A 144,179-nucleotide genomic window follows, 5' to 3' on the forward strand; every position below is an offset into this window, starting at 1 on the left:
ATCTAGTTTTTTAGTCAAACCAGAGGTTGCTTTTTTGGTCAGAATCAAGAGTTTGATTGTGAAACCCCCAAACAAAATGTACTTTCTAGGAAAATGGATTAGAGTTTGATTAAAGCAGATTAAACAGGGCTGGTGTGAATGCACCCTCAAATACTTCCTAAGTCACTGTAATACCAGGGTTGCTATAATTATACAACAACCATGTTTCTATTTTTCACTTTGTACATCTTTTAATATTTTGAGATTTTTTTCTCTAATCTTCAGTCCAAATTATACATGTACTCTCAAATACACGCACTTCCACTTTACACACATACAGACACCCCTACATGTGTCTATATACATAGACACATATATATCTATATATATGGATGTATAAAACTTGCAACTGTCTATTTTTTCATAAAAATCATTAAAACTTGCAGCAGCTCAGAAGCATCTAAGTTATACAGCTTAAATGACATCCCTGTTCATAATGAGTGTGGGTAAATTCATCACTGGCTCTGTATGCTGCTTTAGTTTGTCAAAGTCAAGTAGGGTGCTTTGGATTTAACTGAGAAACAAACCCTATTTCATGCCTTGTTAGATTTGAAGAGAGCTTAGGCCATCCAGGAACACATTTCATATGCGTTATGTTTAGGTGTGAGTTACGCAAAGCATATTGCACGCTGGTTTAAAAGTGATTTAGCAAGAATTGTGCGAACAGCTATTCTGGTCTCGTATTTGCACCCTCAAAAATTATCCCACAGTGAATTTTACCCCTTTTCAAATTAAACATGAAAGTCTTTTCTACAGTTCACCTTCACAGTTCAGAATTTGTTTAAAAGAAGGGCAAGTCTCTACTTTTAAGTGAAATAATAAGATCACCTTATGCACATACAGGTCCTATGAGCTGAGCTCTACCTTAGCCAAGGATATAACCTTACCTCCCAACCTGAACATACCATTTAGTAATGGGAATTGAATACCAAATGGTTTCCACCTGCCTTTATGAGAACCCGTGAGCATGGCTGTGTGCCCGAGTTCTTTTTTTTTTTTTTTCTTCTTTTCCAGGAGCTATATAAGTACAAGTGAATCAAGTGGGAGAAGATTATGGAGACAGGAAACTATGCAGATATTGACCCACATTCTCCTCAGTGTGTTCCAAACACGGAGTAGGAAGGAAGAAACAGTGCTTCTGTGAAGGCCACATGGGGTGAGGGATAAAGTCTAGCTTTGTGGAAGTTTAACAATTGTGATCCAGTAAAGCTTCTCACCCTGGAAAGTATAAATTTTGGGCTTTTCTGTGAAATGAAGTTCACAGAAAACTTCTTTTTTTTTCCTTCTTTGAACAACCTCTGTTAAAAGTGTCTTTATTTAACCAATTCCACCAATCTATCGCTCATTTCGACACTTTTGTCAAAAGTTGCTTCAGAATTTTAAGCATCACTGGAAGTCAATGATTTTTTAAGCAGACTGACTGCGGGGGGAAGTGTGTAAGTGTGGGTCAGTATTCGTGCATACAGTCTGAGCCAGGACTTCTTAGCATTATTGAACATTTACCACTTAGGGTTCTTAAAGACCCTTACTGCAGACAGCGTGGCACGTTAACTCAGAGATGCGTAGCATGGGAAACAAAAATGAATTACTTTTGTTAGTTTGCACAGCGTGTTGGTTGTAGCCTCTACTTGGTTTATTGGGGATTTCGAAAATATTTAGGAGGGCTTTGCTAAATATACAGGCAAGGAGACGTTCTAATACCAGACCTAACCAAGTGTGAAATAGCTTTGGCTAAGTAAGGGGGACAACCAGTAATACTGATAAAAATGGGACTAGGTGCTCTCAAGGTGGAATGTAAGCACTCACTAAGAAAGTGATTTATGTCACCTTCAACTGAGGTTAAAAAAGAAACGTTGCATCCTGCATAAAAAATTTTCTCTTACACACCATCCTTGCCTTTGTAAGCTGACATAGCAACACAGTAAAACTTATTTTTGTGATATTGCTATAATTTTAACAGTAGCTAAAAAAATAAACTGATGGCAAATGTGTTTAAGTACATTTACAAGCGATAAGTGTAATGACATGAGGTTGTTGTTACTGTTCCTAAAATGTAATGTTTTTAAAAGTACACCATATGTCCAAGACTCACAGTATCCAGGTTAAATAATCCTCATACAACAGTGCTTAATATGCTCTTATAGCACAATATATTCCTTGTAAACAACATTTGAAAAGTATAAAACCTTTACTGCAAAATCCAAAGTCAGTGAAGCAATGCAGTATATTTCTTCCAACACCACTCTTCACAGTTCAAATGAAGTCAAGCAATTATTGTTTTTTAATCTACACCTTGTTTATTAGGTTGATCAAAGTTATATATGCTGTATAAGTATAACATGACACAGAGAGACTTATTGCTCTTATCTATTTTTTTTTAATGGGAAAGACAATAAAATAAGTAAAGTAGATGTGTGTTGTTTCCAAATATTGGGAAATGATTGCCAGTACATATCACAGAGACTAATATTATTTCCGCTCTTGGGAAATTTGAAATTATAAGGATTAGTTAGTTTTGTAAATAAAAAAGACATCTTTCATTTTGTTTTTACTTATATTTCAGAGATATTTGCTATGTCTAAGTCCTAGAATTGTCACAGGAATGATCTTATAATGTTGCTTTACTTCAACGCTTTATTTATGGAGACTCTCTGTCTGCACAGATGATCTACTGACCTTGGCTTGTATGAAATAGCTTACACAATTGGGAAGTTGGATTTGATTTATTTAATTCAGTGAATCTGACCTCTTTGGGACACAATAGGACTTTGAGCACTGAACTTTCAGTCCAACATGTTCGGTCAATCATTACGTATGTAGAGAGAGGGAAAAAAAAGACAAGATGGCGATATCATGGCAAAAAGAAACCTAGTTTGTTGTTTCTGAAGAGCAAACTCAAATTGTTACACTGTGTGAATAATATTTCACAAAATGTACATAATTCCTACACTTGTAGATCAAAGTAAAATGCGCTTTTAGGTAAACAAACATAAAAAGATAATAAAAAGTGAAACATCCTTCTAACGATCATACTGTCGCAACCTTCCGTTCCAAAAAAGCCAAAAATTCCAATAAAGGCCGTGGGTGGTAACAGGTGGTTTGGATTTGTACGCACTTCCGAATTGATTTATTTAATGTAAAAGTAGAGATAAAATAATGACCAAAAAAGGTCTTGTAACTTAGTCGAAACGAAAAATAATCTCAATTTAATGTTCGAAGGTATAAAAAGGTGTAAACAAGTGTAAACGAGTGGTCAAAAAAATAATTTTACAAAACCTCCCATCCACACCAGACATTTACCAGACAATCCATTTCCACCAAGCACCCGGTTTGTTCTTAATTACTCAACTTAATGGGAGGGTCTAACAATTAACAACGTAATCTAAACAATTCCAAATATAAAAATGAATTACAAATTTTGATTCTAAATTAACTTAAATATATTCTAACTACCCAAAGAACAAAACAAAATTGGTAGAAATTATAAACTACAAAACTTTAGCATAAATGGCCACAACACATACTCTACATGAATACTAAAATACTATTATAACAATTACTGTTGTTAATAAGATGAGCAAAGTTTTCTCCCCCTACCTGTTGTTGATTTTTTGTTTGTTTCTATATTTGGTATTTCAAAGTGTTAGCCCAGTGCTTGAAGAATCAATGGTCCTTCATCTGTTTTTTTTCTATTGGATTCTTTCAAATAAAAATCCCAGCTTGTAGTCCTACAAAGAAATAAAAAAGTTGTTGTTTGACTCTCTTGAAACACTTGACCAGAAGAACTAGAAGTACAGTAATCAACACCTTGTAAGCTCCTACTGAGTAATCAGCTTCTTAAATGGAAGTATTGAAATTTGTAAAGTATGTGTTCTTCAATAAGTTTGAAGAACACATTTACTGGTCAATGTTCATCTAAAATGAAGCTTTTGTTCCGTACAATTTACAAAGAAGTAAGTCTTGATCAACCTGATTAAAGTGTTGGGAAAGAAACTGTTTGACTTTGAGCACTATTACTTGAGAGAGACATCTTTAACACTGCTTTATCTGGACATAGCTTTTCAGAATTCATCCCCTGAATCATTATCCTAACATGGGAGTCTGCGTCTGCATAGAGAGCATGTCCAGGGTTTGTCACCCTCTTAATTGGCTGAATCAATGTGCAGTACATGCCTGTGGACATGCTTTATTAGGCCAATCAAGACTCCTGAGACAAGACCCCGAACAAAAGACCCTTCTCAAGTAGCTAATAAGGTCCGTGGTTGAGAGCAGGTTGGAGCAATAGAGCATGCCAACAACCTAGCTGTGGAATGAAAGACGGTGAACAATGTGTGTTTTTCAGAGGATCAGAGACTCATACATGAATGTTAAGCACGTAACATTTCCGAATGCACTTAGCACTTTTGAAGCCTTTCCAGCCGAAGATCCAGGTGAGCTGAACCGCAGCTTTGAAAATATATTACATTATAAATGCATTTTCTTTACTGCAGCTAGGAACACAGACAAAAGCCATGTGGATACTCTCTTCCACTATGCACAGAGAGATGGTGCATTAAATCATTTAGTGTTTCCCTTCACAGGTAGGGATCTAAGAAAGAATGGAGAGAACATACATGTGTAATATATAGAAAATGGGAATAGATCTGCTGAATTTCAATGCTGCTGGTGAAAATGTGTTGAAATGGCGTAAAGAAAGAGGGGACTCATTTGAAATTAGCCTGTCACCTTTAGAGTGCATAAATACTCTGGAAACCTGGTGTAGTAACAGAATGAAAATACAGCTGAGGACTGTAGATTTTCTGGGATCTTCAAGAAAGTATTTGATGTTCAAAACTTGTTGAATAAAAACGAATGAATCTTGTTTTTCTCTAATTGCAACACAAAACACAATCTAACCATATGAAGAACAAAACAAACTGAACTACACAGAAAAAAAAAACTCCAAAAGAGACTGATAAAAACTTTGAGTACCAGAATGTGTGTTAAGCCATTTTTATGTACTACTTCCAGGAGAGAGGAGTCACAGCTGGAATCCCTATAGCGTCATAAAACCAGATAAACTGGATGAGTTTAGCAGTATTTTTTCCTCTTTGCTTGCAGCACCTACTGCATTGGTGAGGACAAGCACAAGAACGTCTTAATCTTGCTGGTTGAGTACTTTTGTAATATTTACCTTTGGGAATATTTGGAATATTTACTTTTCTGCAACAAATTATTTTTAGATAACAATGCAGAATAAACATTCAAAGAGAACAGTTTCTGATTTGATTTGATCTGTTGACATCCTCAGACATTTTGTACTGACAGATCACATAAATAGTAAGGAAAGCTGCCATGTAATGCCCTTTCTCACTTGATAAATATTTTATTGACAAAGAACAGCAGTGGCCGAGACTGGTGGTTTAGCTGTTGACTGCTCAAGCTATCTGTAACAAGCTGAAGTGATGAACAGGAACTGTTTTGTCTATGCATCCCGGGGCTTTGGGCTCATCCTTCTCTTAAATCCAAGGATAGATTTTTTTTTAAATATATTTTGGGAGAATCTGGCTTTTTTAACTTTTCACCAAAAATGTAGGATTATCATAAAAAGCCTTTTCTGGGGCCATACCACACATTGTACACAAACTACCAGCAGATAAATTCATGTTACTAGCAGCAGTATTTTCAACGTGGACAAACTTTTTATAGAATTGGACTTGAGGAACATAGCTATATGGGAAAACATGATGGAGATTACTGCAGGGTTGAAATTTCCTGCTGTAAGGATTATAAATTTATTAAAATGTTACTGGAAAGCAAAAAATAACAAATCATAAATGTTGGTTATACGTTTACTATGTACACATACGTACTGTACATGAACAAAATTGTTGGTACGCCTCTGTAAATGGATAAAAATCCCACAATTGTCACCAAAATGACATGAACTTAACAAAAGTAATGAGTAATAAAGCAGACATTGCTTTTAAATTGTGGTCAACACATACATAAAAAAATATCAATGAAACAGTCCTGGACATAAACTAGATATTTTCTTGCACAACCTTCACTGCAAACAAACAATTTTTGTATCTGTCAATGAGACTTCTGGACCTGTTCACATGTTTCTTCTCATGAACTAATTGCTCCAGTTGTCCCAGGTTTGAAGAGTGTCTTCTCTAGATGGCATGTTTCATTTATTTCCTCAGATGTTTCTAATCTCCTTGGGCAACTTTCTTCATTGCTCTCTGTGATCAATGTTCAGTGTTTTACACACTATGTCACCAAACAGCCCAGTAACTACTTACCACCCTGTAATTAGGAAAACTGACTGATCACAAGCCCAAAGACACCCGGAATGCTAAATAGAAGACACACCTTAATACAACATGTCCTTATGGTCAAATTATTTATTTTTGACAGCAAAATATTTTGTCCAGACCTGTTTTATTAGTTTGATTTTAGTGATTCCTTTTGAACCACAATTCGCAAGGAATGTCTGATTTCCATTATTTAATTTTCAGCCATTTTCTATTTGCTATTTTTGTCAGTGTCAAGTTATTTCAGTGGCCATTAAATTGATTTTTTTAAGTAGGCTGGATACCGGCTGCCTGTTAAACATTAACGGAAAGCTAGAGACTCTGCCTGCAGTTTAAGACAAAGCGATTCTGGATACTCTTTAATGGATTTTTTGGGAGGGACAATAAGATCCTGAAGATCAGCAGGATGAATTCCAATTAATAGCTGCTTAATCTAGCATGAAGTGTATTTTTTATCTGTATGGTTGACTTGGAACATATCACACCACACATACACACACTTGATAGCTGGATCCATTTTTTTTCCCAATAATAGAGACAAAGCAGTATCCCTGCACTTATAGACAGCTAATGCAATTGACCTCCATGTCTCTCTTGCTCTGGCTCCTCTGTGCCCACCTGCTGGCTTGTGCCTTTCCCTGCCGCTTGCAGCCCACTCCCACGCCTCCTAGCAACAGCTTGTCGTGGCCCCAGATGCTTTATGTTAACAGAAAATGAAAGCAGACCATCTCTTGTTCAAGTTGATAGTCTTGGGAATCTATAAAATGTACTGTTTAGCAACAAAACCGCTATCAATATATGACAACCATACAGCATCTTCCAAAAGCATTCACACTCCTGTGTAATCCGCTGCAATTATGAAAAAAAAGATGGAAAAAGATTATGCGCTGTGGATATTTTTGAGTCAGAAATAACTGTCTCATTCAGTTAAAATAGTCACTGCTCTTGTCCTAGCAAATTTATTCTGATTATTTTTCTCCTGTCTGTTCCATTTGCTTATAAGAAATCCCCCAAGAACTTAGATTTCATTTACATATTTCCCTGCTTCAATTGTCCAAAAGCAAAATTTAACACTTAACATTTCTGACCGATTTGTCCATTTGAAAAACATATTAATTGCAGTCACTTTGGTGATCCTGGTTGGTAAAATCCTGATTATGTTTAAAAGAACTACTTAAGAAACTAGCCACTCAAGCAAATTAAAGATTTTTTCTCTTTTAGTTATTAATATATTGAATGGAGAGAAAAGTTGCAAGTGACTAAATACATTAAGCTATGGCTTTATTTGTATAGCTTTTCTATGCTGAAACTGCACTAGATTAAGTCCGTTCCTACAGCAGGCTCTGCAGGCGAAGAACTGAACCAATGTACTGATAGACTTTCCAGCCAGTGCTCTTTACGGGATGCAAAATTCCTATTTTGTCTATTTGCCACTTCTTTATTTCCTTCTTCTGGAAAAATAATTCACTGAGAAACATGTTCTCATTGAGTGATTTGACAGACATTGGACATAAGACTCCAAATTATCCATTTATCCCTCCATTGCCTATGCCCGTATATTCTTGGAGGATTGCAGTGGGCAGGTATCTCCAGTTGTCTTTGGGCAAGAGATTGATTACTTTCTGAACAATTTGCCAATCCATTAGAGGGAAATACGGAGGCACAAAGGAAACACAACCATGCATGCACACAATCATCCCTAAGGCCTGTTTTAGACTTACAGTTATAGTTTTGGGCTGTGGAAGGAAGAGAACCCACACTGCAATGGGAGATCGCTCAAACTCTGTTTGGAGAATTAAATCTTTGATGCAAGACGAAGTTTCCAGCAACTGCACCAAATACATTTATTTCAGACAATTTAATATGAATTCTCTACCTAAAATTCATACTGAAAATATCCATCGGAATCATTTCAAGATCAGCACTGATCTTTCTTACATACCATATACCTCTAAGAAATGATGCCTACTCCTTACTCTGTAGCTTATATTAGCAAGATCAGTCTTGCTATAAACAAATCCTATTTTGGGGTACAACCTTATTTACATTTCCAGGCTTTGAATATGCTATGTGATTTATAATCATGTAAGGCAGTGCTGTGGCCTCTCGCAGCTGAATAGAGAGGTTCAAAGAAGCAATTTTGTGTAGTGCATCCATATTGCAGACAGTAATTTGTGCAGTGCAAAGATTCATCTTGGTGCTTATACAGGTTAGCACAGATAATTTGGCCACATATGCACTTAGAATAATGCATTACATTTATGTTAATAATTCAGGGTACAGAAGTGTTGTAAGGTCATATGCTTTATTTACGTGGATATAATAATGCAGTATCTTAGAGTTTTGTCTGAGCAAAAACATGATATTTTCAAATGAAAGGATGAGAATATTGAAAGTGATTGATAAAAAACAAACTCTACACCCAGTTTCTCAGATAGAAATGTATAATTCTTGGGCGCAGAAACACCGTATGCAGAGTCGTACAGTCCTCAATACAGTTGTCTCCGGTCCGAACCCTGAGCCAACTAGTGCATGTCTGCCCATTCTCTCTGTCCTTCTTCCTGTCCAGCTACTGATAAATAAAAACCACTACAGTAAGTCACAAAAGTCTTTAAAAAAAAGAAATATCTATCTCCCCTCAACAACAGATACTAAAACAGGCACTTCTCATAAAATGTGAACACTGTAAAAAAGTTTTAAATTTTTGTGACATATTTCAGAAATGTGAAATTCATACATTATCTAGATTCATTACATATTTCCCAGAAAATTAGAATACAGGACACAATTTTAAACAGAAATGTATGGCTTCGGAAACATGTTCATTTCTTTTAACTCATTACTTGGTTAAGCAACATGAATTCTGTCTCTCCACTCTTCCACCTGACTCTGGGACCTTTATATCCAGATGAAATGCAAACTGTACTTTGATTTAAAGAGGACTTTTGCCCCCCAAGCAATAGCCTAATTATGTTTTCTGTTTAGCCCAGGTAAGACACATCTGAGATCTCTGGTTTGAAGGGGCTTTGACACAAGAAATGTGACATTAGTAGCCCATGAGTAGAATTTGTCTCCACTTAATGAGTCTTGACTTTGGATTTTGCTTGACAATAATCTCAAGATTGTGATCATTGCTGTCTACTCAACTTTCCATGGATATGCTTGGATACAACATCCTTTATACAACCAGCTGTCGTAGGTATGATCCTTTGATTAAATCGCTGACTTTGTCTGAATTTATTTCATATGATTTATAGCACTGTCAGTGGATCACACTTAAAACATACAAAAGCCTAGATGTGTACCAGTTTTATTCCTATATGATGGTGGGGCATTTTCTCCAGGGTCTAACTTCGCCACAATGCAATATTTGATTGAATCTTTCTAATCTTACTTTCTCAGTACATGAATGTTAATCTTCTTATCTTGTCAAAAGTGTTCACTGCAAATCTGCAAATGCACCAAAGGCTACCGGTCCTTATAATTGCCGACTGCCATCTACCACCGTCTTCTTTCCTCATCAAAAGGTTTAAAATAAAATATCAAGTTTGGTTTGCATTCTTGTCTTTTTGTGCAGCCGACTGCACAGCAGCCTATGACCATTGTTACTATAAAATGAACAAAATAAAACCAATATTAGGCTACAACTGTCTATTTTTTGAAAAGCTTTACAGAAGTTAGCTTGCACATACGTTGTTTTGACATCCACCATGGTGGAGTGGGTCACTTTCTGAAGAGTGTGATGTCACGTGCAGAGGGTCAGTAATGTGTATGCATTAAAAGTACTTAAAAATGTTATTTCATATTCTAAAACTAAATTCTGGGTTTTCATTATGTGTAAACTATAGTCATCAAAATAAATATATAACATCTTGAAAATTTCACTCTATGTCCAATGAATCTACATGTCAGTTTCTTTTCTGAAAAGAGTGAGAAAAAGTATATAATTGTTTGACAATGTTCAATTTTTTTTCGATTTACCAGTATGTAATGTAACATATTTATTCTTCAGCTGTCAATCAAGATTCAGACTGCAGCATCCTTTAGTTTTTCCTTCTTTCTTTTCTTGAATGATGTCTTGATGACCACTGAAGTCAGTCCTAGGTAATAATGATTCCTCCACCATGCTGTCACCACAAAAACACTGGGCCTTGTCTCCTGCTGTGTTTGATGCTAGAAATCAACCAACCAGTGGGGCAGATAGACACCAATCAGTGACAGACTGTGTCTCACCCAGCATGACTGCCCATATCAGAGATGGTCGGCACCACCCACAGAGTGCCATCTGCTCTACATTTCATCTCAAAGTCCCTTTACCATCTATCTGCTCTCTTGCTGTACACTTTGTGGACTCTGTCAGGAGTCAAAGCTTCTGTTCGGTTATGACCTCTGTTGCTTTGTCTTGTAGGGTATCAGTGTGGTGTTATTGATGGTCAAAAGTGTAGAAATATAATTTCAAGTCGCACTGCATGTTAATCTTTTGAAAACTAATTTTTCATGTTGCTATTAGTGTATTCTTTGTGTTTAATATATTGGAGAACCAGGATAAAACATTATTTTACAGAAATATGCTATGCTGCGTCATAGAGATTATTTTAATCTTTCAGAATCAACTCTGTGTGTTCTCTTGACTTGACAAGCGAAAAAGCTGCTAAATTTGCTTAAATCATAATGTAAGCCCAACAGAACAATGGTATCCTAACATTTTACCAACTGAGCCAAAATCAGTAAGTGAAAGTAGTGTTTCTGTTAACACCATCTACCAGACCAGACCATACCAAGACCAAGACAAGACTAAGCCTTCTAGAGAGATAAAACCAAGTCCCAAACAAAAACGAGACAGTTTTCAACGTTATTGCTGTAATTCGAATAACATCGGTGAAGTTGGCTATTCATTAGCATATATACATTTTTATACATAGAAAGACTGGTTGTACTGTTAAGGCTAGCTTTTTTCAGCTAGGTGAACTGCCACACTTTCTAACTAACTTAGCATAAGTAGTAGGCAGAGTGTTTGTAGGTAACAAGTGATAGTGGAGTACTTAACTTAATGCTCTTTCTTTCTCTAGACAGTACAGACATAAAAAACACTTTACATTTACACATTCAAATGTTTTCTTATATCTTCATTAGTTGTATCAGACGTAATCATGAGTTTCAATCTAATTGATAATAAAACAATGTTGTAGCTGTTGGCTTGACCTGACTCATCTTGAGAAAAATAATCCAGCATCCAGCACTTTCAAGAACAAAAAAAAGACTTAGTCTCAGTGCCAGACTTGAGACCAAGGCCAGACCTCCCCCAGGACCACAAGACTTGCTTAAAGTAATCCTAGATTGAAGATTATGTTGTTTTACAATTGAAATTTCAAAATAAAATCGTATTATTTTACCTGCTCAACAATAAACTAAGTATGCAATATTTTTTTTAACATATACATAACATCTATTCATATGTTTGAAAAAAAGGAATTAGGAGAAAATCTCATATTTCACAAATTTTAATTAAATTTGCCACCCCACAATAACTGGATTTGTCACTCTTTCTACGAATAACGTTTGCTGGATGAAGTTAAATGTTTGTTAAATGTCACCAAATGGTTATGGCCTCATTTACGATGAAGTTAGAATTGAAGTAAAAAAAAAAAAGATTAATAAAACACAAGTAATTTGCATTGTGCCTAATATTTCCCTTTTTCACTTTTCTGTAAAAAGCTGACCCAGAAACATAAAATAATTGGTTTTCTGCACCAGTCGCCTGTGCTTATGGGCCAAATTTGTATTTTTCTTAAATTGCAGTGATGAACCACAGAAAATCTTTTCAAGGGCCACCAATGGCTGATAGGCTGTTCTTTGGATACCCCTGAACTAGAAACTAATAGGATTGCTGAACTTGTACAGCACCTACAAATATGCAGCATCAACTGCTACTATAACTGTTAGATCAACTGTTGTGGACTAAGAACAATTTTACTTCTGCTTCTGAGGCAGTCACCTTTCACCTCTTTACCATAGTCAGTAATATGAAAGAGTAGCAACAGCACTGTCTGCAGTTTCCACAAAGGCATCTAACTGAGAGCGTGGGGTCTAACCTTCATTCTGAATAATTATAATACAATAAAAAACCACAGCACAAAATCTTTAGCTGGGGTGCAAGGACGTTTTTTATTTCCGAATGATGACTGTGCTTCTAAAACTCAGCAGCTTAATAGACGAGGAAAATACTTCCAGACAGTTAAGATACTAAAGATGTGTTCTTAATGTGCTGCTGCAGAATAAGACTTATTTATTTATCCACAGCAGCAACAGAAATTGCACATAGTGTACATTGCTATATATATATATATATATATATATATATATATATATATATATATATTATTGCAGCAGTAGAATAATGGAGAGTAACACTGATTGTCCACCTGCAAACTCCTTTAAAATGCATTTCTTTTTATAGCTGATTTCTCTCTGCCACTCTTCTACAGTATATGAGAAAGACAAGAAAACATGCTATTTCAGTATTACAATATTTTGAACTTCCTTAGGAAAAGTCTGGAAGAAAATAGACACTCACTTGTCCATATTTAGACGAAATAAAGTTTTAAAAAGCTGTAACTATGACAAGCAAGGCTGAAGATAAACACAGATTTATCTTGCCACAATATACAGTGAGTAGGATGGCAAGAGATGTAAAACCAACCCCTAGTCTTGTTTTCAGTCTGAAAAATATGCTACTGCAATAAAAGATTTCTTTAGGCTTTTTAATGATCTTTACAAGGGTGCCAAAAAATGTGGAAGATGATGCAGGTGAAGGAAACACATACTTTATTATCTAAATCTGAAGGTTTTGCTCAGTGAATGAATGGATGACACTAGGAATTTATATTGACTTATAAACATAAAAGCAAAACAAAAAGTAATGTAGTTAGGCACGCAATTTCCATCAAAACACACATAACCGCATAAAATGTAAAGACAGCATCAACTACACCCTCAGATCATATGACCTGGGTTATTCAATTTATGAAAATGCAATTCATATATTATTGACAAAAACATGTTCTCATAAAAGAAACTTAAAAGTTATACCAGTTCAGACCTGCTGACCATAAAAGGCAATTTCTAAAAATGTTTTGCTTCGGGCGTGCCGTGGTGGCGTAGTGGTTAGCGCGACCCATGTTTGACGGCCTTGAGTCCTCGACGTGGCCGTCGCGGGTTCGACTCCCGGACCCGACGATATTTGCCGCATGTCTTCCCCCCTCTCTTTCCCCGTTTCCTGTCAGCCCACTGTCATATAAGGGACACTAGAGCCCACAAAAGACCCACTGGAGGGGTAAAAAAAAAAAAATGTTTTGCTTCATCATGCTTAAGAAAGTTGCTTTCAGTAAAAATTACCCAAGGGTAGCAACTTAAAAAGCAGCAACTAGTGGATGCCTCTAATCAGCAAGAGTACTTTTTATATTGTTAAAGATATATATGTGACTTTTAAATATAAGCCAAAAACTTTTTTATCTTTCTAATATGGGCAAGTTTTCAAATAGATTTTTCCACATGCTGCAGAATCACAACGTTCTTACAAAGAGACAATTCAGTTAGTTAAATGTCTGTGTCTTTTTAATCTTGCAGATAGTCTCTGAACTCGTTTTGAATATAAAAAAGAAGAAAGAATGCATTGAGCCATACTGAGTTTTGACAAGTTGCTTGAAATGGCGTTCCTGTTCACACAAATCTAGCAGGCAAGGTGCTGCAGTTGAGAGTACTTGAGGTTTTCATGGTTCACATGAAGAATGTGAAACACCGTGCTTCCTCCTTGAACATTTATTATGTCAAATTCTGATTTTATTTTTTTAGAAAATGCATCCCTGCTTACCCGTATTCCTTAGCCAGCTTTGAAGACAGCAAAATCATATGATGATGTTTTGCATTTTGATGTAAATCATCCCATTTTAGCTATAGATTTAAAGGCATTGTTCCGTTTCAATATAAACAGTGTCCAGCCCTTTTCCATCCTCTTACAGGTTTTCTTCTAAAATTGCTCTCTATTTAACTCCATCCATATTTTCATCAATCTAATCAATTGGTTGCAATGTAAAAAATCAGCATGAGATGTCAGCAAATTTGACCAACATTAAATTGTAACATTTATCTGCTGGAAATTCTGAAATATTGATGAAAACTTGAACTTTATTTATTTTAACCAGATGACAGGAACCAGTTCTTTTTTCTTCTTTTTGTTATTTGGAAATCATCTTCGCACTTTATCTTCATGCATTTTTATCATGTTCTCTCTTGGTTTTGTCATTTGACTTAGAAATTTGTAACAGGTATTCTCTTTGAATGGCTTTTTAAAGCTCCAGGCTACACCCACACTTATAGAGATGTATTAAACTTCACAGGCTTCTGCACATAAGTGCTCAGTTAAAGTTCTCCAATGCTGGACACTGGATCAAGTCAGTTATTTTTCATTTCTCTTAAGACTTACACTGAACAACCAGGAACCTAGTTTATAAAGAAATATCTGCATAAAAAGAAAATTCAAACCACAATATTTAAGGAATGTTTAACAAAAAAAAAAATCCATATCAGGTAAGACATTTATTCTTTAGATTAAATTGTTATGTATAAATTACAATACCTTGAGATCACTGATCTTCTGAAGTGTCATTTATTTCCACTAGTGTCAGTCTCACAGGAGAATTGTTCAACATTACCCAGATCCAATCAGGGTGCAGAAACAATAGCAGCATTGTCTGCCACACATCACAGTATAGAGGAGAGGATGATATTATCCCTCAGCAAACGTACGAGCAGAGAAATACCTTTGAGTCTGCCGGCAGCTTTGACACAGCAACTCTTAGATCCATCATGCAAAATCTTTGTCTTGGGGTCCTTTGTTACATTTTAAGAGGCATGCTCTCAGGTGAAGATAAATGCTGTAAACACTGCTTTATGAATGAATAAATTTCCTCCCTTCCCTGCGCCGCTCCATGGGCTGCCGTTAATAAACTGATTCATAGCATAATCCACACTCTCAAGCTTTCAGGGTTCCTTTTATACCCCCTATTTATGTTTGCTGTTATTTCAGGGAGTTAGCTGAAAGGATCCAAACGGGAGGAGATAAATCACATTTGCCTGCTTTAATTTATGAGCTGAGGGGGCACAGCACCCTTCAAGCAAACAGCCACAAAGAGCTCAGAAGTAAAATCTGAAAGAAAAGTCCAATCAGGCACATAATCTTTCTCTATAACCTGCAAGCATGAAGTGAGCAAGTTCATTACAAGCCTCATTGTGCGTAACCACAAAAAATAAGAAAAGTTATTCCCAAAAGTGTGGAGCGTACCTTTCTTCTTCCCCCAGAAAGAACTTCTCTTTCATCATTGTTAGCACCTGTCTTAAAATAACTAACAGATTTTCTTTGTGAGGAAATCTTCTAAAATGCTTGAGAATTTTTTTTATTGGTTCCTTGAAATTCACTGATTTGACAGTTTTAGCTAAAGCAAATGAAATACAGAGCATTGCTTACATATTGTTTTCCACATTTCATAAAGGTTACAAATTTATATGTGCCAACGCAAATTAGCTCAGAATTGTGACGTTAAAGCAAAAGAACACGCAGTTTATAAATGTTTACAAATAGAAATAAAAATAAGGGGTAGAGTTCTATTTAGACCCCCTTCTGAGTCTACACTTTATAGAATGTCCTTTTGCTGAAATTGCAACTGCAGGTCTTTAGGCCACAAGTCTAAAGGCAAGATTTTGCACAATGCAAACCCAATAGTTATCCTGTCAACACTTTCGTCCCTCCTGAGCTGTAAATCTCTGCAGGATTCCCATGGACCTCCTGGCTACCTCTATGATTAATGTTCCAACTTGCTCTACTTGCATGTTGGAGGTTGGTGGTCACGTCCTAGTAGGTTTGCATGTTGTGCCATAATCTTTCAATTTTCTGCTATTGAATTGTAGCTTGGATATTGTATTATAAGCAAACCCTGCTTTGAAAATCCCTTTAAACCTTAGCCATGATCTGTCTGTGGTGTTGTCTGGCCGACATGATGAAGCTTGTTCGTTCATGTTCTCTCACAGACCTTTGACGCCTTCACAGAACAGCTGCATTTATGCTTTAATTTACTTGCAGTCATATTCTGCTTACTGATCAGGTGATCTCTGAAGGTAGTTCTCTAGACTGAATGTACAGTCTCAGAAAAAAAAGGAGGCTAGATACAAGTGCATGCACAACCTATTTTTTCTAAATTTTTAGTTGTAAACATAATTAAAGAAGCATAGATTTTTCAACCTGCTCCAGTGTTATTTGCTACTTTGTCTAAAAAATAAAATTACAAAGAAATACATTGAAATCTGAACCTGACAAAGTGTTTTATCTTTGTAAGATAGTTTGTACTGGATTTCCTATTCCAGAGGTACACAAACAGAAGGTCACCGGAGGAATTCCCCTCAAGAGAAATGCAGTGTCTTTGAACTGATTCTGGCATTTTCATTTTAGCATTTGTTATTTCAAGGAAAATATCCTTGCTCACAACTGATAACAGTTAAAACTAATGTTAACAACTTGTTTCAAACAAATGTAGGAACTGAAACACTATTATTTTTATCGCTGCTTTATCCCGAAGCATCACAAGCATCTCACGATGCATCGAGCCACAAAATACAGACATTTCAATTGGCCTGAAGTGAAACAGGTAAAATCAAACTGAGTGACTTCTGTGCCAACAGCGATCCAATATGCAAATATTATTGAGTTGTGGTCCAAGTCTTACTGAGCGGCCATCTGTTCTCAAGCCACTAAGTAGCTGTTGGACTAGACCTCAGACAAAAGTACCTCTACACTCAGCACTCTAAAAATAACCTACATTCCATGTTTATTCATTTATGTAAAAACAACAATGAAAGCAAGTTTATGTTACTTTCAAGAGCACAGTTGTTGTTCTTTCTTGAATAGTTTAGTTGAAGCAAACATTTCTCCATTGCCACTAAATGTACATTGTAATTAAACCAGGAGTAATCTATCAAACTGTCCCCTGAATTGGAGGTTTTCCACCAGGCTCCTACAGTTTTATTTCATTTGGAATATAAGTAAAAGCCAAATTGCTGTGACACAGACCATAGAAACAGGATGTTTTACTCTTTGCATCAGCTGTTCATCATTGTATAGTGGAGTTTTACTCAGATGAAATTGGTCAACATAGCTAAATATTTGTGGCTTAAGATTATAACTTTGGCAATTCACAATCTCTTGTTCTTGGTTTCTGTAAAGAGGACTGTGCATCACCATGTAAATAAAAACTAAGCTGTTTATGGATATCTGTATGGAAGTAGCACAATTTAGTATATGAAGTAGATTACACATAGCACTGCCTGTTGAAATCTGAATGACAAGTGCAGAGGGAAGTGATATTAAAGTAATTTGTTTTGCCACCCTAAGCACCTCACATGGAAAGAATTGCATGTGTAAGAAAACAGTCATTAACATCCCTTAATAACAAGTTTTTATAAGTAATCTGAATCAGTTCAGTTTATTAGTTGAGCCGCAACTGAAATGTAGCCCCTAACAAAGAATTTGTCTCCTATCTCTATGGTAGAGTTATTTGCACAAAGTCAGACAAATTTAGCTCTAGGATACAAAGACAAAATTACAGCAATACAGAGTAATTCTAACTCTAAATATGTGCCCATGAGGAACACATATTGGTCTTGTCCCTTGAAGCAATACTGGGCTAAAGTGCTGGCATAAGAATTCAGGAGCAGGACGATAGACTGCCTAGAGGCAGGGATGGGACACGAGATCATCGACAAAAAGATTGGTGTGAAGATGATCAATGCTGGTTTGAGAATTTCAAAATAGAAAGGTACAACCTAACAATCACTTGTCTTTGGAGCTCTGTGCATGAGGTAAGAAAGATTCTGAGAAAGGTAAAGGATGAGCCCACAATTTCACAGAAAATGCTTGTTAATGATCTTCAGAAAGCTGAGATCACAGCTTTCAAAGAAGGCCGCTGGTAACACACTTTGCCATAATCAACTAATCTTCTGTAGTGCCTTAAATGTTTAGCTGGTTAAGAAGGCACATTTACAGACACAATGAGCTCCATAAAATATCAGAGAAGGCTGGGAAGGATGTGTAGCCAATGCCAAGATGTTTAACATCACCCTGAGGTTTGGTGACAGATGGACCATAAATTCAAGAATACCATCCCCACAGCCACATGGAGGTAGAAACATTATGCTTTGGAGCTTTTCTACTAATGTACAGGAAGAGTAATGCTGCATTTAGAATGAACCATTGTCAAAAAGGTCAATAAACATCCAGTTTGTGGTGTTGGACACTCGTGCATTTGTAAGTCAGACACTTGATATCAAGCGTCAAAATTGCCCTAAATGCGTTTCTGTGTGGCAAAGATGCGCATTCGGAGGAGCCTCTTTAGTTTTACCATTTGTCTCTGTGAGTCTCTTTGTTCAGTGTCTTTTTTTACTGAAAGCAAAAGAAGCATCATTGTCAGATGCCTCTGCGCCATGTCTGGGTTCACCAGATAATTCAGAGGTGTTCTGAGATCAGTGAGTTTCACCACCTACTCCAGAAGCTAAGCGGTGATGAGGGTTGCTTTCAGTGCTATTTTCGTCTCACCCATGTCCAGCCTGATGACCTGCTAACCGGCATCAGTGCCTGTATTTCTTGCCAGGACACCAACTACAGGCTACCACATAGCACAATCTCTTCCATTGATTGATGCGCATTGTACAGCTGCAAAAGATCTGATTTTCCAACTCTAGCGTCTGCTACTTTGAAAGCGCTATACGCACATCAAATGCTAAAAATCTAAAGAGCAAATTGTTTCAAAACGCGCAGCGCTAGACAAGCCTTGAGACAAGTCAAAGCGACCAAAATGCATGTACACATACATTTTGCACTTAAACCTCTCAGGATTTGAAAAGCATCTGCACAAGGAAGTGGGCCCAAATCACTTCTGAGATGTGTGCAGACCTGTTCACCAACTTCAAGGGATACAGTATTTAGCCTTATACTTGCCGACATCAGTTTCACAATCAAAGTAGTTTTGCTTGAGTATCAAATACTTATTGCACTCAGTAATACAAATTAAATGTAAATGTTTTGTTTCTTGCATTTTATGTATTCCTTTTTATATTCCGTCTTTTTGTTAAGCTATATGTGCCAACAATATGGTGTTGGCACATATGGTGCCAATATGGTGGGTTGTTCATTTACAATTGAAACCAGAAGTTTACATACCCCAGATAAGAAGGCACATTCAGCTTTTTCTTTCTATCTGAAGTTAAATCAGACCAAGCTTCTCTTATTTTAGATCAGCAAGTAGTACCAAAGTTAATATGTGCTGAGCATCACAAGAAATCCATGGTTTATTTATGTGTCAAGTACCAACCTGATAGAAGTGGAGACCATCCAAGAAAACAGCTAGGGAGATAAGAAATGTTCCCTATTTTTTTAAAGGAATCCACAGAAGAACAGCCCAAAGATTTAAAAATTTTTTTTACCCCTCCAGGGGGTCTTTTGTGGGCTCTAGTGTCCCTTATATGAAAGTAGGTTGACAGGAAAGGGGGAATAAGAGGGGGGAAGACATGCGGCAAATATCGTCGGGTCCGGGAGTTGAACCCGCAACGGCCGCGACGAGGACTCAAGGCCTCCAAACATGGGTCACGCTATTCCCTACGCCACCACGGCACGCCCCAGACCAAAGACTTATATAAAATAAATCATCTCCTCAAATGGGACCCAATTAGATTTGAAACAACCGAGTAAGTCTGCCACTACATTGTTTGTAGGTTGAGCATAAAATGTGTAGCTATAAAATTCAAAGTCCTTGATGTTTGGAATAAGTTATAACCAGAAGAAATATAATTTTTCATGCAGAATCTGAACATAGCCTTGGGTTCAGCTTTTTAATTAGCATTCATTTCTCTTTTCTGAAAGTACATGACACTGTCAGTGTTTATTGTTTGGAAATCATTATTGCCTTGCTAAAGGTTACTTGTGTTATTGCACACAATTTATGGTTTATACTTGGCTTCTCTCTTGAACACAGAAATGAAAGCTCTGTGAGCTGTTTGAAACAGACAGTAATATATAATAAAATAAGAATTAAATGATTTTCATCCACCCTCCAACCAAACAAAAAAACCTCCTGCCCCTTATTATTCGAATTGTCAAAGGCAGAAATAATGATTTCCCATTTGGTATGCATTTTCCCCGTCTCTCCGGTGGACTTTGGAACGGGGGGGAGCAGGAAGGCAGCGTGGCGCTTGCGCCTTATTAGAAGTCAGACCTGTGTTCTGTATCTTATCAAGTACAGAGACAAAAATTACAAAAAACAACCCTCTGTGTTAGATTGTCTGGCTGAATGGTAAATATCAGGCTTATAATGAGCTTTCCCTGTTGCCGTTTCCCTCTTTTGTAATGTAAAGTGGTTAAGCACCTCTGAGAGAAGGGTGCTTCTTTGCTTCTATAAACATCATTTCCTCCACTGCTCACATCCCTAGGACATCCAGTTCCTATGTGGCATTAAAAGTAAACCCCTTCTTCAATAGAACCCAATTACAGAAAAAATGTTTCCATAATTTGATGGCTGCCTCTGAAAATAACCTGCAATGACTCATTCTCAAAAATTAAACAGAAATTACTATATAACCCCCAAATACCTTGGTCTTTTAATTTTTTTTTAGTTTGTTAGTTTTTTCTGTATGTGCATGGATTAATGCTCTTTCTGACGTAATCTAAGTTGATCTTTTCCCCTCAGGGTTTTTAGCATTTTTTAATGTGCCTGTCTATGTATGTGCTTTTAGCAAACATTCTCAGTGCTGACCTGTACATAAAACGTAGCAATGTAGAGGCTCCATGTCATAAACAAACAAATACATGGTAAAATCCCATAGAATTATAGTGTGGCTAATAATACCCTTCACTCAGACAGAGGCACTGAAAATTGTTTGTAAAAATTTGTTTAACACCTATAATCAAAAAGACAAATTTCATTTTTTCATACAAAATTCTTTGCAAAGTTTAATTTTTACTAAAACCATTTGTTTTAATAAATATGTTCCTATGAGAAGCCTTATACTTGCCTAAATGTATGTATTTGTTCTCTTATGAAAGCAGGCGATCTTACTTTTGTATATTATTTTAATTATATTTTTAATTTTGATGGAACACAAAAAAAAAAAAAAAAGCCAGTCTGTGGCTCAAAAAAGCAATATGTTCAACTAAGTTCCAAACCTGAGTTTGTCTTGTCTTGTTGAAAATGAAACTACACAAAAAGCTATATGATCATTTGAATGGACATAACTCAACAGCAGCAAAACCTTTTAATGGTAAAATCAGTTAAAAGATGTCAGATTTGTATTTGTAATTTGAATTTCCATGTGAAAAACACAGTCTTTTGCATGGGCTTTAGTCACGATTATATGTTTTGTATGCCTCAAGGTGACAGAACTTTATTTTAGCATAATCTGTTTATTTACTGCGTTTGTTCCTCCTGCAAATATGTACAACATGCTAAAGTTTTTGTCATTAGTGAGTTGGATATTTGTATCAGTTTAGGTTATTTTATCACTTTTCACTTAGCGTCTGCATACCTTTGTGCCGCACATACGCTCATTCGCTCTCCCGTCTGTGTTTACCGTTTATATCCTAGAGCTGTTTGATGTCCTGAGAAATGAGTCAGACGCTGAACAACATTCTAAAATTTTAAAGAAAACATATCCAGCTGTCACAGCGGTACAAGCAGTAATGTGGCTCTGAGGATTTTTAGTCCAGGATTTGTACTTTCTTTGAAATATCAGTGACAAGACTCATGCCATCTGTCACAGAAGTACCCTGCATGTTTATTACTGTCAGTTCTTTGGAAACTCAACTCCCACCATGTCTTTGACAGAAACCGATTTTAATTTTTTTTGTAAACCAAAATCTATTTCTCCAGAGTGGCAATGGTGTAAGGAAGGTGTAAGGTAAGGAAAAGCCTATGCAATTGGAATGAGTAATACACTGTACATAAAGTACTGCAGCTCTAGCATTACTTTATAACATGGCAAGTCATGTTAAGATGAAAAATGTGTGTTGAAGGTTTTCCTTTCATATGCTAAATATTGACACACAAACAAGGAGATTACCACTAAGCATCCATCATCATGACTATACCTACCACTGTTGTAAATTTTTCGTATCCTGACAGATTCCAGTAATTGCCCAAATTTCCCATTATTCTACACACAGTTTTACGCATATGAAGCACAAATATGTTTCAATTTAATACACAGATGAGGTCCTGTACAGCAACAGTAGCATCTTATTGCTCAGAGTCATGTACGAAACAATGAGAAACATAATTTTCACATTGCAGAAAGTAAAATCAAGAAAGCCAGGGTTAAGGCAGGTTTTTGCAAAAGGTTTTCCTGGAAGTTCAAATGATTGCACTGACAAAAAGGCTGCAACACTCCATCCTGCCTTTGAACTTTCTTTTGATCTTCAAACAAATTTTAACATCAGACAAAGAAAACATCAGAAAGTGCAGAAATCAAAAGGGATTTAATTTAATAAGAGAAAAAGTTATCTAAACCAAGTTGTCGCTGTGTGAAAAATCTATTGAAATGTGATACAAAAGCAGATTAAAAATTTACCCTGAAACTAACTAAACTTTGAGTCATGCAAGGTGCTCAAATATAATTAAGATATTCTGAATTATCTTTTTATCTAATTTTGATGATTATTTAATCAGTAAAGGATTTAATTTAACATTTAATCAAATTTGTACTGTTACAAGGTTTGACATTAAGATAGTTTTTCAGCTTAATTTGTCTTAATTATTGTAATTAATTATTTAATCTCCCACCTTTGCTCATTATACTTATCTTACTGCTCTCAAATCTTGACTTTACCAAATTTGTATGCATATTTTTGGTTGTTGAGGTGTGCTTACACATCAAGACACCACACATCCCAGATCATGAAAGCTAATTGTAGAAAGTCACATAAAGATTAATTTGTACTTTGAATAAAAAATGCTTCCAGTTACCATACAAATACTCGTACTACTACTATTATTATTTCTACAACTAACTGTTAATTCAATATTTGGAAGCATGACCAACACGGACTGAATGGCACTTCCTCCGCTAACATTGTTAAGCTACAGGCAGACTACAATTCTAAAACAGCGCAGAAAATCTGCGTCATCGTTCATAACTTCTCATGCTGTTCACTGATTGGCCCAGTAGAAAATCTACTTGAGACAATCCAAGTCAAGGGGAGAAAGCTCGTGTGTAAACAAGATTTTGTTTTCTTTGGAGCAAACATGCACAGGAAGACAATGTCCAGGTTACATATTTTATAAAAGATACATTTCTTTGGATAAGCATCTAGAGTGCATGTTAAGTTAATTACCAATATATCATAGACTGCACAAATATTACAAATCCTTGTTCATTTTTGTTTTGCCTTTGCAAAAGATCATGGGTGATATCACCAAATACAAGCCAAACATAAGAAATACTTACAATATTAACAAGTTTGCATATAATTGTATTCATGACAGAAAAAGAAAATGAATAAAATGAACTAGATCTTGTCATCTTGAGCTTTTATTCTTGTGCATTTCAGCTGTTTTCTTCCCCGGGCTGAGATTAATTGTTTGTACATCCAGCACTGACAACAGCGTTTATGAAAGCAGGACTACAGATACGGAGCCGCATTTGAGGTTCTCTCTCTCCGTATTTTTTTATCTTTCATTGGTTTTCTTATTTACCACTTCTCTTTGATTCACCGGAGGAAAAACACAGTGGGAGAATGTAATGGGGATGTGTCAGAGAGAGAACTTCAGGCAACAGCCTGCAGGGGTAGAAAGGTGATGTCTCAATTTATGATTCACCTCCCACATTGTTCGTAAATTTATCACCGAGATACCACCTGCTGCCACTATTGATGCCTTTGTCACCCACACAAGAGCGGTGACTGTGATACTCTAGAGAACGACTGAAACACTGCGAAGGCAGAGTTCACAAAGGCTCCAGTAAGTAACTAAAGTTTTAAGGAGATGTCTCAGCAGCATGAATATGAGTACTTTCCATTCTACAAAATTAATATAAAAAACAGTCTTCGAATTAAAGGAGTTGAATTTGTATTGTGGTCTTATTGTCTATTATTTGGGTAAAATAAGCTTTATATCAGAGAGCCATATCAGGCTGAGTACTGCCTTCTATTAATAATCTGTTACACAGGGTGGGATTTTATCCAAGAAATAAGAAAACGTGTGCAAAGATCTGAATAGATTTTATCCATGGCTGAATTAATTCACCTCCTGCATTGTCCTGTTCTACGACTCCCATTATTGGTTTGGGTGATGAGCAATTTCAAATGCTTTCAGAATTCAATGTGCTGTATCACTGAGGTACGGAATTATGTCTTTGAACACTGCTGAACATTATGATAACTTAACAGGCAGGATGTGAACTCAGGTGACCCACAGTTAGTCAGTCTTTAACAGACTTTCAAAAATACATCTAATCTATCCCTGACCTCGCCTCCCATCAGTGTGGCTAATTCTTGTTATTATTTCAAGATGGAAGAAAGCCATAACCAACCCACAACTAAGAGATTTTTAAATTATTTTCTGCTAAAAGGTATATCATTTTCCATAAAAACTACCAGTTAATACCAGGAGTATCTTTGCACCATCAATCATGCTTGTGCTCAATGTGTGTTAATGGTGGTATAATATTCTACCCTTACTTACTGAAAATTGTTTACCCACCTTCATCAGTGGCCCTGCTTATTAGATTGTGCAAGCTCCATTGTGTAGAAAGAGCCGTAGTTTAGCAGAATGCAAGGGGGAGGGTGAGAGCAGCATATACACAAGCTCGATTGACAGTGCCAAGACTCTCCTCCTGGAGCTGATTGGTTGTTTCTGACCAAGCAGTAGGACCACAGGGGGGAAGCAAAGAAGATTATCTATCTTATATTATCAGGACACAGTAAGTTTTAAAAAATGAATGAAAAACATTTTTAATAAAAGTTACCTACTGCAGTTTTAACATCAGTTCTTGGGTGAAACCTTTGAGCAAAACCTTCATTAACTCTGTAGCAGTGGCAATGAACTATTACAAGTAAAAAACAAAAGAATATGTTTATTTTAGTGTTTTGTGTAAGGTTTGTAGAGGACTCAATTGCAGACAGGTTGCAAACAGAGTGATGATGGGGTTGCATCTTGTGACAAAATGGGTAGATGTGAAACAGAAACGGTATACTCCAGAGGAAGGCTCAAACCACTGAGCCATTGGAATAGGTCAATTGTGAATCTGGCAATGACTAGAAGCAAACCAGGAGCATAAACACAAGGGGCACTGTTTGCTGAGACAAGGACCAGGTGAGTTTATTTACACTGACGTAGAACACCTGTGTACCAGGAGCTTTTGGTAGCCAAGGAAATTAAAACAGTAAAATGCACAGGGGGGAAAATGAGTAAATGAGCCCAATAACTAAATATTTGTAAGAACAAAAGACACACTGAGTGCACAGAACAAAAGAATAACTCAAAATACAGGAGACCAGAATGCAGACCAAAAAAAAGAGTCAGTTATCAGTGCAATGTCTTGGTTTGTTGCCACTCCTGTTTACATTCACTATCCACACTGTCTCAAACATGAGTGAAGATTTCCAAGACTGTTGTACAATATGTGATGAAAGTGCCTATGGTGCCTCTATTTATCAGACACAAAGAGCAGGATCACTGCCAGTTCTGTTCCTTTTTCCACCTGACGCTTCATCTCAGGAGTGCAATTTTCATAGATAAGCATTCTAATCCTGGGGTGACACAAGACCCCAGGCTGAAGAAACCCACACATTCAACTGTGGTATTGCTGTGTGGAAGCCACTTGCTGTCCTAGAATCTAATATATCACCGTGAACACAAATACTCAGGATATAAACCTAGCTTCTGTCATGACAACCTCTTCTTTTACTGCCGCAGTCTCCTTTGATCATCTACAAAGCCGGATGACTGAATGAAAACTCTTGTTTACAACACTTTAAAAGTCCAGCTGCCTCAGAAAATCCTGACACCAATAGGATTTTTAAATTTTTTTTAACCTTCACAAGGATATACATCCTGCATTTTTTTAATCATTATTCTTAAAAAAAAAATTGGGCCAACTAGTTTCTTTATGAAAAGAGCTTTTTTTTCCCTCATGATGTAAAATGTTTTCCAAATTGTTCCCCACCTTGTAAAAGAAATGCCTTTATCCTTAGGAGATTGGATTTATTTGTGATTACAAATTCACAGAGGGCAAAGAAAAATCCACAATAAAGCAGAGAATCAGTAGTGCTGTTTACCCCCACATTCCTGCTTCTCTTCAACCACCACCCCATCCCTCGACCCGCTTTCCAAACCCCACTGGCATTATTCTATTCTACTGATGAAAGAGATTGCCTGGGTCTTGCACTAATGAATTGGCATTATTATTAAATGATGTTTGTTAATTATGACCTAGTTTGCTATGAGTGAATCACACAGAAAGCAGAAACCGGAAAAAAACCCACCAGGAATTAAGGGCTCACAGTCAGTGCCAGCAGTTAGTTTTGGAGTTAAATTGCTGGTTGGCTACAACCTAAACAAGGAATCTATTTAAAGATCACTGGCGCTCCCTTGTGGTGTGGCAGCGAACATGTTTTTTTCTATTCTTTAGTGGAAAACCTTTTAAATATGTTAACAGTAGAGCTTACTGCTCAATTTTTAAGATCTATTTTGAATAGCACAGCAGGTTACATAAGGTAATTACTAATGTTTACTTTATTTTTTGCCAAGATCAGACATCCTGCAGCCTTTCTCTTTCTCTAAAAGCAGAGATTAGGGCTTTTCAAGTATTTGCTTGCAAGTTTAATCAACCCCCGATTTTGCGCCCCATCTTTAGCAGAGCATGGGGAAAGAAGTGGAGCAGATGAAAAGCTCTGAGCTTCTCATCTCAGTGATCAAATATTTCCTTTTCATTTGAAATTCTGCTTTGTTGTTAATGATGTTGACACAAACTTCAGTCAGCGTCTGATAATTTTGATGGCTGGGAGTTTGACAAATGCAAATGAGCAAATGGTAATTAGAATTTTTAATCCAAACTGTTTTAAGAAGCAAACTTTTAAACTCTCTGAAATGTCATTATCTTGCTTCAGGCTGAAGGTGTTTATGCTGGAAGCAGGCTTGATCTCACAGTGACACCTTGTGGAGGACATCAGCAACATGTTTGCATTCATCACAGAACGTGGATCTCTATTACAGACAGTGCCAGTAGACAACAAACCCACTAGCATAGGTTTGGTGTCATACATTTTAATCATGAAGGCAGAAACACAGAGAAGATAATGCAATTAGAATATCTAAATTTCAACTCCGATTTGTGGTTTTTTAAATCAAATATCATTCAACAATAATATTGTACCATCTATCAATTTTCTGTAATCCTGCTCTATAATTGCCTCTCAAGTTCCCATTACAGTTTAATTTCACAAATAACTATGTTTCTGGTCACTCCTAGCATAGCTCTGAACATATTTCTCCCATAATAATTAAAATATCCACACAGATACAGACACATACATCAGATGTAACAGTTTCTTTAGGGGAAATTATGCACCTGCGCTCATGTCACTTTGACCTGGACCCTTCGCTTAAAACACTTTATTCATTTTTACCTGTGAAATAACTCAACAGTTGACCTGGTGTTGAGGGAAATTCAAAAAGGAGAAAGGTGTGGGGTTAAAGATTTTTTTTACTGACAGGAAATATGTAAGCTGTGGAGTGATCATAATATCAAGATATATTAGTCCTCCATTTTAGTTGACTAAAAAAGTGTGAATTAATGGTTTTAATTTATGATTTTGTGATTACTGTAGGACAAAGTTAGTATAATTAGAAAATGGGATTTGCAATGTAGAGCCACTAGCTAAAGAAACTAAAAAACTCTTTGGGATTTTCAGGTAATCTTACTTCTTGGTCTTTCAGTGTCCGGAAATGCCACAACGACTCGTCTGAATAAAGATTCCACATAACAGAATCCTTTTTTTTTTTAATAGCAAATAAGCCTTTCTTATTTACAAAAAGGAAAGATATTGCTTATCAGATAGCTGAGGGTTTTTCCAAGAAAGGCTTTGTGAAAAGCCCATGACATTATGAACTTAATATCTTACCTTCAATAGATAACTCTCTCGTCATTTAGTCCAACAAAGCTACAGCTAGTGGAGTTTTACAAGCCCACAATGGAGTTTTACAGTATTAAGTAGCAAGGCACATTATCACTGCCTTCACTAGCTTTACTTTTTCCCTGCCATGCATCCTGATGTCAGGTTCTTCAAGTAAGATAACAAGATTCATCTGACCAGACCCCCTTCTTCCATTGCCCTGTCGTCCATTTACTAAGCTTACATCCGGATTGCTGATGCCTTCAGGGTTGGAAAGTGAAAACCATAGACACCCTGAATGGTCAGCAGGAATAAACTGTGATTCACTGTACTCTAACATCTTCTTCTTATAATCAGGGTTAACACACAGGTCAGGCTTTGCTCCCCATATGCCTCAGTGACCCTTGGTCTCCAAGGTGGTCATTTTTGATAGTTACTGACAATTACATTGAGCAACATGACAACAGCTGCAGTTCTGGAGATACTCAGACCCAGCTGTCTAGCTATATCAAACTAACTCAAATTCTTAGAATTGCTCATTTCTTCCTGCTTCTAACACATCGGTTTTGAGGGCAAAATGTCCACTATTGTTATGATAAATTGTTATGAAATGTCATAACATATGGCCTGACTGATGTGGTTTGATTCATTTTTCCCCATATAAATTAAGTCAATAACACAAAACTAAGGTTTTAATCATCTTATTAGGGTTGAGAAATGTAAGGCTCGTCTTACACTTCAGTAGAACTAAAACTCGTGGGAGCAAGAGGTTTGTTCTTACATTGTTGCATGACTGGCTTCATCCCACATCCATTTTTCACCGACCATATGTCTGTCCCACGCAGCAGAGAGGCTATAGAGTGTTACAGCCATTATGTATGACTCTTAACAGACCTTCTCCTTCATACATCACTTCAAGCCGCCAGGGAATTTATCCACTTTATCAGCTCTGAGTCACAAAGTCAGTTCAGCGGAAATAACTCTCGGGAAAAGACGTCATTTTAAAGAATCACTCTTTGGGCTCTCGGGGAGCAGAGAAAAGCTTCTCCAATCCTCTCAACGCACATCGCTCGGCCCTTCTGTTACACACTTCTGTTTAAACTCTAATATGTTTCATTGGACCAAAAATAATGATACTGTGCAGCGTGAAATTTAGCTTAATGTTCCATTTGTGAGTGAAACACAATGGGAAGAATCAGCCTCTTAATGGGTGTTTTTTTGTTTTGTTTTGCAGAAGCAGTGCCCTACAATTTAAAAAATAGATTACTGTTCATCTGCATAAAAAGCAGTTTGGGGGAGTACCAGAATATTGCTGTCTTTTGCAGGCTTCCATTATTCTCATAATGGAGCTTAAAATACCCTAAGTGAAAGCATTCTTTAGGCTTGCTGCAGCTTGTATCACCATTGAAGAACATTCTAGTGTTTTGGATGTGTTACACAGCTCTGTTCTGCCAGGGCTTCAGGGAGGGTGAGGAGTGGTGTCAGATTCCAGACCCAATGAGGCTTAAAGGAAATGATGTCACCCTTTGCCCAGACTACCATGATTCATTAGTTTCAGCCTGAGCTTTCATGTTGCCCTATATTAGGGGGCCCTGGCAGTTGTGGCCATCTTGGCAGTGCCACGCTGAGAGGGAAAAATACCTGGTGCGTTACATTCTGCTCTCAACACATACTGGATTTTCATGTTTCTTCTCTCCATTACAAACAAGCCAGAGAGTTTATTCAGGGTTCAGAATGCAGGCTGAACTCTTATACACAGATCTATTGTTAGGGAACTGTAAATTGCAGTGATTTAGAGCCTTCTGTGGGTATTTTTTTTATTATTATTTTGTTCAGTTTGGAGTCTTAAATATGAAGTGGAAACAGGAGGCAGTCCATTAAAAACCTCTACAAAGCAAAGTCAACACCAAGGAACGTTCCTTTCAGAGGGGAGGTAGATCATAAGATCTCTGTAGGAGAACTTGAAAACAGCAGGTAGCCAACCTGTCCGACGCTAAAACGTGCACTTTTGGGAGGCCATTTAAACTGCTTGCAGCACAAACAGAAATTATAGAAGATTACACGAGTTTGCACGTAGACAAACATAGCCAAGTACCCCTTTCTTTCGGCTCAAAGTATTTGACTACCTAAAATATGTGATTTGGGATAACCTATGTATGTGTCTGTGAGTTGTATACTTTAGCTTTGTTCAAGGGTTTGATTTTTTTTTTTTTTTTTTGCAGGATAGCAAGCCCCATTTCTTCTGCTTATGTCAGAGCTAAATTCTTTTGGTCAGAGTTGACATGACTTTTGTTATTGTTTGGCAGGAGCAAATCTGCTGAGCTAAGTAACACTCAAACTTGGAATTGGACCTCAAATAACCCAACTAAATATCTTTCTTTCGAGCTCTTCATATCAAGGCTGCAATATACCTTTTAATGAACACAGTATGATCTGATGGGCTTTTGTTTTAATTCAGAAGACTACCGCAATGCTACATTTGTAAAATTGGAATGTTCACCAGTTGGGTTGTGTGTGTGTGTTGTTGGTTTTCTCTCACCTTCCCTTCTACCCCGTTTTCCTGTGGTGCTGATCTCTTCCGAGACCAAGGTTGTTCCTGCTGCCAAGGCTGTTCCTGCTACACTGCTCACCCACCTGCAATGTATCATGTCATCAAGTTAGTATAAAAGGACCAGCGGGACTCCCAACCGTTGCCAGATTGTCTGTCTCAGTAGTGGTATTTCAGCTCTTTTTCTTTTTATGCCTCCAGGGAAAGCTGGCTACATTCTCCTTGAAGTTTTTGTGGCTTTCAATTACCTACTTGAAGCTCACCTTGTTTCTCCCCTGGATTACCCTTGTAATACCTTGGTTACTTAATGGTTTTTACTATGTCTGCAACAATTATTTGGGAAACCCACCAAACTGCATGGAAGGTAATCTGTCAAACCCTGTATTGCCTATAAAATTCATCTAAGTAGAGAGAATGTGTATGACATTTAATCTCAGTACAAATACAGCTGCTCTGTTAAGACCTCATGAAGATTTGTTAGAGAAAATGGGTGACCAAGGAACACAATGTCTTACCAGTTCACCAAACTTAACTTCTTTACATAAAAGTAATTCTAAATTAGTGGTTTGATATGCGTTGGGTCACTACTTACAAGTGAACAATATCGTAAAGGTCTACATATAGCTCAAAGTCACTCATGCTGCTTCTGTCTTTAGCAGCCACATGAAACATCAGTCGGCTTGGCAGCCTCTCAGGTTCTTCCCGTTACACTCCTGCTCCAACTTTGATAGACAATGTGGTATACCTTGGATCATGAGAAATTGCCTTTACTCCTCCATACCTTTATAAACAGTAACTTGTACAACGTTATTGCTGTCATTTTTAGAAAGGGTCTTGTTTCACCTATTTCTCAAATAATTTTATACCAACTCTGGCATTTATGATTGAATTAACATTTTTTTCAACAGCATCTTTTGAGTTCAAACTTTGTATCAATGTTTGTTTCTTCACCAAAAGTTTACACCATCTCTTTTTTGTGTAGTTCTTTTTTTCAAGGTACAGCATCATTTCTAACTTTAAGCCAAAAATAAACTGTAAGCCTACCAGGAAGTGTCCCGTAAGCTCTCGAGGAGTGGTAGAGATCTACATCTCAGGTGGTGGAATCTGAAACGACAGCAAATAAGTTGTGTACTTATGTTAATTAAAGATTGGAAAGAACAATACAATTAAAAAAAAATAAAATCTACTAGAGAACATAGCAAACATGAATAAAAAGGTTCTCTTTGAAAGACCAGACTTTAACTTTTTGGTGTTTTTGGTTTATTTAGTACAGTGGCCCACTTCAACATTAACATAATACAATTACAAATTACAAAAACACAAAGTTAACGAAGCACAATTACAAATTCAAAAACGCTACATTAACAAAACGGAAAGGGTATGTCCCAGTCGGAGACCTGAGATATTGTTGATTGGACGACAGTGCTTTTGAACTGGAAGTTATCGCTTGAGCGGGTCGGCCCGTTGTTGCGATATGTTATAGCGTCCGCCATATTGAAAGTGGCTTGTCTACCAGCAAGCTAATACAATTAAATGGGCCAAACTTCGCAAAGTGCCGTTCTGCAAAGTATTTTAACTTAATGAATGTCACTGACACAATCTCTCCCACACTATTATATATAGGAATGAAAAAAAAAAAACTAAGGACAACGTTTCAAACTTTTTGATGTGATTATTTAATTGTTTTGGGGCACAATAATTACATTTGATACAGCTGATTCAGATAAATTGTTTTTATTGATGAACACACACACATTTACAGTGATGTATTCATGAACATATTAACACAATTCCATAATTCAATGTGTATTTGCTATTTCAAGATATGAATAAAAAAATGTAAATTCATTTAAATTTTTGGGCATATTATTGCAAAAACAAACTTTGATAATAGTTGTCAAACTTTAGCTACATATTTTTACTTTTAAAAATATTTATTACAGTATAATATGTCAATTATACTGGCAACACAGGGGTTCAGTCTGCTGGTCAAGCTATGAGTAGTTCGGTGACTGGGTCTTCTGAGACATATGGCTAGCCACAGGTTAAAGCAAATGACAAAAATGATCTAACAGTGTAAGAGAAAATACATCCCTGACACATTCACATTCAGGAAACAAAAACAAAAAAACATATCTTCACCATATCGGGGCATTGACTTAGCATCTAAACACAGACATTGTGGAGATGAGCTGCAAAACAGAAGTCTGAAGAAAAACAACTCCAGCTCTGAACTTTATGGACCAGTCCCGATGAAATACCCCGGTCTCCGCACTGCTCTCTGGATTAATGTACTTTCAGTCCACTTCAGGTTTACTGTTAAATCAAACAAATTATTTTAATCTACATAAATTATATGAAACATCTTACCGACTTCTGACGTACCTTAAAGTAACCATGTTTGACCACAGACAAACAGCGACTTGTCTTGCGATCTTCTAGGTGACCATGACTTCTAGGTAACAATAAACAAATGGCAAAAGCGCCTGTTACAGGTTTTTTTTGCCTCTCCCTCTTTAGAAAAACTACACAGTATAAAAAAAGTTAACTAAGCTAAGAAAATAGAGTAGTTAACTGGGCCAATTTAGTTACAAAGGAAATATTTCTTGGTTGTTTAGAAGTTTGTTTCACCACAGAAATGCACAGTACTGGCCACAAAGTCAAGAAATTCTGCTTGGATATTTACGTTATTATTATCTTTTTATTCTTACCTGTGAAAGATAAAGGCAGTGGGTCCACTTTGTACTGTAAAACCATTGTAACTAGTCCACGCAGCACGTTCTCTCAAGATGGCGGTGACGTAAGTAGGACTTAGCGTATACGTATTCATGCCTATTGTCCAATCATTGATTTCTCAGGTCTCCAACTGTGACATACCCTTAACGTTTTGTTAATGTTGTAGTGCTTTGTTAATGTTTTTTTTAATTTATTTGTAATTGTGCTTTGTTAATGTTGTTGTGTTTTTGAATTTGTAATAGAGCTCCATTAATGTTGTGTTTTTGAATTTGTTGAAGTGGTTTGCACCTCAGGGCCACCGTAGTTTAGGGAGTCAGAAACTTAACTGTAGACACACTTTCTCCATTATGAAATATAGTGTTTGCACCATCATGCTGTGGTTAAATTCATTCCTTCAATATGGACAAAACAGCTGTTTGTAGAAATAGATGGAGAAATCAGGTGAAAAAAAAGTGCAAGTTTGCGAGCGTCTTGAAATCATGTCAATAGTTAAAAATCCAGCAGTGTAATTACTTTACACCTTTTGTACAATTATTTCTCGCAAAATACTTCTTTGCACTTAATTTGCAACCTTAAAATTTAAACAACACCATTAGGCATCAGTGGAGATTTGAAAGACTTTTGGGTGGAATAACCTTTTAGTTTTAAAAATGTCCTTGGCTATAGAAGTTTTGAATGCTACCCATCATGATTAGTTTTATAGCACTAGAAAATACAACACATGGTTGATCAAAGTACTGCACAACAGGTAAAACAAGAGACACAGTCAAAAACAAATAAACCCTTAAAATGCTAACAATCACTGCTACTTTCACACTGGGTTAACAAAATAATGTTTTCAATTAAGATTTAAACACAGAAGCAAAGCAATCTCTTCTTACATGCTGAGGAAGTTAAGTCCAGAGCTTTGGGGCCATGTGACAAAGTGGTTCAGTTTGTGTTCACCACTTGTCTCTTATTTTTATTTCTGATACATTACCTTATGTAGCTGGTCATAGTGCTTAAATTTAAACATTAGTTTGCAACTTTGCTTCACTTACTATCCCGGGTTTGTTTGTGTTAGCATTATGTTGCAGTTTCCATCTAGTTACAGTATATGTTTAGTTTAAAGTTACTACTTCTGGACTATTGGTTGAACTTGTTTATTTTGTTTCAAAGTATATTCATGGTATTTGTGTTTCTTTTTACTTACCATTGCTTGTCCCTTGTGGATCTGCAGCAGGTCAGGAAGTACTGGGCCGGCCGGCCCAGTACTTCCTGCTTAAATGGCTGGATGATGTCACTGATTGCCTTGCTGGGTTCTACCAATTAGAGGGTTTTCTTTGTAGTATTGCTTTATTTGTTTTTCTTTAAAGTAACTTTTGAGTTATCTTATATTACAGGGTCTATTTTGCCGACTATTTCCTTATGTTGATGAGTTTGTAAATTAGATTAATAATATTATTCTTGTTTCTGTTTAGACTTTGTTTTTGTTATATTACCTGTTTAATTGTGGCTTGGTCCACTCATGTGCAAGTGCGTTGCCAATTGGCTATAAAAACAGTGTTTTTGGAAGCTCTAGGAGAAACGATGGTTGTCAGAGAGTTAAGAAGCAAATAAAATTCATCGGACGTCTCTGGAACTGGTGGCTGGTGCTGTTTGTTTTTGTTCACCTTGTGGATCCACACTACCTTGCCGGCCACAACATAAAACTCTCAATCACCTGTTGATGTATTCTTTGATTTAGGAGTCATCCAGCACCATGCAGATGAGCATGAAGCAAGCTGCTCATTAAGACATTTAAAACAAATAGAGGAAGTTTAAATTGGTCTTGAAATAGGAAGTAAGTGCAATGAAGTGAAGACTGGAGTGATATGCTCTTGTTTCATTGTACCTCTTAGAAAAGCATATTTATTATTGTTTTATCTTTTAATAAATTAAAAACAAGAATCACAAAAGAACAGCTTAATTAAAAAAATAAAATAGAAGATTGGTTTTAAAAAGGAATTGTTAGAATTTAGAATATAATTGGGTAAACCTCATAATTAACCTTTGTAGGCTACAGCATAACACACCTTAAATCTGAAAAAGAAAATGTTCACAAAGATTGATGGTTCTATGCAAGGTCTTGTAATAAAGTTTTTTTGATGGAGGGTGAATGCTCATTTAAACAGATAAAATTCATAATATTTTTTCTTCCTTTTCCAAAAGCTTTGGTGAAATTTTACTACATAGTTGCTTTCTTTGGTTATTCCCATGACCTAAAGCAGAAAATATCCAACAGTCTGCAGCAATTAGCAGTTTTAATGAGTTGTCTCACACACTTTCACAGCAGTGGAGCTTAAAATACTGGAGTGAGAGGAAATTTAAAGGGTTGGCCAGAGAGGGAGGAAAGACATTTGACCTTTTGAGTCAGTTTTCAGCTTTGCATTCCAGAGAGCTTGTTATGTTCAACAGATCTGTGTGATTTCTAGCTCTCTCAACTTCCTGTGGCTTCTAACCTCCCTTAAGGAAGTAGAGTTTCCACATGTCCTTTATAATAACCACTTGACTTTGGATTGTGTTCTGTACTGATTTCATCAGACCTTCACCTTCTAAGGCTAAATTTACTCACCCATCTCACACCGAGGACCCACTGCTAAGCTTGGTTTTGCTCTATAATTACTGACCAACCTAATATTACAGAGTAGTACCTCTAAACATATACCAAATCAAGGAACATTACTTCCTGTTTCCAAAAATATCAGCAAATAACTCACGTTATACACTACACGGGGCCATCGTTTCTACTCCAAAAGCTGTATGAAAAAAATGTTAGTTGTTGAATCTACAATCCAGTGCTGATCTTCCCTCATTCCTGTTTTACTCAGTTTTTTTTTCTGTGCAAATTTCTCATGTAAAATAGCTTTATCCCTTTAGACAAATTTGTGAATCTGAGAGCAAAACAAAGACTAAGGCAAGATTCCCAGATGAAAGATGCAGTGCCACAATAGTGGCCTGCAGACCACAGTGTCCATTGGGGAATATTCCATTGTAAAAGCACAAACGATATTCAAAGAAAAATAAATCCCTTACTTGTGGTTGGTATTTTAGGTTGCAGCCAGAAAAGGATAAGGGTGGATCACCACTGGGTTTTGTCTTGATGTGTTGTGGTTACCAGATTGCCAGTCTGCTACTGCAGTGCTTCCAATGCCTCTTTCTCCTTAGAGGGCAACAGGTTCACATGGATGGCTCAAAACAGACACACCCTCAGTGTGAAGGATTCTTCATCTGAAATATCTGATCAGACTTCAGGACAGAAGTGCCTGCTGCAAATCTTACTGAGGCTCAAAACTGGCAGCCTACAATTGACTATAAGTATTATATAGAAAGGAAATGACACAGTGCTTTCTATGAAATGAAAGATCAAGAGTAACTATGGGAATGATCTCATGTCTTCTTTTCCTGAAACCATTTACGTAACCTTCGGCGCTGAAAATATAACAAAAATGGCACAAATGCAGACTGAAAATGGTATTTGTGGTTGTAGTTTTATTTTCCTGGAGGAAACTTGACAAAGTTTAATGAGGTGAGGTGTTTAATTATAAAAGAGCACATTCAGGCAGACTCGTGAAGTTTTGTGTATGTTGAAATTATCAACGAAACTATTGTTTTTCTTTAAGTGCCTTTGAGTATAACTGACATTATATAATTACTACTTTACTCTTAATTATTAAATTTGGATTTATCTAACCACTAGAAAACAACCAGCCATTATCCTTAATTTATGGTAAGTTTCTAACAAACAGACATGCATTGACTGTTAAAGTTTAACAATAATCTAATACTTTATCTTGGAAGTTTGTTGGCTTTTTGTACTTTGCTGTGCTTTGGAATACAATGTAGTTAAGGTAAATTGTTCAGGGGACGAGTAGGGCTAACCCTATATTTAACCCTAACCCTATCTTTAACCCTAACCATCAAGGACCTGGCAGACAGGAAAAATGCACTTCAAATGTTTTGTTTGGAGTTCATTTCGAGTCCAGTGAGGTAAGGGGGCAGGACCTCCCCAGCACTTCCAGCCGAGTGAGGGGCCAACCCTATAAAGCCTCTGGTGTGAGTAAGGCTCTTTGGGTTAACGGTGTTGGTCCCCAGGCTGACACTTAGCTGGAAGTCTGACGGGGACAGAGACACCCATAGAAAAGCTCCTCTAATGCCAGCTCGAACTGAAATGCCCTCCAACATGCACCATACCTGGCCACTCCCTCGTTCTTGTCAAAAAGGCTCTGCAGCTCCTTCACAAAGTAGCAAAGCACTTTGTCCAGGGTTGAGATAAGGCAGTGTTGGAAACCCGTGTCCCGAAACGGAATAACCAACAGGTTCTCCAACAGCAACATGGTTAACGCCTGTCCACAGAAAAAGGACTTGGGATCGATCTCCCAGGGAATGTCGCCCTTGAATCTGCGGACTTGCGCCACTGACTGGATGCCTACTGTATATGTCAGTTGTATGTGGACGTGTGGGGAGTCCACATACAACTGCACAAAGTTAAGCTTACCGTCAGCACCAAGGACATCCATGAGTGCTGACTGCAAGCTGAGTGGTAAGTGATCCAGATCAGTTTGGTAATTGGTGGCCTTGTGGATCCCTAAGATGGAATAAAGGGATTGAAGAGGACCTACCATGTCCTGCAGAGCATACCTGGAGAACAGGAGGTGGATGTCCGGGTCCCGGGCTGATATTTTTCACGCCACATGGACAGACAGACTGGCGACACCGTTAAGATCTACCAGGTCTGTCATATCCACAGGATCCTCATCCTTCTGGCCGAACATGGTCAAAAAGAGAGCCGGCTTTAGGAGGTGGCTCTCACCAATATTCCTGATAGCCTTGTCGACAAGGGAGAGGATAAAAATCAGGTCTCCCCGGAGAACATGACATCGACTGGTATTGGTCAATATTTGCTTCTGCAGGGTCGGCTTGCTTTTATCCTTTCCTTTGGAACTCAAACACAATGCAATTAAACATCTCACAAGCATAAATCCCAAACAGGGACATCTTTGTGAGACATGTGTCTGGGTCGGTCAAGGAGACAGGCGTGAATATTAGTCTCAGTTGGTAACCACCATCCACATGTCCAATTGTGTACCCACAACTGTGTCTTAGGGCACTCGAGGCCTGTGGGGTACACTGTGTCAGGTCCACATGCTTTTTCAGGAAGTTGTAACAATCCTGAAGAATGTTGACCTGACAATGCGGCAGAGCTAAAAGTGCCATAGCACGTTTTAGCTCCACCAGGCCATCAGTGTCGAACCTGTACGTGACGTCACGTTCAGGTTCGCTAACATAGGTAGAGTGAAAACACATTCTGATGTCAGCTCCCAGAAAGTCTGACAACTTAGCATACTGTGACACAGCATGGCTAAGAGTCTGTGAGTTCAGGGAGCCAACCTCATGAACGTCAGACTGGGTGACTTCCATGGTGGGCACAGCATGGCAGTCAAATGGCAAATGACACAAAGATAAGTTTCAAGTTACTTATAATTAAAATACAAGCTTATATTAATTGCGCAATTACACAACTATAGTAATGTAACTAATGTAATGTCTTAAATAATAAAATGTACTTTATATGTAAAAGGGGATATAACAAATTTATGTTTACATGTCTCTATGTCTCCCCCATGTATTCAACATGTCCCCCATGTCCAACGTGTCCAGTCAACTAGTCCCATGTGTCCAACGTCTCCAAAATGTGCAACGTGCCTCCCGTGTCCAACATGACCCATGTGTTCATGTGTGGTCTGTAAAGAAAAAAGAAAACTGAAAATGTTTTACCACATTCATGAAAACTGCACTTTGATCAGTTCATTTTGAGAAAATAGGGCCACAGTAGTCAAAAAGTTTTCAAGAACCAAACTTTGCCAGGATAATCGCTGAAGTTCTTGCATTTTAGATCCCAACATATAAAGGGCAGTTATTTGCAATAACTCATAGGGAATTACATTTAGGGGAAAACTAGTATTTGTAATAATGGCTCTCATAAATTTAGGGACAAAATACTGATATAGCGGGTCCTGCTTTTGATGTGGGACCTTAACAGCATTCAGAAAATTCAGTGCCATCCATCTGCTTATTTAAACCAGGCAGTCAAGGAAGACTGGCTATATAGCTATTATCAGCATAAAATTAAATACATTTTACTTAGAACCAACAAGTGGCAGCAGGTACAAAGACCTAGAAAATATATTCTTGTGGGCCTCAGTTATGTGCAGATTTTTAAATAGTATTTCAGACCAAAAATGATAACCTGGACTGTTTTTAAATTGATAGGGTCTAAGCTGTAGTTGACAGCTACTGTAGGTCACATTTATGACCTAAGCAATTATCTCCTCAACCAAGTATTGGAATATTGGTTGTGAAAGATGGATATGGTTGACAGAGCTTTATTACACTGCAATCCAGTATGAAAATGATGAGTCTGGGTGGCTGTCTCTTGTGTCATGCCAAGAATCACAAACCATCTCTGGTGTAAGTAGCAAGGAAATTGACTTCATGTAAGCAGAACCAAATGTGTTTACTCAAAAACAAACACTGAAGCAAGCAGACCCTTCTGAAACATATGCTGCTCCACTGCCTGTCTTTATCAAACATCAAGAGTGTTTTGATTTCAGAGTCTAAATACAGTCTTTCAAATATTCCAAAGTTTCCCCAAATTATTCTTGCTCCGTTTTGTTGTCTATGTCTAAATATGCGGTCAGAATGACCAGATTTGTAGGTCTGTACATCAGATCATTGTTTTAGCTTCTTGTGTCAACAACAAGTTTGTTCCTTTCAAAATGTAAAAATCATAATTTGCAATCCACATGTGGACTGAACTTAAAATATAACAATTTCAATAACCTTAAGGCAAAAATCAAAGTTGGATAAATTAGCATGCAGTGATATATTTCAAGTCAAATCTTAGAGAAAATTAAAACCTTGAAGTTTTAAATAAATATTAAATTCAGGAATTTCAGCTTTCTCCCAAGTATCAATTGTTTTTAAACATCATTAGTTGATTACAGAGGTTTAAAAACAAAAGACTGACTGAAAAAAACTGAAATTATCAAACTAAACAAAGACGGCAAACAACGCTATGCCCAAAATTTTTCATAAACCTGGCAAATTTAAATTGAAAATGTTATGATGTGAGAGTTTAAGAATGGACCAAAATGCAGACAGGAGCTGGGAGTATGTATCATGTTAAACAATTTAATGGAGAAATAAAGACAAAAAAAACCATGGGAGCACAGGGACTTGGAGCCAAACAAAAACAAAGAGTGCAGAACAAAACACATTCAGGAAAATCAGGGGAAGTGTCCAGGATCAATGGGAATTAACAGGAGGAACAAGCAAGGAGTATGAGCAAGAGAAGGGTTTAAATACCATCAAAATGGAAAATATCAATTTCGATAGATGTTTTCTCGTTCCAGTTGTTAACATTTGTGTGAAATGAATATTGCTGGAACAAAGCTGAGCTGATGAGCTAACAGGTTGCAGGTGTGAGGAGAGAGAGACAACATGGCACAGGGGGCGAGAGAGAGCACACGGGGCCTGGAAACTAAATCTAATACTAAGGAATTAACTCAATCTAAGAAATATAATAGACAAGAAATAAACTAGAATAACCAATAAAACAGAAACAAGATTGAACAAAGAAAGAGACGAAAGAACAAAAAATAATAAATAAACCTCAAAACATCTCAGGATCCTAACAGAAAATGTTTTTCATTTTACCAAGAAGTTTGTTTCTGAAAGGAAATAAGATTGGCATATAAATGTAAAACATGCAATGTGCATCAGTTTAAAAGAAAAAAAAAGTATTTACATTTTATTAAGAAAATGGTGCACTGATGTTTATTATCTTTTCAATCAATGGAGAAAAAAATATGGAATTACATCTATTAAAGCCCTAATATGGTTGCAAAGACGTTCTTCACATTTCCACTGGTATTTCAGTTCGTCTTTGGTAATATCTTGGAGCTTTCTTTCAATAATCTTTAGAAAAGATTATATCTACTTTAGGATTGATGGATTGTAAACAGAGGGACCTGAACACAGGCCTCTTTTTTTTTCTGTTTTCATGCACTTTTATTGACCTAAGACACGTAGTCTCTGTGTACCCATGCTGACACACCCTGACACCAAATTACCCTACACTGCTATTTTTTTCATCTGAAATTCAACCTACAAAGAAATGATTGAAGGCGCAAAAGTCAGACTAAACACTCTGAAAGATCATTCAGAAGTCTCCAGAATAGCTCATAAAAGTCCTGCTTTGATTTTTTTAGCTGGCTATAAATGGAGCTCCTGTGGCTTTTGACAACTCCCCATCCTCCACCCATCTTCTGTTCCACTTTTGTCTTCTCCATAAATCAATTTATGTTTGGGAGTGTGGGGCTACTGATTGTTTTTACAGAGTGTAGATGTGTAATTTGGATAAATGGTATGTACAAACAGTTTGCTATGACGATGGCAAACAGTCTGGCTGGTTAGAAAGGGAGTGTGCTGATGCTCTCAAGGCATACAATCTGCTATAATTGGTAGTGTAAAATCTGAGCATATTTGATTACTCACCTGGATGATAGGTGTGATGACAGGCTCGTAATAATTCCCCTTGTTTTGTTAAATCGCCCGGATCAAAGTTCCCATTTCTTGTCCCTGCCAGCCCATCATTGTGTTGCATATAATCATAGATATTAGGCTGCCAGAAGGGAGTCCATCCATACAGGTATATTATTTGTGATTTTATACATAGGGTTGAAATGGTACATTCTATTGACATTTTAAAATCTTCCCACAATCTTAGAGTGACGGTCAGGAGGAGTGTGGGGTGTCGGACAGCGGGGAAGTAGGGAGGGAGAGAAAAGGGGGCGGTGGGGACTTAGTTCCCCAAACCACACACATACGCACACAAACTCAGGATGAGTGAGACCTCACACAGGATAAAAATCTTGCAGAATCCAATGGACCCTGTCTCTTGAGACCACGTCTACATAGTGTATTAATGCTACAGCTACATTCACTGCAGCCAAATATTGCTTTGATTTTCAAGTTGATGGAATTTAATCCAACTGCTTGCTATGTCTGGCAAAGAACTTTCGCTTGCAGCGAGACAATAAGTATGCATCGAACTAAGGATTTTGTCTTCTACAAAGTTTAAGAAACATGTTTGCTTCTTATAGTTTTCTTGCAGTAGTTGCTTTCCTCTTGACATTTTTCTATTCAGCGAATGTTTGTGAAGCATGATTAATGTTTATCAGATTCTTCCCCCTGAGCCTTGGATGTTTGCAGCTGATACTGAGTTACCATAACCCTCCTGGTTGATACTATACTAAATGCTCTCTTTGCCAGGCCTTTGAGGATAGGTGGGCAGCCATGTTTTGGAAGGTCTTGTACGCTGTTTTAAGATTGAATGGGATTTTAATTAGGCATATGGGGTTTTTTTAGAGTAAAGGGGGCTTATTAGGCACTGTGCATCTTAAGATGTGCCTTTATAGCCTTTTTCTACCATTTTACAATTATACATTGCTTTGTGTTGGTCTGTTGCATAAAATCCCTATAAGAAACATAAATGGTTGTGGCACATAAAATGAAAAAAAAATATATTTTTCAGAATATTTCTGCAATTGTTGTCAATACAATAGATGTGTTCATTCTAAACAGAACAGGATGGGGAAGTTTAGTAAATCACCGGCCAAGGCAACAATAATAAAATTGCAATAAAACCGTACTTATATTAAGTTTCGGTTCACAACAAAGGATGCAAACTTAGTCCAAATAATGTGTTTCATTTAAAGCTGAGACACACTTAATGAACAGGTGTTGGTCCAGCAGAACACGTCATACATTCTTTCTTTATTGTTCATTTGCATGGGGAGACATGTTCATTATGAACAAAAACAGAACACTATAACATTTATGGCCTTATCTAATTTGCAATGCATGTCCCCAGATGTAGCTTAAACAACACAAAACAATTTAAAAAGACACAAAGCAACATAGCAAGATAATAATAAAGTGAGGATGAAAAGAGCGTATGTTAAAGAGGTCTCCCACTGCCAGTAATTTGACAGTACAAAGCATGAGTTAAGTGTATGAAAAAATATATTTTTACTTTACAGTTTTTCTATGGATGTTTTCTCGTTCCAATTTTTAACATTTGTGTGAAATGAAGATTAATGATTTCAAAAATCTCATGGAGATGCACATGAGGCCAAAAAATACACAGCTGCGCTAAATCTGTCGTCACGTTTTGCCTCTTTCTAGTATTTTTCCACTAACTCTAAATTGCACTGTGCCTGAACCAAGATATCCCCAACCTCCGCCCTCTTCCTCAAACATAATTAGAGAAATTTACAGTGAGCTAGCCATGTGGTATCGTGTATATACAATGTGCAAGTGCACAAATAGTTGGGCCTCTTCAAGTGATGTGCCTGGGTTTAAAAGCTCTGGCTGCATTCCTCATAATTCCTCACAGAAAAGCTTATTTGGGCTAGATATTAAAGATAAGTTTCTGGAAGTTTAAACATTTTCAGAATTTTTCAGCATGAAGCCAAGCAGAAGTTTGGAAATCACCTATGTTTAGTTAGCAAATACTTGGTTTAGTTTACTAACAAATGTCCTATGTCAATAGTGAATTCTAATTATTCTAAGTATTTTTTTAGTGCAAAGTTCAGTTTTCTTCACAATTTTGCCTTGTGGTTAAAGTTGCTGTATATAACTTTTATTAAAAATATATATTTTTAACATACTTATTCAAACTCTCACTAAGTTGTGTCAGTATGCTGTTTTTGATCCAAAAAAGGAATTTCGAGTGTCTTTTATGAGTAATCAAAGGCAACAGAAGCCTATGTATGAGAAATATGAAATGTTAAAAAAATATATATATATCGAGGACCTACTGCCTTCTCCCAGTGCTCCAGCTATAAACAACCAGAGCCACATTTTATTGTGAAAAACGCAAAGTGGTGCGTGGTTGGAGAGTGGAAAGAAAATATTTGGATTACAATTAAAAGTCTGAAGTATGGCCTTTATTAATTGGATATTATCTTGAAAGCACAATGCACCATGGTGGGATAATTTTCCCCACAGCATGAAAATGGATGGAGCTAAATACTGGGCATTGCTGGAAAAAAAACCTAATAGATCTATTAAAAGTTGCAACACAATTAAAACTGGGGCAGAGGTTGTATTATCCAGCAGGACATCTAAACTACAGCTGAGCTACAATGTAATAATTTAGAAGAAAGGGTATATAAATGTGTTTGAATACCCCTTAAAACATGCAGACTTAAATCTTATTCAGAAACTGTGGTAGTATTTTATTTGCAGCTATGGACTTAGAGACTTAAATCTGAACTCAGATTACTGCTTAAAAAATAAAATAAATTAAAACCAAGCATCATAAGAGGTAACTTAACTTCTTCAATGTAACATTTCAACAAAATACGTTTGCAGAACAATGCACAGTAGGATGATTAGGACAGTATGTGCCACAGGCAATTTCTTCCTGTATCAGAGCTGATGCAATACTTAGCTTCGTGTTTTTGTTTTTATAGGTCATACCTTAAAAGTGTAACTGAAGCACCCCAAGTGATCATTAAGAATTTGTTAAAAATAAGCAAAAATCTTGACAAATATATCAGATTTTTACTAAATGTTTTAGGTATTTGTTTGTTACATGGTCAGGAGACAGAAATGATAAATAGGTAGCTGCTGTTGCCACATTCCCCAGTTTTGAGTCAACTGTGATCACACAGTGGGTGGGATTAAGGAATTTCAGTTGTGATTATAGTCACATTTCTTAAAAATCCATTCAGGGCAGAGTGTAAGCTGTGGTAATACCTAAATCACTACACTCCCCCAAAAACAGTATAGTTATTGCCATATTTTTATTTACTTTAATGCATGTTATTCTGTTACTTTACTTTAAGCATGAAATATCAACAAGTTAAAGCATGCCTAAAACAACCTGCCTTTTAAGATTCAAATACAACATCTTCTTTAAATTTCCTTGCTTTGGACTAAAATAAATCAAGCTTTCTTTATCCCTTCCTCTATTTGATAAAACCATTTATGTGGCATTTTTCTATCTCGGTCAGAGTGCAGGTTTTGCTACATTCCTGGTTACAATCAATGTCACCTTTCAGAGGGTATGAAGTCGAGCCAGTTCAGGGGAAATGATGGACACAAAAGGCTCTTTCAGCAGCAATAAGTCTCCCTCCCTAGTCTGACCCAAACCTCCCCCGCATGCCCCCCTCATCATAGCTGGCTCATAGCAGCTACTCAGACATTCAGCCTTCATCTCGGCTTTACAAGGAGCAGAAACGTGCCTTTGGTCAGGCAGCCAGTAGCGTAGGGTGAAAACATGGCCCCTAGAGGTGGGGACAACTCTCTAGAGGTTGTGGATGTTAAAATATAATGAGAATTGATAGAGATCTGAGACCTTAGATGTTTCATATCAGTGTAGCACTGGTTTGAATTTATTCAAACTGACTGAACATCACTATTTTAAAGCATGACACCTTACCCTGTTCCACCCGCTATAGCTTCCCCATCTGCACTTTTTCAGTCTTTACATCTCTGACCTGCAAAGTTTTCTTTAGGTTACATGTACATGTTTACACACTCCCTCCAAGATACACTGAACTACATTCTTACTTATGTATATCATCACATCACACCCCAAAACACACATGTGCAGCTCCCTTCAGAGCAACCAGGTCTGATTGATTCTACATGTGACATGTCCAAACTTGAAAACAACCTGAAACAGGGATAACACCATGTAGGTCTGACCTGCAGAAAGGAACTTTGACCTTTCTGCAGGTCAAAGGTCTGAACATAAATCAATGAAACTCAGATATTTAGTTTAGTGTGCTCCTTATTGTTGAGGTGAGAGTGAATATCATGGTAAGATCAAAAGAGCTGTCTAAGTTCCTCAGAAAGAACATTGTAGCAACTTCTGAGACCAGATTAAAAATATATCTTAAATGAGTTTAAGGCATAGAGATAGAAGTGTCAAGTACATTTAATACAATTCTGTTCACTAATTTACACTTGTCTTCTTATGTCACTTCACATTTAATAAAAAAGTAGATTAAACTGAATTATATTTATTCCAAGTCAGGTAGATGCATGTCAAATCGATATTGGTTATTAATGAAATCAATATCATGAGATGCCCAAGTAGAATGGGCATCTCATGGCAATACCAGGCAGGTGATGTAATCCAAACATTGTTCTGCAGACGTCGGCAGGATTTACGGGAAGGGCTGACCTGGTTTGAGAAACCGGGACAGGCGCATAATCATCAAAATAATACAGTAGCAACCATTCTTAAACAGATTTTATTCAATCTTGACAATAACTTAAACATGTTGGCTTTCTGAGTTTCAAAATCCAGTCACTCACATCTCTCTGGAGAAAAGGCATTTTTTATTTACAGAAAAGCAAATGTTTGACATTTCCAATAAAGAAAAAAAAGCAGAGAGCAGTAAAATGTGAAAATTCTAACAGGTGAACTGAAATCTGCTGACTTGCTTGTTAGTGAAAATACTGAGGAAACTAAGATAGCCCTTTTCAAAGTTTCTTCAACAGAAGTCTTGAATAAGCTGCTTCAGTACAGAAAAACAAATTAACATGCTATCCAGCAAATAAAGAAGTCGAGTAGCACCAGTAGTAGAAAGCTTCAAACGTTTTATACCTGAAACACAATTACTCTAGTTAAATGTGCACATGCTTCAGCTGCTTGTTTGTGAAGATACCAGTGTGTATGAGAGCTACCAGGATGGTAAAATCAGTATTATAAACATTATGGCAACCTACAGTACACATAAATGTTGTTTGATTTAGCTTTATTTCCAATCTACTCTATGCCATTTATTTCAGTCACTTTTCTTTACCATTTTCACTCTGTTTGACAGAGATTCTTTGAAAAAAAAAAAAAATTTTTTCAAAGCGTTTGCTTTAAAAAAGAGAATTGCATCGTGAAATGACCAAAAACAAAAACTAACCAAAAAATAATAATAATTATTATTATACTAAAGCAAAAATAAAGAAAAAATAATTTATAGTAGGGCATTCAAGGACAGTTCAAGGATCAACAAAGGACACAGCGATGTAGCGAGTGCCATTGGTTGTGGGTAGACCTTCGTGGAGATGAGTCAGGCGTCCTGGGTGCATGAAGCTCCAGCCTTTTCTTGGTGATTCTATGGAGCAGTTGTACCGATGGAAACGGCAGCCTCCACCCTAATTTGGGTGTAAACAGAGCAGATGAAAAACATAATTGTGTATTTAAGATACATTTTGGAGCCCAAAGTACATCATACAAGAACTTTCACCAAGTCTCTTTAACATATCCTTGCTAGACCACAGGTATTTTCATTTTAAACTCTTATTCCAAGCAAGTGTTGTCCCACCATATCCAACATATGAATGTCAATAGATGCTTTGCTCCAAAAAAAGAGTTTTACTTCTGTCTCGCAAAATAAATTCCACTCGTCTGATTGGAAAAATTTACAACACAAAAACATCAGCTAGAAAAACAGTAAACAGTTGCAAACACGTAACCTTGAAGGGATTTGAACACCAGACCAGTAGCCAAAGAAAGAAAAATAGCCATCCTAATAGCAATATTAGAATAAACTGCTCCAGTCTAAAGGAACTAAAATGCCAGTCTGTGACTTATTTTCAAAATGCATCTTACCTGAAAATCTGTATTCTTGTTGTTGAGAGCGATGTTGATGGTGAAGGTGGAGGAGTCGTGATGGGGCTTCAGGAAGGCTTGTCTGTGGGGGGTGTATTTAACTACAAAGTTCATCAATGCATATCCCTGCCGTGATAGAACAGAATTACATTGTGTTACTTGCTAGTCAGAGGTTTATACTAAGAAATTAATGCATTTGGAAAATCTGAATGACACACAAATAGAGGCCTGTCAACAACATCAGGGTAAAAGTTTTTATAAAGTTACATGTGCAAAACAATTCCTGGACTGTGTCTTTTGTTTAAAAGAAATGTGTTTCTGGCAGCAAAACAACACAGCCAGAAGGGTGGAGCTGTGTGTGGAAAGTGTTGCGGAGGGGTGCTTTGTGAAGCAGAAGGTCAGCTGGAGACTGTAGCTTCAGGGAGGAGCTTTGTGGAAGTAGTTTATGAGAGACTCAAGGTTTCCTCAAACATGAATGAAGGAATCAAAGCAACACACCAGGTATGTTTTGATGAGGGTATTACATTAGAATCTGAAAGTCAATTTGACATAATATTCATGATATTATTACTCCCCCCGGGGGGGTTGATAAGACAAGTTTTAGCTTTTAGAAGAAAGAAGAGGGTTTTGAGTCATGTCAAACTAACTTTTGTGTAATAGCCGGAGAAAACTTTCAATGTGACGGGCGATATGAACTCCCGGAGAAAGTGCAGCCACTCCTTATCAAACCCAATTTGTTTCATGTGAATGTCATCTGTCGGAACTGTCTCGTAGCCTCCAGCGATCCTCTTGTCCTGAAAAAAGGACGAGAAAAGAAAGTAGTGTGATTAACAATGGAACAAATGACCCACCAATCTCAAAGTGTGTGACCACAGTGTTCACCGTGATGATGATGTTGGTGTGTCTGTGTGCCAATAAAACCACAGACAGGGCTGTTGTCTGTCAGCAGGAAGCTTAATGACCCATGCAGGAGAGTCACTTCCAAAACAGAGCTATTCAAAGTGTCTGTATAAATTCAGTCTGTCCCGGCAAACTCAGAGACCCACCGTATTACCAATAGCAACATAAAACAGGCCAAACCCCATAAAAATAAATGCTGATCATTATTTCTTTCTTTAGTGCAGCTTCTCATTTTAGACATGGAAACTATTGTCTGCTAGTTCTGTGTCTATGAGCTTTTCTGTTATAAAGTAAAATAGGAAGGCAGCATTGTAAGAACTCCCAAACCAGGGATGCAATAACACAATCTTGTAGCCCTGGGAAAGAAATTGGATTTGTATCCTTGCAGGGTATCTATTGAACTTTATTAGGTTTAATTGTATCTTATTTTCAGAAGATTTTATGTCACACCCAGTGATTGAAGTTATAACCTTTTTAGGCTGATTGACTGTTATTAAAGCCCATGCTGTCATTCAGCTAAGATTGTGATGTATTTTGAGAGCATGTAAATATCTTAGCCCCAAACTAGCTACTTCAAACTAGCTATTCATGCTTTTGGATTTTTCATTTATTTATGAAACTAAATACATTTAAAAACAAGGAACTAGCTGTATTCAGTTACTACTTCTCCGATATGACTTTTTATATTATAGATACTCATTGCAAAAAGAAGATTGTAGGAATTGACACATTTTATAAGTATCTTGGGTTTCTGTAGTGTATTACGCTTTTTTGAAAAAATTCCATCATTGTTCAATAGCTATTGGCAGTGAGGAATTTGTGGTGAGTGGTTTTGTACACTGGATGTAAGGCTGAAATAATTATAGAAACCAAATTATGCCACATCATTTATACAGTGAACCCCTAGAACAGGTTGTACTTTTCTCTTACCATGACTGTAGATGTAGCCATTACTGTAGATGTAGCCATTAAATCAAAAGTTCTACATAAAAAACTAAATTTGCTTAGAAGCAGAATATTATTTTTAGACACACAAAATGCTTATAAAAAGCAAAAGATATCACAGAATACAGTGGCCACAGGCATGCGCTTGTATTGCAATATCTTTCACTTTTATGCTCAGGAAGTCTCCACCAACAGTACTGACCTCATGTTTGCCTCCAGACCATAAACCATAGTGCTCCATCTCCTCAACTATTTCATCACACGCCTTCTCTGAGAGCACCGGGAACCAGAACACATCTGGACAAGGCTGCAACACACATGAACACATGCATAGAGTGACTACAGAGAACAGACTTGACTCACATCTTCACTCGGGGTTGTAGCTGCTGTAATACAATACCCAGACATGCTAAAACCAGATGTTGGGATTTCCATGCGACATTATGTCACTGTCTTTTTCGCACTCTCAAGTCTGTACATGTGAAGCCACACATGTAAACACAAACCTCCTCCAAGTGGTTCTCAGTGAAAATGTGTGTGTAGTTTGGGTGGATGTACTTCTCCTTCCAGTCCTGCATGTAGAGAGATTTTTAGATAAGCAGACATTTTTTTACACTGTTTGCCGACTTGCATACCTCACAGGACTAATCGCTCTCCCTACCAGTCAGGAACCCTTTTTGCATTACAGCTTTCTATTGTCTCATATTTCTAATTCTTCCATTACCGCTAATAAGTTTTACAGGTGGCTGCTGTTTATTTTGGGAAAAATAGATTTCACATGCGTGTAAAAATAATGAAAGACTATAATGACTTACCACAGGGTTTTCAAATATCTGCCACAAGTCGTTGTTGTAACGAGATACGTTGTAATTAGCTGTGGAAATGAGCCTCCCAAACTCATGACGGTTGGTTATGTACATGAATACTCCCTGCAGCAAATAGGGAAATAAATGCTCTTAAATTCTATACAAATGCTAAAGCTGAAAAATCTCTTGATGTCTCACAATTTACAACAGATGTGCATCTACATAACCATAAAACATGCAGATTTAAAGCTCGGTAAATCCCTTAGTGGTTTTCACTGGCATACAGAGAGAATAAAAATTGATTTAAGTGTGTCTAAAAACACACTGAAATCATGCTTAACTCTATGTTCAAGTAGACAGGTGGCATATAAATAATCTGAGATTATTTATTGGTCAGTCTTCTCTGAGTTGCTCTTGTAAGGACAAGACAGAGTCATTAAGGTGTTTGGTGGGAGGCAAGACCAGAAGGACATCTTGGGATGAAGCAGATCTAGAGAGGACGCTCTAATTTCAGTGTTGCTTAGGGAGGGTGCTGTGTGGGACAATCAGACTAGGCTTTGTTAATGTCAGAAATCACAGATTATGGGTCTGCTTTGCAGTCTTGTGGTGTTGAGTTTCCAAATTGCAAATGTCTCGGTTTGTGTCTGTGAAAATGTGATTCAGGCCAAATGCATCAGAAGTGAGGTAAAAGGATGTGTTGTTTTGGAGCCTAGTCTGAGATCAGTCGGTGTGTTCAGTGGGGGAGGTGCTGCTAACGCGTGATTGGCTTGTAAGGGTAAATAAGGGTAAAGCATCAGAGTAGAGGACTTGCAAAATGACTCTTGAGCCCTTTAAAGTCTATCTAAACCTAGCTACTTACAAATTTAAACTTTTCACAAACAAAAGGTTCACATTATTTTCCCAAAAACTGTAAGAAATCTTTTTTTGTTTGTTTCTTACACTGTGACAGACATTGCAAAAGCCTTCAAACCCTTGAACTTTTTCTTATTATTTTTTGTTTTTTTAAATTTACTCATGTTTCATACACAAACATAGAGAATATCCTATCTGTTTTTCTTTGTGCATAGTAGAGAAATTGAATGAAAATAATTTATTTGTATTGATGCCATCATACTGGAAGATGAACCTTTGCCTCTAACAGCTCTAGACAGATTTTCCTAATTGCACTGCATTTACCTCCTTCCCTCCTCCCTGCAAGTCTCACCAGCTTCCCTGTCTGTGTTAAAAAAACAAAAAATCATCCTCACAGCATATTGCTGCTCACACCACAGAGACTTCTTTTTTTCAGGTTGACAGGAATTAATTGTGAACTGATTGCACTGGTATTTATTTAGAGCTACTGAGAAGTGAATGCATATACAGTACATGCCACACTTTTCAGATAAAAACATGAAATAAAAATGATGTATTCTTCTCCTTACATGTCACTAATTTGTTCAACTTGTATGTGGGTTAACCATATAAAATTCCAATTAAATACACTGAAGTTTGCCATCGTAAAATGACAAAATGTGGAAAAAGTTCAAGGGGTCATCATATTGTAGAAAATTCTAGATCTTAATGTTAAATGTTATTGGAACCTGACATTTTAACTTAGCACTGCCTATTACAAGAATCACAATCAATTAGTTTCTGAGTGCAATACCATTGAAAATTAAAATATCAGACAGCAGAACAATCAAAGCAAATATTGACCTTTGGGGACCTGAGCATATGGAATGATTCCGGAGAAGGGGAGTCTTTTTCCCTGTGACTGGTCTACAATAAAGGAGAAGCATCATGTAAATAAGACTGCATAAATTTTACTCAAGAGTAAGAGACAAAGTGACAATTAAAATATGTCCATGTCACACATAGTAGAACTTAGTAGGAGTGAAAATGCGCCTGCATGATCAAAAGAGCAAGATTCCCTCTGAAGCTGATGTTTTTTTGGGATTAGTATGGGAGGAATGCATGCATAGCAGGGTAGTGGTTCATCAGCGGTGATGAGAGGTGACAAGTAGGTGGCACATAGCGGAGCTAAGTGAACAGTTTAAAGGTGTTCAGAAAAAAAGGAAGACACAAGGTACATGTCAGCTGCCAAGCATTACAACTGTCTGAGATCATCACAATAATGGTAGAAAAAACAACCAAAGGATGATGGGATGCAAGTAGAGCAGAGTATCTTAATGCTCTGTAGACAAACCATGAACACAGTTGGGTCATGCCTTGGTGACAATACATTTCAAAACACCTACATACTTCCCTGGTTTTGGTTTCCATTGAGTCACTGACTTCTTTTAAAAGTTAAATGTGTTGCATTTTCTACTTGCACCATTTAACCCTTTTGGTATATAAACAAAATCCCTTTTTAATACCTTAACACTTCTGTCACACTATTGCCTAGCTGCCTTGTATTTTTACTACTTCCAGCATAACATTAAACACTCCAACATTGCCATTCTATAAAACTAATACTGTAGCATATGCATATATCTTAAAAATATTTTCAGATGTGCCAAAATATGTGCCAAGTATAGAAACAGTGTGGCAGAAGCGTATTAATAGCAAAACATATTCATTGTAATATTAAAAATCCTATACACCATTTTTTCCCATCTTCTTACCATTTCTCTGGAGTTTCTACACAAAGCCATATCTGGGTCCAGTTTCTCCAGAACAAAATGATTCCTTTCTTTAAGTTCCTTCCTCAATACAGTTCCTTTGATGAGGTATATGTGCGCCATGTAAGGAATGTTCCACACACCCCTTAAAGCAAAAAGAAACATAAAATCTTTCACTTTACTTCCATACTATCCCAAGGGAACAATGAGAGTTTGGTGAGTTTATTCACTCCATGCATGAGTTAGGATTTAGCAACTACTGACTTGTAGTAACTATGTGGTTAACAAAGTTGATATATGTTATGTGATATTCAAAAGTTGTTTTCTTTTTTTGTTTGTGACTGTTTGGGATTTGTTCTTACGCCTTTACAAAGAGAGTTACAGTGAGAACGATTCTGTAACAGTTGTCCTGCAGTACAGCAAAGCAATTTGCTGTCATGAAAAACACAGAACATATTATGTTGTCTTGAGTAGCAATGGAAGGTGAGTTAAATGTAACACAATCACAGCACTATATGTAATACCTAACAAATGTGCACTTTAAAGGTGAGCTTTCAAGTATTTGCACTGATTCCAATGAGCTACTGGACTTATGTTGCTATGTATCGCTAACAGTGGCTAAGAACGTTTTCAAAACACTGAGACGCATTTGATAAGAGTTACATCAACACTCAGAGATTAAAACTTGCATGTTGTGTTTGAAAACTTGAAAAAAATTAAACGTTGTTAAGTGGTATATGCTTGACTCACACTCGTTTCCTTTGTACGATGTCGACATAATCCTCAGATCGTGCATAGTAGCCGTCCAGACTCAAGGCTCCCCAGAAATTTGACCAGAGCTTGCCATGACGAGTGACAAGTGGTCCAATTACTTTTCTGTGGAGGCAAAGTGGGAAAGAAATGGGTGCTTCTGTAACAGTGGCTAAAACTAGACCAACATCTAATGTACAGACGCCCTGTAAAAACCTTGTGCTGGAGCTGAGCAATTAACTTTTACTTGAAATAACTGCCAATTCAGTAACAAATCCCATAAACATTTAATGCAAACCAGGTCCACTTATTATGCTTGATTGAATTAAAATGATTCCCATGCCTCGTCTCTGGTAGCTCTAAAAATGTTTCACTCTGTCACATTTTGGAGGGGAAGTGCTTCAACAAATCTTATTATTAATACAAATATTCTACATGTATTGTGGAATATTGTTTCATTACAGCTTAATAAAAAAAAAAAAACATACCAAAATTGTTTTCATTTAAATTAGATAGGCGTATGCTCTATGACAGACTCGTGCAAAGCACATTTTCTAGTTTTTTCTTCTTTTTTTTTCCCCCAACAGCCCAAGTGCCAGTAGAAAATTCCCAGGGTGCCTTTAAATATCCTAGAAAGTCTCTTGCCTTGCATGCTTCCAGTCAGTAACAAAAGCCACAGTGACATCCAGTTTATGGGAAGGTTTCTTCACAAGCATATGCTGCAAATGGGAAAAAAGGGTTTGCATGTATATATTTTTTTTTGTTTCTTTTTTTTTTAGTATTTATTTCCAAGCAGCATTTTAGGACTGGTGCACCCGACTCCATTTGTTTCTATGAGGAGGGGCAAAAGAACTGGAACCCAAAGCAACCTTTCTAAAACTTTAATTAACTTGGCTGTAATGTTCCTGTGGGTTTGCCACTTCAGGAATGAATCCCACACTTCAGCAAGCACAACAGATGAACTCTGTTATGACTCCTGTTTCAGCTGTCGCGTGAGTACCTGTTTTGTTCAATGAGGAGCTTCAGTGTTTGCCGGTTGGTGAGCATGACGTCGGAATCTATGCTGAAGTAGTAGCCACATGAAGCGTCCTTGCGACAAAGATCCCTGAAAAAATAAACATGGAACATTGTCAAAAATGTCTTGTTTAAATTCATAAGAGAATTTTAAGCACATAGCCTGAGTATCTTTAAACCTTATATATATGATGAATTATATATGTAAAAAAGAAACATTGGTTGTATATTTCATACTTAGTGTCATCTAGCCAGATAAATGCAGAGAGCATGAATTGTTTATAGTGGGATTCTACTGATTTTGTCTTTCAGACTGGAGATGCAATACTGTTAAGGAACATACAGTTAACATCTGTAATTTAAACGTATTGAAGAAGTTTTAATTAGAGATGCACCAATAAATCAACTTGTGAACAAAATACAGGAGGACTAGAAACTCAAAAATATATTTTTCCAGCCATAAAAAGCCCTGTATGTTAGCATTATGTGCTCACAGTGCGGCAGTTGTTATTTAAATGGGAAATGCAATTTCTATGGATTCATTCAACTGTTCATTCAGGCTACTATAGCAAAAAAGTTAAACCTACGAATGGTTGAGAATCATTTTTCCTTTTTCTCTACATTTTCAGTTTGGATAATTTCATAACTGACTTTTTTGTGTACAAAAAATGATGTCTTTTTAATTACAGTTCTTGAAAAAAAGCTTGTGCTGGCAGGTGAGATTGGTGCATCAGTAGTTTAAATACAAAAGGTTTTTCAGAGCTAGTACGTTATGAACTGGTTAACTCAATCTTGCTTTGTTTATCAAACACAAAATTCTGAAAGATATTTGATTTATAACAAGCGTACATACATTCCCATGTTCCTGGCTTCTCCTTGGCTCAAATTTTCCTCTGGTCCCACAACTTTGAAGCTCTTGAACACATCCCTATTCTCCTCCCAGAACCTCTGAATGTGCTTCTCGTGATAAACCTCCTGGGCAAGGAGCCAATATTAACAGATTATTGGGTGGGATTTGAACTGCAGTGATCTAGAAAAAAACCCCCAAAAAGCCGCTGCACGCACTCACGTTGTTATGAACAAAGAGTTTCAGTTTATCTTTTGGATAGTCTAGAGTGAGCAGTCGCTGGAAGAATTCAGGGAGGAATGGAGTTGGCTGTTCAATGAACACTCCGACCAGCACGTCTGGATACTCCTGTTTGGATAAAAGGAAAGATAAATCATTTCTGTTTTAAACAGCTAATCACAGTGATACCACACTGTTTCAAATAAATCAAGAATATTTACAGTTTGCTTCAAACATATTGATATATAAACATTATGGCTCTGCAGATGTCTTCAACATTACTTAGTGCTATTCTTTGCATTGCATGCTTTTCTCCTACACTCAAGCCCAAGTGATGATTGAAGGCACATAAAAGATTCACAAAATGACACTGTGGACATGCTATACATAGATGGGAATAAAGGAGGACACAGAGATGAGGAAAGACTTTCCCATGATACTCTGCTTAGCCCACACAGGCCAGTCTGGACTTGTGATCGTCTTGACCAGTTCACAGCAAAAGGTCTGGGACAGGGATAAATGCCTTCTTAGCCGAACCGTCTAATTTGCACGTTCCGCAAAGACTGTATTTCAGGCACAGGAAAGGAACCTCAAACATCAAGCCAACACAAGCTTAAATTGTTACACCAGGACTGTACACAGGACGGACCAATAAAGAAGAAAAGGTCGCATTGACAAACTGGAACATTTACAATGAGGTTTAACACGAATCAGACACAGAAATTGGGCTTGTCTGGATGGCAAGCTACTAGTCTTTGGTGGGTTAAGACGTCCATTGTCCAAAGGTTCAAAGTTAAAAGTTCATAAAAGCCACACAGGACTGCCTGTGGACTGAGTTCACCCGAGTAGAAAGGCCTGGTCACAGTGTTCCCACATGACCCAATATCCTGGTCGTCTCTGTCCCAAACAAACAAAGAGACACAGCGGAATGATATGTCTTCTCAGGCTATTTTACTTCTGCAAATATTTCTGTATTCTTTGTGAAAGGTCAGCTGGATGCTTTTTATGTACCTCAGTTAGTGTTAATGTAGTTTTAAAAGTTTAAAACACCTTGCAAAATATTTATAGCCATTGGACATTCTCACATTTGTGACACGGTAACTGCAAACTCCAGTCTATTTTACTGGTATTTTATGTAAAGAAAACAAATCAAAACAAGGAAAGCAGTACATACTTGTAAAGAGGATAGGAAGTTATACATTTTTCCTTTTTTTTCCTCAAATCTGAAAGTTGCATTCAACCCTCTTCTGCCAATTAGTTTTTAGAGCTGCAAGAATTTTTTGGCATGTCTCCAGCAACATTGCACATCCAGAGACTGAAATCTTTGTCAATTTTCCTTGCAAATTAGCTCAGTGTCAGTGATCGCAAGCTCCTGTGAGCATCTGTTTTCAAGTTTTACACAGTCTTTTCTGAATTTTGGTCAAGAGTTCTTAACTCATGACTATGTTTAGGTCCACACAATTTCATTGTAGGTCTGTTTGCATGTTAAGAGTCACAGTTCTACTGGAAGGTAAACATTCACCCAAGTGTCAAGTCTTGTCATTAAAGGAATATGACCATGTCTTGGTGGGTTTGTGGTGGCAGGAAATTTATAGTCAACATGTGCAGAATTTGCTGAGAAAAGACACATTTTTCTCATTTTACGCCTTTAGTTTCATTGTTTAAATCTAAACCAGGGTTCGAGATTTCCACAACTTTCTCCTGGATCATTTCCTGTATTGTTCTACATATTTTTCTACTGTATTCTAATAAACCCATGAGACCTTTACAGAAAAGCTGCATTTACACTGAGACTAGAATACACAATTGTAGTCTCCAAGGTAATTGGTAGAAGTGAAATTTTGCAGGGGTATCAGAGTAAAGTGTCCTGAATACAAATGCAAGACATGTATAAATTCACTTAAAATTAAATGCAATTTTGCAATGGACCATCACAGAAACTCCCTAAAGCAACATTGACGTTTGTGGTTGAATTGAGAATGGTGAATGATCTTTTTGAAATGCAAAGTCCTGATGTCATTAAACTGTGAAGAAAAACTTTCAAAAACAAAAAAAAAAACGGTGATAGATTCCAAGCTCAATGTCCAGAGTGACAAATACGGTAACATTCTTCACAGATTGAAGCACACTGCCTGAGACATTTCCAAAAGCCTGCCAGTCTTGCCCAACTCCAGCCTAGACTGACAAATTTTCAGCATGACCGCTATAACTCACTATTGTGGAAAAAAGCCGGATTGCGGAGCCCACTAAAAGGCAGGCTGGTCAACAGTGACTCCCCTTTAAATGAGCACTTCTCAAAACCTCAGAAACCATATCCTGCACCACAGCCATGCAATGCTTCCCTTTTCTCCTGAGTAGATCACATCATGTTTGTGCGCCTTAAAAATGTCCAAAAAGTATAAGGCTATTATTGCAGGAAAGAAGGCCGAACTGACAGCCTCACTTATCTGTTGAAAGAAGACAAACCGAGCTCTGCTCCGTCTGTCTAGACGGTTACCCGTAGCTAGACGGCTCGTACTGGAAATACAAGAAACTGTTTCATCTTTTCCTTACTTCACAAAAAATTAGGTCAAAACAATTTCCATGGCAGCAGTTTTAGAAAGAACAAGCAGTACAAACAGATGGAAAAGTACTAAATGTGAATCACTTACATGTAACTGAGAAAAATCCAGAAGATCATCATCACAGTGGCTGCACCCATGTTCATAATTCCATGCGTTGGGGACATAGTTCCCTAGGTAGTTCAAGTACATCTGTGGAAAGAATAAAGTCAGTGTATAATTTTTACTTATTTTCTATTCTAGATTTCTATTCAGCAAAAGTGGTCAAAACTAGTGGGGCAACGAAACGATTGGTTTAGAAATCAGAGAATGTTCAGTAGTTAATGTAATGGACAAATCTATATATTTTGATATATGTAATAAAATTCACTGGAATACAACATTTCAAATATTATTGCCAAATATACATGACTAGCTCATGCTATTTTTTTCATCTCAATTAACATTTTATTAATTTTTTGTTTTGTTTTGTTTGAAGTGTTGTGTTAATATTATGTTTCATTTGACTCTCTGTGAATGTTGTAAAAGGAAAAAAGAAAATTCCAGTTTTGCTTTTCCATGAATGAAATCCAAAGCAAAACATTTTTGAAATGAAACTTGTGTACAGAAAATGAAATGAGGTCATTAGTGACAAGACGTCACCACCAATATTGTTTTTAAAACAATCTATTTCACCACTGAGTTGATTTGTCTAACTTTAATACATGAAGCATTGTGTAAATAAAAGTAAGTAGATTTTAGAAAAGTAAGAAATAGGTTTGGTAATATTTTTTTATCTTTTTGTAACAATGTTTCTCAGCAATACGTCTCATAATATTGTAAACCCTGTTTATTCCCCTGCACATTGTGCCATATAAGCAAGAGACATGGATTGCATTGAACATTCGTAAAATAAAGAAGAAAAAATTAAGAGTGTTTGGTAAAAAAAAAAAAGTTGTTCAAATTCTGACCACTGCAAAACCTTTTCAAGTGGCATCCTATTATTTTTTGATTATTTTCTAAATATTCTGATCTCATTCACTGCTGCTGAGTGCTTGGATATTTATATTAACAAAAGCATGTTGTACAAGAGTATCTAATTTACTTTGCTAATTTCCCCATGCTAAAATAGACATATAATCTTCTTGCAACCAGAATGAGCTGCAGATGATTAAACATGAGGTAATGTTTAACTATATGCCAGTTATTCAACTGTCCAGTCCTAGAAAGGCATGGATTTAGTGCTCTACCATTAAGCGCTTCCACTCCAGCTGGTATGACATTTTGGGGAAAATGACTCAATAAATTGGTGGGTTTTGTTCAAAGCTCGTGTGGCCGTTAGTGGAAAAAGATTGTGATGAGTTAAAGGTCGGGAAATATCTGACTAAACTTCCATAGAACTGCAGCATTATCTTACAGACATCCTGTTAACTTACTGACTCTCTTGGACTGATAACTGAATGATAGCATTGCGCAAATGAGAAACACATGGTCAGAAGCATTAGCAAGCAACTTTGACATGGATGAGAAGCCAACTATGGTCAGGGTCATCTGGCAAGTATCCAGTAGGCTGCATTTTTTCCACCCAATGTGGGGGAATGTATCAAGTGAAATACACTGTTCATGATGAGTGGTTACTGAGAAAGACAAAGGACTAGGGTAAAAAGAAAACCATGTAACATCAAGGTATACCAGATTTTTAAAAGTTGTGGTTTCAAAACCACCAAACGTTCTCATTATACTGTTCCTAGGGTTTTACAATCCTTACGGTAAGCTGCTAGAGAGACTGGAATATGTCTTATCAATCAATCAATCAAATTTTATTTGTATAGCACATTTCAGCAGCAAGACATTTCAAAGTGCTTTATGGAGCATAGTGTAATGTAGTTCTGCTCCTCCCCAACTTGTTGTGGTCAGGTGGCTGAATAAAAGCAGCTAAACTTTTCCCTCACTTATAAGAAGGACAAAATCTTCTTTCTGGAAATATCTCCAAGTGTGAATAATGACCATCTTTAAAACCTAAACTGGTTTGAACCTTATTGTCCTACTTTAAGTGTTTCATCGATCTTATTTCCTTACATGTTCTCCATTCATAATTACCATATTTTGTTAGTATTGCCTCAGTTAGTTATGTGCACAGAGCCTACTACAAATGGTAAATAGATTGAATATTTATAGCATCACATTAACCAAAATGTTTTAGCACAAGTGCCACATTCACTGAGTTGAACTAGCTAACTAGCTTGGTGTGAAGAGGCTTGCCCAATGGCAAACCAACATCAGGCAGAGAGGGAGCTGGAATTAAACTCATAACTTTACAATTGCAGGGTAACTACTCGTTCCACTGAGTCATAGCTCCCTCAAGGTGAAATAAAGCACTGTTAAAAGTGCACTCGCTTTACATAGTAATGCATAATTTCACAAAAGAACAAACAAACAAATAAACAAAAAAAAGAGCTTACATTCCAGCATAGTCAAAGTAAATACTGGTTTAGGATGACATAGCATAACTATGTGAAAAACTAGCATTTTGTTTTATAGATAGTAAAATGTATCTAACAAGAGTTTGATTCATTAAAAAGAAAGTATGGCCAATAGGGCACTTAAATTTTGATGTGGTTTTAAACCACATTTTTCAACCATCTTCATTCTTCATTCAGACAGTTTGACTAATTACACAGTTAATATCAAGTAGTTATACTCATGTTACTCTATAAAAAACCAAAGGATAAAAATATGTATGTATAATCAACACAATTACCTTAAAGTTCAAACAAACGTTACCAGGTGGTAATTCAAAATGTTTGCTTTAGCAAATGGTTAACAAGGAAAAAAACAATAAATGTTAAATATGTTATTTTTATAAAATAACATCTAACATTATTATAAAATAACTACTGTATGTGATAGATTATCTGAGTGGCAGTAGAAATAATTGTTGTTTTTTTTTAATCTGACTGTTAAAGAAAAAGAAAATTGATAATGATACACATTTTGCTTATTTTGGGGGTAGCTTAGAAACTAAAATATTCTTAAAGAGAATGCCATTCATGAGAATTCTTTGCAATGCCATTCCCTCTTGTACCAAAGAGCAGAGCTTCATACTCACTTTAGTGTTTCCATTTCCATGGACGACAACAGGCAAAGAATTGTACGCTGTGTTTCTTACTCGCACTCTGTCAGTTCCAAACTTAAGAAGCACCTCATCTGCCAAAAAACATAAAGAACACCAGATTTCAAGGTTAGGTTTGAAAACCTGAAATATGCCACACAATGTCAATACAAAGTTAGTTCAGCAAGAACTAAGTCTTTGCACTAGTTCAATAAATTCTAATAATTACCTACCAACAGCCCCGTTCAGATTCTGGAAAATCTGGCACTTGTGGTCCAGAGTCATGTTAAGAGATTCCTGTAAGATGTGAACATAAAAATGTACTAGGCTGTCCAAAGCATTTCTTATGAAAAATGTCAACACAAAGAAAAACAACGACCTACTCGTTTCAATGGATCCAGGTAAATCTTAGTGTAAAAGAGCTGGTCGTCATCATTGTCGTGGAGATCCCACTGTGAAACTATTCTGTGTACATATGGGGCGTAGCCAATTATACCTGAAAATAAATGAACAGTGTGAAATGCATACCAATGTGTAGATGATATGGTGAGAGATGTTTACACAACTGGGAGGATGCTGGGTGGCTTAACAGCCTCCAACTTCATCCAAGGAAGCCATGACGCCTTAAACAAAGTGTGATTTTTGGCAATTATCTGAGGCACACATAAACACAGGGCAGAGACGTTTTCTTTTCCGCAGAAAGTAAAAGTGGTTTGCAAAAAGCTGCAATCTATTTGTTATGACCAGCTTACATCACATACTTAAACTCTAAATGTACATTCTCATGGTATACTCCACTATAACTTGAGTTCCTTTTTCTTCTCTCACTCTGTCGCTCAAAGACAGCAACCACAGTAACAGATTGCAGGGTTTAGCTATGTTGCTGGTGTGTGTCGTTTTATATCCCATCATTGGAAAAAAACCTCAGACACTGTAAACAAGTCAATGGACAGACATGACATAATATAAATGGTAGGAACGAGGGAAGAAAGTTCAAAGCAAAATCATCAATTTTATGCAGATTATATTGTTGGTATGTGGTTCATTTTACAGATCCTGGGAAAGTGCAGTGAACATTCTGCCTTAGTCTTCCTATCCTTTAGAGCGAAAAAGACACAATGATTCTCTGATCCCTCTAAAATATTACCTCTGTAAAATACTAAAAAGACATAAACAATGTAGCATAAAACTTCAGGATTTAATTGAACACGGTAATAGATTTTTATGCTGAATTTACCCCAATTCAAATTTTCCATCATCAATTAGCTTTATCCTGGGATCCCCAGACAAGATCACAGTTTTTGGGATGCTTATTAAGGCCTTTTTGAATGCCCTGATAATACTTTGCATTAGAGCAGCTCAAGGCACTCAAATCCTGATCTATGTTGATGCCCTGCTGTCACTGCTTTTATGTTGTCTGAAACTAATTACGAGAAATGTTGTAGTGGAATATGCCAAGCAGTGTGGTGTACATGTCTGCAGTTTGCAACCTTCCTGAGCATTTCCAGCAAATTCCAAAAGTGCTAGACCAAACTGTGATCCAATCGAGGTCATTGGAGAACAGTATGACATTAATTGAGCTTTGCAACTTAATCATTATGCTGGAAGGATGAGTTTAACTAGTGTGGAATCTACGATGTAAAAATTGAAAGAACAGTATATAAAATTGAGACTTGGCACTGGAAAACATTTTGCCTGACAAAACTTTGTTTTATATCGAGGATCAAAATAAAAGTGACCTAAAGTGACCTTCTTGTTCCTCTGTTTAAATATTCACAGTCTAACACCAATACGGAATCTCTCCATCTCAGCTCCATCCCCAGAAGACTACAGTCTCTGTGACACAACTGTGCACGTCCAAATGCTATAAAACTTTCCTGACTGGTCACTTGGGCGGTAGCCGTAGGAACACAAACAAAACCTGCAATTTCATGCAAACTGTGGCACACTCAGGGGCCCAAGACAAATCCACATGTCAAGTCAGTGACAATGAACGCAAAAAGCAGTCTCTGATCAGTCTGAGACAGTAAGGCTCCACTATGGGAGGTCACACCAAATTGATGACCACAGGGAAAGGAGCAGTTCAATGCTCCAGAGAATTGGAAAGATGCGGTTTAGGTTTGCCACAAATAAGCTTTTGCTTTGTTGCAAAATGTTCTACCTACGTAGAATTTTTAAGTCTGCAAGATGCACCGTTTGCAATTACTTTTAGAAAACACCCCAACATGTAACCGTAATTATGTCTAATCGACCACTGGGAGGATAACAGCTAAAAAAAGATGTCTAAGCATAAGGTTAAACTTTGGGCAAATTTCCTCCTCCCACATTCTGCTCACCATAGACAGGAAATACTTCACAATCCAAGTTTACTTGGAAAATATACTCAAATTTTACACCAGGAATTAACAATAAAGGTCCTGGGGTTTTCTATTTTAAAACTAACACATGCTTATTGCTATTCTTTGTTGGTGCTGCAGCAGTCTTTACACCGAATACTAGAACACTGTGCTTAGCCCACTGAATTTCAGAAAGGCCTGCAAGTCTTCAGAGTTCAACAGCTAATGGTGGAATGTGTTACACCCAGAGAACAGGGGTGAGTAAGTGGTTTCAACCTGTGTAATCCATCATTACTTCAACTTTCTACGCATGCATAGAGTATGCTGCAATAAAATCTTCTGAAAATGTTAGACATAGTGTAAAGTGTGGTTAAATACAGGTATCAAGTTGGGGGTGGTGTAGGAGTTATTGTACCCTAAAGACATAATATAGATGGAAACCCACATGTTTAAAGCTCTGTGTGAAATCCCTGTACTTAAACTATAGAAATACATCTATATTAGTGTGTAAAAGACTGTTATAAGCTGAGACAGACAGTTTAAATAGCTATATAAACAAGCAGTGATTCCAGTGTTTCTTGCATTCTTCTAGATTATGCCTTCAGGTAAAGTGCTGAGACACTGTTTGTCCCCTTACAGGTTCTATTAGCGTTTTTGCATCATATCGTCAAACCACTGCTAAAACCATACAAAAATGTCTTAATAGAAATTTAAAACAAAGTGCAAATGGTGATTTGATTTAAAAATGTTAACTAGCCAATGTTAGCTATCCAAACCAACCTTATGTGAAAATGCATGTATCCCCAAGTTTCCATTTCAGCAAAATTCTGTTTTAAAATATCTGTTATCTCAGTGGTGCATAAAAAAAAAAACTTTATTTGATGTGGTACATGTTATGAAAAGCTATTTATGTGTTAAAAATATCTGGTAGAAAGAATTTAATGCATGACTTGTGATACATATTTGATTGACAACTTTTACTGATATCATTGCACATTTTTACAGAACATCTGCAAATGTTCTTTAAAACAACAAAACAATAACAAAATAGAAGTTTGAGAAATGTGGTTGTCTCACTTTTGTGCTAGTCAATGAACATATTTTAGGTGCAACGTTAGTTTGTTTCTGTGGGTGAGTTTGACAGTGTGAACAGGAATGATCAGGCTTCCAACAACAATCAAAACACTTCAGTCCTAAAAGACAAACTGAACTTTTGGAACCCACCTCCAGAGTTGAGGTAGCGCTTGCCACTTCGGACTAAAGGGTACTTGTCAGCTAGCCTCTTATCTGGCCATATCAATCCCTCTGCAGCAAAAAGCACTTTGTGATTGGCTTGTTGGAACTTCCTGAGAATCTCCTCTGGTCCCCCAGCGAAGATAAGATCATAACTTACGGGGGAAGAAAGCAGATAAAATATAACAGATCGTTAGCCTTTTATTTATCCTGGAGGAGCAGTTTTGTCTTCAACATATTTCACTGAGTTTGACACGTAGTATAGGGTTTGGTAAGACTGAATTTTCTGAGAGCCTGTGCAGTGCCATGGTTTCAAATGGGGTTTATTTTTCCAGACATTAACACACCCAAAACAACATAATTATTCAAAGGGCTGATCTTAAAGTATCAGTAATTTAATTTATTTGGTGCTTTTATTGGTTTGGTGTGTGCAGTTGGCCTTTAAAATCATGATAATTTCACAAGAGTCATTGACTCGTTAACATCTTCAATTAATGGGAGCTTATTCTGCTTGTGTGACAGCATGAGTTTGAAGGCTTGAAAGCATATACAGCTTGTATGTAGGTCTAAAAATAGTGCAGTATATGGCCCATTTATAGAAGATGGCAGGAAAAGTAAAGGTTGAGCCACGAGAGGAAGCCTGAGGAAGTTGAAATGTTTTGCTAACATCTGGCAGACACATGTTCATATAAAGATCCCTTGCGACTTGTTAAATCATAAATCACATACTTATCCCATTAACATAGGCCTGCTCTCCATAAAACCATTCAAGATTATGTCTGAGAATTACACGGAAATAAATTCAAGACAAATCCAGCTTGGAAATCTCAGATTTCCATTTATATGTATTTTATTGTATTGCTTTTCAGGCTGTCTGTAGTGTTTACCAAAACCTTGGAGCTTCAGTAATGGAACTAAAAAGGTTAAATAATATCATATGATTGAGAAGGATATGTTAAATGATTTTAACACTGAATTGAGTGTTTGATGAGTTAACCAGCAGCAAGAGGACCAGCAATATCTGCCTAAAAGAGATCCAGGACATCCTGACCAGAGTTTATTGGAAGCCAGTTCTACAAAAGTACTCCCACAGGATGATGCCAATACTTTATGGAGGTGTGATGAGGATGATGGGTAGTCTTAGTTTTTGCTCCCTTCAGCATTTACCATGAAGACCAGAAAGTTACATTTTGGTCTCATCTAAACAATTAAACTTGAGCGTACTTGCTGTGGACTCTATTCACTAATTGGATTACTTTTGTAAGCAGTTGATTTCAGTGGAATTTACTTAGGGATATCATAGAAAATTATTCCATGCCACAATTTTAAAGGTTTTGTTTGATAAATAATTGTATAACCATGTACCATTTTCCTTCCACTTCCCAAACATAAAATATATTGTGCTTTTCTATCTCTGACGGTACCAACGCAACGTTAAAGTTTGAGGCTGTAACTTTACAAAAATGTAAAAAGTTATAGGGAATGAATAATTTTGCAAGGCATAGTAATGCAAAAGACATTCAGTAATAGGTTTTAGTCTGAAATTATGCTGCTTGACAAGTGTTTGTAGTCTTTTCTATTCATTTCAGAAATTATGCATGTTTCTTTACAATGAAAAACTGCTAAATTAATTCATACTTAACTTTATAGTTGACTGAACCAAATTAGTACCTGCCAACACTCTCCTGGTGGGCTAGGAGGATTTCAAGTATAAAACACACTGAATTACTTGTAATCCTCTGACATTTCCAAGTAGTTTATTAGACCACAACTGCTTCTTTTCAAAGAGAGAAAATTACTTTCTAACAACCTCCTTCAAGGTGCTATGAGCTGCAATTATAACTAAAATTATAGATTTGAGATGTCACTGTAAATATGATTTTTTCCTCTATTTAAAGATAAAGACTTGTGCAAAATGTTTATTTTTAATCCCCTCACTTTACCCATGGAAGCATTTTCCATCAGTGTTAAAAAATTACAGCTCAGCTACCTGTATTTGAGAATTGTTCTCCTCGTGTACAATAATGCCTATTTTTGAATGTTTGATTGGTGTTTTTGCTTCAACAAAAACACCTTTCACTAAGAAGTTCTGGCTTTCAAATATGTTATTACAGCACATGGTGGTTAGCATTTGCACCATGCTGGCTCCCTTTTTTTGGTTGGAACGTAAATGTAGATCAAATGAAAGGTAAATCAAACTAATGTTAGTAAAGAAACTAAACAAACTCAAAGCCAAGAATGTAATATGTTACAATAAAAAGACTGATGCAAAATATAGATACCTTTACATTAGTTTGGCTCATAACATACCTATCCACAAACAAAATGACAAGGTCTTCCTGAGCAGCCAGATTCTCCATGGCCTCCTTCAGTAGTCTGACTTTTTGCCCTCCACCAATAGAACGACCAACATCACCGCCTTTCCACATCTCTCCCATTCCCAAGACCTGATGCAGACAAAAAGACAGACAAAGTGTCTAAACTGTGAACTCGCTTGAACACATAAAGTTTGGCTGTGAAAATGTCCATTTACATCTATATCTAAGCAACCATAAGTCTGAAGAAGACTTATGGTTCAACCATAAGTCTGGAACACCTCTGAAGGATTTGGCCCCATGTTTCTATGTCATATGTAAGAGAGCTGGAAGGAACATCTCACTAATTCCTATTTATAAATGCTACCAAAAAACAAAAATATCCATGTACATTCTTTAATGGGGAGATTTATTTCATGTGTGTTTATGCTGATGAACAGTGGATATAAAGAGTCTACCCACACTTCTTTAAATACCATGTTTTTGTGATGTAAAAAAAAAAAGACTTTTTAGAACAACACATGTCTAATTCAACTGGAAAAAAATTCTAAGAGGGAAAATATGAATATATAGATTACACCCCTAATCCACATTTTGATTCAATTCCAGTCTTCTTGTATGCACTTCTGTCATCAGAAGCAGAACTAAATCTAAGAGATGATCTGTGAAAGAATCCCCTGGAGAGGGCTATGGATGAGAGGAGTGACCAGAATCTGACAGATTTGGGAATCTTTATATAACAGTGGACAAATATTGCTGAGTTAATAAATGGAACACCTACGGAAAAAGACTGAATAATGATGCTGAGTGAAGTATTAGTTTAAGATATGCAAAACAAAGCAACTAGGTTTTTGCACCATTTCAACCACCAAAATTTGAACTATTTTACCTCAAACATTTGTGTTTTAGTTAGTGTTTGAAATCAGGATTTATTTACAAAAGAGATGATGATAATTGACAGGAAAAATTAAGACAGGAAGTAGAATTTCATTAGTAATCTTCTGTGAAATTTATACTGGTAATCAAAGTCTTAAGTAACTTGATAGAGATATAAAGCAGTATAAGAAATAAAGTAAATTGTTTTCTACTATACTGATATAATGACAGTACTTCTTAACTATTTAGAAAAAGGGTACCAATTATAAGTATATCTATGAAATTAAAAACATAATAGCTTTTAAATGAGTATTAATCATACTTTTCATTACACCTACACTTATGTGTTTTTTATTTATATGTTTGATGAAATTCTAATTTTAAATTAAGTTTTTAACAATTATCATTTAATCACAATTAAGGGTGAAGTGAATTATAGGAAAAATTAAGATTTCAAAAATAATCTAATTTTCTGAAAATGATAATAAAATTAAGACACCACTATACTTATCTTCTTTGGTTCTGTAACCTGATTACTGAAGATTTGAGATTAGTATTGTAATCAAACTACTGAAAAAGTACTGCATATAGGGGCACATGAGGTTAGCAGTGCAGGCATGTCACCACCAACCTCCAAGCTAAGAACAAACAAAAAAGTTTCTTTTAACCACAAAAGTCCATCATAGCGCTACATCATGGAGTTTCCCTTTGGGATGTAAGTTTTCCTCATCTTTGTTTCCTTTAACAGGCTCAATTGATTCTGGCAACTGTGTGTGGGAAGTATTTTCCTGCTGTGTGTGTGTTAGTTCTGTATAATTACAAAAAATACGAATGTTTGGGCATGGATTTAGTAAATGAGATACTCTTACCTTCACAGTGTAGTTGAAATAATTGGTGGTCTGCATAAAGCGCTGGAAGCCATCTGTTTCCTTAGTTGCCACAGTTAAGACCACCAGCTTTTCTGAAATGGACACAACTTTGGTTAAAATTCATCACATATTTTTTGGCTGCTAAATTATAGGGATGAAGGGATATGTCCCTACACAGTGAAACTACAACATATAAAGTTGTAAAAAAATTGGCTGGAGTTAAAACATATGCGCAAATATTTATTTTTCTAAGCTTAAATATAAGTATTGAGATTCCCTCTGCTATCCTATGAAGCATGTCCCTTGTAAACCTCAAACCTATGTCAACATACTGTTGACCATTTGGTTTAGCAGTCTGAACCTATGTCTTGATTTAGGAATGACTGTTGTAATTTTAATTTATTTAAAAACAGTGGCATATTTTCAAACATAGACTCAATTATCTTTTTCCTCTTGGGATAGAGAGGTTCCCAGAAACCTCAGGGACATTTCCAGTTGCCTTGAGTGCTGAAGTTTGAGGTTTAAGGAAGGGTTAACCAAACACACATTTTCACCAGTGGTCTAATGTAACACTAGAAAGAGGAAGAGTTTTTTGAATAGCCTCCAAACCTTGAATCAAATATGCTCTGTTTGTTTGAGGAGACAGGTTGAGGAAATTTCCAACACCTCTACATCTTGTTCATCAGTTGTTATTACTGTATGAAAGGAGAAGACTAATTTGCTACTGGCAGACAGTAGAAGTCTGCTAAACGTGTGCTAGTTTTCAGAGAGGGTAACAAAAACGTATTGGCCCATTAAAACAGTTTTATAAGACTACTTGAAAATGAAAAGCAAATCTGACCTATATTTATTAGACAGCGTGATTACATCAAACACTTGTAAATAATTTATTAGTCAGTTAAACAACATTAAATTGGTTATGAATCGAGTCTGAAAGATAATTCCACTGTATCTTTTAAAGGGCTTTAACAGAGCTAATTGAAATGACATTTTGAGCCTCGTCATAGCTAAAGAGCAAGTACAACTCTGATCTCACTAACTTAACACAACAAACTATAATAATGCATTTCACACTGATGAGGTATTACATTATGACCACCTGGGTAATAGTGTGCTGGTTCTCTTTTGATGCCACAAGGAATGTCCTTCAAGGAATGGACTTTTCTAGATCCCTGAATGTATGATGCATTACATGGCACCATGATGTTGGTGGCAGAATGTTTTTTTTACCAAGTTGAGGTTGAACCTCTTTAGATTTAACTTTATTATCCTGCATAGTCCATGTAATTGAGATCTAGTGAGTTTTGGAGGCCTAGTAAACACCTCAAACCTGTTGCTGTGATCATTTGCTTTCAGGATGAGAACATTATCCTGATTTTTATAGGTCAGTGGTCCGATTCTCATAGTCATGTGCCCACAGCTGACACTTTCAGCAGTGGGAAGGGGTCAGCATAGACACCCTGACTGGTTTGAAGCTGTGTAGCACAAAACATATCAAAATGTGATCTGCCAGGGTTTGAAAAACTTTTCTATCAGAACCTACTCAACTTCTTCCAAATTAGAGCTAAACAACACCAGCAGTTTGATCAGAAGACATGGTTCAAACTTCATTGCCCACTTGCAACAAAAGAGCATTGGTCACTGTTACTTTCTTCAACCACTTCCAATAGGTACTGCAGGTAACACTGCAAAATGGAAAGAGCTTCAGTTATAGAGATTCTGTAATCCAGTCCATCCCAATATGAAAAGTGTAAAGATTTGTGGAACTCTAAAATCTTTACACTTCAATATTCTCTTCCTGCTTCAAACACATCAACTTTAAGAACAAAATGTTCACTTGCAGCATGATATATCCCACTCCTTAGCAGATAGTATAATGAATAGATGATCTGTTATTCACTTCACCTGTCTTTAGTTACAATGTTATGCCTGTCTTTAGTTACAATGTTATACCTGATCATCTTGTGCTTGGCACAAGATGATAATTATTACTTTCTGTTCTAGTATTACAATACATGATCCCAAAAAAGGCAGTTCAGAAGACCATTGGTTTTACCCTGTGGAATAAAATGTAACCTATTGTGAGAAACATGCATTCCCTGTTCCAATTCTAAGTGTGAAGGAAGACTTGTGCAAAGCACTGCCAAGGAGATAATGTCCCTAAGGAAACACATTTTTCCTACATCTGTGTAAAACAGCAGGAGCTGTTTAACAGAGATGTAAAACAATTCCAAATAAGTTTGGATGAATGGATGAATGCATCAATTACAGACCTCTATTTCCCCTAACAGTTAAATCTACACCCATTGTCAAATGTTTCTATTGTATGCCAAAGGGGAAAAATCAACTAACACATCACTTTTATTTAAAGAATAAGTATTAAGGTTCACCCTTCCTTTATGTTGCTACTGTATTTTGTAATTGCATGCTCACTGTTAAATCCTTGAGCAGTTCCTTACTGATGATAATACTTTTTTTGACTTATTAGTCCTTACTATCTATCACAGTGTACTTGCTTCTGTTGATACATATACGTTTTAGAAGGTGATCACAGATACTCAATTCAATTAAGATCTACAAAGTTTCCTGGAAGTAGTTTAAAATCTGAGGACATTGTTATCAATGTTTCTTTAAAGCCTACAGTTTCAATTTACAAAAAAAAAAAATAGAAATCTTTCTGGACGTTTGAAAGAAGTTACTCTTGGTGGACATTATTTAACTCTGGTCAAGCAGTTATTTTTTAGAATTATGAGTAAAACGACTACCTTGGCTAAGCATCAAACCCAAGCATGTACAAGAGCAGAATGTGTCACTGTTGGCTCAACACTTTGTAGAGTTACCCTTGTCCTGTCCAAAGATATAATTTTCAAAATATCCCACATTGTAACAAAAGTCATTCAGTTACTCATTGATGTTTTTCTTGGACATAAGCTTGGACAAGCATGTCTTGTCTCAAGACCAAAGCTGAGAAAAAAAATTTCAAAAATCTGTGAAAATATTTTTAATGTTGAAGCAACAAAGCTATATTTTCATCTTATTACTCTGAACAAATAGTTTGAATTTTAAACATTCACAAAGAGCCGAACAATGAGAGGTTCAACGTCAGCGAAGACAATGAAAACTAAAAAAGCCTACATTGACATGCTGTTTATGAGTATTTCATAAACTATGGTCATCATGTCACCAAGACATTTCCCAGTAGCAAAGAAGAAAATGAAAAAAACAGAGATAACATCACTAACAACCCCTTCGACATTTCCTTGAACTTATGGAATCCCGCCCTTTAGTTCCTTCATAAACATAAAGGCCAAATGAATGTATTCAAACATGCAAGCTCCCACGAAAGTACACCCTGATGCACACCGTCTCTGATTTAAAAGAGATGGGGAAAAACGTAGGGTTCTGGCTTTATATGAACTGCTCAAACAGTTTGCTGTGGTTTCTCCAGATACAACTTGAAGAAAAAAATGTGTCATCTACTGCAAATAATATTGAAAAATCTTTGTTGTATATGAAATGGACCCCTTTTGCTCCAAGTTATCTTAATGTACTCCTCCTCCTCCCAAAACAATAAGAATTTAAGTATTTCTAGTATTCCTTCAGTGGTCAGTGAATAAAAAAGACATGATTTACCTTAAGACACAACTGTGTTCACTCCAGATTAAGTATCAATATGTAATGAACTAAGAATGAAATAATGTTCTTTTGATTCATAAACACCCAAAAATGCCAGATGTCTCAAATTGTTCTCTTGGGGACTATAACTCGTCTTTTCATGACAGTGTTTTAGACACCAGTTTTTGAGTCCTACTCAAGTATTTGAATATCTATATATAGAGATACTGTATATTGTAATGCTTCATTGTTTTTGTTTAGACACAAAGAAAGTTTATCAAATCAAATTATGTTACATTTTTCAACTGAATGCAAATTGTTCACTCCTTTGAAGTGCTTCTTTTGTTTTCTTTATTGTCAGAGACTGACAAATGTAAAAGCACAGTTGAGATCCAGATATCATCAGCAAATAAGGGAGCTTTTTATGTAGCTGGTATTTTAGAAGATGAGTGTCCAGTCAGAATAAACAGCATTCTCTCCTGGCAGTGCTGTTTGAACAGCCCAGGAGGAGAGGAATGTAGAGCAAACGGTGTTACTGAATTTCTTCACCAAGAAAGGCATAGACTCTAAGCAGTCTTTCCATTGCACAATTTTTGTGGCCCACGTTTGGTTGAGATGTTTGGCTAAACTTTCACACTTCAGTGAGCAGAAGTCCTGATTTACTCACTAGAGAATAGCTAAGGTATAAGTTTCTTTTCAAAAAGGAAAGCATTGAGGGAGAATATCACAAGCTTATATAAAAGAGTAACAGGATTCATTTGTTGAGGCTTATGAGTGCAAACTGCTGCTCTATTTTGGGCATTCAAACAAAAGAAGGTTTTTACTACAAGAGTCACTAAAACTCTCAGTTCAGGGGACATTCAAGTCATTTTAGGAACTTTGATACCATTCCTGTGATCAATGTAAGCCAGATCACCAGTGCCATCTTTTCTATTCGTGTTTGTATTTCTTCAAAACACAAATCAGAAAATGGGAAATCTTCCCAATCTCAGGAAATAGCGCCATCTCTTGAGGAAGATAATTCATCAGTAATTGTTTATGTTTTTAGCTAAAAGAGAAAAAAAAGAATAAGCATATTTGTGCGAAATATTAAGAGAACTTTGCAAGATGAACATAAAACTCAAAGAAGTCAGATTGGGGTATTTGGAAGTGAGTTTGGCACATTGCAGTAATCTAGTCAAATAAGAAAAAAAGGGAAAAACATAAAGACATCCTATTTATGTTATTTTAATGTTGCCCTAATGCACAACATTTTCATGACATTATAGGCACACTCTGAACCCACAGAAAAAATAATAATATTTTCAATTACATGTGTGGAACCACAGGCACTTTAGCCTTAGGATGTGGCATGGTCTCTAAAATATTTTGCCAAAAACCATTTTTATCACGTCAGAGAAAATACTGCATCAAGAATAGCTCGGAATTCTACAAAAGCAGCTTTGATGTTTGCTTCAGGTGGTGTGCCAGCAGTTATGATGGCCATTTTCTTTGGACCATTAAGTTTCCTATTACTGAGATAATCCTCACTGATAAATTAGCATTGCACATTATGAGTCAGATTTACCAAACTCCATAATTTAGCAACTGTTAACAAGTCATAAATAAAGTCTGTGGAAGTGTTCATTTCAGTGGGCAAGGTCCTAAAACTGCACCTAAAACTGCACCTGATATACTCCAATTTTATTTTATTTTTGAAATAAGCAACCATTATGTTGGCCATGCTGACTATCCTAGGCATTCATGACTCTGTTGTGATGAACCAGCTGTAGGGTAGCAGAGAGCAGCAAGAAGGGTGTGAGCAGCACTGAGACCTTATCTGTCTCTTACTACAATGCCACGTCATGATGATAGTTTTAATATATATGTAAAAATAAATAAATAAATGTATTTATTTTTTTTTAAATAATTGCTACAAACTGCAGCTTTAAGATATTTAGCTGGAGTTTTGGTTTGGTTCAATTTTTGGTCTTTATTCAATTTCAAATCACACACACAGACCTGATTACTGCCTAAGCTGTAGAATTAAAAAAATCCCTTTAAAGTACATATGAGGATGTTTTGTGTAACTCATTAGTTTTTACAGTGCTTTACCTCAGACACTCTAAGTTAAAAACAAACAGCTCAACACATGTTTGGCTGAAAGAAGGCATGGACCCAACCATGTGGTGATATAGTGACAATGTCTTATGGGATGATTATAGACCATGCCTGCCAGCAGGGTTTGTTAGTTTGTTAGACTGGCATTACAGTCAATAGAGAGTGTTGTTTTACAGAATGGTATGGACAACCTTAGGTGGAGTTTCCTTTACTTTTCCATAAAGTTCTCCTTGCTGTCACGTCAGAGATGTCTGGATAAGGTATAATCTAGAGTCGCTTTTACTGTGTAAAAGAGAGACACTTTACTAGATAATGAATGATGGCGTTTACCAAGCCTCACCTAAGTATTCCTTCAGTGTTCCAAAATAAATGTTGCCATTTAGGTCTCCTGGGCTAGTTCGACGACATCTACATCATTTTTGTGTTTAATTGTATTTTTGTGTGTATTAACTCTGATTGTATTGCATAACACTTAAACAAGTTGTGCATTTTTTAAAAGCATTTAAATTTTTTTCTTCAAGTATTTTATAAGCTTTTAAACTTTGACTCCTATTTAAAATCTTTTTCTTGAATACATTTCAGACGAATGTAGAATATATTGGCAATATCGATATTGACTGGTATTAGTCCTTTCTTAAAATATCTGTATCGGTCCAATAAATAAAACTGGGCTGATATTAACAACCGATATTTATTTCCATCTTGCTGCCATTGGTTTCTGATGGAGGTTTGTCATGTGGTATGTGTTTGGTCATGTGTCAGTGGCAGTGGTGGAGTGAAATGAGCGACATGTTCATGTTTTACTACTTTCCACTCTGTAAAGCTATTTTATGTAAGGTAAATCTACCAATTTGCATGTATGGAATGGAGAAAGTGACTTTTTGATTACCTTTTTTTGCACAAAAAATTAAAACAGATCATAATTTTAATTTTAACACTCCTTAGCTATGATATTACTCCTTCAAAAAGATCCAGATTACAAACATTTGATAAGAAATAATCAGTTCATGGGTATTTTGTATACATAATGAGGATGGATGTTAAGAAATGGGAATAGTATGTTGATATGCACAAAACAAATGATTTGGTAACTTAACATTAGGGCAGAACAAATCAAGGACTTGAAAAACACATGATCAAATTATCAAATTAAAGATACATCTCTCTAAATACCCTAAAAAATACTAAAATATTTGCTCTTATACTAAAATACAAAGTATTCAGAATCAGAGCAAGGCACACAACTTTGCAGAGTTTCTAACTTACACCAAGACCTACATGTTAAATTCACTACTTTGTTAGAATTGCTGTTCAAACAGTCAAACATAAGTGAAAGGGTCCTTTCAGGTGGCTGGACAGTGGCTGTCTGCATTGCCCAATTTTTGTAACCTTCCAAAACTGACCACACCAACAGCAATGTCCACTGTTCCTAGTGACTGGCCAGGTGCAAGCTGGTGAGAAATGGAGAGCTCTGCATTCCTGCTTCTTCCACTGCTCCCTTTCACTGTTGAATCACTGTCTGTATCTGAGCTCTGGCCGGGGAAGGGTACTCTCAGGAAGGAGATGGGGAAAGCTGTGAGAATGTGGTGAGTTTTAGATTCTCACAATGAAAACTCACATCTCTGCTGTGAAATACAGTAAGCCTATTCCTTTTTTCTTATTTCTGACTCAGCTAATGTAGCAAGAAGCCTGTCCAGTATGATTAGTTTCACATTATGTTCCACTCACAAAGCATTCCCTACAAATGGTAAATCTTAATAAGTTCAAGGTTCGTTTTTGTCAGTTGTGCATGGAACCTACAGTGAAGTGTTTACCTTATAGTTAGGATCCTATAGAGTCCTGTAAACCAAGAAATTAGTCCTCTTTCATAAACTTTAAAAAATTCTAAATGTAAACCAAACATGTGTTGAAAGTGCCCTGGGGATTTAAACCACAGCCTCCTGGGTGTCCTGCAAGTGAGTTCACAAAGGCCATTTCCTCAACCCACTGTACTGCACAGTGCCAGTCCAAGGCATAAGAGAAATGAGCAGCAACAAGCAGGCCAGCTAAGGAGGATGGGGGTACTAGTATTTGACTTTTCACATAAATTATCCTTGTGAAGTGATACAACCAGCAGGCTCAGCCAATGTAATTTTCATTTTAATAACTGTAGTCTTTTAAGAAAGTGTAAATATTTTATCTCAATTAATGCTGCTTTGAATGCAAAGAATATGATCACTTTAGGTTTCAGTCATTTTAAATAGCTAAAAACTGCAGAAATGGTGCAACCATCTGACAAAATGTTATTCTTGAAAGGCTTCCAGGACTTCTTTTATTTATTCAATATTGTAAAAATTCACATAGACAGTTTCTTATCTATGTGTATCAAAGATAAGGAACTACTCCTGATATATATTCACACAAACTCATCTAAAAAAAATCTAAACTAGCCCTTAATTTAGTTTTAGACTCAGTAGTAAAGTATTTACTTAGAGATTGTAAACATAGCACAACATAGCAATCAGACTCTAACAATTTGAAAGAAATATCCTTGGTGGGGGCTGCACAGTGGCGCAGTTGGTAGCACTGTTGCCTTGCAGCAAGAAGGTCCTGGGTTCGATTCCCGGCCGGGGTCTTTCTGCATGGAGTTTGCATGTTCTCCCTGTGCATGCGTGGGTTCTCTCCGGGTACTCCGGCTTCCTCCCACAGTCCAAAAACATGACTGTTAGGTTAATTGGTCTATCTAAATTCTCCCTAGGTGTGTGTTTGTGTGTGAATGGTTGTTTGTCCTGTATGTCTCTGTGTTGCCCTGCGACAGACTGGCGACCTGTCCAGGGTGTACCCCGCCTCCCGCCTGGAACGTAGCTGGAGATAGGCACCAGCAACCCTCCCGACCCCATTAGGGACAAGGGTGCACAGAAAATGGATGGATGGATGGATATCCTTGGTGGCTTGAGGGTGATTCAGGTTCTATATCAAATTCTGGTCAGGGTTCTACACAATCTGAGACCAGAAGTGGATCAGAGATTTCGGTACATTGTTTTACATTTAAATTTAGATTGCTGGATAAAAAGCAAACTCATTCTTCTGACTAAAAGTATGATAAACTAATGTTTTTGTTTCTAGTGGAGTGATTCTTCCAGTATTTTATTTTTTTACAGGCCTATATAGCAATGTATCTTCAGATTTCCAGACTAAAGATAAACATTTAAACATCCACATATTTTACAAGACCTCTGTGTGAATGTCTGTCTGGATTTGAGGGTAATTTGGTACAATCCGCCAGAAGCAATTTGCCAACATGGAAAGGATATCTAGGTCAATAAAAGTTAAACATACGAGTTTAACAACCCATACTTTCAAAGAGGAACTCTTTTCAGTTGCCCATAAACAAACTTACAAGCACATCTCCGTTTCTTAATTACGTTCTAAATGAGTTATAAACGTTTTTGTTTGTTTATTTTTTTAATTTCCCATGTTTGGTAGCCTATATTATGTCTAACATCTACCCGTTGCGGCATTTACAGAAAAACTTCAAAGACCCTCCTCACCACTTAGCGCTTCTGGCACTAAAACTTTTACTGCCTCTCATATGTAACATAAAAGCTGCGCCAACAAGACAAGACTGCGAGAAACCGCACAATCAATTTCACGCCGTAAACATATGTTTGCTGCAAACACGATGACATTCCCACACGTGAATGCACCCTGCACGTTCATATAGGCTACAGTGACATCATTTTCGTGGTATAAATCTTAGGCATAAGCCCAGAAGTTCCCTTCACATAGTGAGCGGTATTCACACATTAACTCACTTTAAAATTAGAATAGGCGCAAAAAAAAAAAGATGATGTCTTACCATTAGGAATAGGCGCAGGAGTTTGAGGCGCATTACTTGATAAGACGGAACTTCCAAACTTCATGTAGAATGATAACATAAAACAGAACCTGAAGGGATCCATGGCTGTCGCTTGTGCTTATTACCGGTCAGTGTGACCGACTGAGCTTCTAATTCCCTGTCCGTCAAAACCAGCCCCGGAGGGGTCTAACTGTAAGCTCTCGCGAGGTTAGAATAATTGAACAAGTATAATAGGGCGTTTGCTGGACGAGCAGACCTGCAGCCACTGGAGACAAGTTTCTTCAGCTGCGGAGGGGGGTTGTATATAAGGAGCACAATTCAGAGAAATTAGAGCCCAGCAGGCGTGGTTCACTAATTGCCGCAACAGCCACTTGCGTTTCCGCAGCAGAGGGCATGAGGAGGGAGGAGAAAGGGAGGATAACGGTCCTCCTCATGGACACAGGGACGTCCTGCGTGAAAGTGCGACTAAACACAGCTGTGTTTGTGCCCCACACCCACTGACTGTGTCTCCACTATGGTTTCCTCCCCTCTGAGTGTCAAGCTGGCCATTTTAGCTGTGCACTCACGATCATTAAGAGAAACTCACGGAAATCACACCTACAGCACAGGAAAACTTTACAATTGTGACACCTCCATTTTAAAACCTAGCTTTCAATAAGACAAGAAAAAGTATATGCCCAATAGCAGTTTTTTTGTATTGATTCAAAAAAAAACATTTTAGGTGTTACATTGAAAATATATACTCCTGCAAACAGTGTGCTCTGTGAGAAAAACCTGTAGAACATTTGCTTAGTTACTACCACACATTTAAATTCTTTTATTCTTCTGGTTTGTTTTGGGGCTACGTAGGAGGTGTTAAGAACCCGCACAACATAATGCAGGATTACGAAGAGATAAGGAAATCATAGTTGTCTAATTGTATCCACTCCTTTTTACAGGAGTAAAACTCATGTCACAACAGTGATATTTGTAGTTAGAGAACTGAGTTTGTCAAGATTCCATCAACCAGTGTTGACAGATGTTTATTTAGCAGTTGGTACCTTTTCTGTTATATACATCAACTTCTATGGTGTGAACCAATTGTCCCTCCTTACTTTGGGAAATGGGTGAATGAAGCAAAAACACAGGCACTGAATGTGGCTTCCAATTACTGTCAGACTTAATCTGTGTCCCAGCTGAACCTTAAACCAAATGCTACATCTCATTTGTTTCTCTCCATGCCTTATTAATAAGAAAAGACGTACCTCCCCCGACTGGTTTCTCCTCCTTGCAAACACTTGACAGGACATTATGATGACTGGCAGTAAATTATTTCCATAACATAAGCAGAGGGAATGAATTGTAAGAATCCAGATTTACAAGGAGTGAGTTTTTTTATGAAGAGGATTTTGTTTTCCATTGAAGTCATAATATATATGGGCTTTAGAATAGAGTTGCCACCTTAAGCTCTAACATAATTTTTTGGCAGTGAGTGGCAGTGCTGATGACTTCCAGCATATGTAATGACATCATGGGTTTCTGAATCCGAATGCAGAGTGAGTAGAAATTCAAGCTTTTATGTGAAGTAAATTACACACTTCCAGTGAGGCCCTGATAAACCTTGGAAATGCAGAGTTGTGCCAGAAAACCAACATAGGAAGCTTGAATAGGACGTCAGCCATTCTTTTTAGCATGCAGCTCACGCTAGAGTGAGTCTGGAGCAGGCATGTTTATGGAAATTGGTATGTCATGAGAAAATTACCACTTTGACGCTTGCTGTCTGTCTCCTGTATTGTAACACATCAGAAAAAGGTCAGTCTCCCCACTGTGAAACTCAAACACAAAGTAACAACAACAGATTACCCCTCGTCTTGGTTGTTGCTTAAAGGTGTCAGTTCTAAATTTGTATTCAAAGGTGATCTTCAACAGCTCAAGACAAATACATGACATAAATACATTCATTTGTTTGTTCAGTGGCTTGTGAGGGACTGTCTGAAACGTGAAAATAATAGGATATGGGGGGGCGGAAACGGTGACGCATTTTTGCAGAATGATATATGGTGTTGATTCATTTCATTGGCTTATTTCATTTCAAACCTGCCAACGATTTTGAAATTAATTATATTTATTAGTCTGAGGAAACCATTACATGTGTTAATATCCTTTGAGCGTGTTATTGTTCCATCAATGTCATGTTCTGAGAAGTCAAATACCCACAGTGTATTGAAAAAGTATCCATGCTCCTTATTTTCTTTCCACACTTTGAAATATTTAGATGACAAATTTCATTGCGTTTTGTTGAGTTTTATGAGACAGACCAATACAAATTAAACCATTTTCGAGAGGGATAAAAAAGATATGTAGTTTTCACAATTTGTATAATCTGCATTTGTGTTCAGACTCTTTTACTTTAATATCTTTAAATAAAATCAAGGCACCTAAAAGACTGCAAAAATCACCTAACAGAGCACCCTCGTATGTAGTTTATTCTCACTATAAAATCAGCTGATTTTATAAGTGTCTCTTTTTTTAAGTGCCTCGTTAAATGCTCAGAGTATTGCAGAACTCAAAACATTTTGGTTGGACACGGCTGCCCATTTAAAATGACAGTAGTAGGGAAAGAAGATAGCATTTTTAAAAAACCTCCTGGAGGTCCACTGTACCTATGAAGGAGCTGCAAAAATCCACTGGGTAGGTGACCAATCCATGAATTTTGCTGAGAGAAGTCTTGAAAATAGAGTTTGGACAAGCAGTAGAAAAAAAAAAACTGCTGAAAGAAAGCCACAGGAAGTCTCATTTGTAATTTGATACAATTTAGGGCATGTGACCATGATTTAATTTATTCTGAGGTAAATGCGTTGTGAAACAAACACTGCACATAATCCAGGATACACCATAACCACCTTAAAACATTGAGGTGGCAGCATCATGCTGTGGGGTGCTTTAGTTAATCACTTTTTTTTTTCAAAACTTTGTAGGAATAAAATAAAATAGGAAATACCCTAATGGTGATATTCCGCCTATTCAGAAGTTTCTCACCAACCTCCAACTCAAAATACAAATTGACTACACAGCACACTACTGTAGTTTAGATATTTATTTAAAGTAATACAGTATTACAGCATTTTTACCATGTGATTAGGTGGTACTTTGTGTTGGTCTAACCAATTAATATCCCTATAAATCACATTAAGGTTTACATTGGTAATACAACAATGCAAAACCTCAAAACATTTTACAAGACAATGTGTTTGTACAACTCTACCATTCTGAGTTAGTACTTGCATACATATAGTAAACTGTAGGTAGGTGGTGGCAGTGAGACTGGCGATAATTTTAAATGTGGAGTAGAGGAGGTGTGGGCGAGAAAATGACATTTAATTGCTCAAAAATTGTAAAACACCTCAGTAAAGAAGTGGATGTGGTTAGTTGGAGGAGGACAGAGTTAAAGGCTTGGAGCCTGTGTGGACAACAAGGCAAAGCTGCAAATAATTATCTCCACTCTGCCCAGGTATCAGTGGATGCTGCAACGACCCTCAAGCAATAAACATTTTAGCCAAAAAAACCCCCAAAAAACACATGGAATTTTTTCATGTCACATTGGACAGTGTCAGCTTTTCTATTTCGTTTTATTAATTATTTTATCAACTCACAAGTCTGCAGACTTCCCTGATGACGAGCATTAATGATGCCGTTTCTTGACAGCAGTGATGTATCCTCTGTTTTGGTGCTGTTGTGGAGACAGTGGGTTTGCAAGCACTGTATAATTAGACTACACTTAGAAAGTAGACTGCAAAAAGGGTGCTGAATAACAAGCAAAAAATGTCTTCAAGTGAACGTAGCCATGTTAACATTTCGTTTTAACTTATTTTGTTTTCTTCAATAGCTACAAAACTGTTAGGTTATTTAGAAAGTTGTTCATAGGCTACACAAGACAGCAAATTTCTTTCAGAAGTAGTTGGGAAAAACCTTGGATTTCAACCTACATTCTACACCACTTTCAACTTTGTTTAGTGGTAAAACTGGATGGTTTTGTAATCATGCTGGTGAGTCACATAACCTAGAAACTCAGCCCCCTAAACCTTTTCTCAGGAACCCACAATTGCTCTGTGATTGTTAAAGAATGGGTTGTATTTTTATCCCAAACTCTTTGATCACTTCACAGAAAGTTTAATTATAATCCAGATTGGTGGAAAGCATATTGGTCATTTACTTTAGTCAGCTCATGCTCCTAAAAAAAAAAAAAAGTAATCTCTGTGCCATGCCCTGTTTAGTTAAGACTCTTCTGGTCACACTTATGGGAATGCAAAGCATCTATTGACCTGGGGTGTGGTGGAGGGGTGGACTATAAAGGACCTCTTAAGAGGATTTGCTATTGGTTTGTTTAATAAAAGACTCAAGAACTTTACCCAGTGATTTTTTTTTTACATTTTTGTACTCATGCAAAACTTGTCTGTAAGAGATTTTGATTATTTCACTTCAAACTTTATCTAGGATTTTAAAAAAAAATGTGAGCAACAGTTGAAGATATTTGCACATCTTATACCTCAATTAATTTTACATTTGGCAAATTGAGGTACTTGGACAGTGTTCTCAGAATTACACATAATGAGTTCTTTAGGCAGTTTCATTAGAATATCCTTATATGGCAACCAGATGTTAAAACCACAAAGCTTGTGAAAATAAAAAAAATAAATAAACCTTTCCTTAGAGTGCACTCTGATTGCCATAAGGGACAGTCACACACTACTAATTAGCTTTTTTAGTTAAGTTTGAAGACAACAAAAACAATGCTTTGATTCCAATCATTGAAGACAGTCCTGCCAGTAAATGTGACACATCATATATTTATATATCCAGCTGGTCATGGGGAGAGGTTTGGGCATAGGGCAGCTTGAACATTGTTTACAGGGAAAACAAAAGATATTTTAATTTGGTTACTATGTCCCTCACATTGTTAGAGAACTATGTTATGTAGATTTATGTTAAACCTGTTTGATTATGGGGTGGCACGGGATTCAGAGGTAAAGAGGCTATTAATCTTTGACGCAGTCGTGCATAGTTTCTTTGCTGCATATCTTCCACTCTCTGCCCTTTTCCTGTCTAATTACTGCAATTAAGGGTCACTAGTACAAACAGTTCTTTAAAAGCCCTTTCTTGTTATTTACTTTTACGTTCTCATTTTGTTTTGATAGAAAGATTGTTGTTCCCTCCGCAAGTCAGGTATTCAGTAGTCAAACCTTTTTCTGACGGAGAACTAAGGTCACAGATTTAAAGGAGCTAACACACCTCTCAGCTGTTTCATACTCAGTATTACACACAGAACATCGTGGCCTGAATGCAGAAACAGAACAAACAGACAAGCAAAGATAAAACCCTGAGTTTTTCAAACGTACCCTCGTCTCCATGACTACACTTTAAGATGTTGTTCATAAACATCTATAACAGGACTGAGAACAAGAGCCATCCCATTGAACTGAGCTTGTTCAATGGGAACAAGCTCAGTTTTGTGATAAGAGCTCTTGCTTTAGTTGTTCAAGAACTGGATAAGCCATAAAGCATACAGATCCACAAAGCAAAATGAGGTCCATAAAACCACATTTCTTACACTTCAGTAACTTTACGACGGTGGACAAAAGCCACAGATCTTCTAAATCTGAATCTCAACTAATGGTCAAAAACTTTTTTCTTTTTTTTTTTCAAACACTGTAATATGTTTCCAAGGAGGTTGAGAAGTGTGACCTCTTGATATCTGGAACATACTTTCTGGTCTGTGGTTTGCCAAAGACCTGCTGTCAACTAGACCCATTAGATAAGGATCATGGCTGAAAGAATAAGGTTTCGGACACAAGTTGCAGAAATAAACTTCTACTGTTGGGTGGCTGGGCTCAACCTTACAGATACTGTGAGGATCTCCATCATCATAGAGACGTTTGAAGTAGAAAAGCTGCTGTTCTGCAGATTTTCAAGGCATGTCCCACTTGGAGGAGATTAAGTAAACTCAGAACTCGATGGAGGGACCCTCTTTTGGTCTGGCAACACTACGGGTGAGTGTTGCTGGGAACAGACATTTCTGGTTTCTTTCCTGAACCTGGTGCACCAGCATCACAGTTTTGGATAAACAGAAAAAAAGATTTGGCTGGAATTTTTGTTTAGTCTTTCAGCAAGTCACTTTTGTCCATGTACCTAAAAACAGGATCTGAAATGTACTTACCATACCTTGACCAGGCATATTCATAACATGGTTACTGTGTTAGTGTAGCAAAGAGGAACCCCTGTTTAAAAAGCCTTGGCATCTAAAAACTCAACACCATGTGCTATCTAGGCAATCTAGCAGTTTTTAAAGCTTAAAAGTAAACAGCTTTAATTTGACCCTAATTGTCTAATTAGGGTTAGAAGAAGAGATCCAACTTAAAAGGATGATAGGGCTGTTTATTGCAAATTAAGGGTGAAAGTAGTTGCCCAGGAAGCACAGGATCTGCCATGCTCGGTCGCCATCACCCTCAAATGATAGAGAAGGTTAACTAAACAATAACTTTACACAAACAGAACAAGATGACAATGTGTTTTTTTATATAAAGAGAAATGTGATTAAAGTTCTTTCTTTTATTATTTAAAAAGTGATTGAGCTTTTAAAATAATATAGATTTCCTTTATATTCAGTGCTAACTTTAAATTATTATTAATGTATCAGACTCTGCGATCTATGTTTATCGTTTTATTGAATGGAAAGATTATGTTTTAATGTGGGAGGCTGCTTTAGCCAGAGGAATTGTAAACAGGCAAAACTTGTTTGCATTCATTTCCTTCCGTGTCACGGAGAGCAAATAATGTGGCAAGAAAAATCTTAGGTTCCAATTTTTTTTCTTCTTTTAACTGGCTTTGTAAAATGACGTGGCCAAACATTTTCCAAATTTCGCCACTAATTAGCTGATCAGTTGTGATCATCTCTTACATAGGACTTCTGAGATTCAGGCTCCGACATGAAGAAGAAAAAACATCAGAACCAAAAGAAAACTTGCACAATCAGTTGGAATGAGGACTAATCGCCCTGTCAAGATTTGGTTGCGATAAGTGCTGCTACACTTGACTTAGAGTGTGTAATCCTAGATTCCTGTAAGACTGTTCGTCTTCTTTCCATTTAACTTAAGAGGCAAGCATTACTTTCATCAGATGTTTCTGCACACTATTAAATGTTCTTCTGAATGTTAATTTTCATAAGTTTGAAGATTATTCTACATTATTTGTTGTGTTTTTTTTCTTTGATAGTTTTTCTTCACTGGATATTTTTTGATTTTCTTCAACTGGGACTTAAACTTGAAGCAGTAGTGTGTTTTTAGATTTTTAAGTTCATTTGTTTTTAGTGTTTTGAGCCTTGTGTGTGTGTTTTATGATTGAGCTCTCCATAATGATTATGGAGAGCTCTCTTCAGGGTTGACTGGCTGCCTAGGACATACAAACCCAGAGGCAGAACCTAAGTCCCATCCTCTGCTTCCATCAACAGGCATCCTGCCACACTTAAAGAAATGCTTTTGAATCTATGTTTATTGGATGTGGCTTTGGTTGAGTTAGGAGTTGCCATTAATTCTGTTTGTCCATTTTTGGTTTTAGTGTTTGGATAGGCAGGGAAGCAACAATCAAATGTTTTACTCTTAGATGTTTCCACCTCTTTTTTTGTCAGTGCTTTTTGGAATTTTTAGTTCCACCACTAAGACTAGTCTAGACTGTCTAAATTATGTATCCTTTGGGCCACTTTAATTTATGAGCCAAGTTTTACTGAAATCTGACTTCTTTTCAAACCTGTCAAAAATCCAGATGGCTTTTAAACTGGCTTGTTAATTATTAGCCTGTAGCTTTGCAGCCATCGTCCCACATCATGATGCTGTCATGACCTTGTTTGACTGTGGACATGGGTGAGTGAAATAGTGCAACCCACTTAGCCAATACAGTATGCTTGACTTATGAAGAGCTTAACTTTAGCTCCTCTTTTATACTTGATTTGTCTTTCTCATTCCAGAGTAAAAATTATGTGACAATTACAGATTCTGTCTTTAACCTACTAGGTGGGTTGTTTCCTTAGGCTGTGCTTGCACAGCTGTGGATTCAGCCATGTGTTTGCCCCCCTATGTTTGAAACACAAATAGCTCAAATTCCAGTGAGTGCCTTTGTGAACACCCCGACAGAGTCACCCCATTACAGAGCACAATGCATTCCACAGAGCTCCCAGTGCATGCTAAGTTGCAGAAATGATTAAATTAATTTTTTTGAATGACTTGTCACAGGATGAAATGGCTCCACTGGCTCAGATCTGTATGTTTATGAACCTCAGTTTGCCTTAAAAAAATAAATCATAGCATTTAAAATTATATTTAAGGTCCATATTCTTAAAAGTAAGACAATCCAGATATGTTTAATGAACAGGGACTGCTTGGTTAAAAACTAAATGTTTTTTTTTTTTTCCCAATACAATGGGAATCTGTCAGGGGTGTAAACAGGGTGTAACAAATAGTCGCTGGCTGGTCCATCTAGCAAATCCTATTCAGTCAAACAGAACAAATCAAAAATGTCTCAACTGCTGTTTGTTTAAATTGCCTGACTCCCATATAGAGAGAATACAGAGACTTTACACTTTATGAGAAGCCAAGCTTTGACATGTGTCCATAAGAACACGTTAAAGCTTTGGTCAAAACAGGGTGTTCCACTTGACATCTTCTCACTTGCACCAGCTAAAATTTGTTTATTTCCCACAGATTGAGATCTCTCAAGCAGCAAATCACTGTGTCGTTGACATCTATGTATTCCTGTGATCGCTAAATCTAATTCACACCAAATGTTGACTATTACTCAACCTCTCATTTTGTAGTACAATATTCAGTTTAATCAAGAAATGAATGTTTTCCAGCAGTGAATCAGAGATGTTTTCTTTCTGGGGGCAAGGGGAGTTTTCTGGTTGTCATTAGATATGCAGCCAAACCCTTTCAGAGAGAAATGAACACGTAGAGACAGATTTTCTTTTCCCATTCTTCCTTGCGTTACAGCTCAAAATAGGAAATTAAGGGAGATGCATAGTGAGGGCTACCAAACCAGATATCAGAGAGGGTGTATGTTTATTTTTGAGACTGGAAATACAGTGCCATAGACAGCTTTCAGAAAGTCTTCAATAAAGTAAAACTGTAAAATTGAACAAGTTGCAGTTGAACAATTTTGCAAATTTTATTGAGGTGGTTTTACAGACTATTTGCGCAATTTAAGCCAAGCTCAGTTTCAATACATTGCAAGGACTAGACATTTTATTAATTCACAGTATTAGTGCAAAGGTAGAATACAGGCTTTATCTGTTTAAAAGTTACACTGCATCACATTCTGTCCCAAACCAATGGTTACGCACAAACAAAATGCATCTGAGCATCTCAAACTTGTACTGTGCTATAAAATGATCAGGTCAGTGGAAATGATATTTTACCAGGTTTACCTTGATAATCTGTATGCCATTAAATTAGAAAAAGACAACCAACTCAAGATCTAGTCATAAAGTCTCAAAATCAATAATGGAAATAGATCTGGTGAATTAAATCCACTTATGGTAATTCTACAAGTAAGTGTCGGCTCACTGAAGGCAAGAGTAAAACACTGTTGACAGAGGACATCTTAGGTTTACACAGGTATAATCCATTTCTCTAACTGGCAGTATTCTTTACAAAAATAAAAGTCTACAGAATTTTAGGACTTAAATATGACAAAATGGCTTAAGATGGGTCTTTTTTTCAAAGTTTGCAAATTGATTGGGATTGTAAAAAAAAAAAAAAGCCAAAACAAAAAAAATTATAAAACGCTTAAACAGGACTATAAAAATACTGGCATTATTAAGAACATAATCCATGTCTTCCTTGTTACATTTTCACTTGATCAAAGAGCAAGTAGCTGCCAGTGGCTTTAATAGAACCTATTGGCTTTGTATGCTTTCAAATATTTAAACTGCAAAACTATCACAATGGAACTGCAAGAACATGGACACACAGATCATGCCGTGCATGCTCCACAGAATGGAAACAAAAATAAATAAATAAATAAATCACCTTGATGTATGTAGAATTAAATGCAGGTGTGTAATTTTCAAAATCAGCAGTAATCAGAACTACAGTACAACAGCATGCATTTCAACCTGAGTTTGTCCAGAAATACAGATTAGTGTGGAAAAATAACAAATAGATAACCAACTTCTATTAGTGAGTTTTAAAATTGTTCATTTGGAAAAATGAACCACTACTAAGTAATTATCTAGCTCCCTCTCCTGGTCACTGCTGACATGTCATAGGAAGCTACAGTTCATCCCTAAAAAAAATAAAATATCCACTGTGTAAATAATATTATAGATGCTGCAAAACCTTAAAACATTACAGTATATGTATCACTTAACACACACTCAAAGCTTGTTTGCTTTTCACAATTCCAAACTTCTACATTACATGAATCCTTTACCACACCACCTAAAATTGGCAACAAGTGTGTTAAATATCTGAATGGACAAAATTCTATTAGCATACTTTTTCAAAGTGTATAACAGAACATGGCTGTTTTTCCTTTTCTAAATCTTAAATCAGTGTCTTCTTACTGTAAACAAATATTTCATAGTAGTTATTAAAACTCTTGGGCTCAATATGTAATCAGTAACCGTTATGTAAATACACCCTATAAATAAACACAGCAACATCCATACAATCACTGCTATTCAAAAAAATTAAAAATAATAACAGAATCCACACAGTCACAGAAACATGACAAACAAACCTGAGCAGCTGAAGCAAAAACAAGCCTTCTACATTTCATTGTTCATGCAATGTTAGAACTTTTGGGCTCATTTTTGTATTCTATTTATTGAAGGTTGTTTGATCGATCTGTATTTTGGGACTGATCATCATGGCTTGTGGCCTTGTTCCACCAAGAATGTGATGTAGAAATCCTGCTTGGCTCCTAGTCTCAGTTGGTAGTCTCAAAAAACATGAAATCCTGTTGTTAACGAGAACAAGAAGAAAGTGTTAATGAAGCCAAAACTAAAACTGGTATTCATGTAACACTTATTGGGTGGAAATGTATCATAAAACGGCTTGGAATACATTTACTGAATGGAAATCGACAGTTAGTCAATAAATCATATTTTACCTTTATTTTATTGTATATGCAGCTCATTATTATTAGTTTGATCCAGGTGCTGACTCAACTTTTAAGTCTGGTCCACAAAACACAGTTGCAGTGAAGAATTTGGGGAGGTCACTCCAAAAGATTAATAGTAACCAGCTTTATCTATTCAAAAGTCAATTTCAATGCGAGTTTGGGATAGTGATACTAAACTGTATCCAATGCTTAACTCTAGATCTTGATTTTATGTAAAACTAAAAACATTAAACCAGAGTATAACGTGACCATGTAATGAAAGGCTAAAGGCCTAAAATGAAGCCCTCAATCCAAAGTCAACACCTTCAAGCTCATCTGAACTTTGCAGGTGCCAAAAGGGAAACCAATGCCTTATTTTTATGGATAGATGAGACAATATTTGACAAGATATGTTTGGAAGAGTGAGAGGTGAGATTTTCCAACCAATAAACATTGTTTCAAATGTCAATCAGAGTGTTGGTAGCATTATGCTGTTAGGTTCTTTTGCTGCAATCAGTGCTGGCACAAAATTGAAGGAATTATGAGTAAGAAGGACTTCATCTCTATCCCTCTCTATATGAATTGAAGCACACACCAAATCTGGGTTTAGAGTGGATAAAATAGAATAATAGTGAGCTTTCGGAAAGCCAAGCCCTACTGGAAATTTGCAAACTACCCTCAACAGTAAAGTCCATGTTAGAAAAGTAGCCGAAATATCCCGCCGATTCTGTCTTGTTACACCTTTAGACAACCAAAATTACAAGATTGCATTTTTTAAAGCCAGAATCATGCTAGCAGCTTGCTGAAGACTAAAGAAAGCCTGTGGTCAACTTGCCTCAGGATATTTACTTAAATACTTAATTGGGCGTATGTAAACAATTGACCCTGTGTGGGGAAGAAAACAATCCCTAAATTCAACCATGTGTAAGAAAAATAATCAAATAAATCATCAAACCCCCAAATTAAAATGGCATTCCTGGTCTTTGTAGGTCAATGTAAACATTTCATTCAAACTGTACCTCAAACAGTCTTGGATTTAATGTCACTGAGTTCGTTTTAGGTCATAAATAATACTAAATGTAGCCTCAGTGGTAATCTAATTAGAAGCTCCATGAAGATCCTGACTACCAGCAACAAGTTACATTCCCAATGAGAGCAGGGTCAAACGAGGCTATGGTGTCTCCAGCAGCCGCACTTATAGAGATTCTTGCTTGCAAATTACAACGTGAGAATCCCCAAACTGCATCCTTTACAAGATCTTGACATTACAGGTCATCATCACATTTCAGGCTGATTTACTGCTATAAGTACATACGAAAAATGTTTTTATGCTGCACTTACAATGAGAAAACATGCGCCGATCATTACAGCTTTCATCCTCACATCCAGATCCATGGGAAACTGGATGCCGAAGTTGTCAGCGTCTGTGAATGCCTCCCGTAGCAGTCCTGTCCACTGTTTGCTGATTTTTCCAATCTTGCTGACTTCGTCCATTGTCAAAATCTGCGATAAAAAGCATCCAGGACATAGAAAAGGAGTATGTTGAATTAGGATAAGGATCAGTGAGCAGTTTATATTTATGTATTTCGTTACTCATGGCCAAAGGAATGTCTTTATTTCTGTAAAGTCTTCAAAGACCTGAGGGAGAAATCATGGCCATAAAACATGTTTCATTTTCCCATTCTCAGGGTCTTGTAAAACGTCTACATCACTGACCCCGATCCCCCTTCACGGCTCAGTCTAATAAAACTATGCGAACCACAGGACAAAAGCCAGATTGTACTGAAATGTGAGTGTGTCCTGTTCCTCACTGCAAACTCCCTGACATTTGTTAAAGGGAAAAGCTGTTAGACTGTTATGACATTTAAATAAAGAGCCCCACCTCGAAGTCAACATCAGGAAGGCAGCTCCAGCCACAGAAGGGCCCATGGATCTTCAGTACAGGTTCATTGTGTTCATTTGCTACGATAAATTTAGGAGACAATGGATGCCACTGCTGTATCACGTAGCCCACTGTGTTACCGGGCGGAGCCTGCACCTCCAGCTGTAAGAGGCAGAGAAATGTGACTGGTATTTACACACCCTAAACCACCACGCTTTCAAAATACATGCAAAACAGAATCAACAAATATTGTGTCATGCATAAGGATCATTAACCTTGAACGTTTTGACATGATGCCACAAAAGTAAACCTATTTGATTAGAATTTTATTTAAGAGTTCTTAAATAAAATTTATTTATGCAGGTTGTCGTCCTGCTTGAAGATAAACTTACTCCTGAGTCTCAAGTCTTTTAAAGCCACTTTTTGCTTTGTGTTTAGCTGCATCCATCTTCCCATCAATTCTGACCAGCTTTCCTGTCCAAGCTGAAGAACAACATCCCCACACCATGGTGCTGGCACCACTGCTTTACCATGGAATGGTGAGATTAGGATGTTGTGTGGCTATAGATATCTTACCACACATAGTGTTTTGCAAGGTCAGAATGTTTGTTTTTGGCCTCATCTGACCTAAGCACCTACTTCCACATGTTTAATGTGTCCTGTTGAGAAGATTTTGCTGGCTTTACCGTCAGAACTGTATTTTTTGTCCCTTGTCAATAAATTTGTACAGGTGCAAAATTATGATTTGTCCTATCAACAGATTTTCCCATCAGAGTTGTGGCTCTCTGCAGTGATCACTGGCCTCTTCGCTGTTTTAAAGCTCTCCATGCTCAACCTGTGCATTGAACCGAACAAACAAACCTTGGTAGGTTTGGGTGGCATTTTATTTAGGGACATAGAAGTAAAATGTCCTTTGAAACTTTTATCATTTTATTATCATAATTTTTTTTTAAAGCATGCATCATTTTTCTTCTACTCCACATTAGCCTGCTACTTTCTATGGGTCTGCCGCATAAAGTCCTAACAAAATTAATGTAATAATGAAAGTAACGTGCCAAGTATAAAAAATGGGGCTGAATACTTGTGAAAAGAAGTGTAAATAACATCTGAATGCTCCCATTTGATTTCTAAGATCCAATTCGTGACCAGGTGATTGAACTCACTTCTTGTAAACAGCATGGGAAGAAGCAAGACATGCACTTCAGCGGCCTGGTGACGCTGATGATCTCCTGGCCAAAGTTGTCAAGGACATGGATGTTAAAGGGCCGCAGGGGGCCGCAGCACTGCCGGCTCAGACAGTCATTCTCCTCGACGGCGTAGAACACATTCTGACCCATGGCGTTTCGCACCTCATACTTGTTATTGCTTTCAAAACCGACTAGGGCTGTGTGAATTGAAGCATACAACATTAGCTGTTGTTGCGGCAAAAGAAAAGGAAAATACTCATGCTATATACTGTACCTTCAACAACCTCAACCTTCTGTTTGATGAGGAGCTGATCCACCTGGAAAACCACATATAAGTATTTCTTTTTTTTTTATGCAACCAATAAAAATAGAAACAAAGAAGGGAGGCTGTTGGGAGGTGTTTTAGACATTATGTGACAGGGTTAACAAGGCTTGGACAAATGAGACAATGCATGAAGTGATACCAAAGGTGTATGGTGACAGATCATGTGACACACAGGTGTAGTTCATTTCATAAACATGCAACTTCTGAAGGTCACTGGTTGCACCAGAAACGTTTTAGGTGCATGTATTCAAAGTTTAAATCTATGCATGTATTCACCCTTTTAGCAAGAGGGATGAATACATGCATATTTTTAAGTTATTGTTATTATTACATAAAGATATTTCTTTATTTCACTTCACCAACTTAGAATATTTTGTGCAGATGTATTATCTAGAAATTAGATTAAATAAAGACATTTAAATTCATGTTGTATTGTAACAAAAATAAACAAAAATGCCAAGAGGGGTGATTACTTGCGCAAGGCACTGTGAACATACTTTTAACTTTTTCAGTGCATATCAAGGTGCACTTTAAGGGGAACATGCTCTTACAGTTGTCAGGTACTCTAATCCTGGGGGACACCCTGGTATTCCTGGGCTGGGCACCGCGTACATGTTCATGTCTTCAGAATGCCGGGAGACCTGTTGATGTGCAAGAAACTGTTTAAAACAGCAAACTGGCGCCATCTTGTGATAATTTAGGTCACAGTCATAAACAAATGCTGAACCATCGCAGTTGAGGAAATTCAGACAGTGTCTTTGCTTCTTTAAAAAAAGAAAAAGAAAAAAAAGTTAATATAAAATATAAAAAAGAAATGAGGACGTGTGTTTTCCCTCAAGTCATCGGTGTCGCCCGGGGGATCTCAGTGCTACAGGGGTCTTCGTGCTGGTGGGCGACACAGACATTCCTGGTTATATCTGGAAGTGAAAAGCTTCCAGATATAACTCGGCGGCGTGGGAAATCCTCTTACTTGCTTTAGTTTACACGCGAACAACAGACTTAAACGCGAACCCCCACAATAGGCACGCCAGCCGTGTCCCTCCTTTGTGGAGGTTGCATCAATGGAGATCGCGGCGACGGGTCGTGTTATGCATGTTTTACTCCTAACGTCTCGTCAGTTGGAGAGAATCGAGCGCACACCGACGTCTCATCTGCCCACCTCTTCATTGAAACACTCGCGCAAAGCTTTCCGTAAGACTACTTTTCCCACGCGTGTCGCCCACAGCTTGAAACTCCACATTAAAACCGAGAAATAAAACGCGAGAAAAATAAATACTCACCGATGTTTGACGTGCTACTTCCAATAATAACGGGTCACTCAGAATGGAAGCAAAGCTGTGGAATAAACCTCTAATCTGATTGGACGACGTCACAGCACTTCCTACTCTCCTGCGCCAATGGGAATATAGCACAGTAGCTCTGCGAACAGAAGCAAGTAGAAGCGACTAGAGCGGAAATAAATAGAGAACACGAAGGTGTTGAAAGCTGGGAGTTTTAATGCAGGAAATCCTTAAATAATAATAACAACATACATCTATCAAGTGTTTCATCTGTTTTTCTACCTTATTATCAACTCAGAGATAAAGTTTGGGTCAACAATAGAGACTGAGAATTTATCCTTTGGCCACTCTTGGAGTCAAAGTTGATTCCTAATGTATATAACTATATTTACATAAACACAACTAAATTTCAGCATAGTGAGAGAGCATTTTTTTATATATATATTTGTTTGTTGTAACAAAACATGACATTTTAAAACCGATAAAATTAATAAGAGTAAAAATAAGTGTGGTAGATCAGAGAGGGTAGGGGGGGGCAAGATCATCTAAAGATTTAAAAACAAATAAAGAAGTTTGAAAATGAACTTTAAAATGGACAGGCAAGCATTGCAGAGAGGATAAAATTGGAGGGACATGCACTCTTCTTTGTATTCCAGTTAAAACATGTGCAGCAGTATGGACTGAAAGGATTGTAAAGATGATTTAATAAATCCAAGGTACAAGTACCAGTAACTACAGCACAAACCAGTCCGCTTGTTACAAAGGCATGGATTACTACTTTTAATTCATCTTTCGACAAGATATTTTTTTTAAGCATTTATTAAATTTGTCAAAGTGAAAAATTTAGAAGCAGATTTCTGGTTAGTGGGATAAACATTCAGCATTAGGTGTTTTTGCCATATCTGAGGGTTCCATAGCTTACTCCAAATTTTGAAGGATGTTTACAGTGTCAGGAGGAGCTTATGCTGAAATTTGTCAACCTAAAAATCAAGTTCTTCCATGAGTTACTCCCGTGCAATGGCCATCTGGTCATTTGCATGGTGAAGAAAACCATTCACTGTGTCCTTACAAATCAGAATTCCAGATTTTTGGTGTGGATTTATTTATCGTGTTACTTAACTGAATGAAGAATAATAATATGAACGATGACCCCTGACCTTTCTCTCAGTGCTTTAATATTACAGTCCACATAATAAATGTGGTGTCTTCTATGTGATTATATAGAGCAGGGGTGTCAAACTCAATTTCACCAAGGGCCTCTTCAGCATATTGGCCACCCTCAATGGGCCACATTGACGGTATAAATCAGGAATGCCCAAGTGCAGTCCTCCAGACTGCAACTTTTAGATGCGTCCCTGCTAAAACATACCCCAGACAAAACGTTGACTTCCCTCATTAGCAGCAACTCAGTTCTGTAGACGCCTATGAATGAGTCAATGATCCAGGTGTGTTAGAGAAAGAACGCATCTAAAGTTCCAGAGTGATAGGTCAGGAAAACTAGACTTGGGCAACCTTAGCATAAACATATGAAAATACAATGTTAAAAATAAACTAAACAACACCTCATATTGTTAAATAACTGATTTTATGTATTCAAGTTTTAAATATTACATTTGAGTTTGCATGGATATAAAATTACTGCTCAGTTTAAAAATATGCTCAGTATTTTTAAACTGCTCAGCTAAACTTCGCTCTTTAGCTTGTTAGCTTGTCAATGTTTCAGTTTTATTCGCTGGGAAAATTAATAATCAGCTTGAGGTGACTCTGCTGCACTCTAGTGGCGAGAAGCCGTAATGTTGGCTGGTAACAATCGGGAAGGCATTATGGGAGATGTAGTTTGTAGTCAATTCGTGCTCAAAACCTATTTTAAGTCAATCAATGGGGCTGTAAAACGGCGGTGGGGGGAGAGGGCCACATAAAATGACGTAGCGGGCCGCATGTGGCCCGCGGGCCTTGAGTTTGATACATGTGATATAGAGGCTTCTAAGCCTTTAAATATTATTTTTGAGCAAAAAAAAAATCATCATATAAAGATGTAGATGGCTCTTAATGATGGATTAATTTTGATGTGGTAAAAGTTTAATATCTTAATCTCCTGCAGGGATCTGAACACAGTCCTACTTACAATAAATCACCCAGACAAGGGTGTACAGAAAATGGATGGATGGATGGATGGATGGATGGATTCTGTCTGCAGTTATAGTGTTTTCCTGAGGTTGAGATGGGAGCAGTAGTGGAGAAGCGGAACCTTTATTTGGGGGGCGTTGCTTCCGGGTTGGTTTTAGGGCGGACTTCCTGTTAGCCTCAGACGCAAATGTGAATGCTAAAAGCAGGACTTCCGTCTTGATTGTTGAATTTTATTTCATTATTCTTAATGTTAGTACACAGTGAAAACACACGAAAACTACTCTGTAAGATGTTTACCTCTTATTTTATCAGGAAATAACGCCGCGTTGCGGTTCCTGTGCACCAGTAGACGTTTAGATTAGCAGGATGCCAACCCGTCCTGGGGAAGTCCCGCGGGTTTAGGTGATTAGAAGACCTTACTCCTGTTTTTAGTAGTTTTTTTCTAGGTTTGTTTGAATAATATTCAGTGCAAGTTGCTTGTTGACTCATAAAGTAGTTCAGATCATGAGTAAAGCCCAGCCAAAGTTAAAGGTAGAGAAACTATTCTTTCTTCATGAAGTGTGGGAATTCAGAAGTTAAAGTTGAAACAATGCCATGTTACATTTAATATTTTATGTAAGTCATGTTGTTCTGTTTTGGATCATTATTAAGTTAAAATCAGTGTACATTTTGTTGTTCATGCCAGCTAATATACATCTAAATGCAGTAAAACTAAAAACAGTTGCTTTATCCTGTTTAATACACTGTACCTTGTTTGTTCTCATCCAAGTGATGGGATAGTAAAGTGAAAAAGGTAATGTATGAAGTTACTTGTTAATAGTCAGAAAAGTTAATGAGGTTTATAAAACAAAGGTAATTTAAATTATCAATATTGTACACTGTAAAAAGGTTGTTGGTTAACAAATGAAACAGACAATCTGAAAATCAGCGGTTCTGTCATCATTACTGAATCTTATTTTATTATTCTTTAGATTGTGATTGGCCAGTTGAATGGATTCTAACAGCCTTTATTGCTCACACCTGATATGCGTTTGTTGTGGATGATGAGATGCTACAGCTCACAGAGAGCTGAGAGGACATGGTGTACTGGTAAAAAATAGAAGTATTTGGAAAATGTAGGTGGTCATAATCAAAATTGTCATCACAATTTTCCACAATGGCATTGCATTTTCAAATGTTCTTTATATGCAATACCACTGTATTGTATGATATTGCATTTAAAGCTAATAAGTTGCTTGCAAAGTTCACTGATAATACATTATTTCAAGCTTGCAATGTTGCATATTAATTTATTAAAAGCATAAAGTAAGTTGTTTGATTGCACTAGAGTAGGAGAGTTGAATAATAGAATATTCTGCACAAAACCTTATTTTTTCTTCCAAATGATATCAAAGCACAAACACAAAAAACTCTAAATTTGCACTATGGCACTTTGCATCCACTAGAGTGCAGTGTTGAGCTAAAGGCACAGGGTAACTTTGGCCAAATGCTGGAGTTACCCCTTTAGTTGCAAAGGGCTGCACTCAACCATACTCAGCGCGCACACAGATGCACACGAATGCACTTGCTGCCGCTTAATAAATTGTGCGCCGTTGTTGGGTTGAGTATCCTTATTTGCGAATACAAATTACCTGATTTTCTCAAGGGCTACTGATTTTTTTCAAGCAACGCTAATGAGAACAAATGATGACTCGCATGCAGATCTGCTGACACTTCAGGTGCAAATGCCTAAAAATGTGTTTTAATTGATTGGTTTTATGGCCATCGCTTATAGTGGCCTTGTGTGGGTAAAGCAATAGACAACTTTGGTGTTTTAAAACTGTAAAATAAAAATGTTTAATGTATTGGGACTCAGACGGACATGTTTCTTTAGCATATCAACTGCTCACAGAGAAACAAAACACATGTTCTTCATCAGTGTGATCAAAACAAAGTGATGCAATGACTGTGAAATAGTCGCTCTCATCTGAATAAACAGACTGGACAGTCAGGGGTCTTTGAAAGACAGTCAGATTGACTTACTGACTCCCACAGCCCACTTACTCCCACTGGGGTAAAGCCTTTGGATAATATGCATGTGTGTACCAATCATAGAGGCTTTGCACTTGACATTCCTACCTATTCTAAGATTCCTTTTCTTCTTCTCTGCTCTTATTTTTTTGTGTAAAGGTACTGCTCTTTATACGCTTGGGTAATCTTTCGTGCACTCCTAACGAGGTTGTCAGATTGGCCGCATAATGAGGAGCCTAAAGATGAATGTAAAAATACCCCCATTACACCACTTTCATCCTCTTGTTCATTAGGTTAGCATATAAGGTTACAGTGCATCTAGCCCCTATGTTGTACATGGAAAATTGAGTGTGTCACTGAAGGGGCAGCTTAACCTTGAAACGATTTTGATCTTCAGTGTAGGTATAATTTATTTTTCTTATGGAATTTTGGTGACTGACAGAGGTTTTCTTGAAGTATTCATACCCTAGTTTAAAAATATTCCAATTAATCATTTATATTTTTTATTCCCCCCAAAAAACCCGGCTTTTGTTCCATCTTTGTCTCTCCACCTCTACCCATCCCTCGCCTCCCTCTGTCTCTTCATTTCTCTCATTTCTGCACCCCTGTCAAGTGCTTTGTTTGCTCTGACTTTCCATGTGGTTATCTGAGCGCAGACAGTATGCCTCGCCCTGGCACAGGACCTCAGTTTCCAAGGCAACTTTATAATTGTTTTGGATGCGTTCCAGACGCCACTGGATACCAAGGCATTATTGATGTCAAAAGAAACATGTATGAAATGAGGAGATGTGGAGGTGTCCATATGGTTCCGTACACAGCCATGCAAAGCCATTTAACGCTTTTCTCTTTTTTCCTTTTTTTTTGCAATGGGAGTTTTTGTGACATCGCTGAATAGATCCCACATGTGCCGCATGATATTTCATAATTTTGATCTCTCCGTATCACAAAAGGAGATAATAGCATGTGAAGTGAGCCGCTGAACTGTGCAATATTTCTCCTATTCATGTCATTAAGTCATTGTCACAGTATGTTCTGCCAACCTTACTGAATACAATGTGTCTATTATGCTTCTTTAGCCCAAAAAATAGGAAGCGAAAATAAGAATTTGGTCCATCTGAGCTCAAGTCCATGGCAACAAAAAGGTTGGAACTGTGCTGCTACTGGCTTTAATTCACCACAAGCAGGCTTTGTTTTGACAGGAGAGGCTGTTTGGTTGTCACCATAACCATATTGCGACTCCACAACCCACCCTTCTTCTTGCACACCAACATATGCACAACATCACTGAAGCTCTTAGCCACGAATTGTGGTCATTAAAATAACATATATTGTCAACAGCAACGAGATGAACCTAATCGCTCCGGCTAAATTACCAATCTACAAATGTCTCTCATAAGTTGCTCAGGGAAACTCTTGGAAACAGTATTTTTTCATGTTTAATTGTGTAACTAAAATAAGGCCCTGACTGATCTTTTTTCCCTTTTTCTCCCCTTCTGATCTCTAGCCTCCCCTCCCTCGGCTTAATTTATGACCTGTGAGGAGGAACCCAGGGAGTGAGAAGTGAGTGAGACTGGTTTGAAAGCCGTGAATAGGGAAGGGGGCAACAGGCCCTCCAAATAACACAAAAGAGGCAACTACAGCTGTTTGGAGGCAACACAAGCCTCCGCAAGACACTGTCTTCTTCTAGACCTACACCCGTGCTGCCTTTGCAAGCAGCATGCTTGTGTTTGAAAGCTGTAACTTCACTTCTTGTAGGTGAGAACCAATACATTTTGAAGTTCAAATGTGTGGAAAGAGAAAAGTATCTGCATGAAAACATTTTCTGCCTGAAAAGAGTGAAAAATCATGTTGTGGCAACACTGTACCTGTGGCAACAAAGTAAAAAAAAATCTGCTTTATTAAAACAATTTTTTAATAGTTTTAGAACATTGATGCTTATCTTACCCTATACAAAGTTTAGGGTAAGAAATGAGTTTGATGTTTTCAATTCAATACTGTCGGGAAGTTTGGGTCAACTGAAGTTCATCTTCCACTGCATAACTTGGAAGTGCTTTTTGAAAGTCTGTGTCTTTCTGTTTGACTTTGTTTACAGTGGCTTGCAAAGTATTCATACTTATTGAACTTGTCACATTTTGTAAAATTATAACCAGAAACTATGAGGCATTTTGTTGAGATCTCATGTAATAGACCAAGACAGAGGCATAATTAACTGGGAGAAAACTGACACATGGTATTAAGACTATAGTAACTCTTATGTGTTTTTTTACAAATAAGCTAAAAGTGTATTTAGTCTCTCAATTCGATACTTACTCATACTTTTCATTTCAGTATCAGTCTTTTGGGAGATGTTTCCACCAGCTGTGCACATCTAGATACATGTTTTGCATGTCCAATTGCAAAACAAGTCAACACATGAATATTTTCTGATGCAAGTCATTACAATGGAGCTTGGAGGTTGTTGCCAAACTAGAAGGTGAACCTTCACCACAGTCTCAAATCTTACATTTTATCCACCTTCACATAGAACCTGACCAGCTTCTGTCTTTGAGGAAGAATACTCCCTACAGCAGATGCTTTTTTTCTTAAAAAAGTTTACATTTCATTCGGCCAATTCACCTTCTTCCACATGCTGTGTCTCTGCTGTGTCTCTTACCTGCACAGTTTTTTTTTTTTAGAATACTTATTTAAATAGTTGTCCTGTCAACAGATTCCTTCATCTGAGCAGTGGGTCTATTAAATTCTTCCTGAGTTTCTGTGGATATCTTGCCTGCTTCTCTTATGAATGTTTACCTTGCCCAGTCCAGTCGGTCAGTTTTAGTTGATGTACATGTCTAAGTTTGGAGTTTTATCATACTCTTTCCACTTTGAGATGATGAATTAACAGGCACTCTGGAAAATATTGAAAGCTTATGATTTTATAATCTAACACTGCTTTAAACTGCTCCACAATTTTATTAATTGCATATCTGCTGTAGACCTTGGTCTCCATTTTGTGATTTATTCAAAATTGTTTTCTTACAATATTAAATAAGTGGACAATATTCTAGACTAGACTCTCAAATGGCAAAGAGAGTCTAGTCTTTTCTAGACTCTCTTTGCTAACTAGATGACTTCTGAAGGCAATTGGTGGAACTGAATTGTACTTGGTGACAATAGCAGAGGGGGCTGAAAAAAGTTATACATCACTGTTATGATCTTTATCTGTAAAAAAAAAAATGATCAAACCATGCATGATTTTTCTTAGGTTTAATTATTATCTATGACTTTGTTTTGTTCTATTTTTTAATAGACATGACAAAATATGAAAACCTTTAAAGGGCATCAATGCATTTGCAAGCTAGTTATGCAGCTATTAGTCTGCCATTATATTAACTTTTTATTGATAGATGTTTTACGTCTTTGTGCAAAGGTCAATCAAAATTACTTGGGTAGATGAAAATAATTAGTATGTTTTTGAATGCAAATCTCTGAAAAGAAAAACAAAACAAAAATAAAAACCTGAATAGTAAAATAAAGTCCTAATGTTAGAGGTTTCAGTTAGGCTTTTCCTCCTCATTCTGCTCTTTTCTCTCCTTTTCATCCATCCACACAGAGAGTATCCAGAGCCATCTGCAGGCCACGGTCCATCCCCAAAGACAGGGGATCACAAAGGTGTTATTTTTCAAAGCTGGCCCTGTCCGCCTCCTGCCGAGGGTGTGCGGCTGTGGTTCAAGGGAAGGTGGGAAACTTCTGAGGCCCTGTTCCCCGCTTGTAACCCCTCCCTGTCGCCCGCCTCCCCAGGGGCAGCCTTTTGAGGGTGTCATAACTGCGGCCTGTATAACACGGGTTACTGCTGACGGCGGTTGGTCACAGTTGATGAAGCCTTTAAAGCTGCTTCCTTTCTCATGGTTTCTGTTAAAATTGTGGAGAGCGGGACCCGCGGCTTGGCTCTCGGACAGTTGCAGCCGTAGGAATAGAGAGGATTTTGGGAGGATGGTAAAATCCTGCATTTTGACTTTCGATAAGTAGAGGGTGCTCCTGTTCCATGTTTGATGTTGTTCGGCACATTGCAGACCTACACTGCTACCCAATATCCCCACTCTTCAAAAAGAGGAAACAATGAAAGTATTATCTTCATTTTAAGGTAGTTTGTAAGTTACTAAAAAGGTCAGTCTTTTTCTTTCATTGTTGTCATATCAGCATGAATAAAAGCTTCAGTGAATTGTTTGAAATAAGCTTTAAGTGGACAGAGCTGCAAATCACGCAGCTGTTGCGGTGCCATCCTGTTGTTTTGCAGCATCTGGAGAGGCTGAACGCAAAGTAAAGTGGGACAGAAAGCCATGACAGTGTGGTGGTGATAGCATGAGTGGGGAAGCACTTGGTGCTCACCTCTTTCTCCAGAGAGCCCCCATGGACACAGGGTCCTGCTGGCACACAGTAAAACGTGATTGTAGAAAACACCCATCACACTGAGACCAATAAAGGGGAAAATCAGAGAGGCTTTTATTTTCAAATTTGGTTGCAGCAGCAGACGGGAAAGAAATGGCTTTGCAAATGCTATTTTTCAGTTATTTTTTGTGGATTGTTTGTGCAGTGCAAAATTTTATGTTTTACCATTATTAGGTACTTTGTAAATTCCATTGTCATTTACATTTTTCCAGCTAGTTATATTCAGACTTTTATTCAAACAAAATTTTCATCAGCTTGATTTTTTTTTAAGTGATTGTTTTTACTGGAGTTTTTATTTTTATTTTTTTAATGGAGATTGCAATTTATATGTGCTTTTTTATTTACATTTGCACCTATTATTTTTATAGTCACACATTTTGAAGGCAAACAGGCAATATTTACAGAATTCAGTTTCAGAATAAAATGCACAACTGAATTTTAAAAAAAGGAAAATGGTTAAATTAGAAACAGCTCCATGAAAACCGACAGTTTGAGTATTTACAGTTTCAGGAGTCCGAGGAACCTGGTCAGGCCAGAAAAAACACAGTGAGGCCCGCCATGTTGCCCTGCGTGAGTCAGTGTCAGTGCAAAGAGCAAAGGCCGGTGCGGTTCAGGACTTCTCCTTGGGCTGTGTACAGACAGCATGTGGACGAGAGGGCCTGAGGTGCACAATGCTCCTCTGTTCTTTGTGCTGTACTTCTGTCTCACTGACTTTCTGTCCTGCAGACATACACTCCTCTTCCTCTTTCATATTCACGCAGGCACACACACACATATGTACGCTGAAGAGTTTTCTCCACACAGTTGGGAAGACAGGGGTCAGTGACTGGATGCTCCCAGCTGAGTGCTGCAGTGCAGCCTTTCTCTGAAACATGCACACACACATCCACGCGTGCAGAGTTAATGTCTTTTTCCATGTTGGCTCTGTATAAAGCTTTGGCTTTTGTGCAGCCTATACTTCACCACCCACAAAAGCCAGGAAATCCCAGGAGTCGAGGAGATCGTAGCCTTCCTACAGCTACTCAGGAAAAAAGGAATTTCCTAACAGTTTGTTAGGTTTATTTAAACAATTTAATCAGCTTATATACTTTTTTAAATAAGATGCAGTTATTTTATGCAATTTGTAAATTTTAAAATTTTTCTACATTAGAGCAGAGAGTTAGCTTTTCTTAAGCCCTGTATTTTTTCATGAAGCTTGAATTATTCCTAAATTTAACTGACTAGTGTTGCTGATTTTTAAAAATAAAACATATTTATTCTAATACCTTTTTTTATTAAATTGAACAAATTTTATAGTACTTAGATTAAGATTTATATGTATTTTCAACTTCAAGCTAAGTGACTTTATTTAATAAATAATTCTTTTTTATCCTGATATTGCTTCTGTCAGGTTTTTTTTAGAGACATTTCTTCCAAAATCATCCGCAGTAATATCAAAAGCGTGAATGTGTATTTCATTAGTACTAATAGCTGTAAATATGTCTGCAAGCCCATACTGATGCATGAGAAATATTTAAAGTTTATTAAATTTATTATATTCATTTATATTTTTTAAAATTACAGTAAAAATATAATCCCCAAGAGTACAAATTATGCTGAGTAATTACATGAGTATTTGTCATCACGGAGACAAAGCACCATCCTTTTCTAAACTGATTGACCATGTGGTCAACAGATGATTAAATTGACAATCTCTCAATTCTCGTCTATATTAATCACCCCTTCGATGCTGGTGGATCGATTAAAAAACGCTGTAATTTCACAGTCGTTAATCATTAGTGTCAAAATTGGAGAAACATAATCCAGCCAGGCTGTGGGTATGTGGGGGGTTAGCAGAGGAAGTGGAATGCATACGGAATGGGAAGACTGATCCCTCTGTTTCTTTGACGTCAAGCATCCATCTACTGGTGTTATTCCTTAATCTGATTCACTTGGCTGCTTGGAGGACCAGCGTTGGCTGTTGGAACGGTTTTACTCGTGTGATGGATGCTATTGTCAAAAATGCCAAGGTCAATCTGCGACATGGCAGAAAAAAAGGGAAGACTTTTTTTTTTCTTTAATCTGAAAGTGCTTCCCATGTATCATCAAGGCAGCAGTCTGACCTTCCTTCTCTCTGTAATAACATTCAGTGAGGACAACTGCTGCGTACACGCTCATGGGATGGCGTTGATCTTTAAAACGGGTCACAACGCTGCCGAAGAGAGACTTGTGTCACTCATAGCAGTGTGCAGGCACATTACTTACACTGAGACACATTCGGAAATAGAGTTTCACTATCTGGCATGGACACCAGTTAATGAAAGTATCAAGATATCTTGGACCTCTTTCTGTGCAGCAGCCATTTGATGGTTTGGCTGGGTTTTGACAAATCAATTGGTAAATAACTTGGGAGTAATGAATGACAGTCCTGATAAATGACAAACAGCAGTTGTGAACTTGTCATCCAAAACAGAAATTCAATATACCAATTTATCAGTTTGACTGACAATGTCACCCTAACTCGGTCTTGCTGCTCTGTCCTCTATTATTCGACCACCTCAGCAATACAAAGATCTGTTTTCAGCATAGGTAGTTATTAATACCCCATTTAGGAGCTAGTAAACATTTTGTAGTGTAAACAAAAACCTCTGGTTTGTTCTAAAAGCTTTCAGAAACCACTGACTTAGTTCAATGGCAAGGAAGGCTGCTATACACTTCATGCAATCCCAGACTGTTCTTAAGTTCACTCTTGCAACCTTCCATGCTATTGTCAGAAATGTTGATTTTAAAATTATTATAAACTTGTCTTTTAGCCTGTGTCCCTATTTCAGCATTGCACAACAACAGTCTCATATTTTGGCCATTATTCCTTCAACTTTGAATCAATTTCCTGGTCCCTAAAGAACAACATGGTCACTACTGCATCATACAGCCATTACCATGTGTTGCCATGGAGATGGCATGTACAGGGAGAGAGTATTTCCTTTCAAATACATTTTGCATGTAGGCCAAAAAATTCAACTTTGGACTTTTCTGACGAGTGCATCTGCACTTTGTTCTCCACATGACTTGTGGCAAATGGTACTTCAGTCATAAGAAGTTGCATATGGGACTTTTTATGACTTTCTTTAACAATGAGTTTCTTTTCACTACTTTTCCAAAAAGTTAAGTTGAGGAATGCCAGACTTAAAATGTGGTGTTTTGTCTAGATCCTCCCATCTCACCTGTGGATCTCTTCCGTAGTTACCATGGTCACTATGATAACTATGGAAATAAACTACTCTATCATCTCTTTGATGGCAAAGTGTTTGTGACAATTTCCGTAATCTGTGCTCCCACTTACGAGGTCTGTTGGAGCGCTCTACTGTTGGAATTCCGAGTGGAGCCTTGCCTTTTGACACCAATAGTGAATACATAAGTCAATATGTTGGCAGGTTCAAAATATAACATAAACCGTCTTAAAAAAGCAAAAGTATTTTTATAGCATAAAGACAACCCTTTACTCAAACTGCTTTGTGTCAAAATCGGAGCACCATACATTCAAGATGCATATTATCTTAAATGTTGGAGCAATTTGCTTGAGGTAAACAATGTCCATAATGACAAAACGTTCTTGTTTTCCTCCCCTATTAAACCACATATTGGTGCCAACAAGTGTCTCAGATAAAAGGGATAAAACAACTGTCCACACTGATCAGTGTTCTAGAACGGTGATTTCATTAATGTTTTCAGAGTTAGATTCTTTTCAAAGTGCCTCAGAGATTTTAATGGCTTTTATATAAAAATACTGTCATGCTGGTAAACTGACCCTTTTTCAAATTGCGTCTATCCTCCCCATCAATCCACCCTTAAAAATTGGTCTAGAGTGGGGATACTCAAATTGCTACATCTGCACAGGAAGTTCAACAATATTTTCTGAAATTCATCAGCAACGTAATAGCAAATTAGTTAAAATATTGACTACTTTTGGGGTGCTGTGGTAGCGCAGGGGATAAGCATAACCCACATAAGGAGGCCTTAGTCCTCGACGCGGCTGTCGCAGTTTCGATTCCCGGCCTGATGACCTTTGCCACATGGTTTCCCTCTCTCTCAATACCCTACTTTCCTATCTGAGCACTTTCAAATAAAAGGCTGCTAGAGCCAAAAGAAATTATATATATATATATATATATATATATATATATATATATATATATATATATAGACTACTTTCAAGTTCAATCAATTAATTTATGTCCTTCTGAAACATGTTTGATTTTAAATTAAGCTACCAAATGTTCTTGTTGAGGTAAAAGCTTTCATAAAGTTATCCATAAAATTACTAATTTTGAACTCACTTTAAAAGATTGACTCCCACTGTCATTTTAATAGGTTTCGTCTGATTAGAGGAAAACACAACATTGTGATTTTTGGCGAGCGGTTACCACCCAACAAGGTGGACATCACACAATTAATTCCTTTCTTTTTCCTAAGTGATGTAAGGAAATGGCTGCTAACCCCAGTGTCGTTTCCCCACTGTGTCCTCATCTCCGACTGTCCACTGATTTACCTCTCCCTCTGGGAAAACTGACCACAACAGGCACCTGTGGATGACCCCCCTATGCACAGTCAAATATGCTCACAGGAAGAAACCAGAGAGGAGAAAATCAAATAGTTAAAACCTCAACCACCACCTGCTGCTGGCTCTCTGTCCAGCTTCCTCTTTTTCTAAGGCCAGGGATGAGAACTAACCCAAGTCCGGGAAAATGACTTCAATTAGAAGTAATGTTAATCACTATCGCTCAGAACAAAAGCCAAGCTGAGAAATCCCTTGATGGAAATTGTTATAATTGCCCTAACAACAGGAATGAATATTTCTTCCTGCTTAATTACATGTGACTTAATATTTAAATATACCATTTGTGGGGTTTAAGGTATCTTAATGTCTGCCATTAATTTTAAATATCTAGCATTTGGAGCAGCAGGGGTGCAGACAAATACCTTTTACTGTTAGACTGGTTACATGTGGCAGGTAACGTTTGGAGAATGTCAGGTATGTATTATGCACGAGGCGCCACTGACAGGGCCTATATACCTTGAGGAGAGCAGGTAATTGTTTCTTTCTTTTACGGTAAGTGGGACCGATCTGGGAAGCAGATTGACTAGCGGCTCTGACATAAACAGAGGCAATTTTCGATTCTATGCAGACAGAATTTTCAACGCCACAAGACAGGGGAATAGTATTGATGCATTTAAACTTTAACACTTAATCCTTTTATTGCCCTGTACAAAACATAATTGTACATTTTCACGATGTAGTACAGAAATAATTAGCTACGGTTGGCTTGTCTGCTAACATTTGGATTTTGAGGAAGCTTTTCTGGCTGTCAAAATGCTTGCTTTGAATTAATAAGTTTAAAAGTTTTGACACCCACTGTAGTTTTAATGAGCCCAGTGTCTATCAGAAATAGAAGAAAAGTTTTATAAATCTTGAAATGTTTTTAAAAGAGAACCTTTTCAAGTTATCAAGTGATAAAGTTTAGTTTTTTCACAGATTTTGAGCTAAAAAAAAAAAAAGCTCAAACTATGAGCTTAATAGCCCTTTAATTAAAAACCGATATGAAGCTCCAAAGCAAATGTTAATTATTGTGTTGTGAGAAGTAAGTTGCTTACCCAGTTACCTTTTTCCTCTGGAGTGACAAAAATGTTGCCACTCAGTTCAAAAGTGGGAAATTGCACAACCGACATCTCAAGAACTACTTTCTGTCTTACATCAAAGTAAGAGCCTTAAACATTGATACAGGAGCATGTCAAGTTTACAGCTCATAATATCTTATATTTACAGCTACTTTTTGTTCTAATTATTAATAATTAATATTAATTGGATCTAACATATATATATATATATATATATATATATATATATATATATATATATATATATGCACCTTAACTCATAAAAAAGTATCATTGTTGATTTATCTAAGAATAGCTTCAGTGCTATTCTTAGATAAATACATTTTGCATAAAAAGTATCATTGCTGACCCAACATACTTTACTACGAATGTTGCAGCAATACTTTTAAAACTTGATACTTGATGATTTGGTCCTCTAGGAACTCGTGGCATGGTTTCCTCATCTGAAGGCTGCAACCCAGTGGCCTGGCCAGCAGCCAGCAGTGACTTTCCCAATCTGGTCACCTAAATCACCACCTTGTCTAATTGGCCAAAACGCCTGCTGCTCCCTGGCCCCTGTTGTTGCATGTCAAAGGCCTTCTGAGGAATCAGATGATGTTTGCAAACTGTTAACATTCTGTCATTGGCCAAAAGATGCTTCTAGATATCATAACATATGGGTGCATGGGTTATAAGGAAATCCTTTCTGTCAAACAAAACTCTTCTATTTTTTTTTTTTTTATTTCATGTTTATACAACAAAGTTTTTAATTTCAGAGCAATAACGGCAATGTGAACAAAGCGACTTGAAGTAGGGGTGCGGCACTTGGATCACTTTGTCACTTATCAGGAGATGACAACAGGCTGAAATGCTGCTGGGCTTCCAAACACAGAGAAATGCAAAGACAAGCAAACACATCAATAGACAACTGTTAACACATGCACACACACAAGCACACAAGCACACGCCCACACACAAGTCGAGCAGGCCTTTGGGTCACGCAGTGTGAGTTAGAAACAGAGACTGGGAGTGAGCGAGCAGCTGCAGGAGCTGTGGGGTGGGCTGGGCCTTACGGCGAGCAGCAAGGGGCTGGGGGAGGCTTTAGCGATGGAGGAGTCTGGGGAGGGCTTCGGGGAGACCCGGAGCAAGGGGCCGCCTGTTTAATTGGAGCTCATTTACACAGCAGTGGAGCAGGAGACACCTGAAGGGCCTTCCTTGCCTTATCAGCTAAATGGCTCCCTCTCCCCCTATTCCACAAGTCAGTTTTGTTTATTCAAATGTTTCCCTCTCAGAAAAGCACATGCACAAGCTTTTTCTTCAGGTCTGTGCAAAATGCAACATCGTGCATTATAGAAATCAGCAAAAACATCTATTTATTTCAGATTTATTTGTACATATTTGGACTAAAATAAATAAGGCACACCACACAATGTTTAGAAAATGCAAATTTGCAAAGAAGATGATCCCTAAACGACTGTTTGATACACATCTAAACAGGAAAAGACAATAAAAGGAAAGAGACTCGTCAGCGAAGAGGGGCATCAAACTGGAGATTTCTGAAAAATCAAAATATTGAAGGACATTAATTAGTTTTTTTCTGCTTCATTGTCTTTTATTAAATTACATGTATAACATTTATTTTTTTTAAAGGTGACTTGTTAAAAATGTTTCAAAAAGTTCTAATAATTTTATACTGCCATAACTGCTGTTGCATGGCAACCCTTCATTTTAACTCACACAGTTTAACAAAATTTTGTCATGAAAATTTAGGAAATAACTACCGTGTTTGATACGGCACTGCCAATTGAAGCTGTTGACACTACTTGTACTCTGCATTTAAATAAGCAAGTCTTTAATTTGTAATATGCCGTTGGGGGGAACAAAAAAGAAAATCAGTTTCTGTTGACAATAGCAGCTGCTGTACAATGTTTGATAAAAGAAGATGGCTGATGGTGAGGTTGAAAGCAGGAGGAAGCGGAGAAAGGGGGGCTGTGTGATGAGGAAGAAGAGGAGCCAAGAGAAGGAACAACTTACTGTAATCATAGTCATGTTCAATCAGACACCTGCTATTAAGTTGATAAATACACTTTTCCCAGTGTGAGTCCGGATACACTGAGTACCCCTAAGGCACTGTTCTGCTCTTTAACTACCTACTCTCCCTGGCTTCTTCACTCAGCCACCAACTCTCTACCCATTAACTCGAATTTCATCCAGTCTTGCAAAATGTCCCGAAATCCAGTCCTTACAGGGCTCTGTATGATTGACTAAATGTAGTCCTTAACAGTGGGGCAGAGAACAGATTTGGTGAGTGCATGGTTCTTCAGCGATTTTGGAAAGTGAAAAGCAAGGGAGTTAGGTACATTTTTGGTCCATTAGTAAGTACTATTTCACTCTTTCCTTTCTCTTCGTGCTTACGGTAATAAGAAAAAATGGGACCACGATGTATGTGCGTGTGTGTTGTAGCAGAGGAACAGGCTTGGGTTTGAGGCAAAGAAGGTGCACAGACAAAGCTCCTTGCCTCCTTAATCTCTTGTCTCGCCTTTTCAGCTCCAGTCGGTGCCCACATGCTGGTTGCGGGGCCAAGGGGATGCCTCCTGTTGCGAGTCTTACTCAGCACTGTGTCATGGGCGCCACGACACCTGATAAACATTAAGTACAGGCTGCGATACCTAAGTGTTATTATTGTTGTTTATTCATTTTATGTCTCATTAGTGCTGCAGCCATCTCAGCTTGTCTACAGCTGTTGTTACAGGGGCTTGCATGCATAACCATATGCTACTGTTGCACAAAGGATTATATATATTTTTTTCAGAGTGAAAAAAAATTACTCTTTTGTCGGGATTGCATATGAAAGCAGAATCGATTTATATAATTAAAATATTTTCCCAAGTGACTACTTTAAGTGCATTGAAGTACTCTTTTTAATTTCATTTAGTTCATTAATAATGCACCAAATTCCCAACAAATGTCATTTCAATAACTTTGTCCAAAAAAGAAACAGCTAAACACAGCAGCAGTGAGCCAAGAGGATTTTTAATAGGAAAGAAAACCAGTGTAAATATTTGTCTGGGTAAATCTTCTTTGAAAAAAAAAAAGTGAAACAAAGTAAATCATGCAATCTACAACCAAGTGATGTCATTTAAAAAAAAATCTGTCCCTTTAGTTGCTTTTATGTCAACCACTGAGATTCCTCCCTCTGTTTATTTTAGAATGGGAAAACAAAGGAATTTAGCTGAAATCAGCTATCTTTGACTGAACATATTATAATGTGGAATTTTATCATTATTTTAACCTTTATCTAGAGCCTTACATCTTAACAAAATAAATTGAAGTATCATAATATTGTTTAACTGTGTTCTGTTTTTGTAGATTGAGCTCCTTAAAGAAATATTATGAATGTTCCAAAGACTGAACTAAACCAACTTGAGGAAACAGCATGATTAAAAGCACGACAACCCCGTATAATACGAACTGGCTTTGAAAGTCGAATATCCTGTGTCCTTTCTCCTGGAAATGTTTTCCTTAAGTTCCTTTGAGCCTTAAAAGAAAATTCATAACTTTGTGGTCAAAGTTCAAAACCATCCCCGGCTTGAACATCTGAAAAGTGGGGAAAAAAAACGGCATAACATACAAATCCTCTCCAAACATTGCACATGTCTCTGATTGAGTTGCAAACTGGCTGAGACGAGATGCGTCTGGAGGCAGCAGAGGGGGGTCTCTTACTTTCTCGATGGAGTCTTTCATTGCTATCCTCCTTATGTCCTCCATCTTCCTATCTATCCATACTTGTATGAGTGGAATTCATCAACTGTTGTGAGGGCCCCGGCATACGATACAAAGCGCATAAGTAGTAGAGTCGGGCCGCTGTATCACTGGGAATGAATGAACGACCCCGCTTTGACCCAAACAGGGCAGGAAAACACATGTTCTGCTGGTCTTGGCTGACTGGCTACCTGCGGAGAGGGTTGGGAATTCCTCCAGCGGGAGGGACGGGAGGCTGGAGGGATGGAGGGATGGGAAAAGGTGGTGTAGGAGGAGGAGGAGAGACGGAGTTGTTCTCCATGTGTCGTCTTTTCCCTGATGTTAAATTGGAGGATGTAGGCATAGTGTTCTTTTGTGGATTGTTGTAAATGATTTCAGATGTGGTTAAGTTCCAGATGCTTCACCGCCATGCATTCAGAGGTGACTGGGTGTCAAAATGTGTAACAAGAGTGAAAGTTTGCTTTATTATACTGGTAAAAAAAAACTTTTCCGGAGAATAACGTGAGTGTAGTCCACTATGAGCAGACATTTAACACGAGCTTACAAGTCTCCTAAGCTCTCATCTCGTACTGCAAATCCTGTGGCTCCTGCTATGAGCTCAGCGAGCTCCACAGCTTCCTATTGTTTTTTTTATTATCTGTGAACCACTTTCCAGTTTTTAAACTTATAGGGGGAATGCGCACTCGTTTCCCCAACACCGTGTCTAGTTGAAATCAGTCTGTAGGCCTTATTCATCTGTTTGAGTGAAATGGAGGTTTGGATTTCATTACCGGAGAAGGTGTGCGTGTCTTCGTGGACATCTGCTTGTGTTTATGCATGTGGCTTGCCCGTAATCTCTGTAAGATGGAGAACAGATCAAACTAACTTATTGGTATGTATGTGTGTAAATGCGTGCATATGTGTGATGTGATGTGTCACAATCCTACAGCTAGATTTTGTATTCATATCCACTGACTTCTGTTTTGCTAAAACAATTTTATCGGGTCTTGAAATGATTGTCCAACCCGAAGTCATGTACGGAAGAAGGTGTTTGGGTCACGTGAGTCAAATGCTGGGCTGATTGGCTACATGCTGTCTGTTTAAACCCTCCCAATGGTGAAACTTGGCGGTGGCAGTATCATGATGTGGGGTTTATCTGATTGCCTAGAGTCTGGGAATCTGTTTAGAGTTGATGGAAAAAATGGATACAAGTAAATACAACACAATAATGCAAGAAAACCTGTTGGAGGATGCAAGGTTTGAGACTGGAGAGGACAATCACTTTCCAGCAGAATAACCCTAAATGTACAGTCAGTGGTGTCATTTCATGATTTAGATCAAAGTATTTATGTGTTAGAATGGCCCTGTTAGAGTTCAGACCACATCAAAAACATGTGACAAGACTTGAAAATTGTTGTTTACAGACTCTTTCCTTTTTTTCCCCTGTTGAGCTTTGGCTTATTTACAGATAATGGCCAAAAAATGATGTGTTTAATTGTCACTAAATGTGGCTGTGCAAAGCACATTTGGTTCACAAATGTATTCCACTTTGTGTTGTTCTGTCATACCATGATACAATGGAGTTTATGGTTATAACATGACAAAATACAGGAAAGGTTGCGGGATAAATATTGAATTTCTGCAAGGCACTGTTTCTTGTGTATATGTTTACATATGATTCAAGTGCAGCTGTACATTTTAAGTGCATGTGCTTCACTATATTCCACGTCCTATAGCCCAACGCTGTTGCCATGTTAGACATGGTGGAGAAAAAGGGCCTTGGCCTCAACGTGGAGCTGGAGAATGCAGAAAAAGGCGGCATAGATAGTAAGGGTATGGATAGCGCAGAGAGGGCGTGGCTACTGCATAAAGAGCCCAATTCCTGCTACTGGGGTGCAGGAAAAGGGGTTTGTAAGGGGGTTGCTGGAGGCGGTTCGCGATCGGCCCTTTATTTACTTTGACCTCAGGTCTGCAGGAGGCCCTGGGAGGGCACATGCCAAACTCCTCAGGCGGGCAACGCTATCCTGCCCTCTCTGTCACCTCGCTGCCCGCCCCTCCGTCTCCAGTGAGATATATGTCTGTTTGGAGCCAGGCCTTTGTGAGTGGCAGCTATACCCCTCTGATAGATTTTTATGTCTGAAAAAAAAAAGGTTTGGATTTCAAATAGCTTCTTCAACAGCTTGTTTACTATCAGCAGCATAATTTAAAGTAGATATTAATTAAGACTTTGGATGACAATATTTTTGCTCTTTCACTCTTCCATGTATTCTAACATATAATTCATATTCCAGAAAAAATAGCTTCGGGGATATTCTTAGATAAATTAATTTCTCAAGTCATCGGCAGCAAGACACATTAAACTTTAATCTTAAATAAATGTGACACTGTTATTATATGCTGCAGTTTCATACATGTGTAGTACTAATTGGCAAATTATGCACAGGCCTCATCAATCCCATCCTTAAAAAGACCCCAAAAAAACCAACAACTCACAATTAGAAGCAGAAATGGAGGATGATTGAAGAAAGAGGGGAAACGGAGAAAGAGCAGTGCGTCGTAAGATGTTAATTATTCAAATGAGGCCAAGTGTACCTGCCTGATGTCAATGTCATCGCAGTAGTAATTATTACCATGGAAATTCTACTGCCATGGCAAATCAGAGTGCGGTTTCTTAGTTAAAGCAATTAGGTGGTGTGATTAGAAATAAAATATAATTGCATATTTAAGTCAATTTTTCATTTTTACAGGCTATTTTCATCTTAAGAGTGTAGTTTTTAACAGCTCCTTTCACTATTTTCTCTTTATAACCCATGCACATACTGTATATTCCTTAAGGAAAATGCTTGTTGGGAACAAAGTAAAAATTAATTCAGACTCATTTTTAAGACAAAACTTTTCTTTTTTCAATGACAGGTCTTCTATTTGAGGAAAACCTTTCACTACGTCACGGACTGGCTCTAATCGAGGGGTCTCGTTCGTCGAGGGGACGGTTAATTGATTGTCAAATCATGTCACACTGTAGCGGGTAACTGAGATGACTCCGGGGCAAATATGTTACTGGAGAACACAGTGCCCTCCCGCCCAGCAAGCTCAGCGGAGTCGGTCGCAGCACAGTGGCAGTGCTGAAAATGTCACCCCAAGATGACAGTCATATTCCATTACAGCTATCGCTCAATATCTTCACGCCGGGCAAATTACAGCGTTTTCAACAGAGCATAAAGCCACAAAGGAAAAACCATATGGATGTAAAATCAACCAGAATTATTTGAGTGAGTCTTCTGTACCATACCAATTGTGCTTATCTTTGGGTTTTGTTGTAAATCACGGCCTCGCTGTTGTTTCTGTGTTTTTCGAAGGATGAGATCTAAAAAAATGGTTTAAAAAAAAAAACGAAGAAGAAATACTTGAAAATAGACGTGTTTTGTGTTGAGGATAACATGCTGGGACGTATTGAATGACCAATTACGCCACTGTAAACTGCTTTTCACCATTGAAAGTTGAAGCTGGTGACAAAATCTATCCAATTCCAGTGGTTCCTAAGTACCCAGAATGTATTGGACTTCTATGGGGACAGGGAATGAAGCTGCTGGGCATCCAACAAATTTGAGCTCCATCTTGTTCCTTGCAGAAATGCTCTGGCGTGGGCCTGCGGTTGCCAGGCGCCTCCTGAGGTGACTCTATCAGAACCAGTCAAGCCTGAAATCAATCACTCACACCCATCAAAGGCGGCCCTGCACCGCCATTGTGACTAAGCCATCTGGGCCTCAGTTCACTGTCTAGATTTATCTTTATGAACTATATGCAGCACTGTGCGCAAGTTTACTTATTGGTGTCTATTTGCATGGGAATTATTGCAGTGTGTGTACTTGTTAAAATGTAGAAGTAGAGAAAAACAGTAGCAGTCAACAGATTTACATTTTGGTTTGGAAAGCTTAACGCTACAATCTCAAATTCATGATTTTTAATACACATTTTCCATCTTAAATAAGTTTGTTGCTCGCTTCAAAAAACTGCATCATCATAGGTGCATATAGCCATCTTGGACAAGCTTAGTCTATAAAAGCTACCAGCACATTTTAAAAAGCTAAAATATTTTAACGTAAAAAGGGGGGGTGTAAAGGGTTCATAAAAAATAAAAATGTGTGCATCTAGTTTTACTCTTTAGGTATTTGGTAATGTTTTTTGGGGTTCTTTGGTTGGAGATAAACAATTAAGGCCTGTCAAATGACCAAAAATCCTAACTTATCAGTTGTGACACTAAAAAGAGAAAAGCTGGTATAATGGTAAAAAAAACATTACAGCTATAAAATTCCTAGCCATTAAATTAATCAGATGGCACCAAATTATTATTTTTTTAAATTTCTCAAATTACTACCTCTTTAAAAAATGAATGTGTACTTTCCTCATAAACCTGCTGTATCAAATTTGATACCTGTCTTCTGCCCTCTTGTGGAAGTTCGGAGATTGAGATGGCTACACGCACATTCTCAGAAGCAGAGTTTTTATGGAGGATAATTTCATTTCTTAATAGATACAGAAATTAAATTTACATAAAAAAAGAAAATGTTGGTGCCAACGGTGACACTATGTGTATTTAGGTGTATTTTGTAGTGCTGTTTTTTAATGTAATTTCTATTTTGTATGTTTAAGGCATACAATACACACCTTTCTGTTGGTGGGGGGATTTATGAAATGCACATTATACCTATTGTATACATTTTTATGCAAACAAGAGAAATCTGGTCAAAATTATTTTAGAAGCTATTTTGGCAAAAGCATCAAACTGCACAAGTTTTAGAATTGAGCAGTTTTATGACTGGTCAGTTACATACAGTATTTACATATAAGAATTTGCAAATATATGAGCAATTCTAACTGAGAGACAAAGATGCAGACATTAAATCCACATGGTTGAACTTTGTACACCTTAACCTAACGAGGAAAAATGAATAATTTTCATTACTCATATTTCTGAGATCTTTATATTTATTATACTTAACAAAGTTGTCACATTCCTCAAAGAAACAACATATCACATCCTCTACTTCTGCTACATGGTGGGAGAACTAAGTCTAATACGGCTACATTTATTTTCTAAGAAGCATAATTTTCATGGAGTGTGACAGCAACTTTTAATGGATTCATATATAAGACAAGTTATTATTTAAGAAAGTATTTTAAAATCAGCAATACATTCAATACTAATAAATTCAACTTATGTTTGATAGGAAATCTGTGGTGAAAATATGTGCATCAAGTGCTATGCACTTCAAATATTGTTTATGGGCCCCTTGTTTATGGAGTATAGTGGATGTAGTGGATTTCCACATGTAGTTTTTTTTTTATTTTATATATATATAATTTTAACTTTATATATATTTTCAACTTTATATACGCATATATCTTCTTGGTTGGGGAAATTACAACAAATATATTATTTTCAGAACCTACTGTATCAGTGATGACACACAAAGATGATGACATTTATCTAATATGATTACAAAACACAAAGTAATAATAATAAAAAAACATTTTAAAATGTAAAATGTTCTTACTTTTAACTCTCGAAGGATGTAATGAATAAACCATTAACAAATGAGAATTCATTTGGAAGCAAATTTCTTTACACTTGCCTGTAACCTTCCAGCTACATGCATCATCTGTACACATGCATCAGCTCGAGCTGGTTTTCCAGATTGGGCGCCTCTTGACTTTGGCCTCACTGTGGCCTCAGCCTCCATCACTCCTCCCTTAACTGGCAGAAATGATGATGAGTGCGAGTGCGGCTGCTGCCATTTGAGGGCAGTGTAGGACCAGTGCATCCATTTTTACAAAAGCAAACACCCCCAGCTCCCCGTAAGCCTGAGTCCGGGTGCCTGAGTGTGAAGCACTACGCTTTACAAGTGTATGTTGGGAGCACGGAGACAGGCTGGAGAAAATGTGGACAGGTCAGGCCAACACTGGACTCCAGTGGCTCTATGGACTCTGAACAGTGTGTGTTCTCGGCTTCATGTGAAGAGACAGGAGGAAACGAGCAAAGGGAGTCGGAAAAAAACAATTGCCAAAAAGAAGAAAATTGGGTACAATCAATGTTGCAAAGAAATAGGAAAAAAGTTGATTATTCAGTTTTAACATTTAGGAAGAAAAGGTTGCATATGACAGATACTTCCACTATATACTCAGTTAAATAACCGATTGAAAAGTCTGAAAAATAACAATAAATTAGATATTTTTAATGAGCTGTCACAAATATTGGTTAAGCATTTGATTTATACATGTTTCATTTTAACAGAAACACCCTGTGCACTTAGCTTCATCCAAAAAAGGAAGTCAGTTTGATTATTTTCCCTTAGACACACACCATCTAACCTTTTCATTTTCATTAGCTATGATTTAGTATAGTAACAATTTAGAACCAAAATCCAGTGTCTTTTCTGCTCTATTTACACCATATATATAATTTATGTTTATAACCAGTCATTCTGATTTAATTTGTGCCAATATTTACAAATGTTGTGTTTATAAAAAAATATAAATATCACATTAATGCAGCTGAGACAAATTCCTGGTGATTTTTCCAGAAGTGTACAATAGAATTAATATTCAGTTCAGTTCAATTTATTTTATAAATACAGTGTCAGTTCATATTAAATGTAAAGTCTCAGCACAACTTATAGGACAAACGGATTACATGATTCAATAATATTAAATTCTAACAGAACCATTTGCAAGACTGTCTTGAAGTCATCTTCTGCAGAGATACAGCAGTTTACTGCAAGTTAATAAAAAATACAAAAAATATATTTTAGAAACAATCAGCATGTATTCAATGCAAGGAAATAACTGTATACTTATAGTGCATTTCATAACTAAAGCGAACACCCTAAAATAAAAAATACTGATTCCTCCATGTGTTTCATCTGACAAAACAATCTAATAAACAAACAAAAAACACTACAGCATTTTTCTTTGCTATTTATGCTTTTTTATGCTTTACTGTCTAAATCCTGAATTTACTTTAATAAATATGTCATTGTCGAAAGGGAAAAAAAAATACATCTAAAGTAATACTTTAGATCCACAGGATGATAAAACATTTCTCTGCAAATAATAAATATACAGTACAGAAACTGTTACTTCCTGTATGCTGTCCCACATTTAAGTACACTGAGTTCACATGAAACAACTCAAGCCGGAAACTTTCGACCCCATCTGTAAATAAAAAAACATGTTCCCTGTTTTCTGCTTTTACATTAATGTCCGTGTTTTTCTCTTTTCCACTCAGACAAGAGGACCGGGATGACCCAGTCCCGAGTGCAATGTCCCAGACGCCGCCCGGCTCTTTTATGTAAGCAGAGAACTCCTCGCTGTGAAGAGGTCCCATAGTTAAGATTTCCACTTAGAGAGTGTGCTGCACTCGGACACGGTACGGGGGTAGATTCATGTTCTCGCTTGCTCTCTTCTGAAACTGCTTCGGTTAGCCTTTTAAATGGAGCTTCAATGCCCATCTGGCTGAGCAGAACTACATGAAAACAGTTTTGGATGAGTCATGAACTTGCAATTTTTTTTTTATTTTATTTTATTTTTTTATTGGAGTTTTTATAACGTTGTATTCCCTACTGGATCTATACAAATCAATATCTGTGAGAGAAAAAATGTGCATGATGCTTAAACATATGGCTGGTCTGTTTTCCACATTTAACATTGTACTTAATTTTACCAGATAAATTGATTTCTGTTTGTATTCATGAATAAAATCAGAGTGAATGTTTATATGATGTTCTCATATATAATTTTCAGAAAGAAATTCTAACTTTTTTTGCGTGTTTGCTTAAAAAATAAAACAACGTTTTTTTTTTTGCAATGATATATTTTACAGTATTTGGAAGAGACAGCAGCATTTTCGAAATACTGCTGCCATATTTTACAAGGTTCAGAGGGGAAAAAATGCTACCCTCTTGTTAATTGTTTGATTTTCCGTGCTCACCAGAGAGTTCGGTTCTCTGCAGAGGGGAAAAAAGACCAGGTGGGCACAGCTCGTCCTCCCTTTATTTGTCTATAACGCTGTGATGGCTTTAGGCTAGCGTTTCTCTCTGGAGCTTTGTAGAAATACCAAATTGTGACATCTGACGCTGTCTGTCTCCATTTTCTGTTTTTTTTTTTAGCATCCAGTTCCCACCATTCCGTCTGAAGCTGATGTTGACAATTTGGCATGATTTCTCAGCCTTACCTGCAGTCACAAGGTAAGACCAAACTGTTTCCAATTAAAAAAACTACAAAATATTTTCTTAGAGTTTCTTTTCAGTAGGGTTTCAAATATGAGATCCCCTCTGCTTGATATTTCAAGTTTTTTTTCCCTCAGCTGTTGATGTTTAGCTAGAAGTTGTCATCGTTAGTTTGCATAGAGATACGATCCTCTCATCACTCCCTTATCCCAGCTCCAAGGGCAGCGGGTGGTGAGCTTTAAAACTTCATGTTTGAAAGCTGCCGTGGGAGAAGTGACACATTTACGATGACGGTTGCAGGCCAAACAGTCTGCACAGAGGCAGGCGAGCAGAGGAGTATGCCGCTCGTTGCTGCGTTTGTGGTGTGGGGCCATAACACCGCATAGGGTGCCACACTCACCTACCACCGTTTGATCATGGTGGGCTATTCTCATGTAAATGTATGTTAATCAAGACACAAAAAGAGATTGGTTTAATCGGATTGCTGGTTATGGCTTTGTTTTCATTTTTGCCTTCATAACTGGAGAATGCGTCTGAAACAAAGAGCAGCATTGTAAGCCAATGATTACTCTTACAGCATATTTTCACCAACAGACAGGTTCTCTGCAGGGACTTCCATGGTGATAGAACTTGTCTATACCTCACCTTTGAACTTGGGTCTTGTTCTTTTGAGTTAACATGAAGGGACGCCGCATAGCTTGGCGTCTAGAGTTTAAAACAAATCAATAGACAGCCAGACCTAAACGTAAGGTACTCTAGGAGCAGGAAGAAACTATGATGTGATGTTACATCTGCAATTCCAAAAAAATAAAAAATAAAAAAATAAAAAACCCTCCTGTGCTTTGATCAAAAGCCAATTTAAATACAAGTAGATTACTTTACATTGTCAAGTGTGATTGTAATGAGGGCCACAGCAGCTGTCGAGTGACTGACTTGTGCCACATTGCCTTGGGTTTTCCGTGACGGATGCCCCTGCCAGTGCCAGTGCATTTCTGCCTGCCAGCAGGCCTTTAATCCCTCCTAATGGGGGTTGTCATCTCACCGCTAATTTAAATGCTCCAACCACGAAGCTCCCCCACCTGGCCGAGCTAATCCCAGCGCGAAGGCCTCCCCCTCCCTCCCCGCAGCTAGTCGCCTTGTTTTTACCCGTTTTTTTGGGGGGCCTCGGGGCCCCGGGGCCTGACCACCCTCCTACACAACAACAGCATCTTTCAATCATCTCTCCCTGATTGTATTAATCTTATCTGTGTTTAATTACATTTTTTTAAGATTATTGCTGTATGCCATCTTTGCACACTGTGGGAAACACAGAGGGCTGCTCATTTCAAATGCATTTTCATTTGGGCACAAATCCCCAATCAAAGACTGCCAGAAATCATAAAGAAGGCATTTTCCCATTGATGGGAGAGTCATAAACTTAATGGTATAGCCTATAGTTGAGTTGGTTATAGCACTACATTAGTATTTATTATGTATGCATGCATTAGATTAAATCTACAATAAAGTCAGTTTGTCCGTGTGCTGGACTTCTTTAATATATTTTGATGTTAATGACGTGATTGAAATGTTTAAATGTCCTATATGTTAAGGTTTATAGATGAATATTAATTATATATGTTTTGGTAGAGTAGTTATTTTACTAATTGTACTGTGTTGTACTTTTTTTGTTTCAAACAGACCATCTTGTGTTAACTTGTACCTAGCATTCACACCAGCTTTGAAAACACATTATAGAAAATCATGTTCATTTATCAAGTTATTCTTTTCTGTAAGAAAACACAGTTTTTGAAAATCAATACATAAAATCCACCCACTGAAGTTAATTTGAATAGCTTAGGAGTTATAATTCCTCATATTTGAGAATTAATATTACTTGTCATCCTTTTTCATTCAAATGTTAATCCACCAACAAATTGCAAACTGATATGCTACCAGTTTCTGATATGCTACGGCTTAAGTACATACGCAACAAATATTTTGTTAGCAAAATTAAGATGTAAGTAGGAACACATTGATAAAGAAGCAAATAGACTCAGATCGCTTTTATGAAGTCTGCATCTGATTATCTACAAACTGCAGACAAGTTAGTAGTCAACATTGACTTCTTAAGAATGAGACTAGACAAGATTCTTGAAGAAAACTCGAGGAGTCTAACAAAGCTTATTCACATTTTGTTTACTCAAATATAGCAGTTTCAAAACTGTCAAACAAAATGGAATAACCTAAGCAGCTCAAAAACCAACACATAATGAACCTGTTTAAAACTTTAAAGAACAGATTTTGATGATATCAATGATATTTATCAACATGGAAAGGGTTACATAGCCATTTTTAAGGCTTAGGGACTCTAATGACAACAAGTGGAAGCCACATGAGACATGAAACAATGGTAAACTGTCCAAAAAGTGTTTGACCTACCAACATAAATTCAAATGTGTATTGACGACTCTTCCAGGAGGTCAACCAGGACAACATCTAAAACACTGAAGTATTAACTTGACTTGGTCAGTTTATGACTCAAGAATAAGACAGACAGCTGTCAAAAGTGAAAACCACTGCTGACCAAAAATAATGCAAATGCAAAAACAAATTTTTGAGCATATATTCTCAGAACACATGAGATAAGTGTGGACCTTTTCAGAAGCTGTGCTTTCTGTTACATCAGGTGTAAAACTAGGATATAATTTCAGAAACAGGACACAATCCCATTGATGATTGTTTTGAGTTGCTTTGTTTTTTTTTATTTTTGGTTTTGAAGTGGTCTAGACAAAGTCTGTGGCTTAAATAAACAACAAAAATGTTAAAGGTTCAAGATAAATGATCACCAATACTTGATATACTAGTTGCTGGTGTAAAAGGAGCCAGCCATTGCTGGTGTTTCCCTTAAGAAATTAAATACGGTAAATGAAATTGTGTTTTTTGTTTCACTCGGGGTATTTTTGTGTGATTTTAAACTTCTGAAAATGTTGATGTGTTGCAATAAAACAAAAATGGAACAAATCTGTAAGAGAGCAAAGACTTTTTCACAGCTCTGTGTGTAAGTGTATAACTTCCTATTAAATATATTGGATTAACACATCACATTTTCCTTAACAGCACTATGCAATTGAGAATATTGCCAAATACAAACATAACCACTAGAGTAGAGCGACACAATGTCAACATCAAACACTTGATTACAGCATTTGATTACATCAAGGGTCTCCTCCATTTTAAGAGATTGAACAATGAAATAGCATCGTCTGAAATTGTTACATTTAATAATTTGCAAACTTTTCTTTTGTATGTTTAACAGGTGAAAAGAATGCTTTTATGAAGCATTTTGAAGGCTTGTGATCTAAGTATTTATTTTTTGTACTTTAGGTAAATTACACACCAACATCAATGATCAGTATGTTGATCGGTTTTGGTAAGCAGAAGAAGAAGAGCTGCAGAGCAAGCTCAAGCAGGTGTACTTAATTAACTAGAGGCTAATTTGAAGTTGGTATAACATGTCTTTGGACTTCCTCTTGACATGTTTGGAAGACGTGTCGGTCCAGAGTCACATTAAGATGGTAACTAACAAGGGTTTTGTGCCCACATTGTCATGATTTCCAAATGCTGCCTAATGAGGCCGTGATGGTTGAGGATGATTGCAATCAGTGACAGGCATTTTTCTTCTCACAAGTAAACAATCAGCCATCTGGTCAGACGAGGACTATCGTTTTGGGTTCTGTTCTTTTGTCATTCGTCAGTCACTGTCTTGGTTAGGCAAACTTGACAACTGCAATGTCCTTGAGTTATTACAACTGGGTCTTCTTATGATTACCCAAGGTGTGACAAATGTGCTTCAGGAAGAAAGAGTTGCTGTTTAATGTTCCGTCGTGCGGCACAGACACGCCACATTCGCTGCTCATGTTTTATCAACAAAATGCACCATTGCAAACGTGAAGGTGTTACACAAACTGTGTGGCAGGATATTTACATACAGTGGTACAAAATTCTACCTGCAACCCAGAACATGCATCAGTAATGGTTTTAAGCTGTGACTGTGAGGCTTGTAGCAATCAGCGGGACATTGTGTTCCACTTTAATACAGAATGGGGGGTGACGGCACACACAGAGCTGGATGATGATTTTTTTTTCTTTCCTCTGTGAATATTTGGAGGTAAATTTTAAAGTTGCCTTGCAGTGATATCCCTGGGCGTGAGTTAAACGGCTGTGTAAAGTGCTGCCAGGGGAAGGGCCAGAGGGTGCCTTGTAACTTTACCTGATCCAAGGATGGCGGGTTCAACTGCCTGACAGGGGGCAGCAGAGCTGATTAGTTAGACATTTTCAACAAAAAAAAAAGAATTGATGTTCAAAGGTGCTCCACCTGAAAGGCGGTGACATCACACAGGATTACATGCAAGTTATTGTTAACACTTCAAGTGGCAGTGTAAAATACACGTAGCAACAAGTTCTGCTCATTTGAATAATTTCAAGAGTGCAAATACAGATATGCTTTTTTGGGGAGTGTTCAAAGGACATGAAGGTGTAATATTCGTTTGATTTCAAGTATCTAATATCTAATAATGCACAGGAACCTCACCTCATTTCAGGTGCAAAATTGTTGGGATTTTATGTGATAGATTCAGACAAAGTACTATCCATTTGGAAAGGAAGAAAAAGGCTACAATTTAAGCATTGTTTAGAAATAAAAATCTTAAATGTCTGGTAAGTGTTCTCAAACCCCTGTGTCGATACATATGCAAACAATATTTTGCTGTAATTACAGTATCTCTCCACCAACTTTCCCATAGGTATACAAGTTATAAGGTTACCCACAGACTCTCAAACAGATTTAGATTTGAACTCTAAATGGGCAATACCAGCACTTGCATATCCTTTAATCTAAACAATTTCATTATAGATCTGGCTGTATGACGAATAAACCTCTAACAGCTTTTATCCATCCATCCATCTTCTAACACCCTTGTCCCTAGTGGGGTCAGGAGGGGTGCTGGTGCCTATTTCCAGCTAACGTTCTGGGCGAGAGGCGTGGTACACCCTGGACAGGTCGCCAGTCTGTCGCAGGGCAACACAGAGACAGACGGGACAAACAACCATGCACTCACACACTCACACCTAGGGAGAATTTAGAGAGACCAATTAACCTGTTTTTGGACTGTGGGAGAAAGCTGGAGTACCCGGAGAGAACCCATGCATGGACAGGGAGAACATGCAAACTCCGTGCAGACAGACCCCAGGCCGGGAATTGAACCCAGGACCTTCTTGCTGCAAGGCAACAGTGCTACCAACTGCACCACTGTGCAGCCCCCTTTTTTTTTCCATGTTTACATTTTCAGCTCTATCCATTTTCCCATCACCTCTGACCAGATTGCCTGTTCGTGCTAAAGAAAGGCATCCCAGTACAGCCCTGCCACCACCGTAGTTCTTTTTGAGGTGTGATGTATTTTCATCACATGTAAGTTTTAACTTGTAGGCAAAAGCCTTTATCTTTGTGTCACGTAACCAAATCTTTTCCAGATGTTCTCCTATGTAGTTCGTGTTGACTTTAAGTGGCTTTCTATCAACGGTTATTCATTTTACGAAAAAGATCTGATTAGTGGAGTGGACCACTAATAGTTGTCTTGTCCTCAGATTTTCCAACGTGATCTATGGATCTCAACAGCTGCTCTGGAATTACCGTTGGCCTTATGGTTTCTTTTCTCTTTGAGCCTCTAATTTCCTGAATTGTCAGTTTAGTTGGATGACCATGTCTTTGTAGGTTGCTGCAGTTCTTCCATTCTCCAATTTATAGAAGATGGATTTAAAAGTGCCATGTGAAATATTCAAAGCTTTTGATTTTATTTTAGAGCGTAACCTTGCTTCAAAATTCTCCTCAACTTTATAAGTCATCAATCTAAACTAACATAATGCATTGCATGAACTTGATTTTCTCTATCACATAACAGTAAATGTATGCTTACATTAAATCACACCCAAGTAGTCTCAAATATGAGCATGTGCCAGAGCTTCCGGAAAATTTGTCAAAGAAATATTTGAAGTGTATCTCATAATTCCATTTCATAATGCTGTACCACTTTGTGTTGGTGCAAACCCAATAAAAAACCCATTAAAATATATCAGAGTTTTTGGTTGCAATGTGACTAAATGTGAAAAAACATCCAGCTGCCATGAATGCTACAAACCACTGCACACCCCGCCATGACTGCAGGCTGGTGTAGAAAATCAACATAGGACGTTCCAAATAAAATCCACAGCTCTGGGCCCTCTGTGTGTGCCACCGAGGCCATTTGCAGATCTGATCACTTGCAAAGCTCCATTACCAAGCGTTCAGCCCCGACAGCGGAAGAGGAGCCCCGTAATGAGTCACTTCCACAAAGCATCACTGATAAAAGGATTAACTAATTAAATTAACAGAGCAAAGTACTTTATAACTGTTAATTATGTCACTCCCTTGGCTGCTCTGGGCCACTAGCACCCTTTGTTTGAAAGCCCCTTGTCTGTCCTAATTGACCTCTGGGGAGCTTTTGGTGTGTGCATACGTATGTGGGGGTGGGTGTGCATGTGTGTGGTGGTGGAGGGTGGCTTGCACAATCAAATGGCAAGAATAAACAAACTGACAATTCACTTTGGACCTGAGTAACACTTCACTTTGGTAAATGACACTGAATGTGCCTCGTGACAGTCTCCTTAGAGATCCTGTTGGCTTTTTCCCCTTTATGGGGTACATTTTTAAATATTTTTCTGAATCCACTTGCAGAATTGGGGGTGGGGGGCAGGGTGCACTTGTGGGAGAATCTACATGTGGACAACATTTGTCACACAAAGTCCATCTCTTGAAACACAATGCCAGAGTGCGAGATGGGGCTTTAAGGGACACCACAGAGGGTTTGTTTTGTTAAGACGCCCCATCTTTTAGACTTTTCATGCCATCACAAGGAGGCAGCGGCAGAATCCCTTTTATTCTTGATGATGTCTCCTCTAATGCGTGGCCAATCACATTATTAGTCAAAGGGCTAATATATGTGACCTGATCTGCCATCCATTCCTGCCTGAGCCAGCTCTGTCTTTTCCCACTTGTTCTTTTTAACCCCTTTTCTTCTTCCATTGCGGTTGGCCACCAAAGTCCTAATGACACCCTTGACAAGTGATCCATCAGTTGGCAATTACAACATCTGTCATCATGACAAAGATGGCTCCTCCACTCTTTTGGGGGTAACTCTTCCTACCCCTTGAATGTGTCTTGGTTTTGGGGAGGGGGGTCAGGGATGCGGAGATTGTGGGGGTTTAGTCACTTTGTGTAGTAAAAAGGGGCCGCCCCACAACAGAGACAGACATGTTGACAGCAAACACAAACACGGCAAAACAAATGGTTCACGCCTACCTCTTTAGATTTCCATTCAAATGCACTCCACAACTCTGTGAAAGTGCTCTATCTTCTATAGAGGGAAGAACCTACCAGCTGCCATCGTCTCTCCTCGCTACAAAGAGGACCTTTCACTCGGGAACAATGAGAGGGCTTCTCTTTTCTCTTGGCACAGAGTCTCTGCTCCACCATGTTTAATTTCAGTAGCCATAGATCAATGCTGAACAACACTCCAGAAGTGATGGGACTATCTGAATCGGCACGCAGGACTTTTGTTAACATTAACAAACATGCATTCAAGCAGTGACCGAGCCATAACCTGGAGCCGTCAGTGTCGCAGTCAGACTCAGTCTGAGCATCTACCGAGTTCTCAGAGAGGCACCAAAATCTGTCGAGGTGGTTTAAGGGGAATAAATCCGGTTTCAGGTGGATACATTTGCAGATGATGCCTTTCATGCTATCTTTTCTGCAACTCAGTGGGTGGAAGGTGTGGGACTTTGCTTTGCTTTTCTTTCACCCCTTTAAGTGGAGCCAGCGGATAGATGGCATGACATCACGGGCCAAGCCGGCAACACAATGCAAAGGTCACGCGGCCCATTGATCTAGGGGGCCCCTGATAGAAACCCCCTGTATTATGGGTCTGCGCACGCGGAGCCTTACACACACTGAGCCATAGAAACAGACCACAAATGGAGCCTTGTTGTCTCCCCATTGAGGGCCTGCAATCAGCGGATTTACACTTTGATGTGGAGCTGAGGAATAAAGCCTTTTTGAACACTGACCTTTATCGACTGATGGATTAAAATCCATAGCCTTCTCTCTCACTCTGCAAAACTACATATCTACGTTACAGTCCACTTTGCCTGAGCATTTCTAAGGTTAGCCTTTTTCAAATCTATTTCTGTGCTCAGATGGAGCAAGGGGGAAAAAAATAAAAACTGGTCACCACAACAGTTATAAGGAAAGCACACAGCTTCATTAGAGGTGTTACTTAGAGGTGTTACGATAATTAATTGTTTGTAGAAGGAAAAACCTAATCAGACTTTAAACACAGCTTTTCAACATTTGGTCACCATCTGTCATGTAACGCTTTTGTTATTTCTTTAGTAAGCATTTTACAAAGTATATGGTTTGAAGGTTTCAAAACCATCATACCATTCCTACAACTTAAATGATGTCAACTTAAAAGCAAAAGTCCTGGAATAACTGGAGTGATGCAGAAATGCCTTTACCCCACTTCCTGATAGAAAACTGTAGTCAGCCTTTGTATTAAAGAAATCTACATTTAGCTGTTTATTGATATTCCTAGTGGTGAAAAAATATTGACGTCAAAATTTAAGGAGAGTTATTAAAGTAAATATGTGTCTCATTCCTCAATTAAGCTATCAATAGTTTTGAATTGTAATGTTGCCATTTGGGTGTCCTTCCTCAAGCTTTTCACTATAGTTACTGGAATTCTGGACCATTATTCTTGACAGAACTTGCGTAACTGATTCATGTTTGCTTGATCACAAGCATCTTTTCACCTTTTGTATAGTGTTTTATTTTCATTTTTTACTCAATTGTATGATCTTCAAATCTTTGTATTTTCCTTAGATTTGTTGTGGAAGAGAAAAATAGATTGTGCTGCTACAAAAACAGCTGTCTCATGTTGAAAAAAAAGAATGCTTTGCAAATGTGCAGTGGTTGCAATGCAGTTTCTATCTCACACATGCCAAATCAAAATGAAACCAGTGGGTTTTATTTTATCCTTGAGGCATTGGGCTCTTTTTGACTGTCTCCAAAACTAATGCTTATGTTTGCTATTTCTCATTGCTGTTCTCTGGGAAATAGAATCTGTCCCTCATGTGTTCACTGTCGGGCAAACTGGATTTTATATGCCCATTCAGACACATGCCAGTGTTTGCTGAAATCCACTAAAGAACAGTTAACTACCACCTAATGTCACGGCGGACCAGCAGTCTTTGCCCTGTGACACACTTTAAAAATCTAGCAGCCATATCCACTTAATTCAGTCTGTGCTTTAGGGAAGGTCCATCAGAGAATTGTTGAGACTTCATGCAGTGAGTCAACCATCAGCATTAGAGCGCATTACCACCAAGCAACAAAAATACACTAAGGTCTATTTCCCACTAGAAAATGCTGCATTACAAGCCTTTCCCAGAGCTCCTTTAAGTGCAATGAGCATTCAGGTCTCTCGGTTTGCTGCCGGCGATACAAACCCACAGCACCCAGTTGATTTTTGATAACGGAGTTGTATTCAAGCAATTATTGCGTCTTGTATTTGCTTGCACACCTTTATTTGTTAGCTGAGCAGTCACAATTTACAAATCCTCACTGTGAGTCTAAAAGGTTCGGAGCCGCGCAGATCATGAAACCACTCTTTGTTTTCAGTTTGCTGCTGTTAAGGGTCTCCAAAGAAAACAATTACATCACAGCACAACAAGGCCCAGAGTATACAACAATGACAAGAGCATTGTGCCTTCAGGCAGAAAACACTTAATACACCAGAGACAGGGGAGTGGGCGGAGGGGAGTATTTTCTGCTCAATGAGCATAAGGTACACGGTTGGTTCAGACAAATGGCTTAAAGACAAGAAGGTAAGTTGAGAAAAAAAAAAAAACTAAAACAAAAATACAATTTCATGAAATATTTATGGGGTATATTTACCAAAAAGCAGCCACAACAAGCAGGTATCTTTAGGGGATACAGGAAGAGATGTAGTGCTTGTTTGACTGACAAGCACTGGGTGAAGATGTACATGAACTGAAATGTTCTCATTGAGTTATGAAAGCTTATATACCTCAAAGAGCCTTTTCAGATTTTATTACACAAAAAATACTAACTTTTTGCATGTAGTATGTAGTGCATTATCTTTAAGTAAATTGAAAAGAATACATGGTTCTTAAAGATTTTAACAAATTAAGATCTGCAAAGTGGTATGTGGATTTATATCCACCCCCTTTTAGTCTTATGCTTCCAATTAAAATCCAGTTCAAGCAATTGCCTACAGAAATCACCTAATTAAGTGTCTCAGTATAAATAGAGCTGGTTTGTGGAGGCCTCAGATATTTGTTACAGAACATTAGTAAACAAGCACTATAATGAAGACCACGCAACACATCAGATGGGTGCAGAGAAAGTTGTGGACAAATGCAAAGCAGGTCAGGTTATACAACAACATTTTAGGCTTTGAATATCTCACAGAGCAAAACTGCAAAACCTACCAAGACATTGCTGCCGAGCTTAAGTAAGGGGATCTGTGGAGAAGACAATTACTAGTGGTGTGGATTCTAAGCTTTCTAATGATGTCAAACAGATAGAAGTACAAATAAATGAAGGACATTATTCAATTTGAATATCAGCACACTTGTCCCACACTTGTGTACAAGGACAGGTTATTTACCACTTACCATTGAACCTGGTATGTTAATCAGGTGTGAGTTTTTCCCAACCATCAAAATGGCTCCGATTTTCTCTGTAAACAAGCTGAATTCAAACATAAAGTTTGCAATTTCAAAACTACAAAAACTGCTATTTAAATTAGGGGTTGATTTCTTCATGACTTCAACTAGTACACAGAGCAAAACAAACAACGATCTCTATTTTCTTAGAAATTTATAATTGTTTTGTCTTTCATCGCTTTCTGCTCTAGCAACTTGTTCCTGGTTTTGTCACGGTGCATCACAATTGCAATCTGTGGAGGAAAATTAATGAATATCACACTGAAGCCATCCTCTCAACAATAAGACATGAAGGTGGCAGCATTATGCTGTGGGCTACTTTTGTTCAACAGGGACAGGGAAACTAGTCATAGTTGGGCCATCACCTCCCATACCTTCATGAAATGCAGAACTTATAAAAGAGCTATGCAAATATTTTACAAACTTAAGAAATATTGAAGACACTTTGGAATAAAACCCTCCAACTTTAAACCAGAACGTCTGTGTCTGTGAACAAGGTGCACTAAATTATGGAAGCTTAAGACAAGACTCTCACATACTCTCAAGCACAGACTACCACATATTCCCTGCCCCTTTCTCATCCATCCTTTCGCCTTGGCCCCGCTCCTGAAATCTCCCCCCCCCCCCCGATTATAGAAATTCCAAACTTTGCCTACCTAATTTTGCAGCATATTTCCTTGCCACAGGAGGTGGTTATGACAAATTAGAAGTCTACAAATGCTCTGATGGTGTAAAGGCTCCAGCTGTCACCGGGGAGATGGTGATCAGGTTTCCAAGCTGCATGGTCTCTTGGCGCCACAAAGAGTTCCATATGGTCATCCAAATGCTGCACCTAAATCTGCTCCCAATCTCCACCCCGGAGCTGAGTGCTTCCACTGAATTAGTGACAGGGGTTTCAAAAACATGCGAGGCAACTGACAGCAAAATTTCTATGTCTCTCATGAGGGAAATATATTTTTATTCACAAGGTGCAAAAAGTAAGATTATGCAATCACTTTTTGGTCAGTTGTGAGAAAGTCTTCATTCAGTCCACACATATTCAGAGTTAATTTCTATGCATGCAGGCTGTTGGAAAAAGTGTAAAAAAAAAAAAAATAAATGATAATAATAATTAATCTTGTTGTTAATGTTTCTTTCCAAATCTGTCATCCCACTTCCACAAAACATCGCCCCCATCATGCGCCTGTCATTGCCGGGCAGCGAAGATGCAAGAGGATTGCTGATCTATAATTAACCAGTGGGTCGGTGTTGATGTCATTGACACAGCGTGGCAGAAGAAGGTGGCAGTGCCAAGGCACCTGTTGTTGTCAAGCGCGGCATCTGATGTCATTACCTACCCAGCCGGAGTGTCGATGTCCCTGCTGGGCTGCGAACTGTCCAAGCTAGCAGCAACACTCACCTTTCACACATAGACAAAAAAAAGACACACACAAACATCATCCACTGTCATCTCGTCCTTTACATAACTAGCTTTGACGGCTCTAACACCTAGAGGGCAGAGATCTGCACGGAGTTTCAATTACGGCTAATGATATTTTGATGATAGACGGTTAACTTATGCAACTACATCAGTATGTAGCTGTACAAATATCTGGAGCAATATTCACCATGGTGAAATATAAATAAGGGTTCAAAGACAGTACTCTGGGAATGTTGGCAGTCTCACAGCTGAAGCAGAAAGTATGTTTGCCAACTGTCAGGCGGGGAAAGTGGATAACTTTATCACAAGAGAACATTTCTGTAAAATCCTTCAAACTCATATCAGATAATTTGATGTCAAAGGTTAGTAGGTAGAAGACGTATTCTACTTATGTTATTTCCTAACTTTTTCACACGACAGTAGTTCTGTTTTCATAAAAAACTAGGATTTTTAATTCAAAATTTGTCTCTCTAAACCTTAGCATCTTTTTTTGATGTCAGTTTTTACTAAGCAAGCTTTTTTTTCCACACACCTTAAATCATAAGCAATGGAAATGAATCAACAAAATATTTAACTTATCCAGAATGTCAAGTTGTTTTCTTCAGAAAGACAGATGTCTTTAATAATCTCAAAAATATTTAATAAAGTTTGGCGGGCACTTAGTTTCATTCGGAGAAAGTGTTTGTGGAACACAGTGTTCTGTACAGAGGAAGCAAGGAAAATGAGCACAACTTTCTCAGTGAGACAATGTGACCTTTCCAGTGCAATATAATTTAATGATGTGGAAGCTTTTCCAAACGGATCGAAATACCTGATCCTAGTGCTTTGAAGAGAGTTCCAAACTGACAGCCCAAACTGATTTTCAGGCTGACAACGCTCATGAATATGCACATTATGATATTTCCCTCCATAACCAGACACACAAAAGTACATCAGGGCGTCATGCTATAGTCATATATTGAGGTTTGTTTGATCTAAATTGTTTTACCTTTTTTTTTTGTTTGTTTTGTTTTTGTTTTTGCTTATCTGTGGAGCTAAAGAACATGCATAACATCTGAGGTTTTCCATGCAAGTCTAAATATTAAGGAAACCAATAACATGTCCACATTTACAATCTCATTATTTCATGAATCACTATTGTAGACTTATGTATCTCTAAATAAACAGAATTGTTATCCAGAGACTTGATTTTTTTCTAAAATCTAATAACCCAAGCTGTGAAGCTAACAAATCCCATGCTGTAAGATGGTGAGTTTTTTAAGACTGAATGCTCCCCAGACAAGCAATAACGACACAGCAGTGCCACACACTATTGATTTAGTTTTATAATAATCCAGTGTATCTTTATTCTCTGAGGCTGGTTGGAAAAAAAAAACTTTCTTTTTCTCTCTCTCACACACACACTTCTCCATGAGAAAATTGAAACATCACTGTGCCAGTAAGTGAATTTTAGGCGTCTGCTTTTTGTTCAATCAGCACAGCGAGATTTGATTTATAATAAAATTTAACTGTGTTTACCTTGTTTGTATAGTATAGTTTGTATTTTTAAATTTTTGAAGTTGTTTATCAATGACAAAATGGATATGGATGCTTATATTCTTGTACAACAACAGAGAAACCCATTCAAAATTGTCTGGAATCATCCATTTGTTTAGACCGATTTTATTCGCTTTTAAAAACGGGACAGTCCTGTATTTTTGAAGTGTGACTTTTGAGCTTTTACATCATGGGTTGTTATTTCACTAAAGTACAGCGTACATGTATAGCGGCAATTTACACAAATGCCATATCAAAACACTAAGGAAAGACAGTTACAATTCATGCCTACAAAACTGCTGTGTAACTGAATCAGTCCAATACAATGAGATCAACCAATATAAATTTAATGATAGATGCATATTTGATTCCACATAAGTGATTGGCAAAACATTCTCTAAAAGGAAGAGAAACCAATCCCATCAAGTTTATGACTTACCAGTAATCCCTCATCCTGAGCCAGCATTTGGTTACAGTGGAGAGGAAAAGTCACTTTCAGCAGGAAGAGACCTCCAGCTCCAGTCGCGACTTGTAATGAGAGGAAATAAAAAAGAGAACAGAGTTAATGGGAGCACTTGCTCTGGCCAATATAAGTTTTTCAGACCTTCTAATCTATTATCTTAAGTTATCTTGAAATACAGGAAATACCTTTGTATTAGGAGACATGTAGAAATGACTTCATGGAAAATTTGAGTCAACTTTTTAGTTTCCCTTGGCCATTATCTGGTGCGGCACTTTGCAGTGTAGTATTTCTTCAGGGAGCTGGCAGCCTTTTCATTAACGTCCCATTGAGGGAAAACCCAGCGTCCCCCGTGACTGCATGTCAATGGCTGTCAAGGATGAGGGATTTGAGTAAATTTCCCTTCAGTAATGGGAATATTATAAACCCCAGAGACAGACAGACATTCAGACAAGGAGAGTACTAGGAAATGTCTTAATCTCCACTGACTCTCTTTTGGCACAGATGCCTATACTCTTATGACAAGAACATGTGAATGCACCAACCAACTCACGCATGCCTGCATACGTGTAGGATCAGTACATCTGGATTGGGTTGCAGCGACCGAACAGGCTGCTGGATGTGCAGCATAAGTGACATGCGTGGGTGAAAGCAGGACTCCAGTGCACCGTGGTGTGGCCTCTCCATCACTGTTTCTACTGGCTTGACAGGGCCTGGCTCTGGGGCCCGTCAGGGTCTCACAGAGTGCACTCAAACTGTGCACTGCTGAGGAAGGGATTCTGTAGCCTTATAATGAATTACTCACTCACATCACCTGTCCAAATGGATTCTGTTGACTGGCACACTCTAACATCCATGTAAAAGGTAATCATGCAATCTCAGCCAGGATCATCATAACAACATGGGATATGAAGAGTTTGTTTGATGCTGACTGAAATGTTAATATTTATTGGTATTTTTCTGTACTTCTATGGTTAGTAAATGGCATATTGAGTTACAGTGTGTTGCAAAAGTATTAATTGATATTTTCTACAGTTTTTCATGTAACAACAAAAATGTATGTATTTTGATTAGATTTTAAGATATAGACCAATACAGAACACCATGTAACTCTAAAGTTGAGGGGAAATGACACATAATTTTGTAATTTATTTTTAGAAATAGCTATTTGAAACCTTTGGTGAGTCCTAATAGATGTTTTTTTTGTATTTTACTGTATTTAACCCTATCTATATCGATAGATAGAGTTATCTAGATTCTAGGTTACATAGATTCCCTCAGTTGTTTTTCAGTCAACTTGTTAAAATGTCTTCTTAGTTGACCATATCATATTCACTGTGTCCCCTAAATGGCTTTTAGCAGACTGCAGACTGGATCTTTTAATGGTTTTAACCAGTTTCCTTCCTGCCACTGTTTCTTAAAGGCCAGATTTGTGAATTCCATGACAAATAAATGTCAACAAATTTTTCCACCTTAGTCCATGTGCTGATGAGTTGCAGGACTAATCCCTACCTCCTGAGCCACCACCCCCCAGTAATAAATTGACCTCTGTGGGCAATTGGTTGGACTTCACTTTTTTTGAGGGTTTTTAAAGTACAGGGGCTCTACACAAACACAAGCCGCACTCTTTAAACTGATAATTGTAAAAAAAAAAAAAAGAAAAGAAAAACAAGTTTTAGAACCATGCATAATTTTCCTTCCTCTGTACAATTACACACTGCCTCGTGTTTAATTTAAATCCCAATAAAACACATTGAAAATTGTGATTTTAACGTCTCAAAATTTGCAAAATAGTGTGAAAACATGAATTCTTGCAAGGCACTGTAGCTAAAGCTTAAAGTTTTAAATATATATTATGTCAAGTAGAACAATATAAGCAGCATTTTCATTTATTTTTTAACCATTAGCTTGGAAGAAACACCTTGTTAAAAAGGTGCTTTTTCCTTCGCCGGATGTCTTAGTAATGCCGCTTTATTCCCTAACTAAAAAGGTCACAAGCCTCTGTCATTTACTTTTAATTCGGATGGAGAGAAGCTGCCGGTTTCATGCTGCTGGACACCTGCAAACACTGGTCAGGGCTGCACCCCTAATCAGCGTAATACATATGTGTCACATCCAATGACCCATGGGCTGTGTTCATAATAAAGGTCACTGGATGAGAGATTCTCTGTCCCTTCAGGTCCTTCTTAATGTGGAGCCACTGTAGCTTTTCGAAGCAAGTGCACTCTGCTGACTGATAATACAGCATGAGTTCATTATGCACACATCTCAGCTGCTATCAAAGGACAACTTTGGTAAAGATGATAATTTTTTGTGTGTCTGTACAACAAATGATATGAAAAAAAAAAAAAAAAAAAAAAAAACATTTCCGCCCCTTTTTTTTTTCCTTTAATGGAAAGCTATTTTATTTGTTGTTGTTGTTGTTTTTCTTTTTGTCAGACAAGAAGTTTAATTTACATTCAGGGAAGGCAACTTAACCAGATATCTAAAAAGGACGTAAATGCAAATATAACTCAATAAACCAAGTGGCGATTATGGATGTGGAGTTTTTCTCTAACCCTTTCATGCATAGTGGTCACTACAGTGGACAGCTTTCTAAAAGCCATTTTCTTGTGCTTCCTGTGGATTTTTATGTTATAAATGCACACAGACCACTGAAGTGGACACTAATGCATCATAAAATATACCATCAACTACTGGCCATCAGCTGCAAATGCAAGAAATTATTTTTGTTAAATACAATATGGCCGACAGACAAAAAAGCATGAGAACCGACCAGGTCCCTCCTTCTACTGTAGACGACTCTTGCAAGTAAAAAAAATATTGTGACATCAGATAACCCCTAAGGAACAATACTACTGATGTATTTTTCAAATAACAACTTTGTATTTGGACAAAATTACAATTGATCACATAAAAATAAAAAATAAAAAAAAATTTATTTTTACAAAAAAATTTTCCTACCTTTTTTATGCCTTAAGAAAAGAATTTTAAAAAATGGAAAAAAAATTCTGACACAAAGGATCATAATTCATGCATCAGAGGGCTAATCAACCATGATTTAGACACAATCCAGTGGGAGGTTTTCATATAATTCTCATCAGCCTTAATCATAATATTATGAGTCTTTTAATTATTAATTTGAGCACTTATATAATTGATTATACAATGTACAAGTTATACATGCAGGCACAAGTATAAACACATACACACACACGCCCACACCCCTATATACCAGTATTTGGTGAAATGTGCCTTTGTTGAGAAGCTGCACATTCTCTGAAGCATCAATAAACTTCTAGATATTTTGCTACTCTTCTTAAGGGCTAGAAGGGCTAATTGTGCCCAAGGATTTATCTTTTTTTTTGGTTTAGATTCAGTGGAGTCATTTTGGATTTATTGGAAATATTTCTTTATTTTTCCTTACATTTTATGAAATTCTCCAGCACCTCTATCAAAAGAATGGCCACTCTATGATGTCACCCAATGCTTGCTATTTTCATTGGGGCCAAAAAGCCAAATCTTAGTCTTTAGCTAGGATTTATCTAAAGATTAAGATTGTGAATCTTTTCTCAATTTAACCATCCATCCATCCATTTTCTAACACCCATGTCCCTAGTGGGTTTGGGAGGGGTGCTGGTGCCTCTCCAGCTAACGTTCCGGACGAGAGGCGGGGTACACCCTGGACAGGTCGCCAGTCTGTCACAGGGCAACACAGAGACAGACAGGACAAACAACCATGCACACACACACTCACTCATAGGGAGAATTTGGAGAGACCAATTAACCTGACAGTCATGTTTTTTGGACTATGGGAGGAAGCCGGAGTACCCGGAGAGAACCCACGCATGCACACACAGAAGATGCAAACTCCGCGCAGAAAGACCCCGGGACCTTTTTGCTGCAAGGCAACAGTGCTACCAACTGCGCCACTGTGCAGCCCCTTTTCTCAATTTATCTTGTATGGAAATAAATATTGTGAATGTGTTCATATTTGAACAAGTGTGTGGATGGAAGAAATTACCCAAAATTTATTTTGGGTAATTTTGTGTATTATATAATACTTTTACCCTTGTAAAATGATTTTTCAAGGGTTGAATGTTACTTTGTGAAATAGTATTTATGAAATATCAAAATGAATAGAAAATAATTGTAATAATATTAACAATAGAGAAAAAGAAACACCTGTTAAAGATAATTTTGATCTTGCATAACAACAGTTCTTTTTTTATCTCAACTGTCTTTTAGTCCTCCGCCTCTTTAACACAGTTTGTATGTTCCTCAAAAACCTTCTGCTCTAAGCTGCTTTTTATATTGACAGCATGTTATATTTTATTTTTATTTTTATTTTGTCTACAATTGCTACTCAGTGGTGGTTGTTGTGTGTCTTGTCTCTATGCTGCTGTAACTGTGAAATAATTTCCCTGCTGGGATGAATAAAGTAATTCTATTCTGTTCTATTCTATTCTATTCTATTCTACATCAAATCCTATATATGTTTTCTATAGGTCCAATATAGCATTCCAATAAGTAGAGTTGAAATAGTTACAGAAAAAAATATGAATAAAAACTGAAAGTATAAATAAATGTTGTAGTAAAAAGGTATATATCAGCTGTCTGGTTTTCATTTATATTCTATGGCATGAGGCATATCTGAGCTTCTTTCTGTTTTTTGTTTTTGTTATCAGGATCTGCAAAACTCAATTTGCCCAATGTTAAGAGCAATGTGTTCATTTTATTCTCAGACAGATACTGTACATCGTTTTCAAGAAAAGCTGAAATGCATTTGCTTGTAAATAATAGCCATAGTGGTCAGGTATTGATCTTCTGCTGAAGGGGACCTTAGGGGCATGTTAGGAAACCCCACTGTTGCTTGTCAATGATCCCTTTATGGCCTTGAACTCGACAAGTCTACTGCTATAAATCAAGGTTAAACTAGTCCTCTAATAGCAAATCAATGACGGTCAATAGATATCATGATGTGATTATAATTCAGTCAAGTAAACCATTAATCAAAACTTAAATGGGCTTTCTTTGAGAAAGCTGCAGTTTCTTTTTTCTGTTGTTACAGTTATATTTTGATGGAGAGCCTTTTTCCCACTACGCTGCTTTTACTCTCTTGTAAAATGGCAAGGTCTTCCATTAGTTTAACTGAGGAGGTTGCTGAGATTTGAGAAAACAATGCAGAAGTTATATTGAGATAACCTTTAAACAAGAGCAGATATTTCACCTGCATTAAGATTACCCCAAGAGCAATCCACTTGTTATTTTGCTCTGAGCCTCCTCTATCAATGTGCATCCACGCATTTGAAAGCAGCATCAGTCAGAGCTGTCTGCGATGCGGCTAAATGGAGCGCAGGGACATATCCATCCAACTATAACCTTTGCAGTACTGATATTTATGATAAAGACCATTAGGCATTTGTGAGTTGCTTGCGCAAGGGCTTTAAGGCTAACAACGCTCGTGAAGCAAGGCGCCATCCAGGGGTTTACATGGCCGCCAGTGTCATCTGTCTGGGAGGCAGCGGAGCCTCTGATAGAGGCGACGTTACCTGGGGAATTTCTAGGGGTGATGATGCAAACGCTGTCTGAAAAACCTGCTGCTGTGGAAGCACAGGTGGGTAATAGGAGAGAGGCATGTTGTTTTCTCTTTCACATTCTGTGCTGCGCTCATCCAGGCGCTTCAAGCTGACTGGACACTTCTGTATTCACAGTCCAGTTCCAAAAGATGGCCCATGCTACAAGAGGGTATTTTGAGCTATGGAGTTGAATTAGCTCTGGAGTGGCATTGTCTGCACTGGAGGACTAGTTTAACCTTAGTGGGAACAGAACTCTTAAACTGCAAACCGATCTGACTATTTGTTGCATTTTTTTTCTTATACACTTTAAAGCACAGACTTTCATGTATTTTAATGGAATTTTAATAGACAAATCAAACTACGACAGCATTAAGAAATTATGAAGTTCATTATGAAATTAAGCAGAAAGATAAATAGGCTTCAATTGTTCAAAAAAAATTGTTAAAATGTGGCAAGCATCTCCATGTAGACGTCATTTTATTCTGATATTCCTCACTGAAATCCAGTGCAGCAATCTACCAACTGAAAATGGGAAGAGCGTGGCATAACTGCAAACTACCAAGACTTGACAGTCCACATAAAATGACAGGATGGATAAAGACAGCATTAATCAGAGAAACAGCCAAACTCTGAAGGAGCTGCAATGATCCCCAACCAAGAACATTTATTGATAGTACAGCTTTTAACTGCGCACTCTGCAAACTCATACCTACATAGAAAAGTGGAAGAGAAAAAGCTGTTGTTGACAGAAAATGATCAGAAGTCCAATTTGCAGTTTGTCACAAGTAATATAGATCACATTTTGAACATGGAAAAGAGAGTTGCTCTGGTCAGAGGAGACTAAAATGTTAATCTACATGCATACAAGAAAGCTAACACTAAAACATCAACCTGACACCTTCCCAATTGTTTAACGTGGCAGCATCATGGTGTGGGAATGCTTTTCATCAACAAGGACAGCAGAACTTGTTAGAATTTAAGGGAATATGATTAATCTAAATATCCTGAAAGAAATTATGCTAGAGGCTTTAAAAACTAGAAACTGGGGTGGAGATTCAGTTATCAGCAGGACAATAACCCTAAACATGCACAACTCATAATGGAATGATTTAGATGTGGTAAAATTACAAAAAGTCCAGATCTATATGCAATGGAGAATCTGGAGCTACACTAAAGTGTTGATGTTCACAGAAAACGCTTATATCACATTTGACTGTGTTTAAGCTATTTTGCAAAAACAAATTTGTAAAAAAAAACAAAAAACATCAACCTCAACATATGCAAAGGTGCTAGAAACATATTCCAGCTTCAATTACAGCAAAAATATGGTAGTCCAGGAAAAACTCTGGGCGGGTGAGAATTAAAAATAGAACACCATTTCTCATTCCCCTTCCATTTCACATGTACATACTGTTTATAACTTATAATTTTATTATGACCATCTAAAAGAAACCACTATAAAACCCATTTTATAGTTTAAGGTTGTATCGCGGCAAAATGTGAAAATGTTCAATTAATATAAATACATTGCACAGCATTGTGAGTCAATACATTATTTGACAGTTCCTACTGGGAGACATGGTCATGCAGAACATTGTTATTAAGCATGAACATTTCAGGCAGCATCAAAGAAATCTTAATCCAGCTCTTCAAATTGCGGGTCTCAATGCTAATGTGCAAAACATGAAAATCCAAAAACCAAATAAAACGTGTCCCATCAAATGCCATCAGCGGGGAATCCCCAGCTCTCATTTTGCATATTCATGGGACATCTACATTGTCGCCAACGCCATTGTCCTTTGATTGCACGTGATAAAAGGCTACCTCATTTCACTCTTTTGCACCTTTCTAGAATATTTGGCCAACCTTCCAGACTGATTTGGCAAAATGTAATTGTAATTTATCATTTTTTTTTCTGCCTGAGGCGAAAATCTCTCAAGCCTGGGGCTGTTTGAAAAGCAGTTGGACACAAAGGCAGACCCTGGGAACTTTGCCCATGCAGTCAATCAGCCCGACACCCCAGAGCGATCACACCCCAAAATCACTTGATTTTTTTGTTGTTGTTGTTGTTCACAATATCAAACAACTTCTCCTTTTCCGTTAGATAAAGGAACCATGTAAATAGTAGTAAGGCAGTTTCGTCCTTTATTGTTTCTGTCTTTTATTTGTGGAGATGGTCGGTGATACACGGAGTCTTCGTGGTCAGAGGCCGGGCAGTGGAGCAGACATCAAAGGCCAACAGAGGTCTGTGACGGTGAATGCAGCTGGTGTCTGCTGGACAGAGCTTCAGGAAGGGATTCAGCTGCTCCATAATAAAGATGCACAGGGGAAGGGAGTGTCTTCAAAGCCCAGTCAAATACACACAAGCAAACAAAGACACCCCTCCATGCCCCCCCCAAAAAAGAAACCCAAAAAGCAATGTTCTTGCAATAGTGTTTTTTTGCACCATAGTATCATGCAGCTTCTGCAGACAAATCATGAAATCCTGCTGCGTTTCTCTCCTTTCTTCATCTCCTGTTTGCCTAATTTCTCCTATAATGGGTCTTTGAGCGACTCTGAATGTGTCACTACATCTTTGCTTATGTGTTTTTGTGACAGTTTTGGTGGCTTCTGTGCAAATATAGCACAGATATTTTTAATATTCTGCAGGAGCTCTTCTGAAACTGTCTCCAAGAGTGGATCAAAAAATAAAAAGGCATGTAAGTGTAGTATTTGGCAACAAGTTCACTAATTAATTCCACTCATTCTCCAGGTAAAAAAAAAAAAAAACAAAACAAAAAGAAAAAACAAACAAACAAAAAAATAAAAATAAGAATAAAACCTAATTCTATTTTAAAAATATATAAATATGTTTAAGACATGTCCAGGGTGTACCCCGCCTCTCGCCCGACATGTCTTACTGGAGATAAGCACCAGCACTCCTCCCAACCCCACTAGGGACAA

At 37.4% G+C, this 144,179-nt stretch overlaps 2 protein-coding genes and 2 long non-coding RNA genes across 6 annotated transcripts; 1 reads left to right on the forward strand and 3 right to left on the reverse strand.

Moving 5' to 3' along the window:
- Window positions 1–31,081: 31,081 nt before the first annotated feature.
- Window positions 31,082–35,074, reverse strand: LOC114137096 (uncharacterized). The gene is made up of 3 exons (XR_003593942.1): window positions 35,019–35,074; window positions 32,135–32,194; window positions 31,082–31,176 (listed from the first exon to the last, which is right to left on the reverse strand). It is a non-coding gene; the product is annotated as an uncharacterized LOC114137096 (long non-coding RNA).
- Window positions 35,075–47,161: 12,087 nt separating this feature from the next.
- On the reverse strand, window positions 47,162–79,810 carry plod2 (procollagen-lysine, 2-oxoglutarate 5-dioxygenase 2). 2 transcript variants are annotated; one of them, XM_028005613.1, is made up of 20 exons: window positions 79,455–79,810; window positions 69,902–69,993; window positions 68,152–68,288; window positions 65,833–65,996; window positions 62,656–62,768; window positions 62,506–62,569; window positions 62,270–62,367; window positions 59,272–59,373; window positions 56,624–56,749; window positions 56,408–56,529; window positions 55,541–55,645; window positions 54,541–54,666; window positions 53,794–53,935; window positions 52,883–52,945; window positions 51,197–51,310; window positions 50,888–50,953; window positions 50,584–50,688; window positions 49,184–49,330; window positions 48,537–48,662; window positions 47,162–48,079 (listed from the first exon to the last, which is right to left on the reverse strand). In XM_028005613.1, exons 1-20 carry the CDS (start codon window positions 79,555–79,557, stop codon window positions 47,924–47,926), a joined length of 2,271 nt encoding a protein of 756 aa, XP_027861414.1. In that variant the 5' UTR covers window positions 79,558–79,810; the 3' UTR covers window positions 47,162–47,923. The 2 variants fall into 2 exon arrangements, with proteins under 2 accessions (XP_027861414.1, XP_027861415.1); XM_028005614.1 differs by lacking the exon at window positions 52,883–52,945.
- Window positions 79,811–88,523: 8,713 nt separating this feature from the next.
- On the reverse strand, window positions 88,524–95,345 carry LOC114137181 (phospholipid scramblase 1). Of its 2 annotated transcripts, none has more exons than XM_028005799.1 (7): window positions 95,259–95,345; window positions 94,530–94,619; window positions 93,928–93,970; window positions 93,630–93,850; window positions 92,467–92,628; window positions 91,926–92,087; window positions 88,524–90,440 (listed from the first exon to the last, which is right to left on the reverse strand). In XM_028005799.1, exons 2-7 carry the CDS (start codon window positions 94,596–94,598, stop codon window positions 90,411–90,413), a joined length of 687 nt encoding a protein of 228 aa, XP_027861600.1. In that variant the 5' UTR covers window positions 94,599–94,619; window positions 95,259–95,345; the 3' UTR covers window positions 88,524–90,410. The 2 variants fall into 2 exon arrangements, with proteins under 2 accessions (XP_027861600.1, XP_027861599.1); XM_028005798.1 differs by lacking the exon at window positions 95,259–95,345 and adding an exon at window positions 94,949–95,204.
- A 2,213-nt stretch (window positions 95,346–97,558) lies between these two features.
- LOC114137182 (uncharacterized) lies at window positions 97,559–103,606 on the forward strand. The gene is made up of 3 exons (XR_003593955.1): window positions 97,559–97,916; window positions 100,900–101,150; window positions 102,988–103,606. It is a non-coding gene; the product is annotated as an uncharacterized LOC114137182 (long non-coding RNA).
- Window positions 103,607–144,179: the final 40,573 nt, after the last annotated feature.

Source organism: Xiphophorus couchianus, chromosome 21, assembly GCF_001444195.1.
Source record: "Xiphophorus couchianus chromosome 21, X_couchianus-1.0, whole genome shotgun sequence".
Lineage (NCBI taxonomy): Eukaryota > Metazoa > Chordata > Actinopteri > Cyprinodontiformes > Poeciliidae > Xiphophorus > Xiphophorus couchianus.

Bases quoted from the DNA above. Each gene is read 5' to 3' on its own strand.
- plod2 (XM_028005613.1), bottom strand. From the start codon at position 79,557: ATGGATCCCTTCAGGTTCTGTTTTATGTTATCATTCTACATGAAGTTT. The intron at 62,570-62,655 runs GTAGGTCGTTGT...CACATCTTACAG, and splicing joins ACCTGGATCCATTGAAACGA to GAATCTCTTAACATGACTCT. The intron at 52,946-53,793 runs GTAAGAAGATGG...CCTTTATTGTAG, and splicing joins GTAGAAACTCCAGAGAAATG to ACCAGTCACAGGGAAAAAGA.
- LOC114137181 (XM_028005799.1), bottom strand. From the start codon at position 94,598: ATGAACATGTACGCGGTGCCCAGCCCAGGAATACCAGGGTGTCCCCCA. The intron at 92,629-93,629 runs GTGAGTTCAATC...TGCCTCTTACAG, and splicing joins TCCCATGCTGTTTACAAGAA to CTGGAGGTGCAGGCTCCGCC. The intron at 92,088-92,466 runs GTGGGGCTCTTT...TTTTTATCGCAG, and splicing joins TTCCTGATGTTGACTTCGAG to ATTTTGACAATGGACGAAGT.